The sequence below is a fragment of the Capricornis sumatraensis genome, chromosome X (assembly GCF_032405125.1).
Source record: "Capricornis sumatraensis isolate serow.1 chromosome X, serow.2, whole genome shotgun sequence".
Lineage (NCBI taxonomy): Eukaryota > Metazoa > Chordata > Mammalia > Artiodactyla > Bovidae > Capricornis > Capricornis sumatraensis.
Window position 1 is genome coordinate 34,474,038 of NC_091092.1, and position 144,179 is coordinate 34,618,216.

General features: G+C 36.4%; 2 protein-coding genes across 4 annotated transcripts; one reads left to right on the forward strand and one right to left on the reverse strand.

Annotated features, from left to right (window-relative positions):
* The first annotated feature begins 6,446 nt into the window (after positions 1-6,446).
* Positions 6,447-7,379, forward strand: LOC138071529 (small ribosomal subunit protein eS4, X isoform-like). Of its 2 annotated transcripts, none has more exons than XM_068963056.1 (2): positions 6,447-6,708; positions 6,850-7,379. In XM_068963056.1, the coding sequence occupies exons 1-2, from the start codon at positions 6,447-6,449 to the stop codon at positions 7,377-7,379; spliced, it is 792 nt and encodes a 263-aa protein (XP_068819157.1). The 2 variants fall into 2 exon arrangements, with proteins under 2 accessions (XP_068819157.1, XP_068819156.1); XM_068963055.1 differs by having other exon boundaries at positions 6,447-6,699; positions 6,838-7,379.
* A 28,249-nt stretch (positions 7,380-35,628) lies between these two features.
* On the reverse strand, positions 35,629-114,633 carry STAG2 (STAG2 cohesin complex component). 2 transcript variants are annotated; one of them, XM_068962637.1, is made up of 33 exons: positions 114,558-114,633; positions 110,145-110,223; positions 106,788-106,952; positions 100,352-100,448; positions 96,078-96,154; positions 94,083-94,287; positions 91,741-91,892; positions 88,931-89,004; positions 87,685-87,808; positions 86,776-86,874; positions 86,600-86,679; positions 82,234-82,341; positions 81,255-81,366; positions 72,585-72,702; positions 72,069-72,172; positions 71,015-71,107; positions 70,785-70,874; positions 70,003-70,206; positions 67,828-67,898; positions 67,425-67,512; positions 67,252-67,332; positions 65,349-65,441; positions 63,159-63,333; positions 58,968-59,107; positions 55,970-56,071; positions 53,520-53,668; positions 51,795-51,923; positions 48,035-48,258; positions 45,001-45,190; positions 44,800-44,910; positions 41,541-41,667; positions 40,517-40,594; positions 35,629-35,949 (listed from the first exon to the last, which is right to left on the reverse strand). In XM_068962637.1, the coding sequence occupies exons 1-33, from the start codon at positions 114,599-114,601 to the stop codon at positions 35,926-35,928; spliced, it is 3,807 nt and encodes a 1,268-aa protein (XP_068818738.1). In that variant the 5' UTR covers positions 114,602-114,633; the 3' UTR covers positions 35,629-35,925. The 2 variants fall into 2 exon arrangements, with proteins under 2 accessions (XP_068818738.1, XP_068818739.1); XM_068962638.1 differs by lacking the exon at positions 44,800-44,910.
* Positions 114,634-144,179: the final 29,546 nt, after the last annotated feature.

Below are 144,179 nucleotides of genomic sequence, written 5' to 3' on the forward strand. Positions count from 1 at the left end.
ATCTATGAAGTGTAATGAAGCAAGGAGCAATAAAATGAGATACATATATGTTTATGTATAAGTGAGATAAATGACACCAATAATATGGAAGACAGGAGGAGTGTATTAGTATTACTTTGTTATTATAAGATATTTGTACTACCTATGAAGCAGTATAATCTTATTTTAAAGTGAAGTGGACTTGGATTCATCATAAATGTATATTGCAAACTCTAGGGAAACCACTGAAAAAAGTTAAAAAAAAAATTATAACTGGGACTTCCCTGGTGGCTTAGTGGTAAAGAATCCACCTGCCAATGCAGCAGACTCAGGTTGGATCCCTCCCTGCTCTGGGGACATCCCACATGCCGAGGAGCAACTAAGCCTGTGCGCCACAACTACTGAGCCTGTGCTCTAGAGCCCAGGAGCCACAACTACTGAGCCCATGCAACACAACTATTGAAACCTGTGTGCCCGAGAGCCTGTGCTCCACGACGGTAGAAGCCATTGCTATGAGAAACCTGCACACCACAACTAGAAAGTAGACCCCGCAACTACAGAAAGCCCATGCAGCAACAAAGATCCAGCACAGCCAGAAATAAATACATACATACATTTTAAAAGTTAAAAAAAGCATAACTGATAAGCTAAGAAAGCAGAGAAAATGAAATTATATAAAATGTTCAAAGAAAACCACAAAAGGCCAAAAAATTAGAAGACAAAAATAGAAACAAAGAACAATGACAACAAATAAAAAGCAATAACAGATATGGTGGCTATTAATCTAACTATAGTGGCTCAGATGGTAAAGAATCTGCCGGCAAGGCAAGAGACCTGGGTTCGATCCCTGGGTTGGGAAGATCCCCTGGAGAAGGGCATGACAACCCAGTCCAGTTTTCTTGCCTGGACAGAAGAGCCTAGCAGGCTACAGTCAATAGGATCACACAGAGTCAGACATGACTGAAGCGACTTAGCACACACGCAATCTAACTATATCAATAATCACTTTGAATATTGAGTCTAAATGCAACAATTAAAAGACAGAGATTGTCAGAGTAGATAAAAAACAAGACCCAACACTATATGTTGTCTACAAGAAGCCCACTTTAAACTATGAAGACACATATTAATTAAAAGTAAATGGAATATTGTAAAGTAATTAGCCTCCAATTAAATTAAATTAATTTTTTAAAAAGTAAATGGAAAGAGAAATATATACCTTGCTAACACTAATCAAATAAAGTAGGAGTAGCTATATTAATTTCAGACAGAGCAGATATTAGACCAAGGAAGGTTATCAGGGATAAAGAGGGGCATTACATAATGATAAAGGGGTCAGTTCTCTAAAAAGATATAACAATCCTTAATGTGTATACATAATGATAAAGGGGTCAGTTCTCTAAAAATATATAACAATCCTTAATGTGTATGTTCTCAACAATGGAGCATCAAACCAGTGAAGCAAAAACAGACAAAACTGCACAGAGAAAGAGATGAACCCATTATCATAATTGGAGTCGTCAACACCCTTATATCAGACATAGATCCAGCAGGCAAAAAATCAGTAAGAACAAAGTTAGATTCAAGAATGCCATCTATCAGCTAAATATAAGAGACATCTATGGACTACTTCATCAAACAATAGCAGAATACACCTTATTCTCAAGCTCACAAGGAACATTCGCCAAGCTAGATCACATTCTGGGCCAAAAACCACACCTTAATATTAAAAGAATAGAAATCATACAATGTATGCTTTCAAACTACAGTGGAATTAAGGTAAAAATCAATAACAACAACAAAAAAAGGTAAATGGAAAATTCCAAAATACAACCCATTTCCAAATAACACATGGGTCAAACAAGAAATCTCAATAGAAATTTGAAGATATTTTGAACTTAATTAAAAAGAAAATTTAACTTATCAAAGTTTATAAGATGCAGTAAAGGCAGTGCTTAGACTACAGTACTAAATTACAGTATTGAATGCATATATTAGAAAAGAAGAAAGAGGTAAAATCAATAATCTAAGCTTCCACTTTAGCATACTAGAAAAACAAAAGCAAATTAAACCCAAAGCTAACAGAAGAGGGAAAAAATAAGAATTAGAGCAGAAATCAATGAGATTGAAAACAGGAAATCAATAAAGAAAATTACTGAAACCAAAAGTTGGTTCCTTGAAAAGATCAATGAAAGTAATAAGCCTCTAGCCAGGCTAATTAAGAAAAAAGGAGAGAGGATACAAATTACTAATATCTAGAATAAAAGAAGGGACCATAGATCTGATAGCCATTAAAAGGGTAATAAAGAAAGGCATACTACCAACAACTCTATGTTGACAAATGTGATAACCTAGATGAAGTGGACCAATTCCATGAAAGATACAATCTATGAAAACTTACATTAAGAAGAAATAGACAATCGGAATAGGCCTATATCTGTTAATGAAATTGAACCAATAATTAATAACCTTTCTGTTATTAACTAGGCCCAGATGAATTCTACCAAATATTTAATACCGATTCTCTGCAATCTCTTTCAGAAGATAGAAACAGAGGAAATAGCCCCCTAATTCATTCTGCCAGACCAAAGAAAAGAAAGTGAAAGTGAAGTCACTCAATCGTGTCTGACTCTTTGCGACCCCATGGACTGTAGCCTACCAGGCTCTTCCTCCCATGGGATTTTCAAGGCAAGAGTAGTGGAGTCCATTGCCGTTTCCTACACTCCAGGGGATCTCCCCAATCCAGGGATCGGACCCGGGTCTCCCACATTGTAGGTAGACGCTTTTACCCTCTGAGCCACCAGGGAAGTCCCAGCATTACCAGCATTAGGAGCATTACCCTAATACCGAAACCAGACAAAGATATTAAAAGAAAAGTATAGATCAGCAGCTCTCATGAGCATAGATGCAAAAATCCTCAACAAAAAATTGGCAAATCAAATCCAACAATATATAAAATAAATTATACACCACAGCCAAATGGGATTTATCCCAGGTATGCAAAGCTGGTTCAACATTCAAAAATCAGTTATTTAACCCACCACATTAACAGGCTAAAGAAGAAAAATCATGTGATTATATCAATAGATGAAGAAAAAGTATTTGACAAAATCCAGTTGGACCATAAAGAAGGATGAGTGTTGAAGGATTGATGGTTTTGAACTGTGGTGTTGGAGAAGACTCTTGAGAATCCCCTGGGCTGCAAGATCAAACCAGTCAATTCTAAAGGAAATCAATCCTGAATATTCATTGGAAGGACTGATGCTGAAGCTGAAGCTCCAGTACTTTGGCCACCTGATGTGAAGAGCTGACTCATTTGAAAAGACCCTGATACTGGGAAAGATTGAAGGCAGGAGGAGAAGGGGGCAACAGAGGATGAGATGGTTGGATGACATTACCAACTCAATGGACATTACTTTGAGCAAGCTCTGGGAGATTGTAAAGGACAGAGAAGCCTGGCACGCTGTAGTCCATGGGGTCACAAAGAGTCGGACATGACTGAGTGACTGAACAACAACATCCATGCATGATAAAAAAATCTCAGTAAACTAACAACAGAGGGAAACTTTCTTCAACTTTTGTAGAAAGAACATCTACAAAAAACCTATAGCTAATAACACACTTAATGGTGAGCAGCTTAGAGCTTTCCCACTAAGAACAGGAACAAGGCAAGATGTCTCCCTTGCCTCTGTTTTTTAACATCATAAGTCCTAGCAAATGTAGTAAGACAAGGAAAGGAAATAATAGGTATATAGAATGGAAAGGAAGAAATAAAACTGTCTGTCCCAGATGACATGATTGTTTATGTAGAAAATCTGAATGTCTAGACCAAAAAAATAAATAAATAAAAGAGAGAGAGAGAACTCCTAGAATTAATAAGCAATTTTAGCAAGGTTGCTGGATACAAGGTTAGTATACAAAAGAAGTCAATTGCTTTCCTATATACCAGCAATGAATAAGTGGAATTTGAAATTTTAAATGCAATGTCATCTACATTACCACACCAGAAATGTAAAACTTAGTTATAAGTCTAACAAAATATACACAAGATCTATATGAGGAAAACTATAAAACTCTGATGATAGAAATCAAAGAACTAAATAAATGGAAAGATATTCCATATTAATGTATAGAAAGACTCAATATTGTCATCAGTTCTTCACAACTTGATCTGCAGATTCAATGTAACCAATTAAAACCTCAGCAAGTTATTTTGCGGATATCAGCAAACTGATTCTAAAGTTTATGGAAAGGAAACAAACCCAGAATATTCAACACTATGGAAGGAGAAAAAAATGTTGGGGAACTAACAGTACCCAACTTCAAAACTTACTATAATCAAGATACTGTGGTATTGGTGAAAGAATAGACAAATGGATCAATGGAACAGAATAGAGACCCCAGGAATAGATCTACATAAAATAGTCAGCTGATTTTTGATAAAGGAGCAAAGGGAAATCAGTGGAGCAAAAACAGTCTCTTCAATAAATAGTGCTGAAACCACCGGACATCCACATGCAAAGAAAGAATCTAGACACAGACCTTACACTCTTCAAGAAACTAGCTCAAAACGAATCACAGATCTAAATGTAGAATGTAAAACTATAAAACTCCTAGAATATAACATAGAAAATCTAGATGATCTTGGATTTGATAGTGACTCTTTAGATAAAACACCAAAGGCGCAATTCATAAAAGGAAGGATTAGTAAGTTGGACTTCATTGAAATTAATACCTTGCTGATCTGCAAAAGACACTGTCAAGAGAATGAATAGTTGATCCACAGACTGGGAAAAAATATTTGCAAAACACATATTTGATAAAGGATTGTTATCCAACATAAAGTCTTAAAATGAAACTGTAAGAAAACAAAAGGCCTGATTTTAAAAACTGAGCCAAAGACCTTAACAGTCACCTCACCAAAGAAGATATACAGATGGCAAATAAGCATATGAAAAGATGTTACACATCATATGTTATCAGGGAAATGCAAATTAAAATAATAATGAGATACCAGTACACACCAATTAGAATGGCCAAAATTCAGAACACAGACAACACCAGTTGCTGGCAAGGATGTGGAGCAACAGGCATTCTCAATCATTGCTGGTGGGAATGCAAAATGGTATAGCCACTTTGGGAGACAGTTTGGTGGTTCCTTTAAAAACTAAGAATACATATAATTCAGCAATCATGCTCCTTGGCATTTACCAAAAGAAGCTGAAAACCTAGGTCCACACCAAGACCTGCACACAGATGTTTATAGAAGTTTTATTCATAATTTCCAAAACTTGGAAGCAAGCGCATTGTCTTGTAGCAGGTGAATAGATAAACTGGTACATTTAGACAATGGAATACTACTTAGTGATAAAAAGAAATAAGCTATCAAGCCATAAGAAGACATGGGAGAATCTTAAAATGCATATTAGTAAGTGAAAGAAGTCAATCTGAAAAGGCTATGTGTTGTAGGATTCCAACTATATAACATTCTGGAAAAGGCAAAACTGTGGAGACAGTAAAAAGATCACTGGTTGGCTGGGGTTGGGGGTGGGAGTGAGGGATGAATAGAATGAATAAGGAGGAATGAATGAGGAGCTCAGAGAATTTTTAGAGCAGTGAAAATACTCTCTTTGATATTCTAATGATGGATATGTGTCATTATGCATTTGTCCAAACCCATGGAATGTACAAGACCAAGAGTGAACTCTAATGTAAACTATGGACTTTGGATGATAATCGTGTATCAATATAGGTTGACTGATTTTTAACAAATGTACCACTGTGGGTGTAGTGTGAATAATGCGGGAGGGTATCCATGCAAGGAGGTGGGAGGGATATTAAAAAATCTCTGTATTTTCCACTTAGTTTTGCTGTGAACCTGAAACTTCTCTAAAAAAATAAAGTCTATCAAAAACTATTCCGAAAACATTTTCTTCAAGCAGTGCACAGAACTGACAGTGCTGAGAAATTAGTGTTTCTGCATCATAAAGTCAAAATTTTATAATGTGAAAACCTCATTTGTAAACAAATATTTAAAATCATTTTTCAATAATGTTTTGAATTTACTCTTCTATTCCAGATGTTTTTCCCATTAATATGATAGTGTTATTTATCTTTGGCCTTAGCTTCAGGAAAATATTGACTTTAAGATGTGGCCATTTGGCATTTTGCCTAAATGTATATTCAGTGCGCCTCTAGTCAAATAAACAAGAACCTCAGAGTCACTAGGAGTATTTCACTTAATCTGCTATCAATTTTCTGATTCATCCAATGGGTGTGTGTTCTAGTTGCTCCTCAGTTTAGGTGTACCTTCATAACTTAATATCACTTTGAAAAAAGAAGATAGATGTCTTGTCCTTTCCCACATGCAGAAGTTTTATTGTCAAAAACTAGGAGTGACAATAATAAAAGGCTTCAAACCAACCCTTAGAAGATCACAGTCACCTCTTTTCATGCCTAGCGCAGCCATGGCTTGGGGTCCCAAGAAGCACCTGAAACACGTAGCAGCTCCAAAACATTGGATGCTGGATAAACTGACTGGTGTGTTTGCCCCTTGTCCATCTACCAGCCCCCACAAGCTAAGGGAATGTCTCCCCCTAATCATCTTGCTAAGGAATAGACTTAAGTATGCCCTAACAGGAGATGAAGTAAAGAAGATTTGCATGCAGCGTTTCATTAAGATTGATGGCAAAGTCCGCACAGATATAACCTACCCTGCTGGTTTTATTGGAGAAGGCAATGGCACCCCACTCCAGTGTTCTTGCCTGGAGAATCCCAGGGACGGAGGAGCCTGGCTGCTGTCTATGGGGTCGCACACAGTTGGACACAACTGAAGTGACTTAGCAACAGCAGCAGCAGCTGGTTTTATGTATGTCATCAGCACTGATAAGACTGCAGAGAATTTTCGTTTGATCTATGACACCAAGGATCACTTTGCTGTTCATTGTATTACACCTGAGGAGGCCAAGTATAAATTGTGCAAAGTAAGAAAGATATTTGTGGGGACAAAAGGAATCCCTCATTTGGTAACCCATGATGCTCATACCATCCGTTATCCTGATCCCCTCATCAAGGTGAATGACACCATTCAGACTGACTTGGAGACTGGCAAGATTACTGATTTAATCAAATTTGACGCTGGTAACCTGTGCATAGTGACTGGAGGTGCTCACCTGGGAAGAATTAGTGTGATTACAAACCAGGAGAGACATCCAGATTCTCTTGATTTAGTTCATGTGAAAGATGTGAATGGCAACAGCTTTGCCACACGGCTCTCAAGCATTTTCGTTATTGGCAAAGGCAACAAACCGTGGATCTCTCTTCCCCGTGGAAAGGGTATTCGCCTTACCATTGCTGAGGAGAGAGACAAGAGATTGGCAGCCAAACAGAGCAGTGGATAAAATGATCTCTATGTGATGTGATTGGAAAGTCTTTGTATTTAATTAAAGATAATACCAAGTGAAAAAAAAGAAAAGAAAATCACAGTCACCATTTTGGGTAAACATTCCCCAACATTTATCAAGCTCAGCACCAACAATTTTTTTCTAATTGGCGTATAGTTGCTTTCCAGGTGGTGCTAGTGGTAAAGAACTGGCCTGCCAATGCAGGAGACATAAGAGATGCACGTTCCATCCCTGGGTCAGGAAGATCCCCTGGAAGAGGGCATGGTACCCACTGCAGTATTCTTGCCTGGAGAATCCCATGGACAGAGGAGACTTGTGGGCTACATTCCATAGGGTCACAAAGAATTGGACACGACTGAAGTCACTTAGCACACACACACGCATAGTTGCTTTACAGTGTTATGTTAGTTTCTGCTGTACAACAATGTGAGTCAGCTATACAGGACTAACAATTTTATTCAGTAAGTCAATTCATTTGGTTACCTGGGCATACCTTTTACAACTAGCTCCTCTTCGGTGGCTGGCCCATTAGGAAATAGCATTGTCCAAATCCAAATCTTTCCTGCCGTTCTTTTTCATGACAGATTTGGTTATTGCTTTAAATTTTTTCCAGCGTAAAATTGCTATAGTGTTGCTCTCTAGTTTAGAATTTGGTGGTTTGATTCATCTGTGTGCTAAAGCAAATCCCAACTTACTTCTCGAGAGTTATATTGGCTCTGACAGTGTGTATTCCCTTGGCCTGCCTTCACATTGAAGGGCCTTGGCTTTCTACTCCAGGATGGGTTTTTGTTTGGCTCATCTTCTACTCAGATTGACTTTTAAAACACATGGCTCTGTACTTTAGCAAACACAGAATCGTGCTGTAAGGTCACCCACAGTTGCTCAACCTATCAAAAACTCTACTGAGAGAAATCGAATTTTATGGAGGATTGCCTGAAGGCTGTGAAGTCCATCCACTTCTCTGTTCTAAAATTTATCCCTGGATAAAAGTGTATCACTGAATACAATAAAACTATCCCTGGACAAAATTGTCCCGACATAACTGCTTTTTCAAACATTGAGATATAATTTACATACCATAAAATTCTATTTAAAGTGTACAATTCAATGTTTTTTTAGTATATTCAGAGAGTTGTGTAACCATCACCACAGTTATTCTTTGGAACATTTTCATCACCCCTCCCCCCCAAAATCCCATACTCATTAGCTGTCATACCCTCTTTCCTCTCACCAACTACCATCATCATCCACTGCAAACCATTTATCTCTTTTCTCTTATGTGAAAGTTCAATCGTGTCTGACTTTTTGCAACCCATATGGGCTAAAGCCCACCAGGCTCCTCTGTCCATGAGATTTCCCAGACAAGAATACTGGAGTGGGTTCCCATTTCCTTCTCCAGGGGATCTTCCCGACCCAAGGATCAAACCTATGTCTCTTACGTCTCCTGCATTGGCAGGTGGGTTCTTTACCATCTGAGCCTCAGGGAAGCCCTTTTCTCATATAGATTTGTCTTTTTTAAACAGTTCATAAATGGAATCATCCAATAAATGGACTTTTTTGACTAGAATCTTTCACTAAGAATAATATTTTCAAGATTTATCCATGTTGTAACATGTATCACAATGGCACCCCACTCCAGTACTCTTGCCTAGAGAATCCCATGGACAGAGGAGCCTGGTAGGCTGCAGTCCATGGGGTCACGAAGAGTCGGACATGACTGAGCGACTTCACTTTGACTTTTCACTTTCATGCATTGGAGAAGGAAATGGAAACCCACTCCAGTATTCTTGCCTAAGAATCCCAGGGATGGGGGAGCCTGGTGGGCTGCCGTCTATGGGGTTTCACAGAGTCAGACACGATTGAAGTGACTTAGCAGCAGCAGCAGCAGCAACATGTATCATTACTTCATTCCTTTTTTATGGATGAATAATACTCCATTTGTGAACATACCTCATTTTATTCATTCATTCATCAGTTGGTTGCTATTTGGCTTGTTTCCACTTTCTGGCTATTGTGAATAATGCTGCTGTGGAACTACATTTTTTTTTTTAGCTCTGCCATGTGGCTTATGGGATCTTATTTCCCTGACCAGGGATTGAACCCAAACCCCCAGAGGTATTAGCACCAGAGTCAGAACCACTGGACATCAGGGAATTTCCCAAAACAACTTTTAGCATTACACTAATAGTGTACACTGAGGGAAGTCATAAGAAATATACTAGAAATGTGAGATTTTTGACAGTAAGTAAATTTATTGCCCTGGATTCTATCAATAAGAATGCATGAGTTAGGCTTAATCTGAAAAAGTTAGATGCTTAGAGACATTGTGAATCCTGTAGCAATCTTTTCACTTTTTTAAAAAGTTAAATTTATTTATTTTAATTCGAGGCTAATTAATTTACAATATTGTATTGGTTCTGCCACACATCAACATGAATCCGCCATGGATGTACACATGTTCCCCACTCTGAACCCCCCTCCCACCTCCCTCCCTATACCATCCCTCTGGATCATCCCAGTGCACCAGCCCCAAGCATCCTGTATCAAACCTGGACTGACGATTCATTTCTTATATGATATTATACATGACATTCCCCCAAATCATCCCACCCTCTCCCTTTCCCACAGAGTCCAAAAGACTGTTCTATACATCTGTGTCTCTTTTGCTGTCTCGCATACAGGGTTATCATTACCATCTTTCTAAATTCCATATATATGCATTAGTATACTGTATTGTTGTTTTTCTTTCTGGCTTACTTCACTCTGTATAATAGGCTCCAATTTCATCCACCTCATTAGAACTGATTCAAATGTATTCTTTTTAATGGCTGAGTAATACTCCATTGTATATATGTACCACAGCTTTCTTATCCATTCATCTGCTGATGGACATCTAGGTTGCGTCCATGTCCTGGCTATTATAAACAGTGCTGCGATGAACATTGGGGTATATGTGTCTCTTTCAGTTCTGGTTTCCTCAGTGTGTATGCCTAGCAGTGGGATTGTTGGGTCATAAGGCAGTTCTATTTCCAGTTTTTTAAGGAATCCCCACACTGTTCTCAATAGTGGCTGTACTAGTTTGCATTCCCACCAACAGTGTAAAAGGGTTCCCTTTTTTCCACACCCTCTCCAGCATTTATTGCTTGTAGACTTTTGGATAGCAGCCATTCTGACTGGCGTGAAATGGTACCTCATTGTGGTTTTGATTTGCATTTCTCTAATAATGAGTGATGTTGAGCATCTTTTCATGTGTTTGTTAGCCATCTGTATGTCTTCTTTGGAGAAATGTCTGTTTCATTCTTTGGCCCATTCTTTGATTGGGTCATTTATATTTCTGGAATTGAGCTGCAGGAGTTGCTTGCATATTTCTTAGATTAGTTCTTTGTCAGTTGCTTAATTTGCTATTATTTTCTCCCATTCTGAAGACTGTCTTTTCACCTTGCTTATAGTTTCCTTTGTTGTGCAGAAGCTATTAATTTTAATTAAGTCCCATTTGTTTATTTTTCCTTTTATTTCCAATATTCTGAGAGGTGGGTCATAGAGGATCCTGCTGTGATTTATGTTGGAGAGTGTTTTGCCTATGTTCTCCTCTAGGAGTTTTATATTTTCTGGTCTTACATTTAGATCTTTAATCCATTTTGAGTTTATTTTTGTGTATGATGTTAGTACGTATTCTAGTTTCATTCTTTTAGAAGTGGTTGACCAGTTTTCCCAGCACCACTTGTTAAAGAGATTGTCTTTTCCCCATTGTATATTCTTGCCTCCTTTGTCAAAGATAAGGTGTCTATAGGTGTGTGGATTTATCTCTGGGCTTTCTATTTTGTTCCATTGATCTATATTTCTGTCTTTGTGCCAGTACCATGCTGTCTTGATGACTGTGGCTTTGTAGTAGAGCCTGAAGTCAGGTAGGTTGATTCCTCCAGTTCCATTTTTCTTTCTCAAGATTGCTTTGGCTATTCGAGGTTTTTTGTATTTCCATACAAATTGTGAAATTATTTGTTCCAGCTCTGTGAGAAATACCATTGGTAGCTTGATAGGGAGTGCATTGAATCTATAGATTGCTTTGGGTAGTATACTTATTTTCACTATATTGATTCTTCTGATCCATGAACATGGTATATTTCTCTATCTATTAGTGTCCTCTTTGATTTCTTTCACCAGTGTTTTATAGCTTTCTATATATAGGCCTTTAGTTTCTTTAGGTAGATATATTCCTAAATATTTTATTCTTTTCATTGCAATGGTGAATGGAATTGTTTCCTTAATTTCTCTTTCTATTTTCTCATTATTAGTGTATAGGAATGCAAGGGATTTCTGTGTGTTGATTTTATATCCTGCAACTTTACTATATTACTATATTGATTAGCTCTAGTAATTTTCTGGTGGAGTCTTTTGGGTTTTCTATGTAGAGAATCATGTCATCTGCAAACAGTGAGAGTTTTATTTCTTCTTTTTGAATTTGGATTCCTTTTATTTCTTTTTCTGCTCTGATTGCTGTGGCCAAAACTTCCAAAACTATGTTGGATAGTAGCGGTGAAAGTGGGCACCCTTGTCTTGTTCCTGACTTTAGGGGAAATGCTTTCAATTTTTCAGCATTGAGGATAATGTTTGCTGTGGGTTTGTCACATATAGCTTTTATTATGTTGAAGTATGTTCCTTCTATTCCTGCTTTCTGGAGAGTTTTTATCATAAATGGATGTTGAATTTCGTCAAAGGCTTTCTCTGCATCTATTGAGATAGTCATATGGCTTTTATTTTTCAATTTATTAATGTGGTATATTACATTTATTGATTTGAGGATATTGGAGAATCCTTGCATCCCTGGGATAAAGCATACTTGGTCATGGTGTATGATCTTTTTAGTGTGTTGTTGGATTCTGATTGCTAGAATTTTGTTAAGGATTTTTGCATCTATGTTCATCAGTGATACTGGCCTGTAGTTTCCTTTTTTTGTGGCATCTTTGTCTGGTTTTGATATTAGGGTGATGGTGGCCACATAGAATCAGTTTGGAAGTTTACCTTCCTCTGCAATTTTCTGGAAGAGTTCGAGTAGGATAGGTGTTTTCCCTATCTCTTCCTCTTTTGTTTGGTTTGGTGGGCATTTATCCTGTTCCTTTACCTGCTGGGTACTCCTCTGTCTCTTCATCTTGTTTATATTGCTGTGTTTGGAGTGGCCTTTCTGTATTCTGGCAGTTTGTGGAGTTCTCTTTATTGTGGAGTTTCCTCACTGTTGGTGGGGTTGTACAGGTGGCTTGTCAAGGTTTCCTGGTTAGGGAAGCTTGTGTCGGTGTTCTAGTGGGTGGAACTGGATTTCTTCTCTCTGGAGTGCAATGAAGTGTCCAGTAATGAGTTATGAGACATCAATGGGTTTGGAGTAACTTTGGGCAGCCTGTATATTGAAGCTCAGGGCTATGTTCCTGTGTTGCTGGAGAATTTGTGTAGTGTCTTGCTCTGGAACTTGTTGGCCTTGGGTGATACTTGGTTTCAGTGTAGGTGTGGAGGCTTTTGATGAGCTCCTATCGATTAATGTTCCCTGGAGTCAGGAGTTCTCTCGTGTTCTCAGGATTTGGACTTAAGCCTCCTGCTTCTGGTTTTCAGTCTTATTTTTACAGTAGTCTCAAGACTTCTCCATCTATACAGCATCATTGATACAACATCTAAGTTAAAAATGAAAAGTTTCTCCACAGCGAGGGACACTCAGAGAGGTTCACAGATTTACATGGAGAAGAGAAGAGGGAGGAGGGAGTTAGAGGTGATCCGAATGAGATGAGGTGGAATCAAAAGAGGAGAGAGCAAGATAGCCAGTAATCACTTCCTTATGTGCGCTCCATAGTCTGGACCACTCAGAGATGTTCATGGGGTTATACAGAGAAGAGAAGAGGGAGGAAGGAGATAGAGGTGGCCAGGAGGATAAAGGGGGGAATCAAAAGGAAAGAGGCAGATCCAGCCAGTAATCAGTTCCTTAAGTGTTCCCCACCATCTGGAACACACAAAGAGATTCACAGAGTTGGGTAGAGAAGAGAAGGGGGAGGGAGGAGATAGAGGCGAGCTGGTGGAGAAAAAGGAGAGTCCAAAGTGGGAGAGAGCAATCAGGCCAGTGATCTCGCTCCCAAGTAAAAATGGGTAATAATGATTGGGTTCTTAAAAGCACAAAATTGATAACAAATACCAAAAAGCAAAGATTAAAAATCTAAAGTAGAGGTTGGATTTTCAAAAATACAATATTAAAGAAAAGGAAAAAAAGTCACAAAAGTTATTATATATATATATATGAAGTTTGCTTTAAAAAATAGGGTCTCTTTTTTTTGCAAAGTAATACTAGGTTATAAAAATGAAAATTAAAAGAGCAATAGAGGACTTAAAAATTAAAAAAAATTTTTTTTAAAGGAATGATAGTAAAAATACATCTAGGACTTTCTCTGGTGCTGTTGTGGGCAGTGTGGGGTCAGTTCATTTTCGGATAGTTCCTTGGTCCGGCTTATATTTCTCAAGATCTATAGGCCCCTTCCTATGTAGTCGGTACTAACTACAAGGTTTTAATCTATTGCACCTGTCACTTCCAAGGAGGTTCCCTCTGTTTTAGCTTCTTCTGTTTACTCATCTATTCAGTGTCTGATTTCCACCCTGACACAAGGGAGCGGTGGTGGACACTTTTTTAGGCTCACTTGTTCAGTCGCGCTGTGGGTAGGGAGGGACGCTGCAAACAAATAACACTGGCATATGCTCTCAGTGTCTCAGCCACACTGGGCCTGCCCCAGCTCACGGAGTGTGTGCCCTCCCTGCTCATACTGCTCAGGCTCTGGGTTGCCCTGCCAGGAACGGTCCAAGGCCAGCCCTGGGCTGCATGCACCTCCCAGGTTTAAGCCGCTCAGGTTCAGGCACTCAGGTAGTCCTCAGAGGCACAGACTCTGTTGGGTCTGTGTTTTGTGCCCTTCTCCGAGCAGCTCAAGTGATGAGGTGTTTGGAGAGCACGGTCGCTGCAACTTATCGCCTCCCTTGCCCTTGCCGCTCGGTTTCCTGGGTGTACAACCAGCACACCTTCTCAGGCGGATGTTGACCGTCCAGAACCCCAAGAAGTCTTAGTTAGCAAAGAAGCCTGCTTGCAGTTTGGTAGATAATGCCTCTCTGGGGCTGCGATTGCCCACTTCCGGCTCTGGCTGCCTGTCGCCGGAGGGAGATGGTCTGTAGCCAGCTAGCTCTGTTCAGTCCTTTGTTCTGTGCGTGGGCCTGGCAGTGTCTTAGGTTAGGGCTTTTCGTGTGGTAGCTATCCCACAGTCTGGTTTGCTAGCCCAAGTTAGTTCCCTCAGATTGCCCTCGGGGCATTCAGGCCTGGTCCTTACTCTAAGCAATGCATCCCCTGCCTCCCTGCCCAGCCCCCGCTTGCTAGTGGCGGATGCAGGCATCTGCACTGCTTCTCCGCTGGGGGAGTTACCATTGGGCTCGTAATCTGTGGGTTAAATTATTCATTTATTTTTCCCCCCAGTTATGTTGTCCTCTGTGCTTCCAAGGCTCGCCAGAGACTTGGCATTGAGAGTGTCTCCTGGTGTTTGGAAACTTCTCTCTTTTTTAAGACTCCCTTCCCAGGACAGAGCTCCGTCCCTACCTCTTTTGTCTCTTTTTTTGTCTTTTATATTTTTTCCTACCTCCTTTCAAAGACACTGGGCTGCTTTTCTGGGTGCCTGATGTCCTCTGCTGGCATTCAGAAGTTGTTTTGTGGAATTTACTCAGCGTTTAAATGTTATTTTGATGAATTTGTGGGGGAGAAAGTAGTCTCCCCATCCTATCCCTCTGCCATCTTAGGACCGCCCCCCTTTTCATTTTTGGTGTTCATCTTTAGAGAGCTCGGAAACAAATTTATGGCCCACTTCTAGCAGGTATACAGGATCTTGATTTTTACTTTTAATTATCTTGTTCCTGGTTACTTACTTATTTTTATATTGTTGTATTACACTTGTTTGAACAACATAGAGTATAAAGATTAATGGCCATTTAGCCTCCTTTACAAGTCATGACTGAACGGAAGCAGGACCTTGAGTATTGAGAGAAAGCAAACTAGAAGTCAGTTGGACAAGAGGACCATACACATAGCCTTTTAAATTTTAATAACTGCCTTCAAGACAGAGATGTAAAATTGTAAGTTCAGTTCAGTTCAGTTCAGTCACTCAGTCATATCTGACTCTTTGTAACCCTATGAATCACAGCACGCCAGGCGTCCCTGTCCATCACCAACTCCCAGTGATGTCATCCAGCCAACTCATTCTCTGTCGTCACCTTCTACTCCTGCCCCCAATCCCTCCCAGCATCAGGGTCTTTTCCAATGAGTCAACTCTTTGCATGAGGTGGCCAAAGTATTGGAGTTTCAGCTTCAACATCAGTCCTTCCAATGAACACTCAGGACTGATCTCCTTTACGATGGACTGGTTGGATCTCCTTGCAGTCCAAGGGACTCTCAAGAGTCTTCTCCAACACCACAGTTCAAAAGCATCGATTCTTTGGTGCTCAGCTTTCCTCACAGTCCAACTCTCACATCCATACATGACCACTGGAAAAACCATAGCCTTGACTAGACGAACCTTTGTCGGCAAAGTGATGTCTCTGCTTTTCAATATGCTATCTAGGTTGGTCATAACTTTCCTCCCAAAGGAGTAAGTGTCTTTTAATGTCATGGCTGCAAACACCATCTGCAGTGATTTTGGAGCCCCCCCCAAAAAAAAAAATCTGACACAGTTTCCACTGATTCCCCATCTATCTGCCATGAAGTGATGGGACCAGATGCCATGATCTTAGTTTTCTGACTGTTGAGCTTTAAGCCAACTTTTTCACTCTCTTTTTTCATCAACAAGCATTTTAGTTCCTCTTCACTTTCTGCCATAAGGGTGGTGCCATCTCCATATCAGGTTATTGATATTTCTCCAAGCAGTCTTGATTCCAGCTTGTGCTTCCTCCAGCCCAGTGTTTCTCATGATGTACTCTGCATAGAAGTTAAATAAGCAGGGTGACAATAAACAGCCTTGACGTACTCCTTTTCCTATTTGGAACCAGTCTGTTGTCCCATGTCCAGTTCTAACTGCTGCTTCCTGACCTGCATATAGGTTTCTCAAGAGGCAGGTCATGTGGTCTGGTATTCCCATCTCTTTCAGAATTTTCCACAGTTTATTGTGATCCACACAGTAAAAGGCTTTGGCATAGTCAATAAAGCAGAAATAGATGTTTTTCTGGAACTCTCCTGCTTTTTCCATGATCCAGCGAATGTTGGCAATTTGATCTCTGGTTCCTCTGCCTTTCCTAAAGCCAGCTTGAACATCTGGAAGTTCACGGTTTACATATTGCTGAAGCCTGGCTTGGAGAATTTTGAGCATTAGTTTACTAGCGTGTGAGATGAGTGCAATTGTGTGGTAGTTTGAGCATTCTTTGGCCTGGCCTTTCTTTGGGATTGGGATGAAAACTGACCTTTTCCAGTCTTGTGGCCACTGCTGAGTTTTCCAAATTTGCTGGCATTTGAGTGCAGAATTTTCATAGCATCATCTTTCAGGATTTAAAATAGCTCAACTGAAATTCTATCACCTCCACTAGCTTTGTTTGTAGTGATGCTTCCTAAGGCCCGCTTGACTACACATTCCAGGATGTCTGGCTCTAGGTGAGTGATCACACCATCATGATTATCTTGGTCATGAAGATCTTTTTTGTATAGTTCTTCTGTGTATTCTTGCCACCTCTTCTTAATATCTTCTGCTTCTGTTAGGTTCATAGCATTTCTGTCCTTTATCGAGCCCATTTTTGCATGAAATGTTCCCTTGGTATCTCTAATTTTTTTGAAAAGATCACTAGTCTTTCCTATTTTGTTGTTTTCCTCTATTTCTTTGCATTGATCACTGAGGAAGGCTTTCTTATCTCTCCTTGCTATTCTTTGGAACTCTGCATTCAGATGGGATCTTTCCTTTTCTCCTTTCTTTTTTGCTTCTCTACTTTTCACAGCTATTTGTAAGGCCTCCCCAGACAGCCATTTGGCTTTTTTGCATTTCTTTTCCATGGGGATGGTCTTGATCCCTGTCTCCTGTACAATGTCACGAACCTCAATCCATAGTTCATCAGGCACTGTGTCTATCAGATCTAGTCCCTTAAATCTATTTCTCACTTCCACTGTATAATCATAAGGGATTTGATTTAGGTCATACCTGAATGGTCTAATGGTTTTCCCCACTTTCTTCAATTTAAGTCTGAATTTGGCAATAAGGAGTTCATGATCTGAGCCACAGTCAGCTCCTGGTCTTGTTTTTGCTGACTATATAGAGCTTCTCCATCTTTGGCTACAAAGAATAGAATCAATCTGATTTTGGTGTTGACCATCTGGTGATGTCCATGCGTAGAGTCTTCTCTTGTGTTGTTGGAAGAGGGTGTTTGCTATGACCAGTGTGTTCTCTTGGCAAAACTCTATTAGCCTTTGCCCTGCTTCATTCCGTGCTCCAAGGCCAAATTTGCCTGTTACTCCAGGTGTTTCCTGACTTCCTACTTTTGCATTCCAGTCCCCTATAATGAAAAGGACATCTTTTTTGGATGTTAGTTCTAAAAGCTCTTGTAGGTCTTCATAGAACCGTTTTACTTCAGCTTCTTCAGCATTAATGGTCAGGGCATAGGCTTGGATTACTGTGATATTGAATGGTTTCCCTTGGAAACGAACAGAGATCATTCTGTTGTTTTTGAGATTGCATCCAAGTACTGCATTTCAGACTCTTTTGTTGACCATGATGGCTACGTTCCTTCTAAGGGATCCTGCCCACAGTAGTAGATATAATGGTCATCTGAGTTAAATTCACCTATTCCAGTCCATTTTAGTTCGCTGATTCCTAGAATGTCAACATTCACTCTTGTCATCTCCTGTTTGACCACTTCCAATTTGCCTTGATTCATGGACCTGACATTCCAGGTTCCTATGCAATATTGCTCTTTACAGCATCAGACCTTGCTTCTATCACCAGTCACATCCACAACTGTGTGTCATTTTTGCTTTGGCTCCATCCCTTCATTCTTTCTGGAGTTATTTCTCCACTGATCTCCTGTAGCATATTGGGTACCTACCATCCCGGGGAGTTCCCCTTTCAGTATCCTATCATTTTGCCTTTTCATACTGTTCATGGGGTTCTCAAGGCAAGAAAACTGAAGTGATTTGCCACTCCCCTCACCAGTGGACCACATTCTGTCATAAATAAATAAAATAAAAAATCATAAGACATAAATAAAAATCATGTTATCTTTATCCACATTTTCTAAAATGGGATCCTAGAAACACTAGGGGTTCTTCAGTTATATTTTCTATCAACCAAATCTAAACTACCTATGGAACTCATTTGTTATTATAACCCATTTGTATATAAGGGTTCCATGTAAAATTTCATTTTACATGATAGTCCTAAAATGCTTGAAAATTTCTGGGAGTGAAAAAAACAAGACAGGTAGTTGGGGGGACAAAGGGATTCCCAAGTGGTGCAGTGGTAAAAAACCCACCTGCTGATGTAGGAGAGGCGGTTTTGATCCCTAGGAGGGGAAGATCCCCTAGAGAAGGAAATGGCAACACATTCCAGTATTCTTGCCTGGGAAGTCCCATGGACAGAGGAGCCTGGCAGGCCACAGTCCACAAGGTCGCTAAGAGTTGGACATGACTGAGGACGCACATGTATGTATCTGGAAAACGTTGGTTTGCCCTTAACCTGCTTTGTTCTTCCCTGGGCATGCTTTCTTCTTTGTAGAAAAGGTGAGTTGGATTAGAACTTTCTGAGGTTCTTTCCAGCTCTGCCACTCTATAAGTCACAAAAATTAAATAGCTATCTGAATGCAGCCCCGCTACCAATTATTTAACAAGACAAAAACTTATTTAAACAGATTGCATTGATTTAGGTTCGAGGAGTTCTGTCATATAGGAAGTGAATAAGCCATCAGTGGTGTTCTTGTTCCTTTTGTTACTTAAACTTTTGAATTAAAACTGTACATATTTTTAAACCTTTTTATTTTATATTGGAGTATAGTGATTAACAATGTTGTGATTGTTTCAGGTGGATGGCAAAGGGACATGTATCCAGTCTCCCCCAAACTCCCCTCCCATCCAGGCTGCCACATAACATTCTGCAGAGTTCCATGTGAAGTACGTCCTTGTTGGTTATCCATTTTAAATATAGCAGTGTGTATCTGTCAATCCCAAACTCCCTAACTAGCCCTTCTCCCTACCCTTCCCACCTGGCAACTGTAAGTTCATTCTCTAAGCCTATGAGTCTGTTTCTGTAAAACTATATATATTTTCTAAAACAATGGTAAATTAAGTGATCTTCCAAAACCATGTACAATTGGTGAACAACCTAGTCTCTTACTTAGTACTAGGAAAAGATTGTTAGCCTTCTTTCCACAGACCACATAGTTCTAGCTGAAAGCTAAAGATAAGTGTTTCTTTCTTTCCTCTCCCTTTCCTTTCCCCCACCCCTCTCTTCTCATTCCTTCCTGTTCAACATTTTGCCATGGAGATTTTCAAACATAGAAGTTGAAAGATTTATGCAGTGAACACTTATACCCACCACCTGAAGACTACAACTGACATTTTAACTACACATATCTACCCATCTAATCCACCTCCTCCATTAATTAATCTTATTTTTGATACATTTTGAAATAAGACAGCAGTTCATTTCACACCTAAACACTTCAGTATAAATATTAACTAGAGTTAAATGTTTATGGTTTTGTGATTAGGCAAAATGTAAATAACACATTTACATTTTATGTGTAGTGCACAAACCTTAAGTCTAAGGGTTTGAGTCACATGGGACAAAGCTTCTCTCTCACCACATACAGTTAGCCTGTATCACTGTCCAATCTTGGCCTCTGCACACCACCACTCCTTTTTTATTGCTGAGTCACGTTTATCATATAAATATATCTCAGTTTACTTATCCAGTTTCCTGTTGATGGAATTGGGGCTATTTCCACTTTGGGGTTATAATAACTAAGCCACTATGAACATTCTTGTACAAGTCTTTTTATAGATACATGCTTTCACTTCTCTTGGGTGAACACCTAAGAGTAAAATTGCTGGATCATAGGGTACATATGTGTATGTTCAGTTTCCTAAGAAACTGCCAGACTTTTTCTAAAACAAAATAGTTTCACTTTCTCCACATCCTTGCCAATGTTTTAGGTAATCAGTCATTTTGGTTTTGACCATTCTGGTGGGTGTGTAATGATATCTCAGTCTAATTTACATTTTCCTCATGACTAACACTATATAGAACATGTTTTGCATGGGTTTATTTCCCATTCATCTATCTTTCATTTTGAAGTGTATGTTCAAATGTTTGCCCATTTTTATTGGGTATTTATTTCATTTAAATAGTCAGGAGATTTTTTAATATATATCCTAGATACCAGTCCTTTTTCAGATATATTTTGTATTTTCTCCCACTCTATGGCTTGTCTATATATTTTCTTAATGGTGTTATTTCATTAGCACAAGTTTTAAATTTTGATGCAGTCTATTTTATTGATTTTGGGGGGTAAATATTGTTACCTATGTCCTAAGAAACCTTTGCTTATGACCAAATAACAACGATATTCCCCTCTGTTTTGTTTTAGAAACTTTAGATCTATAATCCATCTCAGATTGATTTTGTGCATAGTGTGAGAGAAGGGTTGAGGTTAATTTTTTTATATGGTTAACCAGTTGTTACAACACCATTTTATGCAGTAATGTAGCAGAATATAAAATTAAGATACAGAAACCAATAGCCTTCATATACACAAGCAATAATAGGGGAGATAATTGTAGAGGAAAACCCCATTCAAGTCACAATAATGAAGATAAAATACATAGAAATAAACTTAACAAGAAATGTACAAAATCTATGTGAGGAAAACTTTAAAACACTCCTAAAAGACACAAATTAGACTTGAACAAATGAAAAGATCCCCCTGTTCTTGAATGAAATAGCTTAGCATCATAAAGAAGTCAGTTCTCCTCATATTAATTTTTAAATTTAACCCAATAAAATACTAAAAAAATTTTAAATGGAGGTAGACAAGTTGATACTATCTATATGGAAAAACAAACATGCACCAACAGCTAGAAAAATACTGAAAAGGAAATTACATACAGGGTATTAAAGAACACTGCTGCTGCTGCTGCTAAGTCGCTTCAGTCATGTCCGACTCTGTGCCACCCCATAGATGGCAGCCCACCAGGCTCCACTGTCCCTGGGATTCTCCAGGAAAGAACACTGGAGTGGGTTGCCATTTCCCTCTCCAATGCGAGAAAGTGAAAAGTAAAAGTGAAGTCGCTCAGTTGCAACCCCATGGACTGCAGCCTTCCAGGCTCCTCTGTCCATGGGATTTTCCAGGCAAGAGTACTGAAGTGGAGTGCCATTGCCTTCTCCTTAAAGCACACTACAAAGCCTTTATACATAAAATAGTGTGGTACTGCTCACCTGAATAGACAATAGACCAGTGAAATAGAAGTTCAGAAATATAAATCATGTACATAGAGAAATTTAATGTATGATAAAGGTGACATCAAAAATCAGTGGGGGGCAAAACTGAACTTTTAATAAACAATGCAGGAAAGCTATTTGGAAAAAAGGTAAAATTAGATTCATATGTCACATCACACACAAGAATAAATTTCACATGGATTGGAGATCTGAAGAAATACATTAAACTGTGTAAGTACTAGCAGAAAATTTTGGTGGATGCCTGTATGTCCTGAGTGTAGGGAAGAGTTTTCTAACAATGACTCCAAATCCAGATGCAATAAAAGACTGATACATTTGACCACATAAAATATCACATAAGCAAAGTCAAAGATGATTAACAAGCTGGAGGAAACTATTTGCAACAATATCACTTATAAAGGGCAAGTATCTCTACTATCTAAAGAACTCTTTTAAATAGGGAAGAAAACACCAAAAACTTGATTTAAAAAATAAGCAGGACTTCCCTGGGGTCCCCAGTGCAGGGGACATGGGTTCAATCATTGATCTGGGAAGATTCCACTGCTGTGGAGTAATTAAACCCATGCTCTAGGGCCTGTGAGCAGCAACTACTAAGCCTAAGGGCTGCAACTACTGAAGCCCATGTTCCCTAGAGCTGCACACAGCAACTACTGAGCCCATGAGCCACAACTACTGAAGTCTAAGTACCTAGAGCCTGTGCTCTGCAACAAGCAAAGCCACCACAATGAGAAGCCTGCACACCGCAACTAGAAAGTAGTCCCCACTTGCCACAAATAGAGAAAGCCTACGTGCAGCAATGAAGACGCAGTGCCACCAAAAACAAATAAAAAATGGCCCTCAAAGAATAAAATGTTCTGTTGTGCTGCTAAGTCACTTCCTCACTTAATAATAGAAATCCAAATTGAAACTACACTGAGATACTATTTCTCAGCTATCAGATTGGCAAAAATTTTAAAGTAAGGGAACACAGTCTGTTGGTGAGGTTGTGGAGAGACAGGCACTCACACATTCAGTACTATGTGCTGGTGGGAACGCAAATTGGTACAACCCTCATGGAGAGGGAATTTGGCAATAACTAACAAAAAATACACAGGCATTTACCCCTTGAACCAGCGTTTCCAGTCCTAGGAATTTACTTTGAAGATACACTTTCAACAATACAAAAATATATGTACATGCAGTTATTCATTGCACCATTTTTGGTGTGTGAATGCAAAACAATGAAAACAACCTGTGCCCACACCTAGGAGAGCAGTTAAACTATAATATACCTACACAATGGAGTATTATGTAACTGTAAGAAAGAATGGTATGGAGTGATTTAGGAAAATCACACTAGGAAAAATTAAATGAAAAAGAGTACAAAAGAATAAGGAAGACAGGAAAATAAAATACCCAGTTATCTGCTTATGTTACAAAAGGTAATGCAGGAAATATAAGCCAGAAACTTAAAAAGACTGCTTACCTACATGAGGTGAGTGGAAACAGGATGGAAAAAATGGTGAATGTGAATAGGATAGAAGGAATCAGGGGTGGGAGTGAGACTTCTCTAAGGACACACTTCAATGTGGTTTTGGCTTTTGGAATCATATTAATAATTCTTCACATGTTCAAAAATAAATAAAATTGGTAAGGATTGAGAATGCCCCCCAAGTGCAATACGCAAGCTCAGTTGCTCAGTTGTGTCCGACTCTTTGTAACCCTATGGGCTGTAGCCTGCCAGGCTCCTCTCTCCATGGAATTTTCCAGGCAAGAACACTGGAGTGGGTTGCCATTTCCTCCTCCAGGGGATCTTCCTGACTCAGGGATAGAACCCACGGCTTCTGCAGCTCCTGCATTGGCAGGTGGATTCTTTACTGCTGCGCCACCAGGAAGTCCACAAATGCAATATAAACAGAAGCAAATGAATTTAACTGTATGTCAAATGTCTAACATAATCACATTATGGTGGCAATGGCAGGGGAGGAGAATGGCATAGAATGTACATACAGATACAGAAGTATGCAAATGTATGTGTATACATACCTATATTTCCCAGCCCTGCTCTCCAAGAAGACCTCTGGAAGCAATCACCACCTAGTATTAATGAATACAAGTAGATCCCATATCCTGGTTTCTAAATATCATTCTTTGGACTTCCCTGGTGGTCCAGTGTTTAAGAATCTGTCTGCTGATGCAGGGGACATGGATTCAGTCGCTGGTCGGGGAAGATTCCACATGCTATGGGGCAACTAAGACTGTGAGCTGCAACTACTGAAGCCAGTGCACTCTAGAACCTGTGGTCTGCAACAAGGGAGGCCACTGCAACAAGTCCACACATAATGAAGAGTAGTCCCCTCTTGCCGCAACTAGAGAAAGCTCACGTGCAGCAATGAAGACTCAGTGCAGCCAAAAATAAATAATTTTTTTTTAATCTTTTTCACAGATTTTATTTAATATAATTATAGAATTTTTATTTTTTTATTTTTATTATTTATTATTTTTTTCCCCAATCCTGAACCCCCCTCCCACCTCCCACAATAAACTTTAAAATAAATAACATTCATCAATAAAAGGAACTGGGACTTCTTGGAGAAATGGCTAATTCCAAGGCTGGACATGGTCTGTACAAAATGAGCCTGGAATATCACATGATACCAAAAAGTAATGAAATGATCAAAGAATGAAGGGAACATATCAAAAGACATAGGAGCCAGAGTGAAAGGACTGTCAGTGGACAAATCTGTGACTATTTGGTCAACAAAATAACCATATTAATGACTTATGACCATAGGTTACAACAAATATTCCTGAGTCCATACTGATATAAATACTAATAGTCAATTTAGGCATGAAAAAGCTGATGAGTTACAGGATACTTACATAGACTGGAAGTACCTCCCCACAAAATACTTATTAATTACAAAACAAAAATAGTAACTTCATAGTGGAGAAACCCAGCATCACTTCAACCAAATAAAATTAGCAATAATGGGAGAAATCAACAGCACAATACAATGCACTAGGGACACAACACTACTTCTATAGTATTCCTGGCCAAGAGCTTGCCTAGTGGCTCAGAGGGAAAGAATCTGCCTGCAGTTTAAGAGACCTGGGTTTGATCTCTGGGTAGGGAAGATCCCTGGAGAAGGAAATGGTTGCCGACTCCAGTATTCTTGCCTGGAGAATCCCAAGAAAAAAGGAGTCTGGCAGGCTACAGCCCACATGGGATTGCAAAGAATCAGACACTACTGAGTGACTAAGCATGTCCGTGCATGCACGCGTGCACACACACACACACACACTCCTGCCCAAAATGCATTGCCTGAACCTAATCATGAGAAAATATTAGACAAAGGCAAATTGAGAATGTTCCATAATATGGCTGACCTGTACTCTTCAAAAATGTCCATGTCATAAAAGACAAAGACTAGGGATGTTTCTGGATTAGAAGAGACTAAAGAGACATGACAATTAACTTCACTACATCATCATGAATTAGTTTTGGACCAGATATTTTTGTTCTCTTGATATAATGAATATTAGTTGGACAGTAAGAAAAATTTGAACAAGATCTATAGATTAATGACTGAACTTCTGTCAGCCTGGATAAACACATACGAGTGACATCCTGACCTAGAACAGCTACCCTAGACTATAGAAGAGCAGAAAAAAAGCCTCTTATGTAAGCCACTGTATGTGAGCCATTGTTGGATCTTAACAGCAGCATATCCTGCATCAACTAATACAGATCAGGTACATTAAAGTGGGACGCTGCCAAACAAAATCAACTATTTAGCATTGCCTGGTTCAGAGGTGGCCATGGAAGATAAAGAACAAGGGAAAACTTCCAGAAGGAGGATAAGAAAAACAAAGGATAAGGAAATTCCATCCAGGGAGCAGAGTGAGAATCTGACCAAAGGACTTTCTCCACTGCCATCCTTTTCTGAATGTGGGTCATTATGGTTATTCTGTCCATATTGCATTATTGTATACTGGGTATTCGAGGTGTCCATCTGTATCTGGACCTGATGGAGAAGACTGAGCATAATGCATTATTTTGAATTAGTAACTGGATAGGACTTTGGATTGTTCCTTTGGGGGACAGGGCAAGTGTGTCCTAAAAATGGCAAGAGAGCTAAACATGAATGCCCAGAGGGGGAAGACTGAGGCAGACCACTGAGGCCAGTGGTCAGTCAAAATCCATTCCTCCTTTCTTCCCAGACACATGGCCAAGCTACATTTTCCAGCCCCCCTGCAAGTCAGGTGTGGCCATATAACTAAGTTCTCTCCATTGAAATGTGAACAGAAGCAATGTGTGTGATTTTCAGGCCTGGCCTTGAAAATCTCCCACATGCACTCAACCACGGTCCTTCCCTGCCTCCTGTGGGCTACAATGGCAATGACCAAACAACCTTGGAAGCCATGTGTCTTTCAACAACCTTATAGAGAACAAGCAGCTGCCAATTTGGAAAACCTGTCCTGAATTGCTACCAGCAGGAGAAAATTTATGTATTAAATCACTGAATTTCTGTTGAGTCTCTTCTTACAACAGCTTAGCCTTCTGAAGTTAATATAGAGGCCACTGCAGCTCTCAAAGCAGACAGTTCTTAAGAAAAGGCTTTTGAAGGTGCTAAACTAAGAAATGCCAGATAAACCGTTAACTGCTATGGAAGGGCCCATTAAATATGTCTACACTTATACTGAAACTTGGTACAAAGGACACTGGTCCCAAGAGATTTACAATCAGAAAATGAATCCGACCCTGCCAAACAGGTTTCGGCAGGCATGAAATTGAGTGCCACACTCTGCTCCAAGCTTAATCTTAATAACCCACCCAAACTTCTCTCAACTCACTACTAAAGCTGTTTGCAAAGGACGAGATGATGAAGTTGATTGCTTTACTAACAAGGAAAGCCAGGAAACCACAGGGAAGTTTCCATGTACCCTAAGCCAGACCATGATGGCTCTGGAGGTTGCAAACTTCATATAACAGTTACAAATCAATTATTATTGCATAGGCTTTGGGAAAGCCACATGGGAACACCCTTCTGTCTGTTTCCTGAGAGATGGGTTGCTGAAGTCTCCCCAGAACTCCACCAAAAGGGCACAATTCTCAACCTGCCATCAATGAGTTAGGCTGGGGCACAGAGCAAGAACTGATTTGGAGAAGGAAATTAAGCTCTGTAGACAGGTGAGAGGATACTGGTAAGGGAACTTGGCAAATGAAGGCCACTAGGACGGGGAAAGAGCTTCATTGGAGTGGAAGGAATGAAGGCCTGATTGGAGAGATTTCAAGTGAATGGGAGGGGACTTCCCTGGTGGTCTAATAGCTAAGACTCCACGCTCCCCATGCAGGGGGCCCAGGTTCCATTCCTGGTCAGGGAACCAGATTCCACATGTTGCAACTAAAGATCCTGTGTGCTGCAACTAAGACCCAGCACAGCCAAATAAATTAAATAAATGGTAGAAAAAAGTGTTGGGGGGTGGGGGTGGGGGGTGGGGGCAAGAGAGAGAATGGGAAAAGTCCAGACAGCCAAAGGAGACAAATAGGACAGTGGCTAAAGGGAGATGTTTAATCAAGGGAATGCTTTTTCCCTAGTTTTGAAGATGGGAGATGTTTGCACATTGTTAGGAATGATCGAGTTGAGCAGAAAACTGATAATGCAGGGGAGAGAGGGAAATCCAATGTCTTAGATACAAGGACAGCTTATCCACTGTAACAAAAGGAAATGCAGTGGATACAAATACAGAGGGGCAAGTAGGTGGTCCATTTAGTAGCACAACAATGAAGAGAGGTAATTAAGAACATGCACTGTGGAGTTACAATCTAAACTCCATTACTTTTGAGTTATATGCTCCTAGGCAAGTTGATCTAACCTGTGCATCGTTTCCTTATCTGTAAAATCTGGATATCAACTAGAAATTTTCTGCAAGAATCAACTATCAGTGAAGCACTTTGAATAGTTTGGCACACAGTGAACATCTAACTCTATCTATCAGACCTAGTCCCTTATGTCTATTTCTCACTTCCACTGTATAATCATAAGGGATTTGATTTAGGTCATACCTATATGGTCTAGTGGTTTTCCCCACTTTCTTCAATTTAAGTCTGAATTTGGCAATAAGGAGTTCATGATCTGAGCCACAGTCAGCTCCTGGTCTTGTTTTTGCTGACTGTATAGAGCTTCTCCATCTTTGGCTGCAAAGAATATAATCAATCTGATTTTGGTGTTGACCATCTGGTGATGTCCATGTGTAGTCTTCTCTTGTGTTGTTGGAAGAGGGTGTTTGCTATGACCAGTGCATTCTCTTGGCAAAACTCTATTAGCCTTTGCCCTGCTTCATTCCATACTCCAAGGCCAAATTTGCCTGTTACTCCAGGTGTTTCTTGACTTCCTACTTTTGCATTCCAGTCCCCTATAATGAAAAGGACATCTTTTTTGGGTATTAGTTCTAAAAGGTCTTGTAGGTCTTCATAGAACCATTCAACTTCAGCTTCTTCAGTGTTACTGGTTGAGGCATAGGCTTGGATTACTGTGATATTGAATGAATTATGCCTGATGACGGAGAAGGCAATGGCAACCCAATCCAGTACTCTTGCCTGGAAAATCCCATGGATGGCCTGGTAGGCTGCAGTCCATGGGGTCGTGAAGAGTCGGACACAACTGAGCAACTTCACTCTCACTTTTCACTTTCATGCACTGGAGAAGGAAATGGCAACCCACTCCAGTGTTCTTGCCTGGAGAATCCCAGGGACAGGGGAGCCTGGTGGGCTGCAGTCTATGGGGTCGCACAGAGTCAGACACGACTGAAATGACTTGGCAGCAGCAGGAGCATGCCTGATGAACTATGGACGGAGGTTCGTGAAGAAGACAGGGATCAAAACCATCCCCATGGAAAAGAAATGCAAAAAGCAAAATGGCTGTCTGGGGAGGCCTTACAAATAGCTGTGAAAAGAAGAGAAGCAAAAAGGAAAGGAGAAAAGGAAAGATATTCCCATCTGAATGCAGAGTTCCAAAGAATAGCAAGGAGAGATAAGAAAGCCTTCCTCAGTGATCAATGCAAAGGAAGAGAGGAAAACAACAAAATGGGGAAGACTAGAGATCTCTTCAAGAAAATTAGAGATACCAAGGGAATATTTCATGCAAAGATGGGCTCGATAAAGGACAGAAATGCTATGGACCTAACAGAAGTAGAAGATATTAAGAAGAGGTGGCAAGAATACACAGAACTATACAAAAAAGATCTTCATGACCAAGATAATCATGACGGTGTGATCACTCACCAAGAGGCAGACATCCTGGAATGTGAAGTCAAGTGGGCCTTAGGAAGCATCACTATGAACAAAGCTAGTGGAGGTGATGGAATTCCAGTTGAGCTATTTCAAATCATGAAAGATGATTCTGTGAAAGTGCTTCACTCAGTATGCCAGCAAATTTGGAAAACTCAGGTCAGTTTTCATCCCAATCCCAAAGAAAGGCAATGCCAACGAATGCTCAAACTACTGCACAATTGCACTCATCTCACACGCTAGTAAACTAATGCTCAAAATTCTCCAAGCTGGGCTTCAGCAATACGTGAACCATGAATTTCCAGACGCTCAAGCTGGTTTTAGGAAAGGCAGAGGAACCAGAGATCAAATTGCCAACATCCGCTGGATCATCAAAAAAGCAAGAGAGTTCCAGAAAAACATCTACTTCTGCTTTATTGACTATGCCAAAGCCTTTGACTGTGTGGATCACAATAAACTGTGGAGGATTCTGAAAGAGATAGGAATATGAGACCACCTGACCTGCTTCTTGAGAAACCTATATGCAGGTCAGGAAGCAACAGTTAGAACTGGACATGGGACAACAGACTGGTTCCAAATAGGAAAAGGAGTACGTCAAGGCTGTTTATTGTCACCCTGCTTATTTAACTTCTATGCAGAGTACATCATGAGAAACACTGGGCTGGAGGAAGCACAAGCTGGAATCAAGATTGCTGGGAGAAATATCAATAACCTGATATGCAGATAGCACCACCCTTATGGCAGAAAGTGAGGAGGAAGTAAAAACCTTGTTGATGAAAAAAGAGAGTGAAAAAGTTGGCTTAAAGCTCAACAGTCAGAAAACTAAGATCATGGCATCTGGTCCCATCACTTCATGGGAAACAGATAGGGAAACAGTGGAAACAGTGTCAGACTTTATTTTGAGGGGCTCCAAAATCACTGCAGATGGTGATTGCAGCCATGAAATTAAAAAAGACGCTTAATCCTTGGAAGGAAAGTTATGACCAACCTAGAGAGCATATTCAAAAGTAGAGACATTACTTTCCCAACAAAGGTCCATCTAGTCAAGGCTATGGTTTTTCCAGTAGTCATGTATGGATGTGAGAGTTGGACTGTGAAGAAAGCTGAGCACCGAAGAATTGATGCTTTTGAACTGTGGTGTTGGAGAAGACTCTTGAGAGTCCCTTGGACTGCAAGGAGATCCAACCAGTCCATTCTAAAGGAGATTGGTCCTGGGTGTTCTTTGAAAGGAATGATGCTAAAGCTGAAACTCCAATACTTTGGCCAACTCATGCAGAGTTGACTCATTGGAAAAAACCCTGATGCTGGGAGGGATTGGGGGCAGGAGGAGAAGGGGATGACAGAGGATGAGATGGCTGGATGGCATCACCAACTTGATGGATGTGAGTCTGAGTGAACTCCGGGAGTTGGTGATGGACAGGGAGGCCTGGCGTGCTGCAATTCATGGGGTCGCAAATAGTCGGACACGACTGAGCAACTGAACTGAACTGAAACATCCAACAAATATTGGCTGCTACTTCTTCATAATTGGTTATAATTTTGCTATAAATACTACAAAGTTATTTAAAAGCTAACTTGCCAAAGATTCACTAAACTCCTCCCGCCTATCCTGAACTTCAGATGGAGAAGCAAAATAAAAATTGAGTAAACATAGCTGATTTCATTTTATGTTTCTCAATGATAGAGTAAGGCTTAATGTGTCTAACACGCATAATAGAGTACAAATCAATTTATTACAACTCATTTAAAGGTACCCTACTATTTATTATCTTGGACATTTGCCAATTCTGAGAACACTGCATTTAACACTGAAGTGACTAAAGGTACAGCTGTGAATACCCTTTTTTTTAAAAAGCTACTGTGACGTAGTGGGTAGCCAACTATCTTCCAGTTTGCCCTACCCACCCCTAAGTGGTTACTAAATAGTTCTTATATCCATGGTGGTGATTTTTAACAGTCTGAAGTATAGGTGACTTACAAAGTTATCCGTAATGGTCATTTATGCTGTCCCCTTGGCCTGGAATTCTTGGCCTTGGTCACTCTGCCCCCATTTCACCTTTCAGCTTTTAAAATTCAACTCAAGTAGCAGCTTTATTCGTAACAGTCAAAAAGTGGAAACAACCCAGACATCCATTAACTACTGACCAAATAAGCTCTGTTGATACACAGTAAGGATGGGCTTCCCTGGTGGCTCCGACAGTAAAGAATCTGCCTGCAATGAGGGAGACCTGTGATCGATCCCTGGGTTGGGAAGATCCCCTGGAAGAGGGCATGGCAACCCACTCCAATATTCTTGCCTGGAGAATCCCATGGACAGAGGAGCCTGTTGGGCTACAGTCCATGGGGTCGCAGAGTGGGACATGACCGAGTAACTAAGCACAGCACAGCACAACACACAATATGGATAAATCTTGAAAACATGTTGGAAGAAACCTAATACAAAAGCATACTATATGATCCCATTCGTATCTAGTTCTAGAACAGTCAGATTTTATCTGTGGTGGAAAGATAAACAACAGTTGTTGTTCTGTAGAGAGAAGGGATGAAAGCAGAGATTGATTTGGTAAGGAGTACAAAGTTTGTGGACTAATGCTTACGCTCAGTACCTTCAATAGGGGTTTGGGTTAGAGAGCTGTAAGCATTTATTATAAGTCAGCAAATATATACTCACAGCTTGTAAATTTTATCACATATGAATTTTACACCAAAAGGAGAACATGGCAAATATTAAACTCTTAATGATAAATGCCAAAATATTTAGGGCATAGTGTACTCATGTTTGCAATTTACTTCTAAATTAACATAAAAGACATTGATACATGGATATATGGCAAAGCAAGAAAGTAAAATGTGTTCACTGTAAAATTCACCATTGCTGTGTGAAGAATTAATAGTAAAATACTGGGGAAGATACTCAAGTGTCAGCTTTATATGAAGCCTCCCAGAGGGCATCCACAGTAAGTGCTCCCATAACACCCAGTAAAAACAATGAACTCACCCGCATTTTATTAGTTCTGAATCTGCATACCAACTCCTAGCAGAACTATAATTAACTTGAAAACAAAGCCTGTCTTATTGGTCTCAGCAGCTAGCACAAGGCCAGGCACATAGTAGATAGTAAGATTTGTTGACCTGAAGAGATCCTTAGTGAACTTCTAGTTTTTTGGTTCATTTTCTTTTGCTGAATCATTACAGCTTCCAGAAAAATCTATCTGACCTGAACTCATCTCTGTGAATCCTTACAAACTCCCTTTTTGGAAAGATTTTGAAGCTATCCCTTCTAGTTAATCCTATTCCTCCTCCCCAGTCTCTCAACTTTAAAAACTATTAATTAGTAACTATTGAGAGACTCATTCAATTCATACTCTTTACAGAAGTCAGCTGAGTAGCATATTAAGGACTATGTTGAGTCATACTACTCAGTTCTATAGCCAGCCAGACTCCGTAAATAAGTTCCATTTCCTCACCATGGAACAATGAGTAATGTGCCATTTTATATTTATGCAATTATCTGTGTTATCCTGTGTATCGAACAGTTTCAATGCAGCCAGACTGCTTGAGTGGCAACCCTATCATTTACTAGCCATATAACCTTGCCCAAGGTGATTTTGTGCCTTGTTTTCCTGCCTCTTGATTAAAAAAATAAATAAAAAGGAGATGGGGGAAGGAGAGGGGGCATAATAATGTGTCACCCGTTGTTGTGATCCTTCATAAGATATTGCATGTAAACCACTTAAAACAGTGCCCAGCTATTAACTAACATTTATTATGTTCAGTTCTGCATCACCAATGGCAGAAGACTGGGCCTATAATATGATCTACAAATTAGCCTAAATGACCAGTGTGCTAGTGCTACATTGATATGAATCATTTTTGAGAGTACAATGCAGGGAGGTGACTATAGTTAACAATACTGTTTTGTATATGTGAATGTTGTTAACAGAATAGATGTTAAATGTTCTCACCATATACACACAAAAAAATGGCAATTATTATGAGGTGACACGTTAACTAATCTTATTGTAAATTTCACAATTTATGCATATGTACCAAATATTCATGCTGTACACTCTACACTTAGATAGTATTGGATGTTCATTACAATTCAGTAAAGCTGGAAAAAAGAAGAAAACAATGCAGGTAAGTCCCTGGTGGTCCAATGGTTAGGACTTGGCACTTTCACTGCCATGGTGTGGGTTTACTCCCTGGTCAGGGAATGAAGATCCCCCAAGCTGTGCAGCATGGCCAAAAATTTTTTTTAAAAAAGAAAGAGAACAATGCAAATCTTAACATGCTGAACATTAAGAGTTTTCAATAAGAATTCAATTATTATATTCTTTCCCAAATATGAGCTTTCACTTACCTCCAGACATCAATCCATTATCTAAGGGAGGTTTTAAACACACACTTTTCTCTCTCAGGCTCTCTCTAGCTCAGCATACTCTGCTGGTTTCCTTCCTAGCACTAATTATGTAATAAGCTTAATTATTTTATTTGATTCTTTCCTTATTTGTTTGCCCCACCAGATCTATGGAGGAAGGGCCTTGTCTATTTTGTTTGCTGTTAGATCTCTAACACATGCCTCAGCACACAGTGGGCACTCAAATGTATGCTGGATGAACAATGCAGATATTTTAGTGAGCATTTAACTCATACCAGATAAATAAAGTAATAATGGTCACAGGTTTCTACTTTAAAGTAATAACCCAATTAGGGATTTAGTCTCATTTTAAAATACATATGATTTATTAAACATATAAAATTGCAGTATTTTCTATAAATTATTCCCACCCAAACATGTTAAAAGATGTAATAGGTACACTTTCTAACCACTTATAGCCACCCTCCTCTTTCAAGTACAAAAGATAAAACATACAACATACTGTAGGTTTATTTTTATTCAAAAAGTTACTGTCTCAAGACATAAATACAAATCAGAAAACAGTACAATTAGGACAATAGAATGTGGAGGACAACAGGTTAGAGTAATATATAAAACATTTTTAGCTGGTTGAAAACAAAGCTGTAAGAACTGCTTTCACAAAGAAGTACTCCTTTCAAGAGTGAGAAAAAAAAATCAACTTAGGTTTAAAATCATATATACAGTCCTCTCAGCAGTTCTAGTAAATGCAGTGGTGTGAAAAACAACATAGGCAATACTTTTGCACGTAACAATATTTGTTGATGGAAAATCTGTTAGACATGTCTTGATTTCATTTGTTATTAACCATGATTTAATAAAATAATTGTATTTTATCATGATCTTTTAGCTAACCTATGGTTTTTGGCTACCACAGCCCAATGCTTGTTGGTTTCTGACTCTTAAGAACTGGAAGCCTTTTGGTATTCACCCATCTGAAGATATTCTTGTATTGCAAGCATATTAAGGCATGGAATGATTAAAATAATATACCTCAAGAACTGAGAGACGACTGACAAAAGATAGATACACATGTAATATAAGTTAATATTTTGTTTTAAACGATGTCTAGCTGCCTAAGCCTCGCAAAATGAGTTGATGTCAAAATGGCAAGTAGCCACTTTCTGTTTTAAACTAATTCATTTGTGAAAGGACATAAAATGAAGTTTAAAGCTTAGCTTTCAAAGAATATTATGGGTTATGAATTCTATTATCCCATCTAATTTACATACAGAGGAAATGTACTGTAACCTGTTAGAAGTATCTTTAACCTGAAGACTGCTTGCAAAGACAGATAGATAAAACAATATAAAATACAAATTTAAAAATCATTTTAAAGCATGAACACTCATGCTTTTCTATTTTTAAACATTGTTAAACTTTCAATATATTTCTGAAACCTCATAATTTTAAGTTGGAATTTAAAAGTAAGAAAAAACTAAACAAACTGCGCAATTATAAAATCAGCACCAATTTATATATATATATAATTTTATTTAAAATTTAGATCCCTATTCCCACACTCTAATAAGCTGTATAATTTTTGTTTAGAGTTTTTCTGCAAACATACTACAATAAGCTTCTTTTATTTGGAGACAAAATACAGTGGCACTACTGGAAGGAATATCACAACATTACATTTTTATCTTAAAGGACAAGCAAACTTTCAGGGTTGATAATGGGATAAGCATGTTTGAGACTGGTTACCTTCTGGCAGTTCACTGCATCTGGGTATTTCTGAAAAGTATAGAGAAGCTCTTGGATTTTAAAAATATCTTAAAATACATTTTAGATGAAAAAATTGTAAAAGTTCTGCTTATAAGTTTACTTTTCTCCACAATTACAATATTTAAAAGAAAGCCTCGTTGATTGATGTTTCAAGCATTTAAATTTAGAATGCTAAAAACAATTCTATTCTATAATTTCAGGGCGGGGGAATACTCATCCTTAACTTTGTTTCTTGGATGTAAACAGAAATCCAGCAGAGGTCATCATTACTTAGTACACCCAGTAAATAAATGTAAGAGGATTCACGTCTGTACCAAATGCCTCTTCAGATTGTTATAGTTTCTTTAAAAAAAGCATGAAATAATTGATTCAAAAGCCAACTAACAGCGCATAAATAAAATATTTACTTTCTAAGAAAAACTGTAGCTTATCATTAAATTGTTTACTTGTCCTTTACTTTTTTCAGGCAAACAAAACTGCCCCTCAAATGCACTTGATCTTGGTAAGTATAAGCACGTCATATTCTCCTTAGAGAAAAATCTGTACAGAATTTCACTGTATCTACCACACTTTATTTTAAAATTTCCTCTTCCACTTAGAAAATGACTTCACCACAGACTTAATTGCGTACTGGTATTAAAACATTGACACCCCAAGAACCTAATGAGAGAGAAAGAAAAAAAAATTGTTATAATTGTCATTCATTTCTTTGTAAAATATATTACATTAATACTTGGAAATATTAAGTTTAATCACATGCTAAAAGTCACTTTGAAAAATTCCCCTCTCTTCAGATATATAATTCTAAAATTATAATTATCATTAACATAAAATGAAATAACATCAGGCCTAATCACAATCCTATCTACCTCATAAATATAACTAAAAGCATAAATCATGTCTTATTTATATGTTTATACACACCCCTAATGCCTAGATAATGCCCTGAACACAGGCACCCAACATATGTTGCATGAACAAGTAAATGTGCTTCTTGACATACACTTCTGGCACAAGAATGTCTGGCAAAGTCAGTCATTTGCACTGTGAAATGGGTATCATTTTTAAAGTCTTTTGAACCATCCAAGAACAACATAAATATGTAGAAAATAGGAAGCATTCTTTAGAAAAGTTGGACTGAATGAACAGGTCTACAATTTTAAAAAATCAAGTAAGTAAAGGTAAAATCTGAGCAAAAAGTTGTATTGATGCTTTTCATTACATTTTGGGGCTTCCCTCATAGCTCAGCTGGTAAAGAATCTGCCTGCAATTCAGGAGATCAGGGTTTGGTTCCTGGGTTGGGAACTCTGGAGAAGGAAATGGCAACCCACTCCAGTTATATTTCACTCCATTACATTTCCGCTGGGGAAACAATGCTAGGTAAAATCTAATCTCTACTTGTCACTAACTTGAAAAAGTAAAAGCAGGTAATGAATGGAGCAACTCCCTCTTGTTTGTTAAGCAAGAATAAGTTACAACTTTTAGTTGTATATACTAAAAGTTGGGCTCAATTAAATTTCCAACACTTACTATGACAATTGAGTAATATTTTTAAAATACTATAATGAGCTAGTGAAAAACTGATAATTAAAGCCAGAGGTAATGATCTAAGACTGAGATTACAAAGGGCATGCACTTGTAAATTAAATCTCACTTTAACAAAAGTCATAGAACTCACAAATTGTTTTGATCTGAATTGAAGGAGCTATGTATTTTCAGACCAGGAAACAAATATCTATCTGATTGCAGCCTCCATGTAGCAAATCATCAAGTAAAGTGTTTGGAATCCCCAATAATGAGAACAACAGAGGATTAATGTACCCCATTCTTACCAGTCATCCGTCAAAACAACCACCATTACTCCACTACTCACCCCTTGCCCACCCCACCCCTAAAGGTTAATTGTTCTCCTTTTTAGTTTTAAGAGTCAGAGTTTGGGTGGTTAGAATGTTTCCAAAGAGGCCTAGGTGATAGGTGATGTTTAAAAATCCCTTCTAGCCATAACACTCTGACTCTGGGTAATGGAAGATCTAATGATGAATAAAAGGATAAAATCTTAATTGACAGTTTTAGTGTAGAGTGTGGCATGAAGATGAACTCAAGTTCTTTCCAAACCAAGTTCTACCTAGAAATAGCCTGAACAGATCTTTTTTTCCCCTCCTCCTGGATTTGTACAGACAAGGTTATAAAGGAGATTCTTCTACTAGAACATTAAATTAGCTCCATTATACCAAACCCTTCCTTTACCAATTTTATACTACAGATAATTCTAATAAAAGAATCTCAACACAGAAGAAAGACATTAGTGATATTCTCTTTTTCTGGTAACATAAGCTACCTGTTTCTGGTGTCAACATTAATAACCACTTAAGCACATACTTTAAAAATACCAACAGCCAGCTTTGGTGTGTTAAGGCAATACTGGCCTACTAATAGCAGAAAGCAACCATATACCAATGTTGACACTGTTACCAAATATGAAACTAAATAAATCATAAGTCTATAATATTATATGCAACCCCAAACTGATCTGCTCAGAGTTTTCATATTACCACTTCGGAATCACACAGATAACATGTTACAGAAAATATATCTAGGATTTATTTAGTAATAATCTAAAGTATCTATACTAGGATGCTTTGGGTTACTTCACATAAAATTAGAGAATCTTAGAATTGGGTATAAAAGGATCTACAGTCCTAATTTTATTATTGTCTTGTTGACTATTATCACAGGGTTGAATAAAAAGATGTAATCTAATGCAGATTTTTACATTGAAAATTTTGTTATTCCATTTAAGTTATTGTTGAGATAATAAGATAAAGTTTAATGTAGTTTTAAAACAAACTAGTATTAATAGTATTACAATACATACGTGATCAAAGACTTCTAAAGATACCTGAACTGTTAAAGATATTGAGCACTCCAGTTATGTGACTGCTGCCATCATGTGGTACTAGTATAGAACTACAGGTATAGATGCATGTGCTCCTTTTCCTAATTTTAGGAAAAGCAGCAAAACTACTAATCTCTAAGTTGTTACATATGCAATAAACACAAGAATGCCATCATTTTTCTATAAATAACAATTATTAGGTCCCTATCTTTGGCTTCACTCAGATTATAGTTTTCCCTAAATGTTAAATGTCAAAAATGTATATACATACACAATGCTGTTCCACTACTGTAGAGAAAAAAAAAAAAAAAGGTGAAGAGCACCATTTGGCAAATCTATTCAATAGTAAGTGACTAAGGAAACAAATGCCTAAAGGTTTCCTGACTTTAGATGAACAAATGAAAAAATAAGGTGATCTCTAACTGCCCATATCAATTTTGACTAATCATTACAATTTCTAAAAAAAATCTTCTTGGTATTTCTTTGAGGTAAGGTCTGATTTTAGTTCTGGGAAGTACACAGCAGAGGCAGCACAAGATTTTTACATCAAAAGGAACTCAGATCAAATTACTAATCTGACACTAAAGCTGTATAACTCTCAGCAAGTCACTAAAACCACCTCTACAGCAAAAGTTTGCTTGAGTGTAAAAGTGGGATCCCACTAAATTGTGCCTGGCACAATGTCAGGCACATAAGTTTTCAAATACTAGCTTCCATTCCTTTTCATCTCAAAGTGATAGTACAGGTGGACTAGAATACAAATCCCTTAAGAGCAGGGAGAGCATCTTATTCATTTTAGCACCAACTTCCAACTCACTAAACTGCTGAATTAATGCATTTCATCACATATGCTTGGAAAGATTCTCTTTTATTCCTCATCACAATCACTACCTAAATGTTTTATTTAACAAACTGGAAGATACATACTCCTAGATTATCAGGGAAACCACATACTTCAATATACACTTAAACGATAGACTTATGGGTAGGCAGAGGTCATCTACGCTACTCAAATTATGGTCTTACTAGAAATGCAGAATGTTAGACCATACTTAAGACCTACTGAAGCAGAACCTATATTTTAATAAGATCTCTACATGATTTATATGTCCCTTAGAGATGGACAAACACTGATTTCAAGGATCCCAAGGTGCCTTGTCCAAAGATTTCTATACCTGCTGATCTATGAAATGTTATCTTTTAGCTCAAATAGCTAGCTCTATTAATTTAAGTATGTTGGCATGAGTTTGTTTGTTAAAATTCTTCCAAGAGCTATCTGACAGCAGATTATGAGTCAAGAGAGGGCCAGGAGAGAACGGCAGAAATACGGGCATAGAAGGCAGGCCTTGGAGGATGATACAACAGTCACCTGAGAGCAGGTGTTAGAAAGAAGGAGCATAAATGGGTAGATGTTAAAGTGAGCTAGACAGGCATTTAACCGATTTAGCAACCTGACAAATAAAGCTAAACACCTCTATGCTGGGCAAAACTCTCAAAATGAATAAAATCATCACTGCCTGGAGTTCAATCATTGAGCAAAATGTAATATCCTATTTCACTACATCAATCTGGTAGTTATCAAAACAGAAGTGTGTACAAGTGTTATGGGAGCTGAGAATTAAGTGTCTATCTAAAAAGTTAGGAAAAACTCCACAGGTAATGTCAGAACTGACTACTGAAAGAAAGAATTCACTACTTGGAAAAGGAAATGGGCAATTCCGACAGAGAGGAAAGCTTTTACAAGGTCATGGAGTTGTGAAAGAGCACAGAGCGTCTGAGAGGAACTACAGATTTGAACCATGGCATTCTCAGGGAGAATATGGCAACAGGGACTGATAGAAGAGACAGAACTGACAACAACTAACAATAACCAATTATCTCAACTCTCTTCTCTTTATTACCAAAGCCTTTGTTCAAGTTTATTTTTCACCATGTCTTCATATTAAGATTATGACTATCATGGTTATTTTTCTTCTAATTCATCCTATTCAAGGAAATATTTCTGAAATACAATTCTGATCATGCCTGCCCCCCCACCCCATTCAAAATCCTTCATCAGGTATAACTCAAGCCTACAGGAAAAGTCCAAATTCCTTAACAAACACTTAAGCCCCAGTTGACCAGGGATTCAAAGGCACTTTGAATCTGTTACCACCACTGCATGACCCGTTCTCAACTCTACTCCGAAATCCCTCCTGCCTGTCTCTTTCCCTCCTGTCCAGTTGTTTTTATACATTCTTAATGTATTGTCCAAGCTCTTCAACCTCAAACTCAGAGATTGCCTATTACTTTTGATTTTATAATGTTGAGGCATATTTAAATTAAACCTACTGATTCATCCATAATTGAAGCTGGATCAAAGAAATCAGGCTTCAGTTCTGTTCTCTCTCGTCTGTTCTTTGATGGTGGCTAAAGGGGAAAAAAAGGAAGGAAGTTGACAATTGTCGTATCTGTAATAAGCCAAATAGTAACTGAAAATCTTGAAATTAAGTGTTCACAAGACCTATGTAATTGCAATTGTACCCTATAATACTTCAAGTACTATCTATTCAAACTACAGAATGTTTAAAAATGCAAAAGCAGTTCATTCATGGGAAATTATTCTTATGGATGAAAACTAGAAAAAGGATTTTTTTGTGTTATTTTAGAAATGTCTCTCTCAACTCACTTTCCTTTCAAGGCACTGAATTACACTATTCTGAACAGAAGCCATATTTAATTATTTCTTCCCTTTAAGGAGAATACACCAAGGTATACTGAGAAACAGACCTGGCTTTATGAGTCTCAGCTTTATTGCTTACTAGTTTTGTCTCTCTGGATAGGGTGTCTAAGCTTCAATATCCTCAATCCTTTCAACCTACCCCACAAAGCTGAATGAGCTGTGTAGCAAAATGACATACGTGGAATCATTTTGTATATAATAAAGCCCTAATTGTATATATGATGTTATTATCAGAGAATATACCATCATATATATTCAACTTCCAAGTCTTTTATCAGTACTTTACTGTGTGATATGGAAACTGACCTCAGTAAAAATGTAGATCATGTTTCTAATATATTGGTTTGATAATGGTAAATTATAAGGCGATATTATACTATTAGGCAAATTATATTCTTTATATATTCCTAAATTAGTCTGAAAGTTTACCATCTTAAATTAGGATCTAACACCCTCACCAAACTCACCCTCTTCCTCAATCCCTTCTCATATAACTAAACTCCTGGCAACTATTTTATTTAGTAATTTTGCAAAACTTACTTTTATGGCAAATATTTCTCTCCTCTAATAATATCCAATTTAATTTCCCAAAATAATCTAAATTCAAAATCTTACAGAATCATTGTATCTTACCAAGTCTATATCCATGGTGTCAAAATCCATCCCCTCATTAAGATCTTCAATCCTCCCTTCTGAGGACATCATAACATCTTCAACAATTGGCTCTTCATCATCTTCCATTAGGCTTGTACCACGCCGACTAGAGAAATACAAAAAAGGTCAAGATCTCAACCAAAGTCACAACTTAGTAATATATTGGCAGAAACTATGTGGCTCTATTCAAATGTAATGGAAAATGATGGAATTAAGGTCAGGGAAAATGACTAGGCATTGATCATGTCATCAATGATGTCAAAACCCCAATGTTCACTTGTCTGAAAATGCTAAGGAGTTATGTTTATTCTACATTACTTCAAAACATTTAGCTTGATAGTTCTGATATCCCTTTTAAAAGCTCAATGAGAATTTACCACATGAGAGCAGACAAGATACCTCAAATCCTTTTTGAAAGTAGGCAGGGTACAAATTAATAAACAAGTATAAAACAAGAGACCAAAGAAATGACATTTTCAGAATACATGTATTTTCATGAACATATGTTAATTTTACCCATCACTCACATTCACTCAGTACCTAAAATGTACCAGGCACTCACTCACTCATTCACATAGTGCCTACTATGTGCCAGGCTTTGACTGTGTCCTATGGATGCAAAATAAAAGATGAATAAGACATGATTCCTGCCCTCAAGGAGCTCACAGTCTACTATGGGAAACACAATTAATTATGACAAAGTGATAAATATTGCAAGAGAAATATGCATTAAGTGCTATAAAGATATACTGAAAGAAGAGATTAATTCTGCTTCAGGAAGAAATGAGCAACATTTACGGTGAAACTTGCACTCTGTATCCTATGAAACTCAAAACTGAGACATATATAGAAAAGTTAAATAAAAATTAAGACCAAAAATTCTATTATCACATAATTATAAGGAAAAAACTCAAATTTCAAGTTCACAAATTAGCCCATATCAGCATAAAGGAATCAACATTAAGTGAAATTGAGGGTGACTTGTTGTTCCCCAGTTTGGATAATATTTTTCTTTGCTCACTCATGTAAAGATCCCCCCAAATCAATTATTTATTGAATGCCTGCTCACAATTTACACCAAACTATGTTGAGTCTTAAAAGACAAAGATAACAAGACATGATGTCTAGTCCAGGCTATGTGGACAAATATGTTAACAATGGTCCCTATTTCTCAAGAGTTCTGGACAGTAAATGATAAATGACAATTTTACTGTGTTTGGTGGAAGCAACTGTGAAGGGAATATGTGTGCTTTGGGGACCATGTGTTATAGAAAACCAGAAACTCATTTTGCTTTTGAAAGATGTATGTGATATAACCTAGGTGACAGAGAGAATTTGAAGGTATTTTCAGTTATAGGCCAGACACCATTACGGAACAATTATTGTAAAACAAAAATATTTTAAAGTCTCAGGTGATAGACTACTTATGATACAACCAAAAGACTCTTCTGATAATAATTATTTAACTGGAATAATTTCTTTGTCACCTAGGGAAGTTTATCTTTAAGAAGAATAAAAACTAACTACAGCTATATGAGATGATGGATGTTTACTAAACTTATTGTGGTAATCACTTCATGATGCATGTAACTTGCATCATCATGCTGGACACCTTAATACAGTGTTGTATGTCAATTATATCCCCATAAAACTTGAGAAAAAATTTAATTAATTAATCTACAAACAAAAGAATAATGATAAATGGTACTGATAATGAAAGGCTGTGGAAGATTGTGGGCACTGGCGGAAAGTTTTAAGGGGAGACATATGGACCAAATGATTGCCTGGCAGAATTCCGCAGTATTTGTACTAGTAACTAGTAAGAAGCTAAGAAATCACTTTGTTGAATTCAGCATGAAATAAGAACATATGTTAAAGGGAATGTGGCTATAGAAACAGAATAGGAACAAAATATAAATTTAAGAAATAAGGTAACAATCACTACATCCAGCATTAAAACATGTACCACATTATGTTACAAATACAAAGCTTTCAAACTAAAAAACTTAATTAAAATCATCAGATCTTCCCCCTTCATACCAGTCATCTAAATACTGCTTATATGCCATTTCTTTTGGAGCCAAAGCTAATAAGGACTTATAAAACTCTCATACAGTTTCCAGTAAAAACAAAGTATTTGAAAATTAAACTGCAGTTTTTTTAGCATTGGACATTTATTCATTCAATGAACATTTAACTTAGTACTTTTTTAATGTGCTAAGCACTAACAGGAAATGAAAGCAGTCCCTATTAAGAGGTACAAACTATTAAGTATAAGATACAAGGATATATTGTATAACACAGGGAAATGCCAATATTTTATAATAACTCTAAATGGAATAAAACCTTAAAAACTGTGAATCACTAAAGTGTATACCTGAAACATAATATTGTACATCAACTATACTTTTCAATTTAAAAAAGAGAAAGAAAGAGGTCCCTGCCCTTAAGGAGCTCACAGTCTAGAGAAAGGGACAAATTCATAAACAAATTACAATACAATGTGGTAAGTGCTATAAGAAATAGGAATATACATAGTGTTATGGGAGCATAGATGACACCACAGCTTCATATAAGGTGACACCTGAGCTTGCCCTTTTATGATGATTTTACCAGCTGTCAGGGAATAAGATATGATACTAAAATGTAGGCAGGGGCCATATTTAGAAAGATCTTGCATGCCATGAGCTAAGGAGTTTGAACTGTATCTTGCAGGCAATGGGGATCCACAGAATGGTTTTAAGGAAGAGAGCTACATGATCAGATTTTTATTCTAGAATAGCAATTCTTGATGGCAACGTGAATGATGGAGTGGTGGTGAGGGGAGTGACGGAAGGGATTTGGTGAGAGGATAAATAGATCTGAGGGAAGAACATGAATTAGAAAGCTAATGCAAATAGTTCAGGTGAGAGATGAGGGCCTGAACTAAGGTGGGGATCAATTAAGATGTAACAAAACTAAATTTTTAGCTATAGTTCTGTGTACCAAAATAAACAAGGATTCAGAGTTAAATTTTTCCAACAGATCAGCCTAATATCAGTCCTTTACCTAACTAGTTAATATTTAACTTCAGAAGTTTTTTTTTTTCTGTTGGAAAGACCAATTTTTAGCTCCTTGATTATTTCAGCTTAGTTACTCTAGAGAGTTTGCTGAAATTTTTAGATAAGGCACACAATAAAATATGTCAAAATGAATTAGTGAACTTCCTAGACTCAGACAATAAGGCACTCTCACTTACATGGCATGCTGAAGATTAGTTCGCAGTTTAACATAGCTCATTGCTGCTCTCTCCTGCTGTTGCCTTGCTTCCTCTTGTTGTCTTTGAGCTAACATCCATGTTACCTGCGTGCTTCAAGGAGAATTTTATTCTTCTTTTAACTTAACTTTTTTCTATGTAATTAATAAAGTTATAGTACAGAAAATGATCAAATGTACTTACTTATAATCAAGAGGAGTTTGATGATGTTCAGTCTGCATTGGATAGACACTCATGAAACTATCCTCAGGTCGTAATCTTTTCGGCTCTCTCATAATCGTTGAGGTGAGTTGTGGTGTCTGCATCATAACTGGGGTGTGCAGGGTTTGCTCTCTGCTTAGCCACATACTGTCGCTACTACTGCTTTCTTCAGCTGAGAAAGAAAAGTAATAGCAATGAAGTTCAGTCACTAATTTTGACTAAGTGTTAGTCGCTCAGTCATGTCCGACTCTGTGCGACCTCATGGACAATATAGCCCACTTGGCTCCTCTGTCCATGGGATTTCCCAGGCAAGAATACTGGAGTGGGTAGCCAATCCCTTCTCCAGGGGATCTTCCTGATCCAGGGATCGAACCCAGGGCTCCTGCATTGCAGGCAGATTCCTTACCATCTGAACCACCAGGGAAATGTCTAATACAACCTGTGCAGGTCAACAAACATCTGCTTCTTTACACATCCTAGAGCTTGGAACAGAGGGATAACAAAGGTATGTAAGATGCAGTCCCTGCCATGTCCTGACAGTCCAGTTGTGGAAAAAGAAAGTGAAAGTTGCTCAGTTGTGTCTAACCCTTTGCGACCCCATGGAGTGTAGTCTGCTAGGCCCCTCTGTCCATGAAATTCTCCAGGCAAGAATACTGGAGTGGGTAGCCATTCCGTTCTCCAGGGGACCTCCCCAACCCAGGGATTGAACCCAGGTCTCCCGCATTGCAGGAGGATTCTTGAACCATCTGAGTCACCAGGGTAGCCCAAGAATACCGGAGTAGGTAGCTTATCCCTTTCCAGGGGATATTCCCAACTCAGGAATCGAACTGGGGTTTCCTGCATTGCAGGCAGATTATTTACCAGCTGAGCTACCAGGGAAGCCCTGGTAAAGAAAATACAGGGAATTACAACACAGTGTGCATGCACGCTCAGTCGCTTCAGTCATGTCCAACTTTTTGCAACCCCATGGACTATATAGTCTGCCAGGCTCCTCTGTCCATGGGATTCCCCAGGCAAGAATACTGGAGTGAGTTGCCATGCCCTCCCTCCAGGGGATCTTCCTGACCCAGGGATCGAACCTGTGTCTCCTGCATTGCAGGCAGATTCTTTACTGCTGAGCCACTGGGGAAACACAGTGTGGTAAGTGCTAAAAGAGGGAAGCACAGGGAGAATGGGAACAATGAAAAAGATCAGAGCCCAGCTACCCAGAAGTTACTTCTGACTAGAGTGGATATTATGTGAACTGTGACATCTCCAAGAATGGGGAGAACCTAAGCAAAAGCACTGGGGCATGAAACAACAATGACTGAATCATACTAATTTGCTGATTATTTTAAGAGTTTAGTACTCCTGGAGTAGATGGCAAAAGATAAGGCTGAATAAAGAGGCAGGAATGAACTTATGCAAAGTTTTAAGCTATGCTAAGGCGATAGGAGCTACTACTAAAGGTTCTATGGAAGCAATGTGGTGAGTTACATGTTTTAGACAAAGTATATGGTGGTGATGTGGAGGACAGACTTAAGAATATGAAGACTAGTGAGCGAGCTGGCCACTGAGGAGGCTAACTATGTTAGACCAGGTGAGTTAAGAGGTTTAGATAAGAAAAACTTTTTAAAATTTAGTGGTATTCAGTAGATACATCTTTTAATTTGATAACTTTTCTATCTAAAAAAAGGAAAATTTAACTTCTTATTAAGCCCAAGTATTTTAACTGGTCAGGGATACTGTGTAAGAAGAGATTTCTCCACAGACTGGGCTGTTGATACTATATGACCAATCAAGTCTAAATCTAAGGCTGTGTAAGCTACAAGTTTATGCTTCATGTTACTGGACAAAAAAATACTAAAACCATTAATCCATGTGGCAATTTAAAACCATGGCTCCTAGGAAAATAAGTTAAAAAAAAAAATAAAGCCCCCAAATCTCTGACACTTGTCACATTAACAGGTAGGTGGGGGATGATGTCCCATTCCCTTGAATCTGTGCCCTGTGATTGCTTGGTCCACAGAACATGATGGAAACTATGCTATGCCAGTTTGCTGGCCTTAGAAAATGGCAGTGTCCAGAGTTGTCTCTTGAGACACTTGTTCTTGAAGCCGAGTCACACACTGTGAGGAAGCCAAATAGTCACATGGAAAGGTCACATGTAAGGTGTTCTGGCAGACAATCTAGCTGAGGTCCCAGCTGACAGCCAGCATCAGATATATCTAGAAGTGAAGATATCTCCATGTGATTCCAGTCCCAGCCTTGGAGTATTTATTCCTAGTGAAAGTACCAGACATTATGTCCAGGTTATATCATTAAGTTTTGGGGGTAGTTTGTTACTCAGGAATAATAGCTGGAACAAATTTTGACAACTATACTCATTTGTTTAAAGTATCTTAAAGAAAGGAAATGAAGAACCAATCCTGGAGTACTAAGAGTCCAAGAGATTCAAGCATCATAATATATTAACTCTAAGATTATAGACAGCAACTTGTATTCCTATCAAGTTCTTTATGATTAATAATCTCTTCACAGAAATTCCAAAGTTGGAACCTCTCTGAATCTGCTGCACCACTTAAACTAGATGATCTGATCTCTTAGGTAATGATTAGTTTTAAAATACTGAGTCCATATCCATATAGAGTATAGGGCAGTGATTTAAAAGTAGATGCTCTATGGGGTAGGAGGGAGATTTAAGAGGGAGGAGACGTGTGTATATCTTAAATAAATTTAATACAGAAAAAAAAAAAGTAGATGCTTTAGAGTGAGATTGCCTGGCTCTGCTACTTAGTATCAGTGTGACCTAAGTTAATCAACTTCTCTGTACTAGTTTCCTACATGTGAAAGACAAGAATGTACCTAAAGAATTTTAAGAATCAAATTCATATATGCAAAATGTTTAAAACAGTACATTTTACACATAACTGGAACAAACAGTGTGCATTTAACAACACATACCTTGAATTTAAAAAGGAGGTGACCTATGGGAAACATAAAGGACAAACATAAAGAAAATAAACTATATGCTTACTGAGTGCGAGCTGCATGCCTTCAACCACTTTCCGTTTCCCTGTAGATGGTTTGGATTTTTTACTCCGCACAGTTGACCCCCGACTACTAATTCCACTAATGACTGACATGGTGTCATCATCACCACCAGCTAGCAAAGAATTTCGGTATGACATTAGGGGAAGCCACACGTCTTCTCTTCGGAGTGACATCTGAAAGGTCATGAACTTTTCCAAGTAAACATACCTTAAAAAGGAGTAGAAACCATTAGCTTTGATACATTAAATTGCCATACCTTTTTTTTTAAATTTTTGCTTATTCCTACATCTTAAGGCTTACACATTATATGGAACACACAATGATTAACTAGAGTTAAATAAAAAGTAAATGAGAATGAAAATAATGGTCGATGGATCTACATTCCCTGAAAGCATCCCACTAACAACTGCAGGATATCAGTGTTCTCTTTCTCAAAATGTCTCTGTTCTATCCTAACTTTACAGGTCCCCTCTGTTAGAAGAACAAATCTGAGTCATATTTTTGAAAAGAGGATTGGATTTAAAGATTACACAACTTGAGTTCTAGTCCCAGTTCTACCAACCCCTAGCCATGTGAGTGTGGGTATATTACTTCACTACTTATTCTAAGCCTCATCAGTACAGTGATGAACAATTCTGTCTCTATGAAGATTCTCACAATAAAGGAAATAACTCACAGCATTTTGGCTTATTATTTGTTGAGCACCTATGTCTCAGGCAATGGGGACAGATTCAAAGGTAAATCTAATATGGCCCCCACCTGCAAAATATTTTCAGCGTAATCGAAGTCACACATCTGCCCTTGGATCCAAGTATCACAAGGATTCCATGACTTACATATAATATAGCAACTAAAAATCAACTAACATTTGTGTGACTACTGTGTGCTAGGTGTTTTCCTCTTGGGCTCTTTAACTTTATTCTTATAATCTTGTGAGGGAGATATTCTCCCCGTATCATAGATAAGGAGAGAAAGGATAGGAGCTCTTCCTGATCCAAGGATCGAACCTGTGTCTCCCACACTGCAGGAAGATTCTTTACCGCTGAGCCACTGGGGAAGCCCTACATACAGTACTCCTCAAAGTGTGGTCTGTAAGCTGGCTGTCAGTCAGAGAACTATTAATCATCTGACAAGATGTGCAGCCAAAATCTACTTACTAGCAGAGATTTACAACTATGTATCCACCACATAGTCTAACAGAACATTCCAGATAAGTAGCCCTCTCTGATGCTATTGCCTTTTTTCCTCTTTCCAGCCACAGAGGTTGCCATTAACCTGAACTTGTTTTTGTCCCTATTTATAATGTTTTAATACTTATTTGTCTGAAAACACAGCACCATTTTGTACTTAGCTTTCTGCACACAACATTTTAATTTAAAATCTAACCATTTTGGAAGACTGGTATCAGCTAACACTATGGTGATAATCATTTTCCAATATGTATATCAAATCAATATGTTGCACACCTCAAACTTACACAGTGTTATATGTCAACTATATCTCAATAAAGTCAGAAAAACAATTCTGAAAAAATGAATGAGATCTCAGGGTCTAATATGTAACATGGTGGTTATGGTTGATGATACTATGTAAATATATAATACTATATAACTGAAATATGCTAAAGGAGTAGAGCTTGAGTGTTCTGATCAAAAAAAGAGTAAACAATGTGAGGTGATAAATACGTTAATTAACTTGATTATGGGAATCCTTAGACAATGTATATGAAATCATGCTGTATACTTTCAATACATTACAAATTTATTTGCCAATTACAGCTCAATAAGCTTGAAAAAATTTTTAAAGTAGATCAATTGGATTGTGTGAATCTTTTCAATCCCAATTCAGTCAAATGAACTAAGAATAAGTCATTTATGACATCTGGAGAAGGGAAAGGCTACCCACTCCAGTATTCTGGCCTGGAGAATTCCACGAACTATATAGTCCATGGCGTCACAAAGAGTCAGACACAACTGAATTACTTTCATATATGACATCTAAGACTACTAGAAATTTGAATAATTAGATGGACTTTTAATAAAATTAAGGATTTATATTTACTTAAAAATACCTAACAATTTTGACCACTGTATAGTATTCCATTGTATATTAATCTATCGATCTCATTTTCTAGTTGATAGATACTTAGTTTTGTGCTTTCCCCTATTCAAACAATGCAATAGTCAATTTTTTTTCTTTTTGGCCATAAATATGGGAGACCTGGGTTTGATCCCTGGGTTGGGAAGATCCCTGAAGAAGGGGATGGCAACCCACTCCAGTATTCATGCCTGGAAAATCTCATGGACAGAGGAGCCTGGTGGGCTGCAGACCATGGGGTCACAAAGAGTTGGACACAACTGAGCGACTAAGCATACTAGCACATGTGGGATCTTAGTTCCCTGACAAGGGACAGAACCTGTGACCTCTGCATTGGAAGCAAGATTCTTAACCACTGGACTGCCAGGGAAGTCCCCAACAGTCAAATCATTTATAGTTCTCCTTACATATATGTGTAAGAGTTCCTCTCACCAATCTACCTTTGAATAGCATTACTGGATCATGAGGTAGGGAGAGTCTTAAACTTTACTACATACTACCAGGTATCTCTAAAGTGGTCTTGTACCAGCAATGTATGAGTCTCTATTGCTCCACATCCTTGGCGCTATCAGACATCTTAAAGTTGTGATAATCTACTAGGTGAGAAATCATTTTTTTGTTTTTAATTTTTATTTCTCTAATTAATAGTATCAATGCAATTTTTCCATCACACAGCTTGTGGGACCTTAGTTTTCCAGGCAGGGATTGAATCCAGGCCCTCAGCAGTGATTGCACAGAATCTAACCACTGGACTACCAATCCCTCAATGCAATTTTAAATTGGGATCAATTTATATATAATAAAGTGCACAGAAAATAAAAGTCGGACCACCTCTGTAAATGAATGCAGTCATGTAACCCATACACCTATCAAGATATAGGATATTCCCACGACCCCAGAAAGTACCTTGTATCCCCTTTCCCATTCAGTCTTTCCAACTTCAACAAGTACCACTATGGTGAGTTCTATCAATATAGATTAGTTTTGTCTGCTTTAGAATTTCATATAAGATCTATATAATTTTTAAATGCAAAATATTGGTGGGCTTTAAGAAGACATTACTTATACTATGAGTTATTCATATTCTTCTGTCTTTTTATACCTCAAAGCCCAGGGTTGGCAGGTCTGGGAGGGAGGGATGAAAGAAGATTTTGAGACTTTAATTCCACTTGTTGGGCTCTCTTAGAATGTAAGTCATCATTTTAGAAGACCAAACCATTAAATTATTCTGTTTAAATGGCCTGTTGAGAACAGGACTTGTAGTTAAAGTACGAAGATAAAAGAGGGAGACTTCTGCTTTCCAGTGTAGTCACAGCTCAGGACACAAAGACACAGATGGATCAGCAATATTATTGTCTGCTAAATGTTTCTTCCTTAGTTAGGCTGAGCAAAGAACCCAAACAGGAATACAAAAAGCATTCCAGTTACACCTTTAAAGATACAGCTACACTGTAAAAAGAACTCATAGAATTAAAATATAATATTATGCATAAAACATAGTTGTAATCTTTAAGTTATAAAATTTCTGAAGCATAAAGTTTTTGTGTATTAATGAAATCCTACAAATCTGAAAGAGAAACCAATTATAACAAATCTTTAAGAATTCCAAAGCAAAATTAAATAGAGTATTTCTAGTAAATACATACACTGTTCTTTTGTCTTGTCGGAGTAGTTTAGAAGAAAATTCACTAAGAATATCAAGAAATGCCAAATTTAAAGGTGGATGGCTCTCTCCTTGTGGATTAGGTTCTTTAAAAGCAAATTCTATGCCATCTCTGCAACAAAAACAAAAAAGACAAATATTTAAATAACTACAATAGAAAATTTAATAACCTAGAAAATTTCTCTATATACTTTCACTCCACTACAAAAGATGCTTCCTTTCTCATGTGTTTAATCTGAGGAAGAGGGACAATAATGAGTCTATAGAGAATGATCAAATATATTTATATTTTATGACACTGTTATTTTGTTTTGGGTGGATTTTTTTTAATTGGGGGTGGGGGTGGGGGTGGGGGTGGGCATGCTACACTAATTGGAGATCTTAGTTGCTCTCACCCTAGCAGTGAAAGTGCTAAACACTGGACTTCCCAGGAACTCTGAACTGTTACTTTCTCTGAAACAAAACAGACACACACAGACAGACACACACCCTAGCTGGTTCTTTAAAACAAAACAGACAGACACAGACACTTCCCCTCCCTGACACTGGTCTTTATTACAAATGTGATCTGGCATAGCTACATTCTTTCCTCAGTTTTCTTTTCCATAAAAAACAATCCAAATCCTTTCACATAATGATCAGTACATTTTCTGTATATTTTAAGACATAAAGGAGATCAACTATAAAATCAACTTAAAATAATGATTACAGACTATTTGTAATGACTCACTAAAAAGTAAAGTTCAAAAAGTATACTCAACTCAGGGCCAATTTTACCTGTATTTATTTAACAATAAATACCTCTATTAAGACAACTACTCAACATTACACATATATGAAGTAAATAATATATTACTTCTCAGAATAATTACTGCATGTGTGGTCCTTAAGTATTACCTAAAATTCACAACCAAGGTATTAAAAGGCATAAAAAGAAATCTGAGACTTTCGGAGCCAAACGAAAAAGTGGGAGTAAATTAAAGTTGAGGAAAGCATAGGACTAACTTAAAGAGCAGAATAATTTCTGAAAGGAGATATTTAACACTTTCATAACTAAGTAAACAATACAAATTTTAAAAAGACACAAAAGAGAGAGCTTTCAATGAAACGGAACCCAAGCCTCTAGATTTTTCCAAAGGCAAGGCTCTTTATCCACAATAAAGAAAAAGGGTATTAATATCCACATGCTGGTTATGGTAGAGATCTAAAATATACTCATATATAAAAGTATAATTGATCACTAAATTACATGCCTAAAATAAAATCAGATTTTTTCCAATTTTGATAAGGCAAAGAAAGCATGCAGATAAAATAAAGATTGTGGCTCAAAATAAGAGAAAAGGTAATAAAAGAGAACAGAAACTTGCAGCAAAGGAATCAAATTCTTCTACCCAGCCATGAGATCATGACAAAACTGCTAGAAGAGATTTTATAATACCTAACAAATATATGTTTTCTTCACATAATTCATAAAGATTTTGTATGGCTTTAATTAAAGCAAAGACTTTTCTACAAAAGGTATTTTAGTCCCAATTCATGTTTTAACAGAGACAGCACTGTAACTGGTTCTTAAGAAAGGAAACATATTACAGATTTGCAAACAAGTAATAAGGCAGCAACTGAATTTGGTTATTCTAAACAAAAAAGCAATATACAAAAAACCTGCATGTTTAAAACCCAGGGAAGCTGAATAAAATCTGGAAATTACTTGTGTAGCATAGCAATGGCCTCTCTAGTTTTCAACTGATCGAGTCCAAAAGTTAAAGCAAAACGTCGAGCAAGTTCTTTAATGCCGCTAAAAGTTGAGGATGACCTATCAAAATTATAGCCATTTTCCTGTATCATTTCATTAAAAAGCTGTTTGGGAAGAAAGAAAGAAAGCATGTTAAAGTCTTTAATAATTATGGATTATTACTGATTTTGAAATATCATATTTTATATTTAACATATACTTGATGTTCTATAAATAAGGCATTATACTTCATTGTAAAGCATGGATTTTTTAAAACATGATTCAAATGACCAAAATTGCAGCACTTCACATATTCAAACTAGAGGTAATTACTGACATTAGAAACTTCTTAGATTAGTTATGACAGAATTTTTTTCTGTCACTATTAATTGGATAATATAATAGCATATAAAAATATAAACCAACTAAATTATTAGGCAACTATGTTCTTATTGACATTTAAATTATGGATCAAAAAATAAGCAAAACAAAATATAATTTTTTCAACTATCAAACTGCCAAAATTTTTAACAGATAATGGCTACTACTCAAGAATACAGTGCATTCCTATAGTAGTTATGGCTACTACTCAAGATAGCCAGTAGGAGTTTGCAGTATGACTCAGGAACTCAAACCAGGCTCTGTGACACCTAGAGGGGTAGGAATGGGGCGGGAGGTGAGAGGGAGGTTCAAGAGGAAGGGCTGGCTGATGCATGTTGATGTATGGCAGAAACCAATACAATATTGCAATTATCCTTCATTAAAAATAAATAAATTAAAAAAAAAAAGAATACAGTGCAATGGGCACTGATCTGGGAACATAAACTGAGATAACCTTTCTTTCTAAACAGCAATCTGGCAACGTGTAGCAAAAGCTTTAGAATTTTCATGCTCTTTGACTAAGCAATTGTTATTATCAGACTCTACCCAAAAAGAATAATAGTAATATTTGTGTGCAATACACAGGTACAAAAATGTTTGTTTTAATGCTATTTATAATGGAAAGAATTGTACACTCCCAATACAGGGGGCACAGATTCCATCCCTGCTAGGGGAACTAAGATCCCACATGCCACACAGAGCAGCCAAAAAAGAGCAGAGGGAAGTATTTAATGGCATGAAAAAGCTTAGAATTTATTAATATGAAAAATTAAGGATATTAAGACAGAATGCACATTTTTTATTTTGTAAAATAAGATTTAACACAGGCATTAAAAAGATTTTAGAAAGATGATTAAAAATGAAAACACTGTCAAGTGAAAAAAATTAAAGTATATTTTTTCTAGTTTTCCTAAAATACTTTCTAAACGTTCTACAGCTATTATTTTAAAACAAAATAAAAGTTATTTAAATGCAGCCAAAATCTTTTAATAAAGAATATCAAATATGCAAATGAAGCTAAGAACTTTCACACCTATGTTTCTAAAAAGCCAAGAAACTTTATCAAAGTGAAATGGGTTTGGTTATGATTTACATGCATTTGGTCTCAACAGACCAAAGTATACTAAGCAAATGATTTCTGCCTATTTAAACTTGCCATGCCACTGCCAAAATGAAAATGACTGGTATATTTTCACTATGATTGGTAAGTGCTCATTAAAATTACATGTGCGAATGGGTAACGAATAAAGTAAAATTCACCTGAAACTTACCAAAGCAAGTTAACCACGGTTAACATTTCGGTGATTATTTTTTCCAAATAGACACAGTGAAAGTGAAAGTCACTCAGTCAAGTCTGACTCTTTGTGACTCCATGGACTATACAGTCCATGCAATTCTCCAGGCCAGAATACTGGAGTGGGTAGCCTTTCCCTTCTCCAGGGACACAGAGATAGGCGCAATTTCACAGTGATGCTATACTGCAATCTTTTTATTTTATTCTCAAATACGGTAGAGATCTTAAATTAATACCAACTTATGCTAATTTTAAGTGCTACCCAATAGCCACTGTGGAGATGTACTACACAATACATTCATCTAATATCCTATTGATGGACATTTGGATTATTTCTAATTTCTTGGTATTATAAATAACTTTGCAATGTACAATCTTGTATATTCATTTTTGCAAACTTATCCTATTACCACTGTAGACAAAATTCTAAAAGTAGAATTGCTGCCTCAATGACATACACATTATAAATTTTGACATGTATTGGCAAACTGCCTACCAGGAAGGTTGAGCCAATATATACTGCTGACAGAACCTGTTTCTCCCATATCTTAGGCAGCTGTAGGTTTTGCCAATCTTGCCAGTCTAGAGGCAAAAAATGATCTCACTTGCTCAATGTTTACTAGTGAGATTGTGTATTTTCCATTTCCACTTTTACAAACTATCTACTGTGCTCTTTTGCCCAGTTTTTGACTGTTACCTTGAACCTGTAAGTGTTTTTTATGTTAGCCTAATCATGGTACTCATGTCTTACCTGTTGCAAACTGAGAATAAGGGTCTTTGCACACTGAATTTTGTCTATTTGTCTTGTTTTACTCATTGTTTCTTTGATGATATCACCATAGTCATTATAATACTAGAAAAGAAATTTGAATAAATTAGGGCTTTGTCTCTTAAAACTATTGGACAATAAGACTAATTTTAGGTTAGGCACATAAACATATTACAAGAATATATTTGGCTAAAATTATGACTTCAAAGACACATAAGAATGTTACTGAAACTTTATTATGATCTTTAAGCACAATCTCTAACATTGGTAAATTCAGAAATATCAGACAGTTAAGATCTAATTCACATTAAGTTCTAGAGTTGATTTTAAGGAGGCACAGTGTATAAAAATAATTAAGTATTCAGATTTTCAGAACTATTAGGTTGGTGCAAAAGTAACTGCGGTTTTGCACTTTTGAACTTTGCTGTTTGATATTAGAATACACTCGTAAATAAATGTGGTTGCTATATATCATTCTAATGCACATTTCTCAGTTTGTGTTTTTTTGCCAATGAGTTATTACTTGCCATTTATTTTACATTTATTTTAGAGTAGGGAAATGATGTTAAGACAAAAAGCAAAGTCAAGTGATTTTCTTGAGTTCAAAATGAGTCATGAAGCAGCAGAGACAACTCGCAACATCAACAATGCATTTGGCCCAGGACTGCAAACGAACATACAGTGCAGTGGTAGTTCAAGAAGTTTTGCAAAGACAAGAGGAGGAGGAGCGCGGTGGCCGGCCTTCAGAAGTTGACACCAACCAGCTGAGAGCCATCATCGAAGCTGATCCTTTTACAACTACCCAAGAAGCGGCCCAACAACTCAATGTCGACCATTCTATGGTCATTTGGCATTTAAAGCAAACTGGAAAGGTGAAACAGCTCGGCAAGTGGGTGCCTCATGAGCTAACTGAAAATCAAAAAAATCATCGTTTTGAAGTGTCAAGTATCTATTGTCTTCTCTTATTCTACACAACAACAACAAACCAATTCTTGATCAGATTGTGACATACAATCAAAAGTGTGAGACAAACAGCGACAACCAGCTCAGTGGCTGGACTGAGACACTCCGAAGCACTTGTGAAGGCCAAACTCGCACCAAAAAAAGGTTACGGTCACTGTTTGGTGGTGTGTGGCCAGTCTGATCCACTACAGCTTTCTGAATCCTGGCGAAACCATTATATCTGAGAAGTATGCTCAGCAATTGATGAGATGGCACTGAAAACTGCACTGCCTGTAACAGGCACTGATCAACAGAAAGGGCCCAATTCTTCTCCATGACAATGCCTTGACCCCATGTCACACAACCAACACTTCAAAAATTGAACACATTAAAAAAAAATTTGAATGAATTGGGCTATGAAGTTTTGCCTCATCCACCATATTCGCCTGACCTCTTGCCAACTGACTACCAAGCATCTCGATTTTTGGCAGGGAAAACGCTTCCACAACCAGCAGGAGGCAGAAAATGCTTTCCAAGAGTTCGTCAAATCCCAAAGCATGGATTTTTATGCTACAGGAATAAACAAACTTATTTCTCATTGGCAAAAACGTGTTGACTCTAATGGCTCTTTCTTTGATTAATATATGTTTGAGCCTAGTTATAATGATTTAAAATTCATGGTCCGAATCCTCAATTACTTTTTCACCAACCTAGTATTAAGTCAATAAATATTATCATAGTTACTTTCATAACTTATTCATTGCAATTGGCATGTATTTCATGAGCAGTTTCCAAATTTATTAATTTCCATATAGAAACTAACAGTCTGTTAACAACATTTAAAAGAAAAGTTACTGTGAAGTGAAGTTGCTCAGTCGTGTCCGACTCTTTGTGACCCCATGGACTGTAGCCTGCCAGGCTCCTCCATCCATGGGATTTTCCAGGCAAGAATACCAGAGTGGGTTGCCATTTCCTTCTCCCGGGGATCTTCCCGAGCCAGGGATTGAATCCGGGTCTCCTGCATTACAGGCAGACCAGACTCTACTGTCTAAGCCACCAGGGAATTCCCAAAGTTACTGTATGTGGCATTTAAATCACACACTGCACATGATTTTTTTTTTCCAATTTAAGATTTTACATAACTACCAGAGATAACAGGATAACCACGCCCCTATGTGACTAACAAAATTGACTTTAATCTAGAACACCTATGTCTAAAAGTTTAAAACTTGGAAAGTGACTTCAAAAACCACCAGTTTAAAAAAAAAAATCTAACAAGTATCATGCCAAATAAGTTTCAAAGTACTTTATTAATGCTTCTATCACACAGGAAACTATTCCAAAGAAGAATTAACTAGGTTTTGATAAATGTATTACATATTTTATCCTGTAAGATCAAAAGCTTAAAAACTTTACATTTATAATTAGATTTTACTTGAAAAAGGATTACAGGAAAATTATCATGCCGTATTTAGTCACATTCTGTTAGTACAATCAGTAATATCCTTTCTACTACTACTTACAAGTTAAAGAATCTCACATATATTTATGATGCTTGTGAATAACCTACTGTGAATCTAAGCAGATTTTCAGAGCTTAAGAAACTTTACTATCACAGTGCAACAGATAAAGAAAGGCAGGATACAAAAGGTAGTAAGTCACTCAAGGTCACAAGCTGCATAGTAACCAAGTTGAAACTATATTATCTAATTCTCTGACTCCTAAAACATTTTTTTATGTTACATCAAGGAGGGGAGTGACACCATTCTGTTGCTTTAAATTAAATCACAAATGCAATTTCTATTAGTGACAGTTAATCTAAGACTAGCTGTTTGCAATATTCCAAACACAAATGAACTCAAACCCAAAATGTCCATTGATAGAGGAGTGGAGGTATGAGAAAATGTTGCTGAAAATGTTAAATATTTTAAGAGATTTCTTTTACACTACAAAAGTAACTTAACTATTAAAAAAATTCAATGGTAACCAAACATAAAAGCAATATAAAAATATCTTATTGTCCACTTTTCAATTTTACCTTCATATACTGCTTGAAGATATCTGCAGCTGTATTCATCTCCACCACAGTATATACAATTAGCTTACAAAATGCTGCAAGTAAATTCCTCCTTTTATGCAGAGCTTCAATTTTACTGGCTTCATCCTCCTGCTGACCATCTGGGGGAAAAAGTTTCAAACTTTAATGGCATCTGTATTTTATTTCAGCCATATATATATATATATATAACTTTATTTTTATTTTGGAGAACGTGAAAAATAAAGAAAAAATTTAAATAAAATAAAAATTATAACCACTCAATAGCTTCCTGAATGACCAGCCCATTTATTCCAATAGAAAAAATTTTTGTGATGTCAAATCAGAAGCTGTTTGATGAACATGGAACAGGAACAAGAGGGCTGAGTCAAAGGAACTGATGCTTAATGAAGTCAGGCTAAGCTTGCCTAACATACAAGCACGTCTAACCCATTGATCTACTTCCCTAATAGGATAGTTTGACAACGAGACCTGCATATTCACTATCTGTTGGGTAAGGCTTTTCTTCCCTAGGCGCAGACAACCTTAGAAATTGTCCGATCCCTTCTAAAGATGACCCCACCTCACCTAGAGCCCAATTTCCATTGACAGATACTTCCTTTATACATATTACAGATATTCAGTTGGACTGGCCGAGAAATCATTCTTTTTAAGGGAACTTCACATATTTCTCCGATTAATTATGTGAGATCTTGATATTTGATATTTATCAAAGGGACAAAATTATTTCCAAATTCATAGTTGAGAAAGCCAGATTACAGCCGCCAAGTACTGCCAAAGGATTTTCAATTTGATCCTGTAAATAAAATTGTGATGACGCCTTTTACATAAAAAGCTATGCAAAGAATTTTCCTCTTGACAAATTTTATAAATGAAATTACTTATATCAAAAATATTACATATAAAATAAGAACTCTTTCTAAGAAAGTATTTACTTCACCCTGTCTCTGATAATCCTTGATAACTGCTCGTAAATAAAAACCAAAGGTTGAGACTAGGAATTTAAGACAGACCATCCAAAAAGATTCTGTTATCAAAATTGCCTATTCCAGAATGCCAAAGTCATTTTCTTAGAAACCTAAAATGTACTGTTTATTCTCTTTAAAGAGTACATTGAACATAAAAGCTAACTTTTCTTAATGACTCTGATTATAAATGGATTTCTATACAATATTGTTCCAATCATTGTTTGGTACTGCTCTCAGGAACTGGAGGGATATAAGACTTACTCCCCCTACAGACTAAGTTACTTAGATATTAAGAGTTTTTTTTGAGTCCTTTTGAAAGTTTTGTTCACTTCTTATCAAAAATTAGCTACTTTTTTCTCCTGTAGGGATTAAAGAATGTTAGAAAAGTATCTAATGCACTGGGCCTTTCATAGATGTCAGTTGCCATTATTATTATATGTTGTCAGCGCCTCTAGAAGCATTCCCTATTTTACCCTCCCCTTCTAATCTGATGTGGGCTAACAAATCAAATAACCATGGGTCTACAATATCAGGGGTTAGATGAGCATGAAAAGCAATGGAAACGATCATATGTTGCTGGTAGGATAATAGAATAAAACTACTTTGGAGAATAATTTGGCAACATGTGGTAAAGTTTAAAATGCACATAGACTATATACTCTAGCAATTCCACTCAGGTATACACAAGCACACCTCAGAGATATTGCACGTTTGATTAGACCACCATGAAGTGAATACCACACTAAGATGAGTCACCTGAATTTTTTGGTTTCCTAGTTCATATAAAAGTTATGTTTATACTATACTAAGTCTTACTAAGTATGTAATAGCATTATGTCTAAAACATGTATGTACCTTAATTTAAAAACACTTCAATGCTAATCATCATATAAGCTTTCATGTAAATTGCAATACTAACAACAAAGATCACTGATCACAAATCACCATGATAAATAATGGAAAATTTTGAAATGTGCAAAAATTGCCAAAATATGACATAGAAACATGAAGTGAACAAATGTTGTTGGAAAAATGGCATCCATAGACTTACCTGATGCAAAGTTGTCACAAGCCTTCAATTTGTAAAACTACACATTATCTATGAAAGTGCAATAAAAGGAGGTATGCCTGTACACTAGAAAAGCATCTGCACATGTGCTCAGGAGATAATTATAAGAACATTTTTGCAATATTATTTATAATAGAAAAAAAAATGGAAAAAAAACCTAGATGTTCATCAATATGAAAATGGATAACATGTGGTTAATTCATATCACACAATATTCAGCAGTCAGGATGAATAAACTATAACCACACTGATAAATTTCAAAAATAATGTTAATTCAAAAAACCAAGGTGTAAATTAAATGTTCAACTCGATACCATTTATGTGGAAGCTAGCAACAGAAAATAAACTATATATTCTTAAAAGACACATAAACTCTTGGTAAAATAGAATTAAAATGAAAAGGTACAATAAACACCAAATTCAAGATAGCAGTTATTTCTAGGGAAAAACAATAACGGGATTGGGGAGGGATACAAACAAGGGCTTCTTTTTTATCTATGCTTTATTCCTTTAAAAAACAAATCTGAAACAAGGCAAAATTTAACAAATGCTGGTGGTTGGTCTACATAAATGTGTTATATTTTACTCTTTTCCATAGAACTAGAATACATTTCATTTTTAAAGTATAAATAGAAAAACACAGTCCAAGGAGGTAAAGCAGAGTGTAATTCCAGGAATCTCCCAGAAAATTCAGGAGTATTGGCAAGCTTATTCTCATTCCTGTTTCCTATGGTCTAAATGAATTTGAGGTAGTCTGCAACTAACAAAAGGGTCATAGACAAAAACTGATTTTATATCAGTGTTTGGAATATATGTTTATTGATAGAAGTTTTAAAAACTCCAACACATCTTTTAGGATCCATTTCAGATGTTAGCCTGTTTCAATGGTGTTTTGACTCTGACAGAATAGTAAGAACTTTCTCTAAATGTCCATAACATTTTGTACATATCTCTACTACTTATCAAGTTATATAATAATTATTGCTTTTAGAAATGTCTTTTCTACTTGAATTCTTAAAAGACTATATCTCATTTTTAAAAAATATTCACAGCATCTTAGTATACTACCTGCTGACTAATAAATATCAAATGAATGTCAAAAATAAAGTATAACTAAACCAAGAGCTGAAAGTGAACAGTGGAAAATTCTAGGTATATAAACTTTAGTACATGGATTTTTGATTATCTGTTTTGCCTATTTTGATTTCTCAATCCTGTTCGAGTTAAGTTTGTGATACTTGAGAACAAAATATTGATGTTATATAGCCTTCAGGCTTAACTTCAAATTAAAAACAAACCCAGAAAGAAGTCACCAAATGTTATCTGTTTTTCCACGATTTCTTGTTCAAGTAAGGCATGGTGGTGGTGGTGGTGGTGGTGTAGTCGCCAAGTTGTGTCCGACTCTTACAACCCCATGGACTATATAGCCCGCCAGGCTCCTCTGTCCAAGGGATTCTTCAGGACTATATAGCCTGCCAGGCTCCTCTGTCCAAGGGATTCTTCAGGCAAGAATACTGGAGTGGGTTGCCATTTCCTTCTCCAGGGGATATTCCCCACCCAGGAAACAAACCCGGGTCTCCTGCACTGCAGGCAGATTCTTTACGAACTGAGCTATGAAAGAAGCCCAAGTAAGGCATCTGTGTACCCAATCAGAGTACAAAGAGTAACAATACCGAGGTTCTTCTGACTGTTTACCTGTAACATTCTGTATTGCCCCACACTTTAACGGAAAAACAATGCTATGAAAGTATACAACAAAAATGTCACTTTAACTTTTTTTTTTCTGCTCTAGTTACTTGAATATTGGCATTACCAATAATTAAGGGAAAAATGAAGTAAATTTTATTGATTACCTGCCTACATGCCCAGGCACTACACTAGTCACTTTGCACAATGTAATTAACTCATACAGTTCTGTAGGTAGCTACAAATTAGAAAAACAAACTCACAACTAGTGAGAAACGATATTTCATTGTCTTTATGTTACAAGAAATGAATACAAAATGCAGTGGAAAATGTACCTGCCTTTCACTTTTAAGAATAAAATATGAAATAGTAGTATAACATTTTATACTGTTGCTAAATTTGATTTATGGTAGATACACAAATTTAACAAAAAGATGGCAATAAAATTACCTGCACTGTTATTGTCATCATCCTGTTCAATGAAGACATGATCCAGAATAAAGCTGAGCAACTCAGACTGCAATGAAGAATCGGGGGTGTAAACTAATGGCTCTAACATGTCACGCCCTCCTGACATAATCTGATGGCTGAAGATCATCAAAATATCACACAGAATAGTGAAGGCCTATTATAAAAAAAAAAGGGGGGGGGGACAGCATGCCATAAACCAAAGTTTTTCACAAACTGCCACAAATAACTTACATATTTAACATGGAAATAAAATCCAACTCTCTGCATTTGAAACTCAGTAAAGCAATGGCTATTAAGACTTTCCTAAGACTTTAAGAGTGAAATTTTTGCAACAATAACTACTGATATTTGCACTGTGATCTACTAAATGCAAGGTAATTTCACAAATATTCTTTTTAATTTTCAGTAACTTTTAAGTGATTTGTACAATATGTTAATATCATCAAAACATGCAGTCAGAACTCAATCGCATGTCTTCTGACTCCAAATCCCACACTAAATCACAATGTCTCATGATATACATTCTCAAATATGAATTAATGTATAAACTTGATACCATTCTTTTCTTCCATGGAAGAAAAACACTTAAACCAAGAAGATGGATATCTCCTAGAAGATCTCTTAGAAGAGAGATCACAAAATCTTATTGTCAGCATGTGTGGTGATTAAGTAGAAAAAACATAATAACCAAGTATGGGCCTGCAAACTAATCACCAGGCAAAGCAGATCTTAATAATAGCTTTGCCTTTTTGGAACTAACCACATTTATTTTTTTTTCTCTTATGCTTTTATCTCTTCTTTTGGTCTCTTCCTCTCATTTTACTACTATAAAAATAATTTATACTGATCAGGATATTTGAGTTTACAAATTTTTGCAACATACACAGTAAGTATACAAAGTCATAAGCATGGTGACATTTACTAATTAGGTGAACTGGTAGGTCTTGTGAGCTAACCAGGACATATCCCTGGAGGCTTATAGGAAGACTAATAATACACAGGTTATTTAATAACCAAACAGGTAATCTCCAAGTCTTAAAAAACTGATTATACATAAAGGAGATTACACACAATAACCCATAAAGAATTATGTGAAATAAGGAATATTAAGCTGAATATCTTGGTGGTCTATGAAAATATATCAAGTAATATTTCACGTATTAAGTTTGGATCAGTGTATACTTCATTAAAAGGGCTTCCCAGGTGATGCAGTGGTAAAGAATCCACCTGCCAATGCAGAAGACACAGGTTCGATCCTTGGGTTGGGAAGATCCCCTGGAGGAGGAAATGGCAATCCCCTCTAGTACTCATGCCTGGAAAATCCCATGGACAGAGGACCCTGGTGGGCTACAGTCCATGGCGTCGCAGAGAGTCAGATACGACTGAGCAACTGAGTGCGCCTACATGCATACACACACACACACACGTACTTCATTAAAATCCTATTATAAGATTTTAACTATAAAATAATTTCACTATTGATACCTTCTGAAATTCTATACCTCTTATCAGAATTGTAGAGAAGAAAATTAAAGTCCCAAGTCCTTTATTGTTACAGTTCAAAACTAAATAGGCTCTTGGTCCCAGGATCAGAATTTATTTTACAGATGGGAAAACTACCCATGGCACCAGGTAACAATGCATTTTCAGAATGAGAAAGTTGGCAGGAATGGAATTAAGAGGGCATATGAGGTGGGAAGGTAACACTTTGAAGACAGGAAAGTGATTAAGATTTTTATTTCAGACAAAGTCCACGTAAGAAAAAAAAGCTTTACACAATCAGGACAGGCAGGAATGCCAAGATCTGATAATATTCACAGAGATAACAAAACCGGATGGACCTTTCCCTCCCTGAGGCAGACTTGCTATACCTGTTGCTTTCAGGAATAACTTACATAACTGCATACACCTACTTTGTATATATGGGTTTGTTTACCAAGTGTGGCATAAAGAAACAGTAACACAGAATGACTGCAGTACAAGAGTAATCGATAATGCTCCAAATGGACTTAATATTACTTAATCTATTTTTTGAGCATGGTATATACACAGACAAATACAAGATATTTTTAGTTTGCCCAATTTTAGTATTACTTAAATTTTCTATATTAGTTCAAATATTTGTTCAGGGTTGCTTACAAAAGATTGCTATCTATAGTAGTTACTAACCTGTTCTTTAACAGTAGTATTCACATTGGTCAGGTAATGCTGACATATTTGACAGAATACCCTCATCTGTTTCTTTAAACGCAGCAAGTCCTCCTTGAAAAAAATTTAACAACATCTTAAAATACTGTATTAAAAACTCATTCAGTTTTTAAGATATTTTAAATTACATAAAGAACATCATATACTTAATTGTGCTAACTTTTTACATTAGATTTAAATTCTTCCTTAGCATTTATCAAAAAGAAAAACAAAAACCACTTTAAAATTCTCAACAAATTGTACCTTAAAAATACCAAGTATATTAATGGATAAAATCCTAAATGATCTTTAGAATGAGAAAAAACGTATATGACTATATATGGCTATTCACATAAATCCACTGCTTCAGAATGTTTAACAGGATTTACACTCCATCCTTGCTTTCTAATTAGATGGCTGGCCAAGTGATGAATGGAATAAATTAAATGATTTTTAAAAAGGGGACAGTATCTTTCATTTCTAGGATACTGATTGTGCTTTTAAAAACAGACAGAGGCCTAACAAAAATTAGTTTCATGGTATTACTCCACTTAAGGAAAACAAAAACAACTTAAGTCTCTAGTAAACCTAAGGATGAATCTTTTTCTAGATTTTTTTAAAGAAGTTTTTCTTTTTATAGATATTTACCAGTTAATTTAAAATAGAAAAATACTCTATAAAGATCATCCACACTAATTTATTTGAGGCATTACCTTTGCCCATCTTCTGATACTGAATGCCAAACAACAGAATATCAGTACACATTCAGTGTATGTAATAGACAAGTTGAAATAACAGATTTAACTTGGAGATCGCTTTGGTAAAGAAAACTCAACCAAGTTCAGCATAATAATTTTGCACATAATAACCTTCATTTTTACCCTTTTTTCCCCCTCTACTAAATGTGCTACCTTTTTCCCATGTTAATTTTTAACTCAATGCTTTTGATTTAGGTGAGCAATCATATCTGCTAATACATAGTCACTGGACCTACTACAAGTTTGATATTGAATTAAATAAAGTTTCTGAGTGTCTGACAAAAAGTACACTATTTTAACAGTACTATATTGTTTTTTGCAAGAGGCAAATATCCATTTGTAGATATAACAGCATCATATACTTAAAAACCTCAAAAAAATTCTAAAGTTATTCTGTGATTTTATGTGAAACAAACTTATCGAGAGGATTCCTTCTTAAGGAAAATAACTACAAACAACTAATTCTACACCTTACAGAAATCACTTAATGTTTATAAAAATGTGCTCAAATAATATTTAAGGCAACATCTACTGCAACAAATATGATGTTTAAGTTTCTAATTTACAAATGAGAAAGTACTGTTCAGTTCAATTACTAAACACTTCAATGATTACAATTATGGATAAAATGTTGAAAGTTCTATGACCTAGTAGCTGGCATACTGCACTCAACCACAAAGTGATATTTTATGAATTTGGAACATCAGTAGAGAGATCTGAGTATGAATAAGATGATCTCCAAACAATACCAAGGTATAAGATCTAGGGATAGGTAGCTTGTAATAATTAACTTATGGAATCCAATAGCTGTATCTGTATGTTTTGAAGGTTCTTGGTCATGATTTACAAAATCTATAGTTCTTCATGCATCCAGAACTTTTGAGAATGATGTGGAAATCCATAAATTATGCCACCTACAAATGTGACTTTTTATTTTAAAACCATTCTCTAAACAAATGTTAAATATTCTTTCACGGAATAGATATCAAACTACAAGTAACTATTTTTAAAAATATACATGCCTAAATAAAAGATAAGCAAGACTTTATTGAAATAATCGGTTTTATGTTTAAGTTTGCTGAAAACTTAGTAATATTTAATAAAGACGCCACTGAACCACCACAAACCTTCGTAGAGCTGCTTTCAGTTATCTTTGCAAGCTGCCAAAGGATTACATAGTGAGTACACTGCAGTGCGTGAATAACAATCTATAAAGGAACAAAAAGAACACAATTAAAATTTAAAAGTCACATATCTTCATTCTCAAAGTGAAATATATAACTTGTAAATAAATAAAAACCTGTTCAGGCATGTCTCCGTTTTCAATTCCGGTTTTCAATAGTTTGTAATTACAAGCAAACAAATCCCACTTTGAAAGATCATGGGCACTGTAAAAAAAGAATTAAGTTATATTAAAAATTTAAGCTTTATCACATCTGTTCTGGACTTGACTGCTAACAGAATACTGTTAAAGTAAAATATAGTAAACTTCCTAACATGTACCCACAAGAACAAAAAAATGTGTACTTTAAAAAAGTATATTAGTTGAAAATTTTTTTGTTTCTCAAAGTATGACTCCAAACACTGTTTTCTGAAAAGCACAAGAAATCCAGCAAGAATTCTGACATTATAATCCCAAAACATGTAAGTTGGTTCTGATTTTGATAGTTTTAAAAAATCAGAAACTTTAAGATTCAACTTACTTATGGAAAGCAGTGATTCGCTTCAATGTTGACAATACCTGATATGCATCATCTTCATCAGGTTCTTCGCCCTATAAATGTTAATTATACCATATTAAACATTAATAATTACAAAAGTGAAAAATCTTAAGCTATTACATTTATGATACCATCCTAAAAAGAAAGAATAACATAAAGATCACAGTAATATCTTTTTCGACCCACCTCCCAGAATAATGAAAATAAAAACAAAAATAAACAAAGGAGACCTATTTAAACTCAAAAGCTTTTTTGTAGCAAAGGAAACAATAAACAAAACACCACCAACAGACTGGAGAAAATATTTGCAAATAATGTGATCAACAAGGTGTTAGTCTCCAAAATTACAAACAGCTCATGATGTTTAACATCATCAAAACAAACAACTGAATCAAAAAACAGGCAGAAGAACTAAATAGACATTTCTCCAAAGAAGACATACAGATGGCCAAGAGGCACATGAAAAGATTCTCAACATTGTTAATTATTAAGAGGAACGCAAATCAAAACTATAATGAGGTATCACTTCACCTCAGTCAAAATGGTTACCACCAAAAAATCTATAAAACAATACATGCTGGAGAGGGTGTGGAGAAGGGAATCTTTGTGGGAACTCTTTCTGGGACAAAACCTGGTATAGCCACTATGGAGAACAGTAAGAAAGATCCTTAAAAAACTAAAAGTAGAGCTACCATATGATCTAGCAATCCCACTCCTGGGAAGGTACCCAGAGAAAAACATGGTCCGAAAGGATATATGCACCCCAATGTTCGTTGCAGCACTGTTAACAGTAGCCAAGACACAGAAGCAACCTAAATGTCCATCAGACAGAGGAATGGATAAAGAACATGTGGTACATATATACAATGGAATATTACTCAGCCATTAAAAAGAATGAAGTGATGCCATTTACAGCAACATGGATGGACCTAGAGATAGTCATGCTGAGTAAAGTAAGTCAGAGAAGGAGAAATACATGACATCTCTTATGTACAGAATCTTAAAAGAAATGATACAAATGAACTTACTTACAGAACAGAAACAGACTTAAAGAACAAACTTATGATTGCCAGGTGGGAGAAGGATGGAGGGAAAGGATAGGTAGGGAGTTTGGGATGGACAGGTACACACTGCTATATTTAAAATGGCTAACTGTATAGGTTCTACTGGATAGCACATGGAACTCTGCTCAATGTTATGTGGCAGCATGGGTGGGAAAGGAGTTTGGAGGGAGAATGAATACATGTAAATGTATGCCTAAGTCTCTTTGTTGTCCACCTAAAACTAACACATCATTGTTAATCAGCTACATTCCAATATAAACCCTTTTTTTTTTTAAAAAAAAGAATCATATACAGCCGAGGGTAGTCATTAAAATTAACTAAAAATGTAATCATCATACATCAACATATTTACACAAACTTCCAATTAAGCAAAACTTAGTAAGCATGAAATGTTACACAGAGAAATAAGAAAGTTTAAGAACTAATTGTTAAACAAAATACTGGAAATTACAAAAATCCATATCATTTTCGCAGCATTTATGACAAAAGTGATGTGGAAAAACCTAAATGCAATAATCTGAGAATCATGAGTTTTTACTTTATGCAAATCAACTAAACTGTTGAGTATATCTTTCCAGAAAAAATAAAAACCACAATAAAAATATAAGTGTATTTGAATATCATGCTTAAGCCTCTTTGGAAATAGAACTGAACAATGAAACACCAAAATGAACAGTTTCTGTAATTTATCAAGGCTTTATAATATCAAAGATCATAAATAAATCAACTTCCAAACCATTAAGAAATAACCCAATTTTTGAGGTTACATGGAAACAATCTAGCTCGACTTTTCTGTTCCCTGTTCCCTAACAGCCTCCTGTTCAACTAAACCCTGGAAAACTTTCCAGATCATTCTTTAAATTAGAAAAAAGGGAAAGGTGTTAATTTTGCCTTCACCATCTCTTAAGTTACAGATTCTTGCCACCTCCCTCTCTTGGTGGAGAAAAAACAGAATCATAGAACAGAAAGTCTGAATGTCTTTTCAGCATACTACTAAGGACTATCACTACTAAGGACTGACCTGGTTATGGAGAGGGTAGGGGTGGGTGGGGCCACAGTGGGGGACAACTGACTAAATACTTGTAATACATACCTCTTGAAGAAAATCTTCAAGAAGCCGGTTAAATTTATCTGCCAACTCATCTATCAGTTGACTTCTTGAAATATCTACTCTGTTGAAAATTGTGAACTCTTCATTACAGAGTGCATGGTAAGTTTTAGAACATGCTTCCAAAACATCTGTATCTGTGTGCTTCTCTACAATATTCCGGATCTGTCGTAATAAGGCATCCAAATGCTGCAAAATCAAAGTTTCTTCATTAAAACTAAGGCATGTATGATGACAGGCATAAAATGACTGCACAACTGGGGTGAAAAGCTTCAAATACAGTAACTTTACAACAGTAGCACACACATTTTAAGTTTTTCTAGCCAAAAAATGCACTAACCCACCCAAACTTATTTCCCCTACTTCAACAGGAATAATATTATCTATCTCACAGGGCTTTGGTAGGATGCTAATACATATAAATATATATGTTCCTGGAACACAGTGAATACATTCAATGAATGTCAGCTGTTTCATTTTGCAATTGTTCTTATCCAGTTACACCAATCTCCAGAAACGGTCAGTGACATAGTAACATAACGTCTAGGAAGGAGGGTATTGCTATCAACATGAATCAAAGGGAAACCTCATTAATGCCATTCTCTAAATCCAACTTATCTAAAATATGTAAGGCATACAATATATAGGCTTCCTTTATATTAAATGCTATTAAAAACATATTTCAAAAAATATAAATAAGCAATATGATGGGATGAACTATATTAACAATTTTTCTTCAAGGTTTATTACACACAGAAACACCCTACCTTTTCTAATCGTCCAGTGGTATATATTTCCAAATCAAAGTACTGCGGCAACTGCAACAAGTTAGTCACCTTTTCAGCATCTATAGAGTACTTTGAAATAAAAAAAAATCATGTCAAAAACATCGCAATAACGGTAAGGAAATATTATGATAAGTAGAAAATTCTGTATGGCATTTCCAAACAAAACCTGTAATTTCTTAACAACACTCTTGATACCAACACAAACTTACCTTAGCTAATAACTGAGGAAGGGCCACAGCAAAAAGTTCAGTGATTTTTGTCCTGTCATCCAACTGGGTCTTCTTCTCCTTTGCTGTAAGCACCTAAGGAAACACAACAAAGTTTCCAAGTATTTATTAATAAGCCCATTGACACTGTTAGGTGCCCAAGGTTAAATATTCAAAATAAGTAATAAAATGACATTTTAAATGATGGATACAAAAATTTCTACTATAAAACTTGAAACCCCGAAGTAACAAAGAGAATAGCCTGCACATTATCTTTTTAAAAAACTTTGAATAGTTCTAGAGACAAAATCAATACCAAATTAGACTAACCTACCCTAACTCTGGATGAAAAGAAAAGCAGCTAGAAAATACAGTTTATTATTTTATATAGTCATGGAAGTGAGTACGATTTCAGTCAACTGTAAATTGTGCCATGATCCATGGGTTATGAATTCAATATAATTAACTACTAGTAATTAAAAAAGAACAACAACAAAAAAAGAGAATTGAATGCATCATGTAAGTTGCAATATTGTAACTTATATAACTGCTTCATTTATATACAAAAACACATATATAGATGTGTACTAGGTCACAATATAAAAATTACTTTTGTGCTTCACAAAGTTTGAAAGCCTGTGCAACTGTTGGTCTACAATACATTCGAACTTTGAAACAACGCATTAAAATTTAGTCCCAGGAAACAGAAATTTCCCCCATTTTAATGAATGATGCTCTTACTTTTATTTAAAGAAAGTAAATCTGTAAATAAATCAAAACGGACAAATACACCATTCTAAAATGATGCGCAGCAAGCAATCTTTACAGGGACTGACAATCACTGTAGTAAACTAATAAAGTATCTTACAGAAGGAATGCAGACTTCCCAAACTGCTAATGCTTTAAAATTTACTTCTAACATATTTATAAGCAAAGATCACCTAAAAAATAAAATTTAAGATTAAAAAATTTGATTATATAGCTACAAATAAGAACTTAAAAAAAGATATTAAAAAAGAGACATATAATTTAGAACACTGAAAATATGTTGGCGTACCCTTTTTCCTGTCCCTCTCCCCACAGGAGGATGACATTCAGCAGCTTGTCTAATGGTACAAAGCATTATTTCAATCAGAGCACTTTCTTGTCTGTCTGTTAGCGCTGGGAAAAAAATAATCAGAAAGAGTTAACCTATCTTTTTCTCTATATGCCATTTATAATCATTACATAACAGTTCTTGTGCCTGTGACAGAATATGACCTAATGTACTAAAGAAAATCCTATTACTATATCACAAAAAGGATCAGAACAAGCTAAAACTTACTAAACATTATAAATCTGTAAACCACCAGTCCACAATATGAGAAATGAAAATATGAACAGATGCAAAAAAATAAAATGCAATAAAACATCACAAATATTGGCAGGAACTATGCCTTTCTAATATTCATGTATATGAAAACAAAATTACCCAAAGACTTTGAATCATCTATTTTAATGCTAAACTGGAATAAGTAAAATCTGTTTTCAAAATTACCTAGACAATAAAAATACCATAATTAAACATCCTTACCTTCCTCTCCACTAAGTGGCTCCTCCAGCAACAAGCTATTCATACATTCCCAGTCTTTGAGCAGCTCAGTAGCACAGTCCCACATGCTATCCACAAGGTATGCTGCATGCTCATGTAACTAAAATTTAAAAAGAACAATGTGCTCTTAGACAAATACCATACTGCTAAGTCGCTTCAGTCGTGTCCGACTCTGTGCGACCCCATAGACAGCAGCTCACCAGGCTCCCCCGTCCCTGGGATTCTCCAGGCAAGAATACTGGAGTGGGTTGCCATTTCCTTCTCCAATGCAAATACCATACTAGCCTTAATCAAAAGAATGGAAGCTTTGTTGGCACCATACACAAACTCAAACAACAATGTTTTTTAATGTCAAGTGGAAGAAACGAAAGAGAAGAATTGCCTTAGCTTGCTAAGTGTAAGTAAACACTGTTAGGTATTACCATTTCTCATGATAATCATTAATATGAAAATTGTTTTTGAAGAGATTATATGCATGCATTTAGTTATTACCTGACTCAAAACAGTCATCCCGTGTGAGGTCTCAGCCACGGAGTGGACGCACTCCCTGGGACCCTTTCCCAATTGGGCCTCCAGATGCGCTGTGACACGGGACTTTCAAGCACTATTTAAGTCTGAATGTTGGTCAAAACCCAATTTGGTGATGTACTTTCTGCTCTATTTCTCTTTTTTTTAATGTTAGTATATTGAAAGTAAGCTAGGTAATTCTTTCATAAATATCTGTATTATTTATTTGTACATAACAAGTGACTTATTTTGTTAACAAATCCTTTGAACCTAAAATGAAAGTGTAAACTTTCTGCAAAACATTAATTGGTGCTGTTAGCAGGATTTGTGAGACAAAATGCCTCTCTTTAAGGGAAAAAAGAGATTAAGGTTGATGAAGTTTTTATTCCTAGATTGGAAGATTCACCTTATTGCTCGTTAGCTGGTGAATGGGATTCACTGAACTGTGTGAGAATTGGAACCTTAAATTTTGCGGCTTGTGCTGATTGAGAATGGTTAAGAATGTGCCGCGCTAGGTGAAAGGCTGGATGGTCCTCTCCCTAGCGTAAGGTACATGAATTTAACTTAAAATTGTCTAACGAGTTAGACATAATTGGAAAAAGAATTATGTGATTTTTGAGGACGACTGTCCATGTTACAATGCCAAAATTATATTTTAGTTGATCAAATAAATCACTAAGTCGGCTCTCCCAGTGTCCCCCACTCCCCTTTCTCCTTTCTTTGCCCTGTTGCTGCCTTACACCCCTCCATCTGCCTCTGTCTCCCTCTCCATCAGCTAATCCCCTTCTAACTTTTCCTATCTATCAGTGGGGGGAGGGGAAGCCCAACTTCTTCCACTCCTTCTGCACATTAGCAATTTTTTTTTCCTGCCCTGTCCAGAGTCAACTTGAGCACTACTTGGTCAATATTTTAGCTATAAAGCTATGGCTACAGAAACAAAAGATTGCCGGGAGAAATATCAATAACCTCAGATATGCAGATGACACCACCCTTATGGCAGAAAGCGAAGAACTATAAGAGCCTCTTGATAAAAGTGAAACAGGAGAGTGAAAACGTTGGCTTAAAGCTCAACATTCAGAAAACGAAGATCATGGCATCTGGTCCCATCACTTCATGGGAAATAGATCGGGAAACAGTGGAAACAGTGTCAGACTTTATTTATTTATTTTTTTTTGAGCTCCAAAATCACTGCAGATGGTGATTGCAGCCATGAAATTAAAAGACGCTTACTCCTTGAAAGGAAAGTTATGACCAACCTAGATAGCATATTCAAAAGCAGAGACATTACTCTGCCAACAAAGTCCGTCTAATCAAGGCTATGGTTTTTCCAGTGGCCATGTATGGATGTGAGAGTTGGACTATAAAGAAAGCTGAGTGCCAAAGTATTGATGCTTTTGAATTGTGGTGATGGAGAAGACTCTTGAGAATTCCTTGTACTTCAAGGAGATCCAACCAATTCATCCTAAAGGAAATCAGTCCTGAATATTCATTGGAAGGATTGGTGCTGAAGCTGAAACTCCAATACCTTGGCCACCTGATGTGAAGAACTGACTCACTGGAAAAAACCCTGATGCTGGGAAAGATTGAGGGCAGGAAGAGAAGCAGACGACAGAGGATGAGATGGTTGGATGGCATCACCGACTCAATGGACATGAGTTTGAGTAAACTTGGGGAGTTGGTGATGGACAGGGAGGCCTGGAGTGCTGTAGTCCATGGGGTCACGAACAGTTGGACTCAACTGAACTGAACAGAAAGGCAAGATGACTTTTTTGGCACAGGATGGCCATGGTATTCTTTAGACTCTGGAGAAAACTGGTTAAAATAATTTTTTTTTTCCTTTGAAACTGCAAAACCAGTTCTTTTTACATATGCAATTTAAAACAGCTAGCTTTTTACAAAGGCCTGCCTAGGAAAAAGCTTGAAGTTAACCTTTGCCCGGGCTTTCCAGATGGTACTAGTGGTAAAGAATCTGTCTGCTAATGCAGGAGCTGCAAGAGACACGGGTTCAATCCCTGGATTTGGAAGATCCCCTCAAGGATTCCCCTGGGCAGAGGAATTTAACTTACAACTGGAGCCCTGGTAGGCTACAGTCCATGGGGTCACGAAGAGTTTGAGAGGACTGAAGCAATTTAGGATGGCACACAACCTACGCCATGTCCTTGAAATACAGAGCCCAATTTGCCGGAGACCTCCGCTTTGGGCAAATGGAAATTTCAAGCCAAGATTAAAAGATAAATAAATAAAGGGAAAGAGAGAAAAGAGTAAAAGAGACATTTTAAATCTCAAGTGGAAAACTATGAGATCCTCTGTCTGTCTATCTGGATTTATCTATGTCTCAGTGTGTGTCTTTGTTTTTGGATAATATGAGGTTAGTTTGTAAATGAGCTCTAATTCAACTGGCTTAAAGAAAAGCAAGCGCTTACAAATCAATTACAAGAGAAATTAACCTAAGTGAATTTCAGCTTCACGTGAACTGCGACATATTCAATATTAAATATCTAGTATTAATGCTTGTTTGCAAATCTAATTAAGACACGTCTGAGTCATCAACATTGTGTAATACTTTTACTGTGCCTAGGTTTAATGCAAGCTAAATTTGTCAACAAGGAAAGTAAGTCAAGTGAAGAAACTTTTTTTAAAAAAAATCAAAAACAGAAATGGAACAAGAGCTTTTAGATAAACTCTATTAAAACTAATTATACTTAAGGAACGGCTATCTAAAATAGTCTCTCCAGATAGGGGTAACTTGAATTTCTATGCTTGTGCTAAACTAAGTGATAAACATTTATTGAAATTTTTCCAAAATTCATTTCATTTCCAAATAAAATAAAATTTTGAAACATTAATTACTGAACACCAACTTTCTCTTACGGAGAAACTAAAGAGATTTTGGACCGTTAATGAATATGTTTGGTGCCATCCTGAGATGCTGTCTATAAGAAAGCAAATGCTTTCAGAAATTAAAACTGGTACTTATGTTCACCAATATACAGAATGCTAATATTAAGGGCAGTTCATGGTCAGTTAGGGAAAATAGGTTAAAAAAAAAGAAAGAAAGAAAGAAAAAAGGTATGAGAAATGAAATGACATTTTATTAAGAAAAAAGAAAGTAGGTCTGACTTACAGGTGGCTGTTTCTAAAAAAACAAAGTAATTAAGAAAAAGAGAGAGAGAGAGGCTTTATGAAAAGTGGACCCCAAGAAAAGAGTTTTGCATATAATACAAGTTTTCTTGAGATGTTGAACTGCCTTTGATAATAGATTTTAAGTTTCTTTACTTACATGGGAAATACTGTTGGAGGGGTGATAAATCTTCTCAGGTTATACTGTATGGTTGATATTACTACTATAGATATTCTGAAATTATGTGGAATTCATAAAGATATGATATGTCCTGATAAAATGTTGTCAATTACAATTTTAGTTATCATATTTAAGTGTTACACATCACACCAATGACCAGATTGCTTTGTCAACTGTAATACAATCAGATTTTAAACATGCCTTCAATGGTTTCACCCCAATGCCTTTGAAAGAATACTGCTACTTCTTCAAAATTTATGGAAAAGGCTCTTCTAATATTAACCAGATAAACAAATTTTATTATTAACAGTAAGCTGGTACCATTCTAAAGGAGATCAACCCTGGGATTTCTTTGGAAGGAATGATGCTAAAGCTGAAACTCTAGTACTTTGGCCACCTCATGCGAAGAGTTGACTCATTGGAAAAGACTCTGATGCTGGGAGGGATTGGGGGCAGGAGGAGAAGGGGACGACAGAGGATGAGATGGCTGGATGGCATCACTGACTCAATGGACATGAGTCTGAGTGAACTCCGGGAGTTGGTGATGGACAGGGAGGCCTGGCGTGCTGTGATTCATGGGGTCGCAAAGAGTCGGACACGACTAAGCAACTGAACTGAACTGAACTGAACTGAACTGAAGCTGGTACCAAACTGGTATTTGGTTTTCTCTCTTTGTTAAGAGAACAAAGTTTTCTTAGAATATGGCTTTTGACAAGAGATTGTGAATTTCTTTGCCTTTAAGTGATTTATATTTGTTTTTAAAGTCTTTTGTTATTTTGGTAAAGTAAGTAAGCATTCTCTATGAAGATTATGGTACATGTAGATAAAGCTTCTTCTGCTTCTACAAAATTAACCCCTTCCTGTCAAACTACTGCTATCCTGATGCCCTTAAAACATGGCAAATAGTCTACTCCTAAATTGGGGAATTTAAAATGGGTAAGCAACAGCTGTAAATCAAACAGTCAGGGCTATGGGAAATCCAAGACTGCCACTTGGCTTTTCCAGGCTCCCTGACAAACGTCATTTTTATTTGATGGGATAAAGCATTCCCTGGCTGCAAGATTAATGCCCTCACAATGAAAAATGTTTATGTTTCACTGAACATTAAATCTTAGTTTTGTTCCTCACTTCTGAGATAGTTCCTTGTTGTTATATTACTAAAAATTTAATTAAGTTGTTAAAAGGACACTCTAATTTTGTTTCTAATGCTTGTATCAGCAGTCAAGCTTCAGATAAAGATTAAATGCTCCATGATGTACAACCAGGGGATTAACACCTGGATATAACCATTTAACTAAGTTAGATGACCTCGGGTACACTGAGCTATACTGAATGAAAGTTCCTGACTTAAATTCTTGCTTGTGACCTTACTAATAACTGCTAGTTGTATTATTTTCTATGTTGCCTGTTTCACAAAATTGTTGTCTTTTACATTTCCAAGTATGTGACTGAGCCAATGATAAAATAATGATATGTACAGTTCCACAGAACTTAGTATCTGAGGGGGAATAGTTCCAAGACCACTCATAGATTTTCCAAGGATGCTCAAGTTAATGGTATAAAGTGAAGTGAAAGTGAAAGTCACTCAGTCGTACCCGCCTCTTTGCAGACAGGCCAGAATTCTCCAGGCCAGAATACTGGAGTGGGTAACCTTTCCCTTCTCCAGGGGATCTTCCCAACCCAAGGATCAAACCCAGGTCTCCCACATTGCAGGCACATTCTTTACCAGCTGAGCCACAAAGGAAACCCAATGATATAAAATGGTATAGTATTTACACATAACCTATTCTCATCCTTTCATATACTTTAAATCAACTCTAGATAACTTATAATACGTAATACAATGCAAATACTATGTGAATAGTTGACAGTACATGGCAAATTCAAGTTTGGCTTTTTCAAACTTCTGGAATTAAAAAAAAATATTTTCAATCCACTATTGGTTGAATCCCCTGCTGGCTGAATCTGTGCACAGATGGGGGGCTGGCAATTGTATTACATAAGTGAACTACTCTCAGTTACAAAATATACTACAAATATATTGTAACATAATGGGAGTGGTAATGATTATGTAAAGCATAAAATACATGATTACTTATCAATTCACTGACTTCCCTGGTGGCTCAGATGGTAAAAGCATCTGCCTACAATGCGGAAGACCTGGGTTCGATCCCTGAGTAGGGAAGATCCCCGGGAGAAAGAAATGGCAATCAACTCCAGTACTCTTGCCTGGAAAATCCCATGGATGGAGGAGCCTGATAGGCTACAGACCATGGGGTCGCAAAGTCGGACACAACTGAGTGACTTCACTTTCACTTTATCAATTCACTATATAAGTAAATCATTTCTCTTCAGTGTGTGAAGCTTTAAAGGGCCCTACAGCTATCCAACACATTTTAGGAGACAAACATTACCATGATACCAAAACCCATCAAAGACATTAAACTTTAAAATACACACACATACCAACACATTGCATGAACATGGAGAAAACATTCTAAAAAAAATCAGTAAACTGAAACCAACAATATGTAAAAAGGATAACAGATTACAACTAAGTAGAAGTTAGGTTATCCTAGGAATGCAAGGTTGAGTCAACATTCAAAAAACCATCAATATAATTCGCCACATTAATGTAATGAAAGATACAATAAAGGATAAAGAAAAAGCACTGGACAGAAGTCAACATCCACTCATGATAAAACTTCTCAGCACCCACACACTTATGGACAATCAATCTTTGACAAATGAGAATTGAATATACAATGGAAAAAAGACAGTCTCTTCAGCAAGTGGTGTTGGGAAAGCTGGACAGCCTCAAGTAAACCAAAGAAGCTAGAAAACACCCTCTTACCACACACAGAAATAAACTCAAAATGGCTCAAAGACTTAAATGTAAGACAGGACAACATAAAATTCCCAGAAGAAAACATTATCTGACATAAATCATAGCAATCTTAGGTCAACCTCTCAAGGCAAAAGAAATAAAAACAAACAAATGCAACCTAGTCAAACTTATAAGCTTTTACACAGCAAAGGAAAGCATAAACAAAATGAAAAAAATAACCTAATGACCAGGAGAAAACATTTGCAAACAATGTGATGGACAAGGGCTTAATTGACAGAATATACAAACAATTCATACAACTCAATATCAATAAAACAAACAATCTAATCAAACAAAGGACAGAAGACCTAAACAGACATTTCTCCAAAAACATACAGATGGCCAACAGGCACATAAAAAGAAGCTTATCATTGCTAATTATTTGAGAAATGCAAATCAAAACTACAATGAGGTACCACCTCACACTGGTCAGAATGGCCATGTCTACAAATAATAAAAGGCTGAAAAGGATGTGGAGAAAAGGGAACCCTCCTACACTGTTGGTAAAAATGTAAATTGGTGCAGTCAATATGGAAAACAGTATGGAGGTTCCTCAAAAAACTAAAAATAGAGTTGCCATATAATTCAGCAATCCCACTCCTGGGCATATATCCAGAGAAAACTATAATTTGAAAAGATGCATGCACCCCTATGTTCATAGCAGCACTATTTTCAATTGGCAAGATATGAAAACAAATTAAATGTCCATCAACACATGAATGGAAGGGTATAGGGACTTCCCTAGCAGTTCAGTTGTTAAGATAATAAAATAATGCCATTTGCAACAACATGGATGGACCTAGAGATTAGCATACTAAGCAAAGTCAGAAAGAAAAAGACAAATACTACACGGTATCACTTATATGTAGAATCTAAAATATGATACAAACTTAACAACAAAACAAAAACAGACTTACAGACATAAAGAATAGACTTGTGGTTGCCAAGGCAGAGAAGAGGTGGGGAAGAAAAGAACTTGGTGCTTGGGATTAGCAGATGTAAGCCATTATATATAAGAGGGGTAAAAAAGAAGGTTTTAGTACAGCACAGGGAAGTATATTTAATAACCTTTGATAAACCATAACGAAAAAAATGTGAAAAGTATGTATGTGTGTCAGTGTATATAAATTGATTCACTTTGCTGAATCAATTATGTTTCAATAAAATTTTTAAACAACTTCTCAGCAAAAGAAGGGATAGGAGGAAACATCCTCAATATAATAAGCAGCTACACAACACCTGTAACTAACAACATAATTAATGCTGAAATACTGGATGCTTTTCCCTTAAGATCAGGAACAACCCAAATCTATCCTCTCACCACTTCTATTCAACATTCTACTGAATATCCTAGCCATTACAATAAGGCTGGGGAAACAAATGGCAAGAATGTAGGAAAGGAAAAAGTAAAATTGTCACTACTTGAAAATGGCTTGATTGCATATTACAGAAAATCCTAAGAATTTTAATAAAAACTTACTTTAAAAGTGAATGTAGCAAAACTGCAGTAAGAGGTCAATATGCAAAAACCAACTGTATTTCTCTATACTAGAAAACAACAACAATCATCATCACAGGTACCAAATATTGAAAACTAACAAAATGTTAGATCTGTGCTAACAGTTTTATATGGGTTATCTCAGTGTTATCTAAGAAATTGTTATCCACACATTTAGAAGGAAAATGGGCTTAAGAAAGGTCAAGTAACTGAATCAAGGTTATATAAATATGAAGTAGAGAAGTCAAATTGGCAATCAGGTCTTTCTAGCTCCAAAATTTATGCTCTTAGCATTACATATAAATCATATTATTTGAGTATCTTACTAACATAAATTGGTAGAACTCTATGTTATTCAACACTTACTGTGATATTTGGAAGATTTTAAGATTCACATCATTTTAACCTCATCTCCGAATTGTTTTGAACAGAAGTATAAAATGAACAACATCAACTAACCTCACTTTCCAGAAAGAAAAAAACCAATGTCTTAACAAGGTTGGCATTTGGACCCTGTCGTCCCCTTCTTTTCATCATTCCATCCTCCTCTGGATCTCGACGACTGAAGAGCCTAAGATCAATGCAAAATACTTTTAAAACAGAACAAAAATTTCTTAATTAAGAAATTAAAAAAACCTGTCTGGATTCCATCTTTAAGCAACTAACAGAGGAATAAATCGGAGCTGGGTAGGTACAGTACTGTCCAACTCTATACCCAAGTAATCCTTTTCCATTTCACACTGATGGTACTTCTAAATGTTTCTGAATGATTTCTTTTTGAAAATCTTACTGCATGTTATGTAATCATTTCTTTTTACAAAAGTATCACAACAACTAACCTATAACATTTATGCACATAAATATATTATAAATATTTTTCTCCTTAAAAATGACATCTTTTCCTCCTATCCCTCCTGTACAATTATCCCAAGTCTGAACTTAGTGGCCTTTTTCTATGGATATCATGGTCATTCTTATAAACAACAAAAAAGTTATCACTGGATAACAATGAATAAAAAATTGTAGCATAAATACTTTGTATCATGTACTCTTAATAAACATGTCACCTCAAATGAGCATTTTAATAAAATCTTACAAAAATATAGTTTAGTCTACATGTTTCCGTTTTCTTTAAAACCACTACATGATATCTGCTGAATATTTTCGGTGATCAGATATTCACACTGCTACTACCTAATCTGAAGTGTTAAACAGCAATATAAATGTGAAGAGAGAAAAGGATTCTTGTGGTTCTTATATCAAACTGTTATCAAAGTACTTTTATTATATTCAAAAATACTTTAAAATACATAAAAATAGGCTTAAGACCTATACTGAATAAATTATTAATAAGTCATATTTATATATACTTTATAACACAATAAATTACTGCCATTAAAGTGACTTTAGAAAATGAACAATAGAAATGCAGATTTACTTTTTGTACAGAAATTCTCCAGCTGCTACTGCTACTGGCCGATGAGCTGAATAAACCAGATGATAGACATTTTCACAATCTTCTGCAGTAAGAACTTCTTCACTACTCCTGAAAACAAATAAGCATTAGCAGTTTTCAAAACAATGCTGTAATTTAAGTTTACTGGTACAAAAATTCATACTCATACATTAAAAAATAGTATTTTCACTTTTAAACTTGTTTTAAAAAAAAAGGTCATTAAGAAGTTGTTTCAAGAAGAAATCAATCTTACTTGATTATCATCTATTAGTAAAAGCACTTGATTATCATCTATTAGTAAAAGCATCCTCTGACAAAATAGCTGAGTATTTTGTGAACACCCAAGATCAGACCTAAAATTAGAGTGAATATCGGGCATAAAGAAATACATAGTAAGAGAAATAACCACGTGACAAGTGTGCTAAAGGGAAATGAAGACAAAATAATATAAACTAACACAGAAAATAAAGTAGTGGCACACTCAGTGTGTGCGTGTGTCCTCAGTTGTGTTCCACTCTGAAATCTCATGGACTGTAGCCTGCCAGGCTCCTCTGTCCATGGGATTCTCCAGGCAAGAATACTAGAGTGGGTTGCCAAGCCCTTCTCCAGGGGATCTTCCCCACCCAGGGATCGAACTGGAGTGTTTTGCCTCTGTCTCCTACATTGGCAGGCAGATTCTTTACCATTTGAACCACTTGGAGCTTAGTTAATAATCAAAGAAAACACTTCGCATGTATTTCATGGTAATATTAAGGATACAATTTTGCAACGTTAAAATATACTAACACTCCAGTTACCTCACAATGATGAAGAATAATATTTCATTCACCATGCACTAAACATCATATAAAACAATGCAAAAGAAGTTTTCCAAATAATAAAATTTAAGTGCCAAAGATGTTTAATTACAATTTATCATTAAAAAAAACTCACTAAAATATAGTGCTTGTTTTATTGATCTTACTTTAAGAGAAGAAAGTAAACATAACAAATCTTGGTAAATCAAAGTCATTATTAGGCCCATCAACCACAGAACCAGGGTAAACCTTGCTGGGTTTTCCAAACCAAGACCCTGTGTTTGAAGTTGTGGCCTCTGGCATCTCTTTCCCCCTAATATGCTTTTTGCCACTTTTATAACTACATATAAATAAATACACACACATACTGAATCAAATCAAACTACAGCAAATTTGAGGTAGTTCACTAATTTTAAGCCATAAGGAATGTTCCTGAAAGTTTCAGTTATTAGGTATATACATGGCTGAATCAACAAAAAAAAGTGTCCACATGGTATTACAGAGGAAGAGGGGAGAAGCTATAGAAATTAAGTAGAGTACTACTATTTTCTTATTTAATTCAGGACAGTTTTATAACATATACATATATAATAATTCATAATTTTTAAACCCAAAGAAAAATGCAATGGTTAAGACTGCTCAAAATCCCCCCCGTTAAGTGAATTCTCAGAAAACGTCAGTGCATATAGCTACCTTCTTTTTTTTTCTGACTTCTAATTTTTATTTCATATTGGAATATAATTGACTTACTATGTATGTTACATTAGTTTCAAGTGTGCAGCAACATGATTTAGTTATACATACACACATATTTATTCTTTTTCAGATTCTTTTTCCCATAAAGGTTATTACCAAGTACTGAGCAAAGTTCCCTGTACTATACAGTAGGTCCTTTTGGATTATCTATTTTATATATAACAGGGTTAATCTCAACCTACAAATTTAAATTAGGAGGTAGAGCTACCTTCTTTTAAATAACTGTAATGAAGTCCATTTCATATAAATGGGGTTGACAACCACACTCCTCACACAGGACTGCTGCATTAAATGAGATAACCCCTAAGAGGAGCTTGTATTAGCTGTCATATATTAACTTAATTCTTCCTCTATTGATAATCATCTAGAATATTTCCAATATTCTATTACAAACAGTACTATGTTAGACAATGAGAACATTTTAAATTTTGGATACCACCAAGCTTTTTTCACCAGGGCTTCCCAGGTGGCTCAGATGGTAAAGCGTCTGCCTGCAATGTGGAAGACCCGGGTTCAATCCCTGTGTCAGGAAAATCCCCTGGAGAAGGAAATGACAACCGACTCCAGTACTCTTGCCTGGAAAATTCCATGGACGGAGGAGCCTGGTAGGCTACAGTCCATGGGGTCACAAGGAGTCCGAACAATTGAGCGACTTCACTTTCACACTTTTCTCCAAAGAGGCTATCCTAGTTTATAGTCCCATCAATAGTTTATGGGTTTGTTTCTGCACAGCCTTATGGAATGAATGTATTACCAAACACATTAATCTTTGTAAAAAAGTAGGTTAAAAAAAGTCTCATTTTAATATACATGTCTCTGAGTATGACCAAACATCTTTTTGCATGTTTAATTTTTTATTTCTGTCAGTGACATGGTTCCTAACTTTTGACTCTTTTACTACTGGGCTGCTGTTCTTTTTACTGATTTATTGAAAGTGACTCCTACAGTGCAAATTTTCTGCCCAGTCTGTCATTTGTTTTCTGAGTTTACATTATGGCATATACATATTTGTAGTTTTTTATGTAGTTAAAATTCAGTAATTTTTTTTAATGTCTAGGTTTTATGCCATTCTCAGAAAGACACTGCCAGTTTACATATAAAATTAAAATATTTAATCTTCTCAGTTTTCATCTAACACTTTAATGATTTCATTTATTTACATTTAGACATTTCATCCATCCTGAAATTATTTCTGTATAAGGAATGAAATATGAATCCAATTTAATTTTCCCCCAAATAGAACCTAAGTGTCATAACATCATTTATTTTGATATAAAACCACCCTTACCCTACACTAGGTTCCTAGATACATTTAAGTTTGTCTCTGTTCTTTATTCTGTGTCACTCATTTCTGTCAGTTTACACACCAGTACCAAAACTTAAAAGTTACTAGGGTGAGGAGAGGGAGACATAAAATAGGATTTTTGGGATTAACACATACACACTGATATGTATAAAGCAGATAACCAGCAAGGACCTACTACATAAATGTATAACTGAATCACTTTGCTGTACACCTAAAACTAACACAATAAATCAATTATACTTCAATTTTTAAAAATTAGTAATAATAATAAAGTCAATGTTGTTTTATAATTTTGACTTAAAATCATAGCGGGCAGTCATCTCTCATTAGTTTCTATCAGAATTTTGCTGGCTACTCTTACACGATGACTTTCTCATATGAATATCAGAATTAGAATGTTGTTAAAAGGCCCTTTGTGACAGGCAATTCAGGATAAACATGTACACACTTCTGTATTTAAAATCGATAACCAACAAAGACCTACTATATAGCAGAGGGAACTCTGCTCAGTGTTATGTGGCAGCCTGGATGGGAAGGACGGAGAAAGGATACATGTATATGTATGGCTGAATCCCTTCCCTGTTCACCTGAAACTATTACAGTATCATTCGTTAAACAGCTATACCCCAATATAAAATAAAAAAATAAATAAAAAGCCCTTAACAACTATCTGGATCATGTTAACAACCTAAATGTCCACCAATGGATGAATATATAAAATGTGGTACACTGAGTGTCAAAAGGAATGAAATTCTGATACATAACAACATGGATGAACCCTGAAGACATCATGCTAAGTAAAACACGCCTGATATGAAAGGCCAAATATTACATACTTTCACATATATGAGGTACCCAAAACAGTCAAATTCAGAGATGAAAAGTAGACAATATGATGCAAAATCATACTGTGCAGTCCTTTACAGAGTATCAGTAGGAAATGATAAAAACACTCTGGAGATGGATAATGGTGATGATGGCTGCACAACGATATGAATGTACTTAATTCCACTGATCTGTACACTGAAATATGTTTAAATGGTAAATCTTACATTACACATATCACCACAATCTTTTTAAAAAGGGGAAAAGTGAATTGCATCAATCCTACATTTTAACATAATATGTTTTAAATTCAGATTGTTTACAGAGAAGTTTCAGTAAATACTAATTTCTAAAAGTGTGACAAAATACAATACACATATTTAACACACTTTGAGTGTTTGACTTAATTTCAAGAGCATCTAAAGACAGTAAAATTGAAAGAAAACTAGTCAAGAATGAAAATACATGAATTCCCAGCTCAGTTAGAATGTTCTAGTTCAATGGTCCTCTCCTCCTATCTTCTCAATTTTACATGAGAAAACTAAACTTCTTGCTGTAAAACTCCAAGTTATTGAAATTTAGACATAGATAAATTTAAACCAAGTATGCTACTGTATTTTTAAGATATGTAGACATTAGCAATATGCAGTAAATACATACTTACTGTAAAACAAGAGTGAGTAATTTTATTGCTTGTACTGCAACATCATATTCTTTGTCAAGGGTCATAGAAACAATTCTATCCTAAGGGCGAAAAAAAGAAAATATTCTTAAAGGGAAACCAAGAGAAAAATACTTGCAAACAACAGGTAAATGTTAAATACTTAGAGTAATACTAACCTTGAACCGACTGGTAAATAGCTCCAGTTTGGAATTAAGTTCCTTGTTATAATAAAGCCCTTGTAGAGCAGTGAGACATTTGAGTCTTACCTCACCTTGCTGAATTAAATGAGAGGAGAAAATGAATTAAAACTTTGCATATTTTCAACCTGAGCACACAAGATATCTTCTACCACATCTTCTACTTTAAATATGTTCTATACTATGGTATTTCTTCAGAAACTCTCATCCTTGACAATGCAAAAATAGGAATCAATACATACGTTTAAGACTAAATACCTCTGGATTACTATTACTATAGGTCAAATGAAATTATTTTGAAAATTTGTTCAGAGCAATGTTATTGTGAAAGATGACAGTAGCATATTTCACAGTAAGTTTTCCTTTATAGAAAATAATATTGGTAAGGGATATATACAAAGATCAAGGCTAGGTGAAGAGACAGCCTAAGGGAAAGGCAGATTAATTAAAAAAAAATTAAAAAGGTCAGAGGCCAAGTGGTAATTTATAATCTGGCTAAGATACATGTTTATCAAGAGAATCAAAACTAAAGAAATTTAAGTATATATATATATATGTGTAGCACTTATATATATTAACAGAGTAAGAATTCTTCTCACTATTCTTAAGAAATGTCTTACCACTACCACCATCACCTACATGATCCTGTTGTTTCAGTACAAAAATTGTTTCGTGATCAAAGGCTAAATCAGTGCCCAAGATTCAAAAATCCAGGGTACTTTATGTGATAGAGACCATATTTTCATGAACAGATAGAAAAGAATAAAGGAGAGAAGCCTACAGGAATGTGCTCCCAGTTACACGTATATGCAGATAATTCACTATGAATGAGAGTAGCACATAGCTATGCTTATCTGTAGAAAGAAAAGCACTATATATATATCTTACCTTATCATGCATAGTCCAACCAACATATTTTAAATAACTGTCATTAAGAAAGGCATCACTATACATTTTCATCCAAATGCCAATTTCTTCAATGCAAATAGCTCGGATTTCAGCTATTGCATCACTGCATGGAAGAAAGAAAATCATGCATATTAGTGTCAGTATACCACAGGATTTGTGGATTCTTTATGCAACACCAGTACTTGGTACCTACTATGAACATACCACTACCTTAAGTATTACTGGGGGTTTACAAGAAGAATTGAAGCATGGCCCCTAAATGCCAAAAGCTTACAGTCTAGTTGTCGAAGTACAATTATCACCAAATAAATATTTAAAGTTAAATAAACCTACAAACAAAATCCAACTCCCACCTTCTCAATCATGTCATACCCCAGCCTTTATTCACACCTGCTGGGCATGGTGTATTCAGAAGACAGTCGGAACTTTAGTCTGGTTATAGCGTATTTTACAGGTGAGAATTAGTTACACCTAATATTGAGGCCAAGCTCAATTTGGATTTGAACATCATACTAAATTATTCTGAATTCATCATGTAGGTACTGGTAAGTCATTCAACGCTTTTGAGTAGAGGAATGACTCAACAAAAGAACATTTTAAGACAACTGCAATAATCTCCAGAATGATGAAGGAATAGACTAAGGTAATGGTGACAGTAGAAATAAAAAGGTAAGAATGGACAAAAGGGTATTACAAAGGAAGTATTAACCTGATTTAGTAACTGCCAAATTAAGAAATGACAAAGCTAAAGAAAAATGCCACCAATATTTAAAGAACAGGTTACCACAGAAATGGTGGTAAGACTACCTATTTCTTTCCTCTGCTCATTCAAAATAAGGGCAACAACTCACTTAAATCTACTCAAATTTTCCCACTGATATTCAAATCGAAGAGGAAAGATTCAGGAATCAAAATGTACAGTCTCTGCTAACAGTACATACAAAAGCAATTAAGTGTTCTGTACCCTCACTTCTAGTAACAGTAGTAGCTTCCATTTTCTGGGCATCTACAAGTTGAGCACAACATTCCCCCATTTTTCAGATAGAAAATAAAGTTCAGAGCAGTTAAGTAACTTGCCTAGAGTGTCCCAATCAGTGGAAGACCTTACATTCTAACACTGATCTTACTCTTAACACTGTTACCACTAAATTTATATTGCTTAAACCACTAAATAACCAAACTTGAAGAGAATAAGAATTACATAGAAAAAACTGTCCTGACTTACCGGTATCTATGTACAAACACTCCCTTAAATATTGCATTCATCATATTTTCTATTTCATCTTGATTTTCTTGAAGCTGAAAAGAACACATCATTGCTTTGCAATTGTAATAGAAAACAACCAAAAGAACATGTAAAAGTTGGTACAAACACAAATGTAGGCTTCTCCAGAGTTTTGATATTTTCATGCAATTTTTTATTTCACTAAATGAAAAGTATCCACATAGAAAAACTAAAAGCTGTTGCATAAAAGGTAGCTAAACTCCCTTGACACCTGGAATATTTGTACATTGTTGTTAACGTCACTGCTAATGTTTAGCTGGTTGACTAATTTTTTCAGATGGTCACATATTTCTATTGTATAAATGTATGCAATCTTTTAAGTAGTTTATTACATTAGTGAGTATAGTGAAGTTCCTCAGTCATGTCTGACTCTTTGTGACCCCATGGACTGTAGCCTACCAGGCTTCTCCGTCCATGGGATTCTCCAGGCAAGAATACTGGAGTGGGTTACCATTTCCTTCTCCAGGAGATCTTTCTGACCCAGGGATCGAACCCGGGTCTCCCACATTGGAGGCAGACGCTTTATCCTCTGAGCCACCAGGGAAACCCATTTTATTATATTACTTATCTATTAAATAACATATATATTCATATCAAAAAAAGAACAATGCTTCATTATCTTTGTCTTTAGCATCTGAAAATTAACTCATGTTATCTACTGCCTGATCAAAGAACACAAAAATTTGAGTAATATAGCTTGGCAAAAAATTTGTCTTCTTGCTAAATTTTTTTGAGGGAAACAAGGCTCACTTGAAATAATCAACTAAGCATTTCAAATCTTGGATGACTTATTTACTTCCATATATTTTCAATTCAGAGCTTTAGAGTTAAGAGAAAATTGATTCAGAGCTTCAGAATTACAAGAAAAATCTTTCACACTCTTAAGTATCAATTAGCTTTCAGAATTATGTTCTGTGTTTTCCCAAATCCGTAAAACACTTTTTTTCCTTTCACGAGTATAATCTCACATTTCCAAATAATGCTAACAGAGCATGCACTTGTATTCATTAGCACAATCAAAGGCACAGGAGGGCTTTCAATGTTTAAAAACTTAACCTAACCTAGAAGTATTAATATCTTATATGATAGAAGAATTTTGAACTCAAAACCCTTTTATATCCATTCATGCTATGTTCAGAATAAGGCCATAATTTTGTACATTGTGTTCAGCTAATAAAGCATCCAATGCAATTTATTACTAAATTAAAGGGCATAAAGGTCAATTCTTCATTTCAACTACAGTTAATCCTTGAACAATGCAGGGGTTAGGGTTGCTGACCCTCTACACAGTTGAAAATCTAAGTAAAACTTATAGGTGGCCCTCTGTTTCACTGTATCCACGGTTTCTGCACATACAAGGTTTCACAACCAAAGATTCAACCAACCATGGATCAAATAAGAACTGTAATATTTACTACTGAAAAAAAAATCCATGTGTAAATGGATCTGCACAGTTCAAACATATGTTGTTCATGGTTCAAATGTTTATGAAAAAGTAGAGGAATTTAGGCATGGGGGAAATGTGGGCAAGATTTTTCTGGCTTTTCTTGGGCAAGGGGCATTTTTAAAAGTTATTGGCTATCTCAGAAAAAAACAACTTTTAAATTATAGTTACTGCAATCACCCACTCCAGTATTCTTGCCTGGCAAATCCCATGGACGGAGGAGCCTGGTAGGCTGCAGTCCATGGGGTCGCTAGGAGTCAGACATGACTGAGCAACTTCACTTTCACTTTTCACTTTCATGCATTGGAGAAGGAAATGGCAGCCCACTCCAGTGTTCTTGCCTGGAGAATCCCAGGGACAGGGGAGCCTGGTGGGCTGCCGTCTATGGGGTCGCAGAGTCAGACACAACTGAAGTGACTTAGCAGCAACAATCACCCCCACAAAATGTCAGAATCAAATAATTTATGAAATACTATGCCAAATATCCCATGGTAAATATTTTAGCTCAACTACATTAGCAATGTTTTTGAAACATCAGACTTTGCCTATTCAAAATAAAAATAAACATTTCCAATATCAGACAGCAAAATATTATATTACCAATGAAGAAGGAATTCAAATAAAAAACACAAGATCGAGGGAATCCGCTAGTGGTACAGTGGTTAGTACTCAGCACTTTTACTGCTGGGGCCTGGGTTCAATCCTTGTCAGAAAACTAAGATCCCACAAGCTGCATGGCATGGCCAAAAAAAAAAAAAAAAAAAAACCCCAATACCAAAAGATTTTATTAGCATAGAACTGAAAAAACATTTTCCTCATTCAAAGTTGAATTTGGTGGTCATTAATGTTATTCAAGGGTCTCTTACACTACACACACAAAACACACACACACACACCAAAAACACAGATTATGACACCATAAATAGCTATCCCTATTTTTCAAAGGGATTTTACATAAGTGAAACCTCATTTGATCCCGATAATAAATTAAGGGTAGAGTTAGGAGATAGGTTTTCACAGTAGACATGAATAACAATAAAGCATAAGACAACTTGTCAGACTGGCCCAGGACTCCTTACTTGAAGCATTCAACTCTTAATCCTAGTCCACACAGAAAGGAAATATATACAGAAGGTACTCTTGTCATGGACAGTCAATAAAAATAAGTTAGATGTATAAACAACTTTAAACATATTAAATTTTTCAAAAAATTTTATCTGATGAACTAGCAAAGTTATATCTCATAATTAATGGTGACTAAGTTGGTCACAGATTAACAGCTTAAATATTCAATACAAGGGTGTACCTCTTTCCGCTTCTGTAGCAGGAGTTCTAGCCTCTCATTGGCTCGTTTTCCAATCATTTTATTCCGTTCTGCCTCATACTGTCTTTGTGTATTATCCATATTAATGCTAAGATTTAGTGCCACATTCACCAAAGCTGTCATCAACTTCATAGCTATTTTTAAATGGAAAATGTTGAAATTAGTCTCACAGAAAAATTTACAAGTTATGATCTACTTAAGAAAAATTAAAAACAAGATGGGCTGTTCCATTTCTAATAGAAAAATACAGCTGCTACAAATGACAACAATAGTACAACAACAGCTAATGTGTACTGAATACTTACTATATGTCAGTCAGTTACCTATGTTAAGTATTTCTCGGATCAACTCCTAATCCTTACAACAGCCCTCGAAGTTAAGTATTATCCTCATTTCATTCATGAAGAATCTGAAGTTCAGGGAGCTTAAGAAATCTGCCTCAAACTACACAGTTTATATACATAGTTAAAACAAGATTCAAAACTAGAAAATATTACTCTAGACTATGCTCACTATTCAGTGATAGGTCTCCTACAATGACCTTTTCAAGAGATCATGATTTACCTTCTAAATAAATTTTGACTAATACAGCAGTCATTTAGCTATCCAGTAACCAAAGGGGGAGGGAACGTAAGTGCTTTTTATCAAAGTACAGTGTGTAGAAATGTTGGACAATTTTATCAGTATTTGATTTCCTTTAATTTTACTCTTATTATATATCATCATAAAGACAATGATGCAATTATGAAAGACAGATCAAGATAAAAAGTCAAAAGTACAGAGTAAAATGTCACTCAATAAAGTGCTTTGTATCAGAGTTTCTCCAGAGCTCCACCTTCTGTTATTGAACTCTTGCTACTGAGACAAGACTCACTGCCTGTGATTTCAAACTTATTAATTGAAATATCTGAACATATTATGTTTTTTTTTAGCTTAGGTCAGACTACTTCTCAAGCCTGATTCACTGCATGACAGAACACCACAAAACTAAACCTTAATTTGTGGCTACTAGCTCTCTTTAAACGGAGAAGGCAATGGCACTCCACTCCAGCACTCTTGCCTGGAAAATCCCATGGACACAGCAGCCTGGTAGGCTGCAGCCCATGGGGTCACCAAGAGTTGGACATGACTGAGTGACTTCACTTTCATGTATTAGAGAAGGAAACCCACTCGTGTTCTTGCCTGGAGAATCTCAGGGACGGGGGAGCCTGGTGGGCTGCCGTCTATGGGATTGTACAGAGTCGGACATGATGGAAGTGACTTAGCAGTAGCAGTAGCAGCATTCTTTAAGAAATTCCCAATCTTCTGCTCTGAGCTATTGTATACCCTCAGCAAACCATTTTCTCATTCTGATCTAAAATTACTCACCTTGCCCATTATATGTGTTTTTTATTTAATTTAACCATTCAAGTTCTTAACATCAAAGCTACCTAAGTACACAGATCAATCACATTCATAATCTGTGACCTCAAATCTAAAAACCTACAGGGAGATTGTCTGCATTTTTTTTAATGGAGGGCTGAGCAAAAGAAAATCTTTAATCACAGCTTTAATTCTTTAGGGAAATACTCTAAAGGAAAAATATCCCCACATTTAGAGAATGAAAAATTTTTGTAGAAATCAAAATATTCTATCAATAATGCATAGAATACTTAACAATTAGTGCCTGGTCAATTTACTCATACTCAAATCAAAAGGCACATTTTCAATAATAGTATATGAACAATTTTACCTTTAGCACAAAAGAGAAACCGGGACATTTTATCAACATCAACAGCAAAAATCACTGTTCTAGAATTAATCATGTGAGCCTTAAAAATGTAACTTATTTCATATAAAAATCAGAGAAATTGACTCAGCCTCAAGTTACTCAGAAGCATCAGAAAAACCAACTTTTTTGATGTGGTTAAGTAAGCATCATCCTATAGGGACAATCTTACTGGGAGGGAGTATGCTAGTAGTGACTATGCACACAGGTCATTTAGAACTACATATTCAAAATCACTGCTCCCCAAATTTGATGTCAATACCTTCCCTGATAAAACATATTTCAAGACCCAACAGATTACTATGCCACAGAAAGGGAGAAGAGGTGGATAGCAATCAAGTAGGTTTAACACGACAAAATTATAGTGTGTCTTCAGAGAACCAAACTATCATTCCATTCTCCATAATTCATGGGAGCTGGAGGAAAGGGGAAAATGTCCTCTTAGGGGCTACTTAATAAATAAAATTAATTTGTCACCATTATGTCATTCCTTTTAATGAAAACCATTTTCATCTCTAACCTAAGAAAATGCACAAAAAGATTTCTAAATACTGACCTGCCAGGGTGCTTGTATGTCGAAATGCTCTGACTTGTGAGTCAGACAATCCTGTAAGAAGTGAAATGACTGTATCCATCATGTACTCATCGTATATGATACTATATTGACACTGCCGTACTAATACGCCAATGAATTCACAGAAACTGGATTTGAACTTCTTCCACTGAGGACCAGCCATGGTAAGTGGATAATCTCCACTATCCTAAAATAGAAATTTTAAACAGTAATTTCACTTAATACCCATAATTTAATAAACTTGTACTTGTTTTTGAAATACTCTAGGCAGAAGCTGAAAAGACTCCTTTATCTCATCTTCTATAATAAATCCTCAAAGTAGGCAGAAGAATAACATGCAAAGGTAGAGATACCTTTGAACAAATCTGATCTTTTATTTAAGATAAAAATGGATAGTCTGAATTCACTCTAACCAATGAAAATATACACTAATTACACACCAAAATAAAAAGCCTCTCCCATCAAATAAAACTTTATTCTGATAAGCAAAGATATAGTCACTAAATTTCTTTAAAACTGAGCAAAAATCAAACCAAAGTTTCCTGTTTTAATGATTCAACATGATAAAATCATATTCTCAGCCAGTCTAATAGATTCATGTATGACATAAACAATGGAAAGATTACAATGTATGTTTTTATTAGCTTCAGGACATCAAATACTCAGCAGATGTAAACAATAATTTTTTTAAGTGAAAACAAGCTAGAATGACCTGTAAAGACAGGTACTCAAGTATTCCTACATATAAGATGGGGCATTCACCAACAAAGATACATTGAGGTCCTCCATAAATCATTAAAAACAAACAAGTCTTAAGAATAAACGCAGAGACCAATACTACATAGAAGTTTCTAACAAGAATGTCCTAAGGTCATTATGGTATAGTAAATTTTTTGACAATTAACTTTTGTCATTAGAGCATATATTTAAAAAAAATTTAAGTAATGCCATACACAAGTTGAACTATGTCTCATCTGAGAATAAGATCCCAATACTCCACAAAAAGGTTTTCTTCCATTTTCTGATTGGCTCATTTAGCACTATATTGAAAGATAACATCTTAACTGTTGTTAGCAACTTGGTTTGCTGGTATTTTCAAATCTTATTTCAGGAATCTTATTTCAAATAGCTATTGAGAACAAATTTCTCACTAAAACATTTAATAACAGAAGGTTAAAATAACACCAATCCTCATAATTACATCTCAACGACTTAGAGACTGATTAATAGCACTTAGTGATCATCAAAACCATTTTAACAATTCTTATCTTTCAGAAAGATAGTTGAAAGCTCCTTCGTCTGAATAAGGTAAAAAAAAAAAACATATAAAACTCAAATGAGAAAGACTTTCTACTTGAAAATTCACAGTGAAAAGTTTTGAAGAGTAAAAACTACTGGGGCTTGAATACAGCTGTGAACAAAACAAACAAAAATCCCTGCCTTGAAGGAGTTTATATTATAGTAAACCTAAATATGTCTTTATTGGCAATAATACTTCAAAGACATCACCTATGATAATCAACTAAGGTCTAAGCTACTATTTATTATGTATTTGTATTGTTGTTATTCATATGTGAAACATAAGATGACTTTAAACAATAAAATATACCTGCATGCATTTATCTTTGCCTGAGCTTACACATGTTCATGGGCACTTAATTTTATTCTCTGTTGAAATTTTAATTTTTTAACAAAAGAGCTACCATTTAGTTACTATGTGCCAGACATTGTAAAATGCTAAGGAAGTTTTCAAACATTATTGCATTCAATCTTCTTAAGAGCCCTTTAAGTATTTGTAGCTCCATTTTACAGATGATGAAACTTATGCTAAGACAACAATTTGCCTAAGGTCACACGGCCATCATTTAACTGGATTTCTACTACCAAAGCTCTTATCTACAACACTAATATTCAAAATTTAATATTCTGAAGATCAAGGTACATAAAATTATCACAATATTTAGGGTATTAACTTACCTCATCAAACTCTTCAGTCATTTTTCGAATTATTTCAGAGTTTTGCATATGTCTAAACATTTCTGCTGTGACAACACCTGAAATTTCCAAGTGTAAGAAGTTAATACATGGTAGATAAAAAAATAGCGAACTTCTAAGTCCATCTCTAATATTAATATGTCTACAGTCACACAATAAGGTATACTTCTATATCACGTGATCTTCACCATGATACTCAATTCTATAAAGCACTTAAATACCACTCTCAACATACACAAGAAAACAGACCCACACTTCTGACAGGTATCTCTTCTTTCTTTTCATGAACAATCAGCCTTAGCCATTTCTACCTAACTCACTTTACTCACTCCTAGAATATGTATACTGGCTAAATTCTTTAATATAAAGCATATGTCATTGATAATGAGGCAGCCATCTAGGACAACATTTAAAGCCCTGAGGATGAACCCGAAGAAAATAAGGGAGAGAGTAATAGAAAGAATTCACTTTAGCCAGGTTTCTTTATTAAGCACAACTGTAGTAAGGCAACTGTATTCCACCATCCACCTCAAAGGACTTCAAATAAACAAAAGTAATAAGTTGTAGTTCCAGCTCATCCAGAAGTCTGTAACCTAGTTGTAAGTTTAAACAAAGAATAATGGGGTGGGGGGGTGGGCAGGGATAAAGTATTAAAGGTAGTACATAATAAATGCCCTAATGAGTGGAAAAACCAAGATAGGCTAAAAAAGAAAGAAAGAAAGAATTAAGATTTGAGTAAGTAGGTGTTTCATGGAGAAGGAATCTGATAGTGGACGTTTCCTTTTAAAGGAGGATGGGAGAGGAGAGGAGAAAGGATACACATTACAAGAAGCAGTATAACTGTATCACTTTGTTGTATACCTGAAATTAATACAACACTGTTAATCAAATATTAATATATTTCAAAAATAAAAGACAAGTGTAAAAGTTAGCCAGGTATACGTCAAATATCAGGAAAGGAATTTCTAGGAAAAAATTATGAGTAGGAGACAATGCAAGAAGTCATACATGAATTTTCACTGATAGGGTGTCACCAAAAAAAAAAAAAAAGAATAACTGTAAAAAGTGAATTTCTTAAACTACATTTCTATGTTATTTATACTTTGCCAGTCTAATCACTATGAATACTATAAATACACTAATATCTAAAAGAATGTCTTGGGACTCCCCTGGCAGTCCAGTAATTAAGACTATGTGCTCCCAATACAGGGGGCACAGGTTCGATCTCTGGACAGGGAAGTAAGATCCAGCATGGTGCAAGGTGTGGCCAAAAAATAAAAGAACGTCTTGGTACAGGAAGATGAGATTTATTATAAAAATTAGAAATAATTAATAGATGTATTTCAATTGACCAAGCTCTATTTTGTATATGTGTGCATGTGTGTGTATGTAAAACTAAAAACAGCAACAAAACATCATACTGTCTTTTCAACTTCTAATCTGAAAGAGCAACAGCTATGTGAGCTCCTTCTCTATAGGCATGCAATTTAAGACCTTCCAGTACTCCAACAAAGCCAGCAGAATTAGAACATGAACTAACATCCACTGAGCCTCCTATGTACCGGCCACTTTAGCCCTGAAAACAAGCCTGGATAGCAGGTACTATAATCCTGGCTTTACAAATGAGAAAACTGATGCTAAGGCAAAGAGAAGTTATAAATAATTTCTATGAGATTATTAGTCAACATCATGTTGCCCAGCCCCAGGTGATATCAATTTCTACTGGTACTGTAAAAGAACCCTTACTTACCACCTTAAAAAAATAAATGGTTGTTTACAAATAATAACAAATTTGGAAGAAAGCATGATTTCTCCAGCTAAAGAAGCATGTTCTCAAAAACGTTTTGAAAGGGTTTTTAATTTTTATTTAGAGCCATGAATATATCTCAAAAACTTTCCATACTTTATACCCAAATACTGTAAATTTGGCAATGCTAGAGAACAAGTAACTCAATCCCTGAAATAATTTATATGAAATAAACATTAAGATATGTCAAAGTAAACATATTGCATACAGCTTGACAAACTTCTAAAGCTCCTCCTCACATCTAATAAACCATGGTAACAGTCATAAACTCAAATATAAAGAGAAAAGAAAGTGGCTGTCACAAACTTCATGCATATAATTCTTCTGAGGCAGGTATGAAGGAGCCATCAGGATACCAGGCCAGATCCCACTGCCTTAAAAGTGTGGGGGACATGAAGTGAGTTATTTAAAAACTGGTAAACTGAAAAGTGACAGCCGACCAGAAAAGAAAAAAGGAAACAACATTGGCTGCAGAATCACCAACCACAGAGCAGTCTGGAGCCACTCAGTGTGGGGCCAAACATCTCTCCACCTACCTCAATAGCTACAAAAAGCGTTAACTACAATAAAATAACTGACACTCATAATAACAATCCTAGATCCACAGGACTAGGTTAAAGTACATTGTATATACTTAAATATGTGTCTAATTCATTTAAAAAGGAATTCCATCAAAATATTTTTTGAGTATGTTTATGTAATGACCTTAACATGGTAAAATCTACTTTATGACTCTTCCATGATTCTAAAATAAGTATTATTATAGTAGTGTTTAAGTTTTCAACACCTTCAATTTTTAAAAATCTTCACAACCTGATTTATGATAAGGTATATCCAACTGTTGAATGGTTAAGGCCCTTATTTATAAATACAATGAGGCCAGAAAAGGAATATATCCGACAAAGGGAAAACTCTCTGACTATGGCTTTGTTTTAAAACTGCTTATTTAGAGACTGAATTTCAACTCATCAAATTATTTCTGGCACCTGTTCAGTTGTTTTGTCATCAGTCTTCCATTTCAAAAAATCTAAAGAGAAAGGACATGGCCCTTAATTACGTAACACAACAAACAGGTACTTGTATCCTTCTATTCCAGAAACATGGAATGGACATGGGCAAAATAAAAATAATATCAACATATCTCATCTTCTGAAGAGTTTATCTGGTTTATCATACTGTCATTTCCACAACATTTCCTCTGAGCAGATTCAGTAGAATTTTCTAATACTGATATACAGATATCTTTAGCTAAGAAGTTGAGTAAACTAGGCAACTCTCTGTACTCTAAAGTTCAGACATTTTTTAAAAGTTCTCAAAACTGACCACATTAATGGCATTATGAAGACCATAGATTCAAGAAGTTAATAAATTTGTCTATCAGGCCTCACATGTAACATTTAATATGAAGACTGCACTGGAAGTTGTGATCAACCCTATAAAATGCATCAGTTCTTATAATGTTACTTGTTTTCCAATTCCAATGACAGGATTTTCAAAGAAGTTTTATGGAATTAAATGAATAGATTGCTTCTTGGGATCTTTTCTTCAGATCTGTTTAAATCATTCTTTAACATCTTAATTTTTTACATCTATTTTTAAGCAATCTTCCCTCCTCCTGACTTCTAATGCCCATGTTTTTGGTGCCATTTTCATTTTTAAAAAGAATAGCCTTGGAAAACTCTGTAACATTTATTTGCCTGTGCATTTTTTTGGTAGAATTTCAAGGATGGGCCAAGTTTAGGGAGACAGAATAGGTCAGAACCTGCCCATGATCTTGACTACTTCATTTACTGATTCAGACCAGGGTATATGACTCCCCAACTTAGACAGTTTTGTCCCTCTGGCCAAATGTGTTCACTGTAAGTTTTTGTCTCAGGAAAGACATTTCTACATTTTATATTTTCCATACTTTTAATTCAAAATCTTTTAAAATAAAGTATAAACACTTTAAACAAGACCCCATTCCAGAGTTTCTCTTTTAGGGGAAAAAATCTGGAAATTTCACCAATACCTTACTTAACTTACTTAGTTACTTACTTACCTACTTACTTACTTTCTTACTGTTATTCATGGCACTTTTAAATTCCCTACACTTTACAATTCCCTGCCACTTGAACCTGTATCTCTTCATTATCTTCTTCCTCCCTTCTTAATCCATTTCTTTGTTCCTAAAACCAGATGCTGAAAGTGGGAAATATATCTAATAAAAGTTACATAACATTATAAATTGCCAAGTTCTTCATTAACTTTCACATAGAATACAACAGTCTCAACAGACTTCCTCTCTTCATTCTTTACTCTTTTTTCTTTACATATTTTGTATAGTTATAATGCAAATAACTCAATATCTTGGCATTATTTTACACACAAAGTGTTAATAATCTTTAGGTGAAACAAAAAAGAAGATAACATTTGAGAACATTCTGATTCCAAAATAAATATATCTTACCTTTGCAGCCTGAACACTGAATAAAAAAGTTGATGAGGTCAAGAAGTGCTATATCTCGGTCATGCTTGTATGACTCTATCCAATCATCTACCACTGACTACAGCAAGAAGGGGAGAAAAAACATTAGCTTTTTCTAACATTCTAAGATTTAATTCAGATCAAAGTCATTAAGATCCAACAATAAGTGGCATCACATTACTTCAATAAATACATATTTGTATACCAAAATTTACATTTTAACAATAATGAAATCAAATTCAGTAAATCCATCACGTGATTATACATAATGATGATCCATCTTCCTTAACTTTTGAATTGAAAGGAATCTGAAAACTATAGGACCCAACTTTATAAACTGAAATTTCTTAGTGATATTATAGACATCTTAGAAAATATTAAAATAGTTGACAAAAATATTGTACTAAGTAAGTAGTATCTAAATATTTACAATGCTGGTGGAATGAAAACTTTACAAAATTTTTAAAAAGAAGTAAATGCCTGGGTCAATGAGGAAATGCAAATAAAATAACACTTTTTCTCGAGTGAGTGCTAATAATCCTATATTAATAAAAAAGAGAAATTGAAGGCTAAATAAACACCAAAAGAAAGTAAGATAGTCCATGAATCTGGAGACCTAATGTTGTTAGATGACAGTACCCTCCAAACTGATCTACAGACTCAATGCCACCCCTATCAAAATGCCAGCTGACTAACTTCTTAGCAGAAATTGAAAAGTTGATCCTAAAATCCTTAGGGTAATGCAAGGTATACAGAATAGTCAAAATAGTCTTAAAAAGAGAACAATGTTGGAGGACTCACACTTCATGACTTTAAAACCTACTACAAAGCTACTGGCATAAGGACAGTTATGCAGATTACTGAAATAAAATTTAAAGTCCAGAAATAAATCCTTAGACTGACAGTCATTTGATTTTTGACAAGGATGTTAACCCAATTCAACACAGAAAAACTAGTCTTTTCAACAAATGGTGCTGGGACAACTGGACATCTGTAAGCAAAACAATGAAGTTGGACCCTATCTTACATCATACACAATACTTTACTGAAAATGGATCAAAGACCTAAATTAAGAGCTAAAACTATAAAGCACAGAAGAAAAATTTCATAATCATGTTAGCCAAACCCTTCTTAAATATTAGACCAAAGGCACAAGATGAAAGAAAGAATAAGTTTGACTTATCCAAAATTAAAACTTTGTTCTTGAAAGGAATCCATTAAGAAAGTGAAAAGATAACCCGCAGAATGGGGGAAAATATTTGCAAATTATGCATCTGGTATGGAATTTATGCCCAGAAAGATAAAGAACTGTAATTCTGTAATTTTAAAAATCCAAACAACCCAATTTAAAATATAGGTAAAGGATTGGAATAAGTGCTATATAGAAGATACACAAATGGCCTATATAGCACATGCAAAGATGATCAATGTAATTGGCCACAAAGGAAACGGAAATCAAAATCACAAGAAGATACCATTTCACTCCCACTAAGATGGCTATAATAAAAAAAAAAGTATAGACAATAACAAAACCTAGCAAGAATTTAGAGAAATGGAATGCTAAACCACTGCTAGGAAAAATGTAAAATGGTGCTATCACATTGAAAATAACAGTTTGGTAGCTCCTCAAAAGGTTAAAGAGTTAAATGACCTTGCAACTCAACTCTTAGGTATATTACCCAAGAGAAATAAAAACAAACATCCAAAGAAAACCTTATTCAGTAATAATCATATAACAGCATTATTCACAAAAGTCAAAAGGTAAAAACAAACTACAGGTACATCAAAGGATGAAGAGATAAACAAAATATGGTCTATCCATAAAATGGAATGTAATATTATTTGGCAATAAAAAATAATGAAGTTGTAACACATGCCACACCATGGATGAACCTTAAAAACATTATGCTAAACCAAATAAGCCACTCAAAAACAATCATATATTTGTATGACTCCATTTATATGAAATATCCAGAATAGGCAAATTTATAGAAAGTAGATTCATGGTTGCCTAGACTTTCAGTCAGATGAGGAGAAAGTGACTGCTAATGGCATGAGGTTTTTTTCTGGGGATGGAAAAAATTCTAAAATCTGACTGTGGTGATGGCTGCACAACTCTTGTGAATGTACTAAAACCCATTAAATGTATACTTTATAACAGTGAATTTCATGGTTTGTGAAGTATATCTCAATACAGTAATTTTTTTTAAAAAAAAGAAGAGAACTAAAAAATAACAGTAGTACTGAGACCTCCCTGGCAGTCCAGTGGTTAAGACTCTGCACTTCAACTGCAGTGGGAGCAGGTTTGACTTTTGCTTGGGGAACTAAGACCCTGCATGCTGCACAGCTCAGCAAATAAATAAAAGCAGTACTATATTCCTTTATGGACAGAAGAGGAAACCACAAGACAGACAAAAACAATTTTAAAATAAAATTTTTAAATTAGGGTGATAAAAAACAGCTAATATAAAAATAAAAACTCAGGAAGGAAAATGTTTTAAGTTAAATACATATGGAATCTGAGTATGAAGTGAATTAATAAAATATATACAACCTGACGTACAAAAAAGGAAAAAGGAAATATTATTTAAGAATTATCTGGCCATGGAGATTGACTGGACATTTTCTTTAAAAAATGCTTAATTTCTAGATTTTCGTCTTTTTCTATACTTTACAGCAGCTTGTGTATGTCAACCAACTCAATTTATGAAAGAAACGTTTTTAAGATGATTCTCAAATATGATACAAGCAATAAATATCAAGAGAATATATTATGTGACTATGGGAAGTTTAAAAACATGGCCCCAAGTTGTTTGACATTGCTCCTCAAAAAGAAGTGAAGTCTATGTCCCCTTCTCTAGAACAGAGTGCAGTAAAAATGATGCTTCCAAGATTAGGTCATAGAAGGCTACTCAACTTCTGCACTGGGTTCTCATAGCCCTATGGAACTAGACACTTCCTCTCAGTACAGTCTCTCTACCCCCGAAGCTACTTCTTACAGTAAAGAAGCCAAGTCACATGGAAGGACCATTTGTAGGTACTTAATGACACCACCCTTATGGCAGAAAGTGAAGAGGAACTAAAAAGCCTCTTGATGAAAGTGAAAGAGGAGAGTGAAAAAGTTGGCTTAAAGCTCAACAGTCAGAAAACGAAGATCATGGCATCTGGTCCCATCACTTCATGGCTGACAGATGGGGAAACAGTGTCAGATTTTATTTTTTTGGGCTCCAAAATCATTGCAGATGGTGATTGCAGCCATGAAATTAAAAGACGCTTACTTCTTGGAAGGAAAGTTATGACCAACCTAGACAGCATATTCAACAGCAGAGATATTACTTTGCCAACAAAGGTCCGTCTAGTCAAGGCTATGGTTTTTCCAGTGGTCATGTATGGATGTGAGAGTTGGACTGTGAAGAAAGCTGAGCACCAAAGAATTGAACTGAGGTGTTGGAGAAGACTTTTGAGAGTCCCTTGGACTGTAAAGAGATCCAACCAGTCTATTCTAAAGGAGATCAGTCCTGGGTGTTCACTGGAGGGACTGATGCTGAAGCTGAAACTCCAATCTTTGGCCACCTCACGCGAAGAGTTGACTCATTGGAAAAGACTCTGATGCTGGGAAGGATCGGGGACAGGAGGAGAAGGGGAGAAAGAGGATGAGATGGCTGGATGGCATCACCAACTCAATGGATGTGAGTTTGAGTGAACTCTGGGAGTTGGTGATGGACAGGGAGGCCTGGCATGCTGTGATTCATGGGGTCGCAAAGAGTTGGACATGACTGAGCGACTGAACTGAACTGAAGGTAACAGTTCTAGGTGAGCCCAGCCTTCAAGTCACTCCTGACTAGGCACCAAACAGGAATAAAGAAGTCTCCAGATGATCACAGTCCCTGCTTTTGTCACCTCCAGGCATTAAAGCTATCTCACCTAAGACTCCAGGCATCATGGATGGAAGCATAGAAGAGACAACCCTATTTACCTCTGTATGAATTCTAGATCCACAGAATCACTAAGCATAATATAAAAAAATGGTTGTTCTTTTACACCACTTAGGTTGGGGTGTTGTTATGCAGCAATTGATAAGTACAACAAGGGCTATTCTCATCAATAAGGATACAAAAATATTTAATGAAATCTTACAAAATATCACATCTTACCAAAAAGTTATTCATGAAGCTCAAAACAGAATTTATACTAGAATTTATATAAGGCCACTGTAATAAATACAAATAAAATACAAATAGTAAACAATACAAGCTATCATGATGAAATACATTTAAAAATTTAACCATCAAATTGTATACTAAAACCTCATTCAATAAAATTCAACATCTATTATATAATAGAACTAGGGGCACATGCATGATTTCTTCTTTTTAAAGAATTATTTTAAAACTGACAGCGAGTCCTGTATTTATTCACTCTCACTTATAATTACCAGAATAGGGATATCCTAGGCTCAGAGGTTAAAAGCGTCTGCCTGCAATGCGGGAGACCCGGGTTTGATCCCTGGGTCGTGAAGATCCCCTGGAGAAGGAAATGGCAACCCACTCCAGTACTCTTGCCTGGAGAATCCCATGGAGGGAGGAGCCTGGTAGGCTATAGTCCATGGTGTCACAAAGAGTCGGACATGACTGAGCGACAAACTACTAGGGATACAAAAAAATGAATAATACACAGTCCCTGATCTAGGCATTAACAATCTAGAAGCAAATTCGGACATGTGCATAACTGTAATACACTGAAAAGAGAAAAGTAAGAAATACATTCAAGGAGAGAAGGAGACAGAATCCAAGAATGTTCCCCACTAAAAGAGTGACATTTGAATTAGTCAATCCTGGGTGATATGGAAGGGAGAAAAATAAGACTACTTCAGGCAGTAAGAAAAACAAAAAGCAAGGTCTAGGGGCAGAGAACATATGGTGGCTAAAGAACAGCAAGGAAGCCAGGGCTGGGCTGTTAGATAAGGAAGGACTCTTAGAAGGTTGTCAACAGAAGACTCTCTTGATCAAATCTGGTGTTAGAAAGATAACACAAGTGGGAGTACACAAAACAAACTAGAGGTGGAGAGATGATTCAGGGAAATCAATGGATACTGTCGATATACTGCTTTTAAGGGGGAAAGCACATTTAGAAGACAAATGGCATAAAAGTACAACCTCAACATATGACAAACCATAAGCAACACAAAAATAAGGAAAATGTTCACTGATATACCATTAACAAAAAGAAATATAAAGCTAAGCCCTCACATTTCCTATTAAAAATTTCTGATGTGCCAAAAAGTTAATTAAAAAAAAAAAAACCTACAAACTAGACAAAAATAGAATAGCCTAATTAGGTGTAGATATAAGTTGAGATTTCTAATGGTAACAAAAATGACAAAATATCAGAAAAAAGATTAATACATTTAACCACTTAGAACAAAATATTACAGACAAAAAGTACAATATAAAAAGGAAAGTAACGAAATGGTATACAATATGAGAGAGATAATTTATCTCTTCAATAAAATTAATCCAAAATGGGAACTAGAGAGGGCAGGATAATTTTTGAAATTAGGGAATAACTAAATAAACCATAGCACAGTATTATAAGATGACATTATTTTTTTAATGTGTACACAAAATAATAATTTAAAATAATAAACAAGAAATAAAATCCACATCCTAATTACAACTATATGAAAGCTAACCATATATGAATAAATGAGTTAATTCAAATTCAAGAAACTACACTGCACTATACAATTGGTGATGGTTCAAAAGCTAACAATCCCTTACATGTAAAAAAATTTTATTTATTAGTTTCTATGAATATTTTATAATAATTTCATTAAACATGTATATTGAGTATAGTGTTGATTCAATTTTTAAAAACTACAGGGGTATAAAGCCAAAAAGTTTCTGTTGTCATAAAAATATGAAGAAACAAAATTAGGATAATTTGACATGGGTGACTCTAACTTTGTACTTCCGTGCTAAGAAACAGCACAAGTAATAAAATCTGGAATAGACAACAGTGATCAAAATAATTCACTCAAGTGGATAGTGATTACATTAGGTCACTCAACCAAGAATTCTGTATGTGTAAAGAATTTCATGTTTTAACAGCCACTATTTAAATTCAGAGGAAACTGAAACATCACAGTCAGGGTTTATGGCAGCATATTTTTTGACCAAATAATTTTTTGTGAGATGCCATTAAAAAAATTATACAGAAGAAAATGACTCAAGACACAGCTTAAAGGTCTTATGTCTGAACTGACAGATTCCTAGTTTCCCGACTAGTTTGTTGCTTTTTTATAGTAAGTAGTGTGAAAACATTTTTTTACATATTAGAAAAATCAGGAATATATTTTATATAACTCACTAAAGTTCACAATGTACAAATGAACTGGGAAGAACACAATAAACATTACCTGCATAGCACTCTTGCCCATTTTAACAACTTCAAACAACATCATGTTTTCCACTCCATTCTGTTGATGATGACCATTCATTCGGTTTGGACCAGAAGGAGGTTTTCCTCCTCCATTTCCACCTTTGCCCTTCTCTCCTGGACCTTTTTTGCCTTTTTTACAAGTCTGCATGAAGATACAAATTGATTTAAGTTATATCCTTATCCTTGAGAGTTCAAAATAAAGCTACGGAAGCAGCTGATAGGGTGCATAATTATAAAATACTCTAACCTGACCTAAAGCAGAGTGCCATACACATGTCATAGTAAAATTATATGGTTATGACAGCCTCTTTGTGGTACCGATTTTTTCACTTATACTGCCATATACCTCATGTAACACTGCAGTTTGGAGCACAGTCTCTGTAGATTTGACAGACTACCGCGTCCCAAATTTCTACTCCTGTTAGCTGAGGAATCTTCGGCACATTACTTAACCACACTGTGCTTCAGAGAGATTTTCTAATTTGCAAAGTGAGGATAAAAGTAAAAAAAGGAAAAAGTGTCTACTTCATAGGATTGTTGCTTTAGGGTACAGACTGTAGTGGGCAGCAGCAATAACAAAACTCTGTGAAATAATTAACTTGTAATTAGTTCAACATTTTAACTTGTCTATCGTTAGTCTTATAAATCACTGCACTGAATTGACAATTCTAAGAAGTATGAATGGGTATATCAATCTCATTTTTGTTCTGGGCCCTCCCATCAACACTTACTTATCATGAAAATTCAATTAACAAATACTATGGAAGTGAAGCCCTTTTATAAGAAAGTTGTTAATGTTGGCTGTGGAGACTTCATAATCAGTGAAACAGTTGCCCACATGCCCCAGATATAAAACACCTCCAATTTATACACTATTTTTAAAAAAGTCACTCCTCATTTCAAAGTTCTCTTTTCTAAAATGCCAGAGTTGTATTAAAATCTTTACAGATTAGAACAGATGATTGAGTGTCTCTTCTAGATCTACACATTTCTATGATCTAGAGCAAACTTTCTGTAAAGCATCAGACAGTAAATACTTTCAAGGCTCTGCAGGCCACATACTGTCTCTGTCACATATTCTTTACCTTTACTATCCTTAAAAAATGTAAAAACCATTCTTAACTCATGGGTAGTATAAAAACAGGCTATAGTCTGCAGATCGCTGGTCAGCCACTTCCACTGACTGTATGTTTCCATGCTTTGTTCTATAAAGGGTTCTTTCTTCTTCAAGAATCTAAAACCACTCTACTCTTAGGAAATACTTCAAATCCCTTCCTAACCAATGAGAGATACTCCTTGTTAATTTACCTTATTTTGTTAATGATATTCAGTCTTTGTGAACCTAAGTCACTAATTCCTAATTGAAGAAAGAAAGGCTTCTGTCTCCATCAAAAAGAAAAAAAAAATTCAGAGATAAGGGTAAAAGAAAAGCTCAGCTACAAAGTATACACTAGAAAAGTATGAAATGTTCATGTTAATTAACATGGAACTATATATTTGCAATTTATCTATCATATGCCTCAATATTCCCTGTTGGTATGAAAAACTAATTAGTACAATTAAAATGGTTCAATGGATATGCTGTGCTACAAAAAACAATGTGCAAAGGCAGACAATATTGGGAAGGACAAGAAGTAAAGAAGCTAATCTTGCAGGGGGAAAAACCTATTAAGAAAAGACTATGAGGTAGTATATACTGTGGTGGATTAAGAGTACCATCTTTTAACAAATGTGGGTTCAATTCCTCAACCATTAAGCTTTAATAGATCTCAGTTTACTGTCTATAAAAATAAGCAAGTTTTCTAATCTATGGCATTGTTCAAATGTTAGATAACAGGTAAAATTATTAGCACAGTGCATCAAATGTACATGATATAGGGTCAAAATATGATTACTGTTATAATATATCTTTGATTTGACCCCCTAATAACCAAGGGCAGTGACTACTCTATTCAGATGCCACTATAAGTCTTATCCCAACTTGCAAATTAAATCAAAGCCAAAAGCAGAATTTCAGTTTTGAAAGATGGCTGCAGAACCAATAAAAAATAATTTTCTAATGAATAACTGTTAACTACCCACTAAACTTATGGCTGTATTTGGATAGTCATGAGTTAACATGTGTATTCGTTCACATGTTCTCTCTCATACTACTACTTTTTAAGAGACTAACAGTGCATAGGAAATATGAAACACATGGATTATGTGTGCTCTAAAAAGATATTCCAAGGACTAGCTAAATAAATTATGTTTGCTATATAAAATGTGATACTATGGGACTTCCCTGGTGCTCCAGTGGTTGGGACTCCGTGCTCCCAATGCAGGGGAACCAGGTTTGATCCCTGGTCAGGGAGCTAGATCCCACATGTCACAACTGAGACCCAGTGCAGTCAAATAAATAAAAAACTTTTTAAAAAATGTGATACTATGATACAATCAAAAATTACAGAGAGGAAAAATTCATTGATAAGAAAGCTTCTGACAACATACCATTAAGTTTTAAAAGCAAATGAAACAGTTCGCATAGTTTGATTCCATTTAAGTAAAATTCTACATGCATGTTTATATATGTGTATATGTTCATCAAAATGTTTACATATTTAAAATGAGAAATTTTTACTTTGTTCATCATACATTTCAGCATTATTTAGACATTTTTAAGTAAATGTGTCATGAGAAAATATGAATCCAAAATTCATTTTGGCAAAGAAAATGCTGAACAAAAAGAGTCATCTTTTGCACAACGTATTTACACATGCACAGAGTCAAAGGTACTTTCCAAAATAATTTAACCATTCACTAAGTTATCCACATCTCTCAGGCTATCCAATCAAACTCTAAACTTGCATTCTATTGACTCAGAACTTCACTTTGTTCGTTTTTATCCTTGACATTATTTATAAACAGTCATTGTCAATAGTAAACCTCATAGGTTACGTTTTTAGGGTGCTTTAGAGAAATTTACCAATTTGCTTTATATTGGACTACTCGTGTCAATAAAAATAAAACCAACAGAATATCATATTTTGCTTCAGCATACAATGCTTTATAAAATAAACTACTGGAAATAATGACTTATTAATTCCAACTTTATAGTAGTAGAAGTAGAGAATCAAAAGGTATTTGGTCTAGAAGTCAAAGAAACCACATGTGTTCAAAGGTTTACCATACTTATCAGTGGAAAAAGCATTTTTTAAAGAAAACAACATCTGAGATGTAACTAAAAATACTATATATGTGCATATATATAGTCATACGTGTAATTATGATCTTAAGAACCAAAATAAAGACACATATTCTGTACACATATTCTGCACATATATTCTGTACATACTTTTCCTTTGCCTTGCTTTTGGTTTTTTCCTTCAATGTCTTCAAAATCTGTGTCAGAAGAAAAGTGTGTTTCTGACTCCCTATGACAAAAAGATAAGCAATTATTTAAAAGCTGTCTTAGAAATGTAAATGGAGTTTCTAAATTTTGCCATATTTTCTAAAAGAAATGACATGTTAACTCATTATAAAACTACATTAGTATTAAATGTAATTAAGATGCTTTTCCAAAGTATCATATCATAGCATATTACCAAACATATAAAATTATATAACACAAAAACATGGTCTCAAGAGATGTACAGAACAGACTTTTGGACTCTGTGGGAGAGGGAGAGGGTGGGATGATTTGGGAGAATGGCATTGAAACATGTATAATATCATGTAAGAAACGAATCGCCAGTCTAGGTTCAATGCAGGATACAGGATGTTTGGGGCTGGTGCACTGGGATGACCCAGAGAGATGGTATGGGGAGGCAGGTGGGAGGGGGGTTCAGGATTGGGAACTCATGTACACCCGTGGCGGATTCATGTTGATGTATGGCAAAACCAATACAGTATTGTAAAGTAAAATAAAGTAAAATTTAAAAGAAAAAAAATTATATAACACAAAAACATTAATCTAAAACATAAATGTCTAAACATTTCTCTTGTTAACTTTTAACCAGAGTATAAAAATGAAAACAGGGGCTCTCAAACTTCTAACTTTAAGAACTGTGCTGTTCTTTTAGAATGGCTGGTTTCATTTTTCAGAGATCATGGTGCTCAGGTAAAACTATATTTTAGCACTAGGTATGAGATAACCTTTATTAGGTAATTTTAGCAATATTAAGGTTCTTATGACCTTTCCTACATCATCCCAAAATATTTATAAATCTAAGTATAACATGTATTTCTGAAAGACTATACAGAAACGTTTTTACAAACTAAATCATTTGAAACGGAGTATGGAAGTATGCTAACTGATCAAAATCTTTTATAAAGTAAAAATGTAGTGAGCTAGTCAAGAGAACTGTTTCTAGTTAATACAGTACTAGGAAACTGTGTGACCGTGAACAACTGACAACCTCTCAATCTTCACATTTACAAATAATATTTATGCAGGAAAGAAGGAACTCTCTCAAGTCTCTTTAATCTCTAAGACACCAATTTATAGTTCTCATTTTGCCCCTCATTTTGGAGTAGAAGGGGTGCTATGTATTATCCATATTTTCTAGGGCGTAATGGAAGTGTGCGTATGTGCTTAGCTCAGTCGTGTTTGACTCTTGCGACCCCATAGACTACTGTAGTCTGCCAGGCTCCTCCGTCCATGGGAGTTTCCAGGCAAGAATACTGGAGTGGGTTGCCACTTCCTTTTCCAGGGGATCTTCCCGACCCAGGGATGGAACCCAGGTCTTCTGCATTGCAGGCAGACTCTTTACCGACTTAGCTACGAGGGAAGCCCAAGGGATAATGGAAGTAAATCAATTTAAATATACATGGGTGATGCTTCCTATATATGTAAAACCGGGTCCATCTATCTAAATAGCAGTAACATATCCACCCTTAAATGCTTAAAGCAAGGCATACTTGGTATTTGGGTCACTCATAAAGGCTTTTAGAATTGAAAAACACATAAAAGATAAAAGTTGTACCATTTTCAATGGGTAAAACTATTATCAGTTTTGTTTTTAAAATAAATAGAATCCAAGTGAAAGGCTGTATTTCTAAAGCTGCTGCTGCTAAGTCGCTTCAGTCGTGTCCGACTCTGTGAGACCCCACAGACGGCAGCCCATCAGGCTCCCCCGAACCTGGGATTCTCCAGGCAAGAACATTGGAGTGGGTTGCCATTTCCTTCTCCAATGCATGAAAGTGAAAAGTAAAAGTGAAGTCGCTCAGTCGTGTCTGACTCTTCACGACCCCATGGACTGCAGCCTACCAGGCTCTTCCATCCACGGGATATTCCAGCCAAAAGTACTGGAGTGGGTTGCCATTGCCTTCTCCAATTTCTAAAGTTGTTGCTGCTGCTGCAACAACACAGTCATGTCCGACTCTGTGCGACCCCATAGACAGCAGCCCACTAGGCTCTGCTAGTCTTCTCTAATTAAACTTCTTCTATTTCCATTTTTATTGCTATAATAACCAGTTGTCCAGAGGCTGTGAATTAGGAATACTTTTTATAAATGTAAAATAATGGCTAAGATGCTAGCAGGGTAAAAAATTACTATTTATAGCACTTACCTACCAAGTTATGTAAGCAATGTATTGAAGATACTGGCAATCCTAACTATGTCCTACAATGCTGCAAGGAAAATAGCCTGTAATAAACACCATTTCCCATAGTTAATGCACCAAAACCTGAATGACTACTTAATATTAACCCTGAAACTCACACCTCTTACATCTTAAGACTGCTGTCATCAATAATCTTCCCACATGCCTAAATGGCTTTGCAAAAAAAAAAAAAATCAAAAATGTTTTTAAACATCCTGGCGTGTAAGTAATACTTTTTTCTTCCCCAAGATATCTGTGAGACACTAGCTCCCTTAGAAAGCTCAGCAAATGCTCCAAGTCAGCAATCACTAGTCTTTGCCAATATTCCAATGACCAAAGAGTAATCAATGGCTCAATTACATTCTTAATTCTCATCTCCAGGCTATCCCAACTGAAAGAATGAGCCACTACAGGTTTATTACTAACTGGAAAACCTTCTGAAGAAAACTGGGGTAATTAGGGTGACAGTCTAAAAAATCTCAAACCAGAGAAAACATATTCTTCTGAGTCTGTCTTTCTCTATCGCTTCCCTTTGTTTTTAAGATCAAAACAACAACAAAAATCTAAACTAGGTGAAATTACAATATGCTAATATGTTCACAGAGTATACTGGGTTAACCTTTTAGTGGCCTGAAACTTCAGTCATCTGTCACAGGAATGAATCTTCCACTCCTTTCTCTTTACCCTGCCCCAACCTCACATACCCAATCAAATGCTGCCTAGTTTACCTCCACAACAGCAATTTCCTCGTATTTATTATCCTATTTCCACCTGATGCGAAAAACTGACTCATTGGAAAAGACCCTGATGCTGGGCAAGATCGAAGGCAGGAGGAGAAGGGGACGACAGAGGATAAGATGGTTGGATGGCATCACCAAATCGATGTACATGAGTTTGAGCAAGCCCCGGGAGTTGGTAAAGGACAGGGAAGCCTGGTGTGCCGCAGTCTATGGGGATGCAGAGTCAGACACGACTGAGCAACTGAACTGAACTGATTATCCTATTTCAGGTCCTAATTACTCGAGATATTCTAATAGTCAGTACTCTATAACAAAAACTTTTAAAATTATCTCTACTGTATTAATACATCAAGAAACTTCATAAGATATTATAATAGTCAAACCAAAAATTAATTTTTTAAAGATTATCCCATATCCTCCCTCAAAGAAACTAAAAGAAAAACAAGAAGCTTTCCTCAAGAAACTAAGAGTCAATATAAACTGGGACTAAAATCATATTAAAAAACATGCTCTGAAATACTGGTAATAAATAACCTAGTAGACTCAATAGCCTGAAAATGATAAAATTACTTTTTAAATGAAAATCTATAAAATATCCAAAGCAGACACCAGACACCAATATGTACGAGGATATCTGTCATTTTCAAAATTTTTAGCAATGAGGATCTGTTTTAAAATCAAGTCTTTTAAAGATTCTAATAACAAACACAGTGTGGTATATGTGTGTGTAAAGTTAATAGGGTCCACGAGCAGTTTAAAGGTTCACTCTTCACTTAGGCACCTCATGAAACTGGAGCTTAGAATGAAAATCACTACTGCAAATAGTAGCTCAAATTCTTTCCTACATGAAAACACTAAAGAGTAATGAGAATAAAAGTTGAAGAAGGCATATAGGTAGCTTTTAAGACAAGAGTAAAGAAAATACCTATGTTGAAATCACTTTATGAACCAATGAGCATGTAATTTGTTTCTGGGGAAAAAAAGGAGAGCATGTCTTAACCTCCTACATCTGTTTCAGTCTGTCACTTGATTTTAAACAGAAATCTGACAATCTGACATTACATCCTAAATACTATTGCATGGTATATATTCCTTACTAATGAGAACATGTAACATTTTAAGAATTTCATGACACTCCCTTCGAAACAGTTGTTATTGTAAAACCAAGTATGGACTCGAAGAACTGAACAGCAAAAATAATAAATTCTCCAGTATTTAATTACAAAATAAGCACACTACAAAAAAAGGCATGGAATTACTATTACAGAATCCAGTAAGCATTGGTATAAACTATTTCAAAGTATGCATGCTATCTTATACTGAAACACTGTATCTTCTCAAGCAGAAGTAACTTTAACTGAAGTTAATACAGTTCCCATTTTGTGGAAAAAACAAGTATTTAGAAATTATCATAATATACTTACTGAAGTAGATTAAAATCAGTTGGTATTTCTGGAGCTGCTATCATTTCTTTATCATCTTCTGTAGCGCCTCAATGTCAGAAATGTAGTCATATATTTATGTGGGTAAAATGATGGTTTGTTTCTTTCTTCTAAGGCAGACAATTCCTTTAAAAAGGATGGGGGGTGGGGGAGAAGAAATGCCGTATTATAAACACACCAAAAATGTTGGGAAGGGTATCTACCCAAAAACTAAATTTCCAAGTGTCTGCTAAAGTGTTTTAGTTAATAAGGATTTCTATCCTTTGCATTTGACTGCTTTTTCTAGATATGGATTTGCTACAACTGTTGTAGCCCCACAATAGTAACAACAAATACAAAGAAAGAAGCTTCTATTACAATCATTTTTTTAGAATTTGTTATAATTCTCTAGTATGGCTTAAAAAAGACAGATGCCCTAACTGGAAACACAATGTGACTTTTACTCATTGTAAAATCTTTATGACAAGTTTAAATTGTAATACAAAATGCCTAAAAATTCTCTAGCTTTTGCTTATGATGTATAGTTAAAAGGAGCTAATTTTTAAAATCTAAGATATAATTTTGAAACATTTTAAAAACAGATTCTATCACAGAAAAAAAAATAGAGATCCAAAGCCTGTTTTTTAATAACTAACTACTTTATGATATTACCACCTGCATTTAACAAGAAAACAGAAAAAAAATGTTAGCCCAGATTGATATATTCCTTCAAGGAACTTATAGTCAATTTAAATACCAGTAATGTCATACGAACAACAGATGAATGCATTTGTGACCAAACTAAGCCTGGCCATAGTAAGATTCAAATTCTCAGTAAGAGAGTGATCTAAAAAAGCAAATGAAAAGCCTATAAAAGAGAAAATAGGCTGGGTCTGAAGCTCTTGATCTTATGTATAACTTTGTTTTAAAACTTTATGCTTTTATTTCCAAGTGAATCTTATACTTGGTGGCCACCTAAAGACTAAACACATCAAATTAATAAATAAATCTTCAAATACCACATAGTGATGAGAAGTTCTTCTCATGAATGATCTTCTAAATTGAAATGATCAATTTTTCCACTATTTTTAAATCTCTAAAACACATCATAAATGGCTGCTGCTGCTGCTGTGTTGCTTCAGTCGTGTCCGACTCTGTGCGACCCCGCAGACGGCAGCCCACAAGGCTCCCCCGTCTCTCGGGTTCTCCAGGCAAGAACACTGGAACAGGTTGCCATTTCCTTCTCCAATGCATGACAGTGAATGGCTACTAATATGTAATTGATATTCCAACATTCAAAACACTGCATTTCCTTGCTTACTCTAATTAAGCTACTATGTACAGCAGAATAATGAAGAGGAGAAACAAGGATCAATAATACACAAAACAGGCACTAATCAAGGGTTGTCTATAGCACCATTTTGAGTTTTCTTTTTCTCTGAAGAATACTCATATTACAAAATCTTTATTAGGTATGACTGGTAGAATGGTCTTCTCACACTAAATCATGCTGCAAATACTGATCCCAGGATTGTTACCCTTCAAGACTACTAATTTTTAATCTGGTTTTATTTTTATTGTAATCTAAGGAACTATATAAGTAGTATATCAGAGTTGAGACCTGTCATCACATGTAGGATACACTTCAGCCTCCTAAAAATCTCAACTTATTTTTTTATTTATTTTGAGCTGTGCTGGGTCTTCATTGATGCATGGCTTTCTTCAGTTGCAGCAAACAGGAGCTACTCTCTAGTTGCAGTGCACGAGCTTCTCATTGCAGTAGCTTCTCTTGTTACAGAGTACAGGCTCTAGGTACGTGGATTTCAGTATTTGCAGCATGTGGGCTCTAGAGAGCAGGCTCAGTGATTGTGGCAGATGGGCTTAGTGGCTCTGTGTCATATGGGATCTTCCCAGACCAAGGATCGAACCCATGTCTCCTGCATTGGTAGGTGGATTCTTTACCACTGACTGAGCCACCAGGGAAACCCCCAACTTATTTTAGAAAGAAAACTATTTTTAAAAAATAAAACTATTTTGATTTTTATTTAGTGAGTTGGAGAGGTATAGTTAATCAGTTCTAATCAACACATCATCTAGATGGCAAAATGGAAATCAAGACTTGCTGTGTCTGTTTCCCTACCTGCCCCCACCCCTTCGTTTGAACACTTTATAAAACCAAACTCCGTGCATTCCCTACATATTAATACAGTTTTTAAGCAGACTTTAAAGACAGTTCATAAATGTATGCTCTCAAAGGACATAAAAAATGAATCAGCTCTGAAAAGCAGACAGCACTAAATAAAACAGGCTTCCTTGGTGGCTCAGATGGCAAAGAATCTGCCTGCAATGCAGGAGACCCAGGTTCAATCCCTGGGTCAGGAAGATCCCCTCAAGAAGGGAATGGCTACCCACTCCAGTATTCTGGCTTGGGAAATCCCATGGACAGAGGCGCCTTGGCGGGCTACAGAACATGGGATCGCAAAGAGTCAGACCACGACTTAGCGTCTTAACACTTTCACTTCACTAAATAAAACAGGTATTGTATGATATACTATATTCCTCTAAATAACGCAAAATTAATTTCTAGTGTATAAGAAGTCTTGCCAGGTCAAATTATTTTGCTCAAAGTAGGGTGATACTAACACATATTTGGTAATTAGAAAGCAAAGCAAACACAAAAGAAAAACAGAATTTATAAAGATGTAAATCTCCCAGACAAGGTATCTGTATTTTAAAAGGAAGCATTTTCCCATGGTCTAATAGGTTTAGAAAAAACTATTATACTAGCCAACTCTCTATCCCAGTGAAACACCTGCTTTTTAAAGTTTCTAAATATTAAAAAAATCCATCCATCCAAGTAAAAGTATCTACCATGTGTCAAATATAGTGGTGATCACCAGGTGTACAGTGATGAACAGAGGATCAGTGATCCTTGCCCTTATGGAACTACCTGTAACAATAAGAGAAAGCACCTACTGCCACTTACTATTCAACATAATATTAAATTCCATGTATCCTGAGCTTTTACTTTTCTTTCAAGAATATAAACTTTATCTGCAGGAAGAACTTAGAATTTTTCCCTTTTTATTTTAAACGTGTATAGCTATATATAAGTACAATTTGCCTCCCTCAAAGATTTTCATTAAAAAATTCACAAAGTCTTTAAATGTACTTAATGCCATTTGACCTAAATTGGGAATCCAGAAATTTTAAGAATATATAAAGCTCAAATAAATGTGTAAGTTTAATAGTCAAACTCACCACAATATTTCAGGCCTACTGTATGTAGGTTATTAATTTTTAAGAAATATGCTCAAAGATCACAAGGTGGAGCTCTCACCTAATGTCAAAGAAAAACTCTTGAGATTTTTAGTATTTGTACCAATTCTCTGTAACTACTATAAGAGAGTTAACATTCTAACAGCTTTGGAGGATAAAGCATAGATATGAAATTTGCTTTAACTCTCAATCACTATTTTCCTTTTGGGAAAAAAATACAACCAACAACAACTAGATTTTGCTGCTTCTTACTGAAACCTAAGCAAACACATTTGTTGATAGGTTGAATAATATACTTTAAAGTAAAACCACTTCCTTCGCCTCAAGTGCATAATACACTGCCATTAAAGATTTATTGAGTATATTCATATATAATTACTAGGTGAAAAAATAATGGGTGATTATATATTTTTTTATTCTATACATTAAACTCAAGTAAATGCTCTCAGCAGTACTGCTTTTAATATAAACAGACATCTAAAAGCTGAAATTTGATCACTATACTTTTCAAGTAATCAATATTAAATATGTGTTTAGGTTAATTAATTTAATAACAAAAACTTTCTTCTTCTTCCACTTCTGAAAACCTGTTGGATAACTACTACTGTAGCTCATAGACACAAATATATATTAAATACATAAGTATGCTTGCATCCTTAACTCCAAATAATGACTTAAATGATTAAAACTACCTACCCATTGCTGAAAAAGTAAAAAAATACACACAAAAAATCTGCTTTTCTTTGATATTGTTTAAAAACCTTAAAGTAATTCTGATTTCTTTATATAAAAGAATGATTGTTTTTCAAAGTTCCTTTAATTCAATCCCAAGGGGTCTCAAGACAGAAAATAAAAGCTACAAAACAAAGTCTTCACTAACAAGGTCCCTCAGAATCCACATGTTACTGGGGAGTGGAGGGAGCACTGAAAGTAGTTGGTGTGTTAATTCTCTCCCTGAAAATGCAGAAATAACTGCTAAAAGCTAGCAAATTCAGCACATATACCACACATTACCCCCTTAACTAACACTCTCCCAAAAGGGTTATTACATTCTTCTATCTATAAGGATCACATCTTGGAAATGTATATACCCTTATGACATGCCACCATCATTATAATACAAACACTTAAAAATAGGGTAAACGTCCAACCATAAATGTAATTAATATTTATATACTGAAACTACTTAAGACTGTGCAGCAACTTTGACAACTTAAAAGTCTTGTATTAGGATACAATATTAACCAAAAAATAACACAAAGGAAAACAGTTGATATATCAGAGTGGTGAAAATGTGGATAATTTAAAATTTTTAATTATGATGTTATTGTTAGTAAGAAAAAAAGTAAACTATGAGGGTGGAAATTTATTTCTCAATGTCTTCTCTTAATATCTGAACTATTTGAGGAACTACAAAACTATCTCTGTTGCTAAAACCTGATTTATTCATATTTCAGGTATATAATGTTATAAAGTTAAGCATCTATAAGAAATCCTGACTTCTATAATAAAATTATCTTTATTATGTTCACCTATTCAAGATTAGCAGAGAACAGAAACTTTTATATGAATTCCAGACAAAACCCAAAGAAAGGTATGTTCCTTTTATTGGCTTATCTACTTTTCTTGGGAGATAGCAGAAAGAAGTCTGTCTTTTAGAATGAGATTGTGAAGGGCTGGAGACTAGTTCCTGGAGTAGTATATTTAATCAAAACAGGAAAATCACTATCATTCCTCATGTCAAATGATACATGGCAACACTGAATACATAGGGCAAGAAATGAAAAGCTCACCAAAAAATTAAATTAGACATAAATACCTACCTTCAAAGACAAAATCTACTATTGCCCCTTTGATGATTAATAACCTTTAAAAAAGATTTCTCCTTGCTCAAAAAGATGTTTTTCTTCCCTCTGTTTATCTCCCTGCATATAAATGTGTGCATGCTCAGCTGTATCCGACTCTTTGTGGCCCCATGGACTGTAGCCCGCCAGGCTCCTCTGTCCAAGGAATTTCCATGCAAGAATACTTCAGTAGGTAGCCATTCTCTTCTCCAGAGGATCTTCCCAACTCAGCAATTGAACCTTCATCTCCTGCACTGTAGGGGGATTCTTTACCGTCAGGGCCACAATTTCTACTAATAGCTTTCTGAGTAAACTTCAGAGTGAAAAGAATGACAATCAAGCAATGATCATGTATACTCAGACCAGCAACACAATTTTAACCTAAATGTTTCTTGATAGCATACTTGTATTACACCTACCACATATTATCATTTGCAAATATATTTAGGAGTCGTAAAATTTCTAATGATAGCACCTGTTCCAGAGCAGGAATAGGTAATCTGGAGAAGGTATGACTAAAAGAAATCAAAATACATAAGAGAATTAATAATCCTGTCTACATTTCCTAACTATAGGAAAGGTCACATATCTCCCCTTATGAACTTACAAAGTAATATATAGAAGGAAAGGAAGACCAAAAGTAAAAAAAAAAAAAAAAAGCTTTCTAAAATAACTAAGTGGAAAAAGTGAACACATCTAACACCACAAAACTTCAAGAACAACTTTTACTTTCAGGAAGAGGTGAAGAAGCAAGCTGAGGCACAGTCTACACAGATCTGGCATCACTATACACTGCCAGAAACTAAGCCAGACAGAACTGGAAACATCCACCTGTTCCCCTCCTATTTTTAAATGTATGATAGTAGATGCTCAGCAATCTTATTTCCTTGTCTACCCACATTCCCCAATACTTTGCAAATGTGACTCAAATCCTAACCACAATTAGGATCACCTGGTCCAATCTATTCAGCTTGCCCCAGTTCTTGACCATCAGTTCTGATTTCTGTAGAAATTTAGCACACCATGGTTAACTTCACAATAAATGAGTGCTACCATGGTAGGGGGTAGGGGAGGGGGATGAGAAAAGACTTCTACCTTATTCCTGCAGACCCATTACTCTATCACTCTGTACTCAGTCGTACCCTGAGACTGAGTCATCCAAGGATGACTTGGATACTCTGCCTTGTTCTTCCTGTATCTACCAGCTTCATCCCAGGAACTGGAATCCTACCCTGAACCAACCTAAAAAAGTCTGTGTGTCTCTCTCTGCTTGCCCTAATCTAAATGCCACAATACTGTCCTCCTCTCATCTGTCTCCAAATACTTGCAATGACTGCTGCTAGACACCAGATACCATATCATACCTGATATAGTTGACACATATCAGCTTTCTAACTCCAAGACTGCTAACTCCCCAATTTGCCTAACTAGCTGCAGTTGACTAGACAGTATCTGGCCCTATCACAAAATAGATATCAAAACAGGTATATATTTGTTTTATCAAATACTGTCACCTTAAAAATCATACCTCAGTCTGTAAGGTCAACTGCTAGACCATGAATCACTTTTTAAAGTATTGTCAATGTTCACTCTTCATCACACTTATACTTGAATATTAATACCAGGATTTATCGCTTTCTGCACTAATTTAAAATATGTGCCCCACTGACGTAACTTTCTGTATGTTAAGTCATCGTGAGTAAACAGCAGCAATTACTAGAGGGTGGAGTGGCTTTCAACATTTCAGAGGTGAGATAAAATTAGCTGGTATAAATGAATGTCTACATCTGAAAATCAAATTTACAACAACCAGCTAATTTCATGTGTTAACACTTGTAAATGGCATACAGCATGATATAAATACCATGTAGTATTACCATCAAACCCACTTCATGGTGGGCACTACTGGCTCACTGACGTATTTCAAGCAATAGCAGATGTCAAAACAAAGTAATGAAGACAAGATAATCCCACCCAGATTTTGAGGGAAATTCACATTTTTATTTCATATGCTCTCTAGTTACATCAAGAACTTTCACATTTATTCAAGGCACTAAAACATATCTAAATGAAATCTTGAGTATTTATTAATAATCCACATGAAATGGAGATACAACTTAGATACAGTTCAGTTAATAAAGCATACAGTGTAAAATAAATCAATTTATAGAGAACAGTGGGAAATATAATCTTAAAATTTAGAATTACAGTTACTACTACCAAGCTAAAGTGTCTGCCTGCAATGCAGGAGACCTGGGTTCGATTCCTGGGTCGGGAAGATCCCCTGGAGAAGGAAGTGGCAACCAACTCCAGTATTCTTGCCTGGAGAATCCCATGGACGGAGCCTAGAGTGCTATAGTCCATGGGGTTGCAAGAGTTGGACACAACTTAGCGACTAAACCACCACCACCAAGCACAGTATTTTTGGTTTATTTTATTATGATCACAAACATTATATATATACTACATATTTAATATTTCTTGTCCCTTACATTTCTCATTTTTGAAATCTGCAAGCCAGGATTCAGCAGTACGCGAACCGTGAACTTCCAGATGTTCAAGCTGGTTTTAGAAAAGGCAGAGGAACCAGAGAGTAAATGGCCAACATCAGCTGGATCATCGAAAAAGCAAGAGAGTTCCAGAAAAACATCTATTTCTGCTTTATTGACTATGCCATAGCCTTTGACTGTGTGGATCACAATAAACTGTGGAGGATTCTGAAAGAGATGGGAGAGATGGGAATACCAGACCACCTGACCTGCCTCTTGAGAAATCTGTATGCAGGTCAGGAAGCAACAGTTAGAACTGGACATGGAACAACAGACTGGTTCCAAATAGGAAAAGGAGTACGTCAAGGCTGTATATTGTCACCCTGCTCATTTAACTTCTATGCAGAGTACATCATGAGAAATGCTGGGCTGGAAGAAGCACAAGCTGGAATCAAGATTGCAGGGAGAAATATCAATAACCTCAGATATGCAGATGACACCACCCTTATGGCAGAAAGCGAAGAGAAACTAAAGAGCCTCTTGATGAAATGAAAGAGGAGAGTGAAAAAGTTGGCTTAAAGCTCAATAGTCAGAAAACTAAGATCATGGCATCTGGTCCCATCACTTCATGGCAGATAGATGGGGAAACAGTGGAAACAGTGTCAGACTTTATTTTGGGGGGCTCCAAAATCACTGCAGATGGTGACTGCAGCCATGAAATTAAAAGACTTACTCCTTGGAAGGAAAGTTATGACCAACCTAGATAGCATATTGAAAAGCAGAGACATTACTTTGCCAACAAAGGTCCGTCTAGTCAAGGCTATGGTTTTTCCTGTGGTCATGTATGGATATGAGAGATGGACTGTGAAGAAAGCTGAGCACTGAAGAATTGATGCTTTTGAACTGTGGTGTTGGAGAAGACTCTTGAGAGTCCCTTGGACTGCAAGGAGATCCAACCAGTCCATTCTGAAGATCAGTCCTGGGGGCTGAAACTCCAGTACTTTGGCCACCTCATGCGAAGAGTTGACTCACTGGAAAAGACTCTGATGCTGGGAGGGATTGGGGGCAGGAGAGAAGGGGACGACAGAGGATGAGATGGCTGGATGGCATCACTGACTTGATGGACGTGAGTCTGAGTGAACTCCGGGAGCTGGTGATGGACAGGGAGGCCTGGCATGCTGTGATTCATGGGGTCACAAAGAGTTGGACACAATTGAGCGACTGAACTGAACACTTCTCATTAGGTAACACCTTATTAAAATATCTAACATTAGCATCCACTTGATATAAACCACTAACCTTCCCTACTAATATCCATAGCATATAATTCACAGGATTGAATTATATTCATATTAAAGTTCAGAAATCAAATGTTTTCACACTAAAGTTTATAAACATAGTATTGGTACTTCCCATTTCAAATCTAAAAGGTTGCTAATTCTACACAATGACAATGATGGGAGAGTCACACATATATTGTACTCCAAAATTATTTTAATTACTTCTAAACTTAAGCTTTCCTAAATGAAGATTAAAACACGTAAACTACTTTTTTAAAATTAAATCTAAGCCAAATAAAGATGCTACAAAAAATGGCAGACCAATACCCCTGACGAACACCAACACAAAAATCAAGAAAATACTAACAAGCCAAAAGTAACAGACACCATGACCACAGTAGGATTTATTCCCAGAATGTAAGCCTGGTTCAGCACATGAAAATCAATCACTGTAGTGTACCATAGTAACAGAATGAACAGCAAAAACCCCTCATGATCATCTCAACTGATATAGAGAACGTATTTGATAAGATTCTACATCTCTTCAGATAAAAACACTAAACAAACTAGACAATGAAGAAAGGTACCTCAACATAATCCCATGGACAGAGGAGCCCAGTGAGCTACAGTTCATGGCATCACAAGAGTCAGAGACAACTTAGCAACTAAACAACAATAACAATAACCTCAAAATAATATAATCAAGAATACTTATGAAAAGCCTGCAGCTAATATCATACCTAATGGTAAAAGACTGAAAGCTTTCCCTGTAAGATCAGGAACAAGGCAATGATGGCCTCTTTCTCCACTTCTATTCAACATGGTACCGGAAGTCCAATCCAAACCAATTAGGCGAGAAAAAGAAATATAACCCATCCATATTAGAAAGAAAGAAGCAAAATTATCTGTTCATGGATGAAATAGTCTCACATGTAGAAAATTCTAAAGATTTCATCCCACCACCAAAAAAACTGTTAGAATAAACAAATTCAGCAAAATTTCAGGACATAAAGCCAACACACACAAGTCAGTTGTCCTATACACCAAAAATGAACAATCCAAAAAGGACAACTATTCTAATAGCACCAAAATGAAGACTTATAGGCACAAACCTACCAATGACATGGGGGACTTAAACACTGAAATTTATAAAATATTGCTGAATGAAACTAAAGCTTTAAGTCACAGAAGAAAATGGAAAGACACTCTATGTTCAGTGATTAGAAGACTTAATATTAAGATGCCGATACTACCCAAAACAATAAACAGATTCAAACAATCCCTATCAAAATCTCAAGTCTTTTTGGGTAGAAATAGAAAAATTCAAGGCACTCCAAAAAACAAAAAGAGTTTAGGGAAAAAGAAAACAACCCTGGAGGAAACACACTTCCTGACTTCAAAACATATCACAAAGGTAGAAATATTGGCATAAAGACAGCTATACAGACAAATGAAATAGATGCAAGAGGCCAAAAATAAACCCTTGAATACACACTCAAATGATTTTTGACAAGGGCGCCATGACCATTCCATGGGGTTTTGCTTCATAAAATGGTGCTGTGAAAACTGGATATCCACACGCAAAAGGATGAAGTTGGATCATTCATATCTCACACCATATACAAAAATTAATTCAAAATGGATTAAAGATCTAAATGTAAGACCTAAAACTATAAAACTACCAGAATAAAACAGGGGAAAAGCTTTATAACACTGGACTTGGCAATGATTTCTTAAATATGACATGAAAAGCACAGACAAATGAGACTACATCAAAACATTTACACATAAAAGGACACAATCAACAGAGTAAACTGGAAACCTACAGAATGAGAGAAAATATTTGCAAATCATATCTGATAAGAGGTCAATACCCAGAATATACAAAGAATTTCTGGAACTCAACAAAAAAAAAAAAATCAAGTAACACACATTTTAAAAACGGACAAAGGATCTGAATTGAAACCAAATCAAAACTACAATGAAATACCACTTCATATGTTCTGGGATGGCTGGAATAAAAAAAAAGACATAATAAGTGCATGCAACGATGTGGAAAAAAGTGAACACTTGTGCACTGTTGGTAGGATTATAAAATTGTGCAACTACTATGGAAAATACAGAGGTACCTCAAAATTTTTTAAAATAGAACGGCCATATACTTCAGCAAATCTCTTACTTCCAAGCATGTATATACCAAATATTTGAAAGTTGGGTCATCAAAAGATATTTGCACATCCATATTCACAGCAGGAAATTCACAACAGCCAAGAAGTGGAAGCATCCCACAGGTCCATCAACAACTGAATAAATAAACAAATATGGCATACACATACAATGGAATATTATTCATCCTTAACAAAAAAGGAAGTCCTGTCACATGCTACAATGTAGATGAACCTTCAAGACATTATTGTAAATAAAAAAAGCCAGTTAGTCACAAAAAGACAAATATGTACGATCCTACTTACATGAGGGGCCTAAAGTATCAAATTCACAGAAACAGAAAGTAGAATGGTGGTTACTAGGTTTTTCTTTGGAGAGGGGCAGGGAGGAGGGAGGTTTTGTTTAATGGGTATGCTGCTGCTGCTGCTGCTGCTGCTAAGTCGCTTCAGCCGTGTCCGACTCTGTGCGACCCCACAGACAGGGAGCCCACCAGGCTCTCCCGTCCCTGGGATTCTCCAGGCAAGAACACTGGAGTGGGTTGCCATTTCCTTCTCCAATGCATGAAAGTGAAAAGTGAAAGGGAAGTCACTCAGTCGTATCCAACTCTTCATGACCCCATGGACAGCAGCCTAGAGTTTCAGAATTGCAAGATGAAAAAGGTCTGGAGACTAGTTTCATAGTAATGTCAACTTACTTTACACTGCTAAACTGTCCACCTAAAAATGGTTAAGATGGTAAATTTTATGTTTTTTTAAATCACAATAAAAATTTATTTAAATCCTTTTATCAAGCAAGTTTCTCTTATATCAAATATTCATAAGATTTTACCAATCACTTGAGAACTCCTTTCTACTGAACAAGCATACTATACAGCCTAACTAATGATAGCTTTCAAAATGTAGTTTTATTAATTAAGACAGAACTGAAAAAACCAAACAAAAAAACAGAAAACACTGACAACTGATACTTAGAATACTGTATTTTGACTATTTTTTGTACAGTAAAAAGGAACTAAAGCTTGTATCTTTATGGCAAAACAAAGAAATATTAGCTTTAAAAAAAATTTGAAGTACTCGGTTGAACAATGCAAGCTAGTCTCAGCTACCTCTTTACTCTGGTAAGGAGTTTGGCAGTTTCTTCTAAAAACCAAATAGTTCGCCACAAAAAAAGAAATGATAATTACGTGACAGAATTGAAGTGTTAGCTAAAGCTACTGTGGTAATCATATTTGCAATATAAATGTATCAAATTGGCACACTATATACCTTAAACTTACTCAATGTTATATGTAAATTGTATCGATAAAAAAATTAATTAAAACCATACACGCATTTCCCATAAAAATCAGCAAACTTGTGAGCATTTATCCCAAGAAATGAAAATCTACATCCACACAAAAACATGTACACAAATGTACATGAATAAACATGTACAGCTCTATTTGTAATAGCTAAAAATTGAAAATAACTCTGTTATAGGTTGAATTGTGTCCTCCCCAAACTCCTATTTTCAAGTCCTAACCCCCAGTCCCTTGAAATATGACCTTACTTATTCTCTACAAAAGTTATCAATTTAAAATGAGGTCCTCGGGATGAGCTCTAATCCAGTATGACTGGTATTCTTATAAAAGGGGAAACTTGAAGACAAACATACAAAGTGAAAACCTCATAGAAAGATGAAGGTGGAGATCCGAGTGATGCTTCTATAAACCAAGAAAACCTAAAGATTTCCAGCAAAGCACCAGAAGCTAAGGAAGAGGTATGACGTGTATTCTCTCTCAATGCCTCCAGGAGGAATCAATTTGACTGATGCTTTGATCTTGGATTTCTAGCCTCCAGAACTGTGAAATAAATTTGTTGTTTAAACCACGCAGTTTGTGGTGCTTTGTAATGGCAGCCCAAGCAAACTAATACAAACCCAAATATCCTTAATCCATTCACTAACAGTTATTTAAAAAACTGTGGTATATTCAAACCATGAAATACGGCTCAGCAATAGAAAGGAATTAACTGTTGGGATGTAACAACTTGGATGAATCTCAAGGGTATTTTGAGTCGGGGGGTGGGGGAGTCAATTTCAACAGTATATATTGCATGATTTCCATTTACGGAACAGTCTCCAAAAATGACAAAGTTATGGAGAACAGATTAGTGCTGACAGGGATTAGGAGGTGAGGGAGCAGGAAAGTAAGCAGTATGAGGGATCTTTGTGATGATGGAACAGATCTGTATCTTGATGGTGGTGGTCACAAACCAGTCAATCCTAAAGGAAATCAACCCTGATTATTCACCGGAAGGACTCATGCTGAAGCTGAAGTTCCAATACTTTGGCCACCTGATGTGAAGAGCCAACTCATTGAAAAAGACCCTGATGCTGGGAAAGGTTGAAGGCAGGAGAAGGGGATGATAAGAGGATGAGATGGTTGGATGGCATCACCGACTCAATGGATATGAGTTTGAACAAGCTCCAGGAGATGGTGAAGGACAGGGAAGCTGGGAGATGGTGAAGGACAGGGAAGCCTGGCGTCCTGCAGTCCATGGGGTTGCACCAAGAGTCGGACAGAGCTGAGTGACTGAACAACTGAACAACAAATACGTGTGTTAAATTGCATAGAATTATAAACACACAAAAACAATTTTACAAAAAAGCACACATATAACTTGTAAAATCTGAATAAACTGTGGATTATACCAATGTCCATTTCTTAGTCTTGCTATTGTACTGGAGTTATGCAAGATGTTTCACCAGTGGAAAATGAAGGAAGGATACATGGGACCTCTCTCCTATTTTCGCAACTTCCAATGAATCTAGTATTAATTATACCAAAATAAGACTTTAAAATGTCTAATCAAAATCCTAGCAAAGCTCGCCCTGCCTCCAAAATCAACAAACTGATTCTTAGGTGAAAAAGTAAAAGAATCAGAACAGCCAAAGCAATTTTTGGAAAAAAAAAAAAAAAAGAAATTTGGAAGACTCACACTTCACACTATATCAAGGCCTACCATAAAGCTACAGTAATCAAGACATTGTAAATGGTGATTATGATAGATCAACAGAATAGTGACCTGAAATAGAGCCACACACTAGGGTCACACAGTTTCTGACAGAGGTACCAAGGCATTTCAACAAAGAAAGACTGTCTGAACGACTGCATATCCATATGCCAAAAAAATTCCTTAATCCATACTTGCACATATACAAAAATTGACTCAAAATGAATCCTAGACTCAAACGTAAAAACCTTAAACTATAAAATTAGGTAGCTTTATTTGTAATCCCCCAAAGGTAGAAAGCAACCCAAATGTCTTCAACTGGTGAATGGATAATTAGCTTACATCCACAAAATGGAATACTACTCTTAGTAAAAAGGAACAAACTTCTGATATAACTGAGTCAGCTGAAACGCAAATGTATTCTGCTAAGTCAAAGTAGCCAAACTCAACAGGCTACTTAGATATGATTCCATTTATAAGACCGTCGGGAAAAGGCAAAAAAAAAAATCTATGAATGGAAAATAGATCAGTGGAGGGGGTTAGACTGGGGAGAAAGACCAATATCCACCAAGGAGTACAGGAGGGATTTGGGGGTAGAAATAGTGGAACTGTAATATTTGTTGCTTCCCAGGTGGCACAGTGGTAAAGAATCTGCCTGCCAATGTAGGAAATGCAAGAGGGAAGTTCGATCCCTGGGTGGGGAAGATCCCCTGGAGAAGGAATGGCAACCCAGTCCAGTATTCTTGCCTGGAAAATTTTATGTACAGAAGAGCCTGGTAGGCTACAGACCATGGGGTCGCAAAAGAGTTGGATACAACTGAACATGCACGCATGCAATGTATGTTGCTGTAATCATGGTTATACAACTATATACATTTGCTAAAACTCACAGAACTATACACTAAAAAGAGTGACTTGGATTTTATGTAAACGACTATCTTAATAAAAAAAATTTTTAATCTGTGTCCATCAGTGTTGTCTTGTCCCCCGCTGCACCACCCAAATGCTTTCTTCCAATTAATTTCTTTAAAATCTACACTAGAACACAAAAACTATTCTTTAACAACTTAAACAATATTTAATTCCATGTTGCTCTGGTCATTTTAGTCAACTAAAACATAAGCTGTCCTTCATACCAACTGGCACATGATTGGCGATTTTGGCCAAAAGCCATATGCATTTGTAATATTAACAAATAACATCAAAATTGGTCTCCATACACAAAGGCTATACCAATTTGTATTTCCACCAGTAACCAACCTATGCCTGGGTATGTTTCTGTACATCTAACAGCACTGTCAAGACTTTCAAATTTTTGTCAATCTGCTAAAATGAAAAATCATTATTCAAGTGAATCTCCCTACACAAACTCAGAAATCCAACATACATTTTCAATAAATCCATTACTATTCAAAACTTGTAAACCAAAAGACTTGGATAATGTAGTATTTGTCATTATCCAGGCATTTATCATTATCTGAACTTTTGCTGTTAATATTAAAAATCAGGAACCAAATAGGTCTGGCTAAGAAACAATGCTTGTAGTTCTTTTTAACTGTATTTAATTTTTTTACCTGGCTGTGCCAAGTTTTACTTGTGGCACGTGGGATCTTCAATCTTCATTGTGGCATCTTTAGTTGTGGCATGTGGGATTCAGTTCACTGACCAGGGGATTGAACCCAAGCCCATTGGGAGTATGGGGTCTTAGCCAGTGGACCACCAGGGAAATCCCTGATACTTCTAGCTTTAATTTGTACTTCTCTTATTTCCTTATGGTTAAGAGCCATTCTTACTGTCTTTTCCATACTCTCTCTGCTCATGTCATTTGCCCACATTCCTAACAGGCTGATGATGATCTCTTTCTTGCTGACTTCAAAAAGCAAAACATTCTCTCCCCTACTTTCAAGGAGACAGATCACTTCCTACTATAATGGTGTCTTTGCGCAATAGTTACTACATACAGCCCTACAATCTCTCTTAATCTGACCTTGTCCAAGAGGGCTTTTATCTTTCAGCCTGCTCACCTCCTTATCTACTGCCATTGCCACACACAAAGGATGTTATTACCTTTTGCACTTGAGACTTCTCAGATCATCCAACCTCCTCAGGCTAAATAGCTCACTATTCTCCAGGCTTCCTTCATGCACTACCTATCCACTCTTACACATTTTTTGTGATCTGTACATTTTATCTGTCTCCAAGTATGTTTAGTGCATTAGTCGCTCAGCTGTGTTTGACTCTGCGACTCCCCTGTAGTCCATCAGGCTCCTCTGTCCATGGGATTCACCAGGCAAGAATACTGGAGTAGGTAGCCATTCCCTTCTCCAGGGGATCATCCCCACCCAGGAATCAAACCCGGGTCTCCTTCATTTCAGGCAGATTTTTAGCATCTCAGCCACCAGGGAATCCAATGGACAGAGGAGCCTGTCAGGCTATAGTCCACAGGGTCGCAAAGAGTCACAACACAAATGAGTGACTAACACCTCTTAAGTATGTTTTCTAAAGAAGAGGAATTCCGTTTACAGAGGGCTTTTTCTATCCTCCTTGCTGTCTCTATATTAATACGCAACGAAAAAAAAAGTCCTGGATTTCCCTGGTGGTCCAGTGGTTAAGAATCCACCTGCCAATGCAGGGCACATGGGTTCAATCCCCGGTCTGGATCCCACATGCCATGGAGCAACTAATCCCGTGTACCACAACTACTGAGCCTGAGCAAAGCAACTGCTGAAGCCCATGTGCCCTAGAGCCCATGCACTGAAACTAGAGAGCAGCCCCTACTCGCAGTCAACTACAGAAAGCTGGAGCACAGCCACAAATAAATACATGTTTTCAAAGAGGAAGCAAAACGCCCTCACACTATCATGCTAAGACTTATTGAAATACTTAAGTAATAAAATGGTTTCCATAATACACCATCGACTTCCCCTAAACATTATTTTCTAAAAGGTCATGAAAACTTGCACAATGTCACACAGCTAGTAAAACTCCTAGCTGCCTTCTGCATATTTGCCTCACAAGTAGATGGGTGTCCTGTTAGGATCATCCACACATTAGCTGCAATACTCTTGGAAGACTTGTTGCTGTTTAGTCGCTAAGTCGTGTCTGACTCTTCTGCAACCCCAAGCATTGCAGCCCACTAGGCTCCTAATTCTCTAGGCAAGAATACTGGAGTGGGTTGTCATTTTCTTCTCCAGGGGATCTTCCTGACCTAGGGATCGAACTACATCTGCATTGCAGGTGAGTTCTTTACCGCTGAGCCACTGGGAAAGCCCTTAAGGATTTAAGAATCAGTCAATTTCAACTATAAAAGAGGTATCAGTTAAATATCTGAAACTACCACATAGAAAACCCCTGAAATATCTTACACATGTTGTACAATACATGCAATAAAAACAGCAATTTTTCCTTACTCCTATGTATACAAAATGTTCTCCAGCTAAATCTTGAGCAGCAGAAAATCCCCCAAAGCTGCACTTTACCATCGATCCTATAAAGCAAATAAGCACATGTTGCTTGTCATTGGATGTCCCTGAGGAGGAACAATACATATATTACAATACATCTATCATCATACATATAGGCGATCACGTAATAAATAATGGAAAACTCTATTATAAGAAAGTGGTTCTCTTAAATTCCAGTAGGCATAAGAATCATATAAACACTTGTTTAAATGCAGGGTCACAGGACCCACAACTAGGGACTCGTTCAGTAGATCTGCATACACAAGTATCAGGCATCTTGTATTATTCAAAAATCCCGTATGTAGGTGGGTCCATATCCCACTTTAAGAAAAGCTGCTCTAAGTCATGGAATCAGCAACTTCTGATACACAGACTGACCCAGTTTTACAGACAGAGAAGGCATGAATAGTTAGGGAAGAAAAGCACACACACTTCCTTCTTCCTTCTTAGGCCACTTACTCATCTGAACCTTTGTTCACTCAAATGCCAGAAACACACAGCCTAATGATGCATTTCCCCCAAATGTCCTTAAGATACTGCCCAAAGTCTAAGAAACCAGTGGTCACCATACCACTCTTCCCTCCACAAGAGAGAAAAACGTGAATTTCCTAAATAAGATACTGCCCAAGTTTAAGCTAACCATGAATGAAACTCTTCACAAAGTTTATTCCATATAGGCTTCAATTTGTTACTGGGATCTTCTTTCCAATTTCTATCTTCTACAAAAACGCCAGGAGCTGCCAGGTTCTAGAAATTCTGAATAACCCAAGACAAAAGTGTGTTCAATTGGAGAAAAAAAAGCATTAGATAAAAAGAGTATGTTTAAACTGTGAGTTTAAGAAAATACAAAATAGCCTCTTTGGACATGTCATATATTAACACTATCAAGACCCTTCCCAATCCTGACCAGATCCTCCAAGACCACAAACCAATGCTTTTTTAATTAATGAAATTGAACCTACAGCTGCAATCACAGTGTTTGTTTCAGTATTCCATGAAAGGTACTCATTCTCACCTCTGCTTCCCCAACCTAATCATAACTGCCCCCTGCTACTCAACCCAGAATCAGTATGGCTCAATTAAAATCCTAGTTAAGGTCAGTACTTGGTATCCTCCCAGTCGAACTATCCCTTCCAACCTTCTCTTTTTACCTAGCATTTAGTTCAGCCTTTAAACAATAAATTATTCTAAAAACCATGATAATTATTCTACTCCAGCTCTTAATGAACTGCTTCTTTCAAATGCAATACACTTATAGTCAAATGCACAAAACTTAAGATTTTAATTATAATATTATCAAGAACCTCAGTACTTGCACTGAGATAGCCCTGATGATAAAAATAACAGGCACAATTTTCAAAATGTAAATAAAAGGATAATGAGTAAAACATGAACTCCGTTTATTACCTTAAGCTTAAGTCTATAGAGGTGAAAAGCACTAATGTCTGCAGGTTGAAAATCATCTAAAATAAAAAAGGATAATCAATAGATAGAAAGGAGCAATGGTTGGGTGGATATTTGACAAAGCAAATATATCAAAATGTTAAAAGTGGAATGTAGGTGATGGCTATGTAGGCAGGTGTGTGCATACTCAGTCACTTCAGTCATGTCCAGCTGTTTGCAATCCCAAGGACTCTGGCCTGCCAGGCTCCTCTGTCCATGAGATTTCCCAGGTAAGAATACTAGAGTGGGTTGCCATTTCCTCCTCCAGGGGATCTTCCCAACCCAGGGACTGAACCAGCGTCTCCTGCATTGTAGGCAGATTCCTCACCAACTTAGCCACCAGGGAAGCCCTGGTTATATAGGTGATTGCTATTACAGTTACATGTGCTGGAAATTTTTCATAATAAAATGTTGGAAATGAATAAAACATAGCTGACTCCCCATGAGTTTACAATACAGTGAAGGTGTCACAGAAGCAACTGTAATTGAGTACACTGAAAGTACACAAGCAATGGGAATTCCCTGGCAGTCCAATGGTTAGGACTCCTCACTTTTACTGCTGAGGGCCTGGGTTCAATATCTGGTTAGGGAACTAAGATCCCACAAGCCACATGACACAGTGAAAAAATAAAATTAAATTTAAAAAATAATAAGAAAATACACTGGCATAAATATGCACAGGCAGCTCCAAGGCACAGAGAAGTGGTTCTCAACTGGGAAAGGGGGGGATCAGATATGTTTTTCAGGTGATCCAACTCTAAATCTAGAATGACATGCACAGTATGCTGGCAATTGGGTGCAGGAGCATTCTAGGCATTAGAAACGGCTCAAGCAAAGAAACATGTAGGCATCGAACACTGTGGCATGCATGTGTGCTCACTTGTTTCAGTCCTGTCCAACCTTTTGCAACCCTATGGACTGTAGCCCGCCAGGTTCTTCTGACCATGGGATTCTCCAGGCAAGGATACTGGAGTGGAGTGCCGTGCATTCCACCAAGCGATCTCTCTTCCCAACCCAGGGGTCAAACCCGCGTCTCTTATGTCTCCTGCATTGTCAGGCCAGTTCTTCACCACTAGCGCCACCTGCTGCTGCTGCTGCTGCTGCTGCTAAGTTGCGTCAGTCGTGTCCGACTGTGCGACCCCATAGACGGCAGCCCACCAGGCTCCCCCGTCCCTGGGATTCTCCAGGCAAGAACACTGGAGTGGGCTGCCATTTCCTCCTCCAATACATGAAAGTGAAAAGTGAAAGTGAAGTCGCTCAGTCGTGTCTGACTCTTCGCGACCTCATGGACTGCAGCCCACCAGGCTCCTCCATCCATGGGATTTTCCAGGCAAGAGTACTGGAGTGGGGTGCCATTGCCTTCTCCAGCGCCACCTGGGCAGCCCCAAACATAGTGGTATGTTAAGGGAACTAACATATGTTAAGGGAAGGACTGATGCTGAAGCTGAAACTCTGGTACTTTAGCCACCTGATGCGAAGAACTGACTCATCGGAAAAGACCCTGATGCTGGGAAAGATTGAAGGCGGGAAGAGAAGGGGACGACAGAGGATGAGATGGTTGGATGGCATCACCAACTGGATGGACATGAGTTTGAGTGAGCTCCGGGAGTTGGTGACAGACAGGGAGGCCTGGCGTGCTGCATGCAGTCCATGGGGTCACAAAGAGCTGGACACGACTGAGCAGCTGAACTGAACTGAAGGGAACCAGCAGCAGTTGAATACTACTGCACTGTATGATTTTGAATGTCCTAGTCAACTCCTTCTGAACCTCAGTCACTACCCTCCCCCACTCTGTAAGGCACATTCCTTTGAAGTCTTCCAGATAATCACTACCTCTTTCTGCTCCTATACACAAGCCTCCATCATTACAATAATGACCCTGTATTTTTAATGTTTTTGTTTGCTTAACCACCTTCTGTACTGACTGCTGACTCTGAGGACAAAAACGGCATCTTATATACAATTCACTCTGAAAAGATATAGTTGACCCATGAACAATACAGATTTGGACTACCCGGGCCCACTTCTATGCAGATTTTTTTTCAACATATACTACATTACTACATGATCCACAGTTGGCCGACTGCAGAAGCGGAACCAGAGATACAGAAGGCTAACCATGGTATACATGCAGTCTCAGATTTTGGTATGCACAGCAGATCCTGGAACCAACTCCCCATGAAAACCAAGGAACAACTGCAAAGTCTATTCTTTTGACATAAACATGCCCTCAATCACATCCCCATGAACTTCCCACACAACAAGAAAAGTCTAAGCTAACTTATTGGAGAAATAATTACAATACCATTTTTCTAGAAGAAAAAACACTAAATTTTATCCATGCCCTGTGCCCAGAAAAATTCTACATTTTTAAAAAGCAGGAGAATTAGATTCATAAATACAAAGCACACACTTCTAAAAATGTGCTGATATTATAAAATGTTAAGATAGTATCAAGTGAAAACAAGTTACAAACCAATACATTTAAGTATGATCCAACGTGTTTCTTCCAAAGAAACTCTCAGCAGTGGTTACCTCTGAAAACTGGGAATGGAGGGACCATAAATTTTCACTTTACACCCCTTTTATACTGAATTTTTACCATGAGTAGGGATCATTATTTTTATACAAGTAATAATAAAGTTTTTTTCTTGTTTTGAAGTAGTTTGCTCTAAACATTTTTAAAACATCCTTTGAAGACATGAGGACCATGCTACAGAGCCCGTAAGTTTTCTGGATACTACTTCTATAAAACAACAACCCAAGAAAGGCAAGCATTCCAAAGAATTACAGTACAAAGAATTCTCATGGTTTCACTTGCAGACATACTCTTCTGAAGATTAATTTAAAATAAACGAGAGACAAGCACACACAGAGAGACACATAGAATCAATTTAACAATACTCTTAACTGGAACATGACTGAAACAACGGAAAAAGCAACATTCTAGTAACTTTTCAAACACCAAGACCATCATACTATTTACCCAGGCAAATTCTTTCTAACAAGCTTGTTTTAAAATCAGAATATAAATGAGAAATGCAAGAATCAATGGTACACTGTGTCTTCAGTACCCAAAGACAAATGGAAAAGAGAAGGAATTAAACTAACACCTAAACCAGTCTTTTTTATGGAAGCAATGAAACAGAAAAGAACACACATACCATAAAATATACCAACCATAAAATACATGAAGTAATTCAGAAGGCAGAGAGCAGTAAAGTATTTGCTCTGCTGATTGACAAGACAAGCTACACAAAAAGTAATGGGCATAACAGAAGATTACAATAGAGGGTTTCCCTCATAATACTGCAATAGGACATCGATCTTGGGGCTTAAAGCACAAGAACTTGAAGATTCTCAAATAAATCCATTAAGGTAAAAAGGCAGTTATATCTATCTACTTGCGGTAGCCATCCTGTTTCAGAACAAGAAGGAAAAAAAACACTAAAATTCCATAGCAAAATGCAACGGATTGATGATAATGTGTGCTGAGTTTACTAAAAGAATAAAAAGCCAATAACTGAGATTAAAGTGTCCCCAAAGTATAAGAAACATTATACTGGACCATGTCACCTAGCTCAATCCCCCTGAATGTTTTAAGGGCAGTATCTTTCAGTGCACACTACACAGAAAACATAACCTTGGTTCCCACAAAATTACACACGAAATTACCTTTAACACAATAATCATATAGCATCCATTATCTTAGTAAACCATTTTTTCATTTTTCTTCCCAGGTTTTGTCTGTATGTGCATGCATGAATGTCTATGTGTAAAATTTTCAAAATTATAACCACGGAATGGATGTAACTGTGCCTAATTTTAATCTCTGTATGTATTTCTACCATTTCTGTAATATTTGTAATATATACTACTAATAGTTTCATGAAATCCCACCATATGTCATGTACTATAACCTCCTTATTTATTGTTGGACATTAAGATTGACCCCAGTATTTCATTACAATAAAGAACACTGCTTCCTGTGTATATACTTTATGTTGAATTATTCCCTATTTTCATCATTATTAGATCTAAGTAGATCAACATTTATTTTAGGGCTCTTGGTTAGAGATAAGACACATGCCTACAATTTTCTGCTATTTGTACAGTGAGGAGATTTGTACCAATGCTTTGCATGGTTCCTGCTTAAGGATTTAAAATGACAGATTAATCAAGCACTTAGATTAGTGTCTGGCACTCAATAAGAATCAACAGGTAGTAGTAATAATATTGAAAACTTCAAATACATTAACATTTAAGATCATAATAGTTTTTCTTATCAATTTGCATCAATGTTAACGCAAGGTTAACATTATCAAGCATGTTCCATGTGTCAGAAACAACATACTACACTATCCTTGATTATTTCAAGGTAGGTGATATTCTGCCCATTTTATAGATGAGAAAATGAAGTTAGGTAATTTCCACAAGGTCACACAGTTAGTGAGGAAAGAAGCCATAGGATTCCAACTTAAATGGGCTAAGATCTAAGGCTTATTATGTTCTTTTCCACTGTCTCAAGCTGCCTCAAAATACATTTAAATGTTTGGGGAAGGGGCTTCCCTGATGGCTGAATGGTAAAGAATCTGCCTGCCAATGCAGGAGATTCCGGTTCAATCCCTGGTCCAGGAAGATCCCATGTGCCCCAGAGCAACTGAGCCCATGCACCACAACTATTGAGCCTATGCTCTAGAGCCCAGGAAGCGCAACGACTGAAGACCTTGTGCCCTCGAGCCCACACTTCCCAACGAGAGAAGCCACCGCGATGAGAAGCCTGCACACTGCAACTAGAGAGTAGACCCCACTTGCTGCAACTAGTGTTAAGCCCAAGAGGCAACAAAGAGCCAGCACAGACAAAAATAAATAAATAAAATAATTTTTAAAAATGTTTTGGGAAGCTATTCACCATTACAAATATAGATGTGAATCAGAAAACTATTAAGAAACCCAAATACCTTTGTTTATCAGCCAGCCAGTTCATCCAGTAGCATACACATCTCCAAAATCAAAGACAGGGAAGACTAGAAACAATACAGATCTGATCTGAGAAGATCTAGGTTAGAATCCTGGCACATCAGTTTTATAATGTTAAATCATTATATACATTTATCCATTAACACTGTAATCTTAAATCATTAAATATATATATATATATATCCACTAACTATATATATATATATATATATATATATATAAAACATATACCACACACATGTATGTAGAGCCTTTACGACTTCCTCCTGATCTAAAATTCTAGGTTCTAAAGCACACAGACCCAAGAAACACAATATATATGTTCTAGTGTTTATTTTACTAATTCTAGTTGTGTGACCTTGAGCTATGTTGTTTGGCTTCTCTAAAAGGCTAACTCCTCATTTGTAAAATATCATGAATACCATAAGACCTCCCTCCCTAAACAATTATTTTTTTTAATTTATTTTAATTGGAGGTTTATTATGAGAACAGAGTGACAGTGTTATATAAACTCTACAATGCTCTAAAACTATGATGGATCATCACTACTATTACATTTGATTAACACACATACTAAGCAACACACTCAGAATTTGATCCAGATGTTCAAGCTGGTTTTAGAAAAGGCAGAGGAACCAGAGATCAAATTGCCAACATCCGCTGGATCACGGAAAAAGCAAGAGAGGTCCAGAAAAACATCTACTTCTGCTTTATTGACTATGCCAAAGCCTTTGACTGTGTGGATCACAATAAACTGTGGAACATTCTGAAAGAGATGGGAATACCAGACCACCTGACCTGCTTCTTGAGAAACCTGTATGCAGGTCAGGAAGCCAACAGTTAGAACTGGACATGGAACAGACTGGTTCCAAATAGGAAAAGGCATACGTCAAGGCTGTATATTGTCACCTTGCTTATTTAACTTATATGCAGAGTACATCATGAGAAACGCTGGGCTGGAGGAAGCACAAGCTGGAATCAAGATTGCCAGGAGAAATATCAATAACCTCAGATATGCAGATGACACCACCCTTATGGCAGAAAGTGAAGAGGAACTAAAAAGCCTCTTGATGAAAGAGGAGAGTGAAAAAGTTGGCTTAAAGCTCAACATTCAGAAAACGAAGACTATGGCATCTGGTCCCATCACTTCATGGCAAAGAGATGTGGAGCCAGTGTCAGACTTTATTTTTGGGGGCTCCAAAATCACTGCAGATGGTGACTGCAGCCATGAAATTAAAAGACGCTTACTCCTTGGAAGAAAAATTGTGACCAACCTAGACAGCATATTGAAAAGCAGAGACATTACTTTGTCAACAAAGGTCCGTCCAGTCAAGGCTATGGCTTTTCCAGTGGTCATGTATGGATGTGAGAGTTGGACTATAAAGAAAGCTGAGTGCCAAATAATTGATGCTTTTGAACTGTGGTGTTGGAGAAGACTCCTGAGAGTCCCTTGGACTGCAAGGAGATCCAACCAGTCCATCGTAAAGGAGATCAGTCCTGAGTGTTCATTGGAAGGACTGATGCTGAAGCTGAAACTCCAGTACTTTGGCCACCTCATGCGAAGAGTTGACTCACTGGAAAAGACCCTGATGCTGGGAGGGATTGAGGGCAGGAGGAGAAGGGGACGACAGAGGATGAGATGCCTGGATGGCATCACCGATTCAATGGACATGGGTTTGGGTGGACTCCGGGAGTTGGTGATGGACAGGGAGGCCTGGCGCACTGTGGTTCACGGAGTTGCAAAGAGTCAGACACGACTGAGCCGCTGAACTGAACAGGTTCAACACCAGAGAACATAGTAAAAGCAAACATTACCTCCAATCCTCCTACAAGATGGTGGCAAAAAAGCAATGTAGTTGCTACCTACTTTTCTCACCCACTTCAGATTTCTTAATTTCAGTAAACTGTAAAAAGAAACGTCTAAGTTTGGGAGATAACACCAATCAGATACTTAAGAGTAAAAGCTTGTCTTAACTTGTGAAGATAAAACTGATAAGAACATATGCTAATAGTCATAAGTCAGATAATAAGTTCAGACACTGTTTTGTGTGTGTGCGCGCTCAGTCATGTCCGACTCTTTGCAACCCCATGGACTGTAGTCCAACAGGCTCCTCTGTCCATGGGATGGATTCTGCAGGCAAGAAAACTGGAGTGGGGTGCCATGCCCTCCTTCAGGGGATCTTCCTGACCCAGGGATCAAACTCATATCTCTGGCATTTCCTGCATTGTCAGGTAGATTCTTTACCACTGAGCCACGTGGGAAAGCCACAGATATAGTTATACAAAGCAAAAGATTTACTTAATGAACTTTGGAGACTGATATCTTTTTAATTTTACTTCTCATTTCTTATATTCTATAGTAACACTGACAAGTCTCTGAGATATTTCTCCCATTTCTCAAACTGATTTTAAAACTGAAAAACGTGAGATATTTCTTAAGTTCAGAAGTCTAGTTACATTCATAACTAGGACTGAATTTATTTCTAAATATTTCAATCATATCCAGTTAAATTAGTGAGTTTATCCATTCATTCAACAAGTATTTCCTAAGGATCTACTATGTACCATGTATGGTTAGAAACACTGAAGTTATAGCATTAAACAGTAAAGTCCCTTCTTCCATGGTGCTTAAAGTCTACTAGGAGAAAGAGACCAAAAAGAAATTCGAAAATACCAAGCAGTGGTAAAACTACCACAAAAGTAAAACAAGGTGATTGTGTTGACAGGAGAGCAGAGATCCATTCACTACATTTAAACACAATGTAACATCCATGATCATTTTAACTAAACTACAAATAATACATTTTATGTTCCTGAAACTAAAATAAGTCCTTATCTCAAAAAATAAACCTTGAAAATTAACTATTCTGTATTTCCACTTACCCTGAACTTCTCTCCTAGACCTGAACATTTTTTCATTATGAAGCTGCTAATGTGAGACCTCCCTGGTGGTACAGTGGTTAAGACCCAGAGCTTCCAATACAGGAGGCACAGGTTCGATCCCTGGTCTGGGTACTAAGATCGCTTCCCCCAAAATGTATCTTTAATCACTCTAAGTCAGATAGTCTAGAACATTATAATCACTCTAAGTCAGATAGTCTAGAACATTACCAGATATCTAAAAAGGGTATCTCTTAACATTGGTTTCCTAATGCCACAGCACTGACAAATTCTCAGTAGAAGGCTATGAACTTCCTACCTAGAAGTAGTCTATGAACTGACTACTAGTGTCACAACCATTAATACAATCATGTAATTTTTTTTGAAAGAATGATGTTGAACAGCCAATTCCACTTTATCTACCCTGCTCATGACTAAAAATAATCATTACTATCAAGAAACTGGCTGAACTACTAATAAAAATTTAATTTTACTGTAGGCTTCATTGCTAAAAAGATTATACTGCAGTGAGAAAAAAAAAAAATCTGGGCTTTTACCACGGGTTCTCTCATACTCTATTTACAAAACACTTGAGCGCAGCTCATCCACAAAGTGTCCAATGAATGCAACTTAAGCTACAGGGCTAGACAAGTGGATGAATAGATTATTGCAGGTTTCCTAAGCAACTGCTGTTTGTAAATTGAAATGAACTAACACCACTGAATAAGGTGAACAGACATTATGAAATAATACACAAATCCAATTTAAAATAATTAGATAGATCTACTTAATACTAAAAACCATCACTACCAGTAATTAACCAGAAACTACTGTATACTCATAATTAAAAAGGCCCTCAGGTTAAACTTAAGTGTTGTCTGTCACATTACAAAATACCTTACTCAAAAATAAGAGGAAATGTTCATTCTAGGTAGTAATCAAAGAAACGCAAATTAAAAGAATCTGAAATACCATGGTAAAACTGCTTAAAATAACATCTCCAAAGCAGGAATAATGTGATAACCACATATGACAACAACAGTGGGCCTGTAAAGTGGGTACAACCCTACTGGAAAACAACACACCTTCAGTTACAAGGATCTTCCAAAAGTTCATACTGATTGACAGCATGATCCCACTCCTGGACATAACTAGACAGGGGAAAAAAACAAAGTTACTCATAGAAGCTGTACCTTCTAAAACAGGTGGGAAGAGACAAATGTACAGCAAGGAAAATAATTAGGTAGTTCACAGTATGGCAAATGTGTATAGCTAAACTGGTTCTGGGACCCAATCCCAATGTTGTGTTGCAGGGAAGGGAGGGAATATCTCTTACAGTACCAAGGATTCTCTAGACGCCAGCTGGGTGCTCTACAATTCAACTCAATTCTGACATTATCTACCCTGAGACAGCATCAGATTTCACAGATTTAAGGATTCAGTCCTACAGGACTGCCCTTGCCCAACTCCACTTCAGAGAGCAGTTCCAAGTCCAGGTTGTTCCCTTACTTCCAACCCACTGGCTATAAAATAGAGGTTCCTGCTTCCCTCATAGTTCAGTTTGTAAAGAATCCACCTGCAATGCAGGAGACCCTGGTTCGATTCCTGGGTCAGAAAGATTCGCCGGGGAAGGGACAGGCTACCCACTCCAGTGTTCTTGGGCTTCCCTGGTGGTTCAGCTGGAAAAGAATCCACCTGCAATGCAGGAGACGTGGGTTTGATCCCTGGGTTGGGAAGATCCCCTGGAGAAGGGAAAGGCTACCCACTCCAGTATTCTGGCCTGGAGAATTCCATGGACTGTATAGTCCATGGGGTAGCAAAGAGTGGACACAACTGAGTGACTTCACTTTCAATGTGAATGAAAAATGCCACCTGCCTCATCAGCAACGGATGCTATGGCCATCTTGTCATCAGCCACTAGTTTGCCCCATGGTGAGCCCTGAGGGAACTCAGGAGGGAGTCAAACAGGCTGCCAAGCCCTCAGCCACTGCAGCTATCACACAATGGTAGACTCTGAGGGGACTGAGCATGGGAAGAACACAATAGTATCCCCAGATAACTGAGGTACATATCAAGGGAATGATTTCAGTCAGCCCAGACTCTTCCATCTTCCCATACAAGAAAAGCACTAAATTCATTAATTTGAGATGTCTAGTTTTCTTTGACAGTAACCTTTTTGATATTCTAACAACCTGTTTTTTCTGGCAAAACTTCTATTTACCTTGGCTCCTCACCTCTTTGGAGCACTCCCTCAGAGCTTTCTGGGATGATGCCTTCTGGGTTTAAGTCCTCAGAAATTTTTTCAAACAAAACATAATTCTCAATTTTGAGACTGTGTGTTTTTTTACACTAAGAACTCCTTGGGTTCAATTAATTTGCCATGAAGGCTCACAAAACTCAGAAACATTTTACTTAAGTTTCTTATTGTTGCTGTTTAGTCACTAAGTCATGTCCAACTCTTTTGCGACCGTACATATTCTTTACTGTAAAAGGATTTAACTCAGGAACAGCCAGATGAGACACACAGCATGCGTAAAGGGCGAGGAAGCTTCCAAGCGCTCTTAGAGCTTGCCATTCTCTCCAAATCTTCACAGGTTCAGCAAACCAGAAGCTGTCTGAACCCTTTCATTTTGGGGTTCTGGGGAGAATTCAGGATTGATTAAATGATTGGCCAATCATGACTGCATTCCAAGTCCAGCTCCTCTTTCCTCCTCAGAGTTGGGGTGCGTTTTGGGGCTGAAAGTTTTAACCCTTTAATCACAGTAGGTTTCACTAGTAACCATTACAGGCAAATTCTTTACTCTCTG

What these genes read in the sequence shown, in the direction of transcription:
- STAG2 (XM_068962637.1), bottom strand. Translation starts at nt 114,601, where the DNA reads ATGATAGCAGCTCCAGAAATACCAACTGATTTTAATCTACTTCA. An exon ending in CTGAAAGCAGCTCTACGAAG is followed by an intron (nt 65,442 to 67,251) that starts GTTTGTGGTGGT and finishes ATTTTTTTCAAG; the next exon opens with GAGGACTTGCTGCGTTTAAA. An exon ending in GCCATTGCTATGCTACACAA is followed by an intron (nt 51,924 to 53,519) that starts GTAATTTCCAGA and finishes TTTTTGTTGCAG; the next exon opens with AGATGGCATAGAATTTGCTT.
- LOC138071529 (XM_068963055.1), top strand. Translation starts at nt 6,447, where the DNA reads ATGGCTTGGGGTCCCAAGAAGCACCTGAAACACGTAGCAGCTCCAAAA. An exon ending in AGATATAACCTACCCTGCTG is followed by an intron (nt 6,700 to 6,837) that starts GTTTTATTGGAG and finishes CAGCAGCAGCAG; the next exon opens with CTGGTTTTATGTATGTCATC.